At 41.6% G+C, this 144,179-nt stretch overlaps 4 protein-coding genes across 4 annotated transcripts; 3 read left to right on the forward strand and 1 right to left on the reverse strand.

Annotated features, from left to right (window-relative positions):
* Positions 1 to 13,735: 13,735 nt before the first annotated feature.
* Positions 13,736 to 40,575, reverse strand: prodhb (proline dehydrogenase (oxidase) 1b). Its single transcript, XM_049578532.1, has 14 exons — positions 40,096 to 40,575; positions 38,161 to 38,369; positions 32,630 to 32,664; positions 32,389 to 32,538; positions 30,133 to 30,197; positions 29,927 to 30,043; positions 29,682 to 29,755; positions 25,937 to 26,018; positions 24,979 to 25,071; positions 21,341 to 21,487; positions 20,541 to 20,716; positions 17,920 to 18,018; positions 17,722 to 17,810; positions 13,736 to 14,968 (listed from the first exon to the last, which is right to left on the reverse strand). The coding sequence occupies exons 1-14, from the start codon at positions 40,468 to 40,470 to the stop codon at positions 14,778 to 14,780; spliced, it is 1,902 nt and encodes a 633-aa protein (XP_049434489.1). The 5' UTR covers positions 40,471 to 40,575; the 3' UTR covers positions 13,736 to 14,777.
* A 6,967-nt stretch (positions 40,576 to 47,542) lies between these two features.
* scarf2 (scavenger receptor class F, member 2) lies at positions 47,543 to 82,396 on the forward strand. The gene is made up of 11 exons (XM_049578485.1): positions 47,543 to 48,288; positions 52,383 to 52,441; positions 52,537 to 52,638; positions 54,162 to 54,681; positions 55,936 to 56,154; positions 56,641 to 56,769; positions 57,117 to 57,220; positions 58,503 to 58,617; positions 58,957 to 59,054; positions 74,713 to 74,868; positions 76,957 to 82,396. Exons 1-11 carry the CDS (start codon positions 48,179 to 48,181, stop codon positions 78,189 to 78,191), a joined length of 2,847 nt encoding a protein of 948 aa, XP_049434442.1. The 5' UTR covers positions 47,543 to 48,178; the 3' UTR covers positions 78,192 to 82,396.
* Positions 82,397 to 97,515: 15,119 nt separating this feature from the next.
* Positions 97,516 to 99,623, forward strand: selenoe (selenoprotein e). Its single transcript, XM_049578650.1, has 4 exons — positions 97,516 to 97,670; positions 97,951 to 98,027; positions 98,279 to 98,357; positions 99,260 to 99,623. The coding sequence occupies exons 1-4, from the start codon at positions 97,563 to 97,565 to the stop codon at positions 99,401 to 99,403; spliced, it is 408 nt and encodes a 135-aa protein (XP_049434607.1). The 5' UTR covers positions 97,516 to 97,562; the 3' UTR covers positions 99,404 to 99,623.
* Positions 99,624 to 101,068: 1,445 nt separating this feature from the next.
* On the forward strand, positions 101,069 to 104,515 carry zgc:112294 (transmembrane protein 17A). The gene is made up of 4 exons (XM_049577721.1): positions 101,069 to 101,195; positions 102,419 to 102,525; positions 103,795 to 103,908; positions 104,195 to 104,515. The coding sequence occupies exons 1-4, from the start codon at positions 101,069 to 101,071 to the stop codon at positions 104,513 to 104,515; spliced, it is 669 nt and encodes a 222-aa protein (XP_049433678.1).
* The last annotated feature ends 39,664 nt before the right edge of the window (positions 104,516 to 144,179 follow it).

The following is a 144,179-nucleotide window of genomic DNA, read 5'->3' on the forward strand; positions in this document are numbered from 1 at the left end:
CACCAGCTGTCCAACAGAGGAGGGAAAGATTGAGGAGTGTATATTTGATATGAAGTGTGACGGCCAAGCTCCAACTCAAGACTAATGTCTTTAACATAAAGTGGACACCAGTAATACTACGGAGACTGACTAAGGACACACCTTCGCCATAACCCCAGCGGAGAGGAGGAGTTTGATCGATACTGTTCACATGCAGCTGAAGCCATAAATACAGATGCGTTTCTGAATGTGTAGAAATACATGTATAGTGGTGATACAATGACAAGTGACCTTCCTATGTCATCCCTCCAGAGTTCCCCAATTGGCATTAAATGAATTTGGCTATTTGGGTGCCTGTGTTCCAGCCAACATTTGCATGTGGGGCCCATATGGGTCTCAAATGGACGGAAAAATGGGCCCTGTGTGGGATTGTCCACAGGTTCCACATTGGCTCTATGCCAGTTGCCCACATGGGTGGTTTTATCCAAGAGGGCCTCAGATACAATGCCTGTTTTGGGCCCATACTCACTTCGTACCCAGGTAGCCTTAGCATAAGCTATGTGGGGACCACTTGATTAAATCCAACCATGTGGGCAACTGGCATGGGGCCATTATGGAACCCATGGTTAATCCCATATAGGGCCCACACACAACCCACATGAGCACCACATACAAATGTTGGCTGGGGTCTGTGCTGCCTCTATTTATAATATGAACAAGATATGTTGATGCAAAGCTTACATTTGTTATGTGATACACCATGTTTGTTTGTTCTTTGATATAAATATGACTACATTTGATTAAATTTCAAAATAAAAGTCAAGTGCAAAAAAAAAAAAAAAAAAAAGACTTGATCGGCTAGTTTTACATGGCACCACTACCTTTACACTAGCTTAAAGAATGAGTAGAGTACAAGTAAGAAGTATCACTGCTATACCATTATTCTATAGCCCCTTTTACACTGCCAGATTTTTGGCGAATGTTGGGCCGTTTTGCTGGCAAGCTGTGAGCATTTAGACACACAAAGCCGGATTGCCGAGTTGATCCAAGGTGCCCGATTTTCGGGCTCGTAGGGTGGTCATATTGGCCAACCTTTTTAGTTTAAACAGAACGAGGCAGCCTTCCACAACGGGAGGGGCTGTTGAAGACTTGTGGGAGGAGCTGTTAATGATGCTGCACATGCGAGCCACTGGCGGTGGATAAACAGGAAACAGCTGATAGCAGGAATGAGCAGCTAGTAGCAAGAGGGAAACACAAACCTGACAGACACTGTAAAGATGAGCAACTGGGGAGACAAGGAATTGCGCTTCCTCCTTGTCCTCGCAAATGAAGAGGCTATTAACCGTCAAATGACGGGAACGGTGAAGAACTTGCAAGACTTATGAGAGAATTGCCGAAGGACTGACCAGCTGCAGCTTCCCTCCCACATCACTGTTTACGTCACACGCTGAGCTACACGTTTTGTTGCTTGCTCACGCCCCCCATTGCCCCAAAAAAGGCACATTCTGTATAAACAAAAGTAGGCAGGCAGCATTTTGCTGCACTCCCCGATTTTGTTTTTATACTGCCAATGCTGAAAAAAGACTGATTGGGCTTTCCTGCAAATTTGCATAATTCCTATCTAAAAAAGGCTTATGACTTATAACCATGAGATTTGTTTGTTATTTTCACTGGTTATGACATGGGTAGAGCAGACATAAGTGTGAGTAGACGTGGGGGACCATGGTCTGTTTTGGCTGACACTCCCGTTGGTGTTTACATGAGCCCTCTTGATGGCCGCCAAACAATTTTCCTTTGCAATTCCTCAACTGGTATGATATGAAACTGGAGACTTGGATTCGTCTTGTTAGTTGTACAACCACTCAGAGCAGCTCTTTGGCACGTTGGCATGTTGATGTCACAAAGAAAGCAATCTTAATTTGCTGCTTTTCTGAGCAGTTCTGCGCTGCTACTACAAAGGGTACTGGAGGTTGTGTTGCAACAACAGACCAGACACTGACTTTGAGAATTATTACAAGCTGTTCAGCTCACATGTGTAGCACATGTATTTAATAAAAGCACAAATTTATTGATTTTTCTATTCCCAATTTTCAAATGTGACTTTTTTTTTATCATAAACCAACATACAATCAGCCGCACTGCTACTTTTGTTCCTGAGCCACAATCGTTTCTTAGCACGAATGTTAAACTGGTACACGTCTGACTTACTCTCAGACTAAAAGGGTTACTAAATAATTAAATTGGAACATTGTGTTATAAACCCCATTCAATTATCAAACATTTCTCACCAAGGGGCAAAAATGTCTTCTCAGCTTGTAACTCTGTGAACAAAAGGCAAACCTGGAGGAGAATATGTGGCAAAGAAAAAGAAGCGTGCACACTCTGCTACCTAACATACATACACACACACACACACACACACACACACACACACACACACACACACACACACATATCTCCTGTATGATGTTTGTCTCCAGGAAGATTTATGTGTTACCTTTATCCCGGATCTATATACCCACAGACATATATAGACAGAATTGAATTCAAATGTATACGCATGCAGGTGCAAATAAACACTCAACCAAGCGTGCACACACACCAACATGGTTTTCTTCCCCAGGCATCAGGTAGCCAATCCATCCTGTGATAGGTAATTGTTCTTTTTCTTATTAAAAGAACAGGTGGCCATGAGATAGCAGTCTCATTTTTCACCGCTGCTGCACTCCATGAGTCCAAACTAATGATCAAAACATTGAGCCGCTCCAAATCATCTCTCACCCCAGACTGATAGATATGGGAACTGATGGGAGGAAGAGTGTGTGTGGGTGCAGGTGTGTTTATGTGAGCCTACACTGCTGATGCATCAGTGTGTGACTTCTTGTATGTGTGTTTCTACATCTATATGTTCTCTGCACTGTATGTCTGCATGTGCACATGTGGTTATGCATGGGTGCCATGTGTTTGTGAGTGTACAGGGGCAAATGTGGAAAATCTAGGCCTTTGGGGTCAACTTCAAGTGTTGGAACAAGGTTGTTTGGCCAGCGGCTGTGACGGATCGCTTGCTCTGCTCCTTTTCCACACTGGTGGCATTCTCTAAGAACTTTTATCTGAACACCCGCCCACATATACACACACCAACACACACAGAGAAACCTCTCATCTTCTTTTTTTTATGCCTCTGTACAGAGGGCCGGCTACAGCCCCGGCAGGAGCTGTCACCAGCATGCGTATGTATGTATCATTCTCTTGAGCGTGATAAATCAAACACCTTGAGAGAATTTCCTCAAATTTGGCACAAATGTCCACTCTGAATGAACTGATTAGATCTCAGTGGTCAAAGGTCAAGGTCACTGTGACCTCAGGAAACAGTTTTTGTCTGTTACTTAAGAATTCATGCACTTACTATGACAAGATGATGAAGTGATGACATTTTATATCCAAAACGTCAAAGGTCAGCTTCAGACTTTGGCATCAAAATGTTCCGCAAAAACACTACTAATCTACACGCTCGCCAGTCCTAACCGACCACTGCTCATGAGGTGAAAGCGAAGAGTCCACTTGTTCTTCTTCTTCTTCTTTGATGCATGATTTATTTATCACCGTAGTCTTCAATGAAAAACTTCCAAACGTTCACATACCTGTGTCCCTAAATCATTCAAAGGTTCAAATTTTCAACATTACATCAAGCAGCAAACACCTGACTTGACGTGTCCCAGCGTTGCAGTCTATAAACTATGTGTGGTCCCCCGTCTAGCATTACCTGTCCCTCAATGAATGGCTCCTACCTATACTGACAGACACCCATGATAAACAACGATCCCTACACATACATTTCACACTGGAGACGGCTCCTACAGTCATAATTCAGGAACAGAAGGGGAGACATTTGGTCAGATACTGAATTGGTGACACTAATCTTGGGCGCACACCTTGAAACTGTGCTGATTGTATAGATCTTCTGAGCTGCAGGGTTGAAAATGTGTCCGAAGTATCCATGTTTTAGAATTTATAGCTTCTTTGCAGACATCCATATCTGAAAAATTTTCAGTTGTCATGGCAACATATGAGTCTGGACAGATATGGGTGGAGACTGTAACTGCAACTTGACGGGTTGGCAGCGGCAATGACAAAGTGGTACTTCTAGTTGGCCATAAGTCAATAACTCATAAATTAATGTTAAATTTAAAAAATGCGTTGTTAAAATTTCACACAAATGTCTAACAGGATGAAATGATGAGATGACGGCCATGATTCAACTCTAGGACCCTCGATTAAGAATTTTCCTAGTCGACCAATAGTCGTCATTTAGGGCCACTTATTAATGATATTACTTTAATTATTAAATGATATATTTTGGTGGTTTGAGTTGAAGGTGTGAGAAAGAATAGTATCAGTAACATTGTTAACACTGTGCTACATTACAGAGAAATACAAAACCGTACTAATGAACCTTCATTAATATAGGCCTATATTTTATCTACAAGTGCACGTCACACACTGAGCGAGCCGCCTGTTAATGACGCTGTGGGCTAATGTAGCTACTTCCATGTTTCAGATGATACGTCATGTTTGTAGTCGACCGATGAAGATGAGTTTACATATCACCTTGGGTTCGTCCTTCACCTTCTCAAAATGATCCCACACTTTGGATTTCCTGCCCGACATGTTATTAACTAGCCTGTGGAATAACCGCAGGTACCAGCCCTGGAAATTAACCTGACTCCTGTCTGACTGCTGAGTGTGGACACTTCCTGTGTCTGTCCTTTCAAATTAAATTCCCACATGGACCAGTCATATAGGTTTTGATTTATTTTGACAAGGCGCAGCTCTTAATAGAGTTTCAGGAATGGTTTTTTTTTTTCCTGCGACTAAGCGACCAATGAAATCTTGCCGACTGATGACCTTTTGGGTGACTACCGTTTGGTCGACTGTTAGGGGGCAGCCCTAGATAAAGATAAACTTAATGAAACGTGACTAACAAGACAACAATGTGTTAGCTTCCCTGATCTCCTACTGCAGGTCTTTCTACAAGGGGCCTGAACAGAAAAAGCCTGTTCACCTGTAGTTTTAAGCTTTGGCTAAGGAAGGCCAGGGGTGTCCATCTTGAAACAGTCCGTGCTGATTGTATAGACCTTGAAGATGAGTGTGAAGCATCCATGTTTTAAAATTTGTAGCTTCTTAGCAGCAACATTCATATTTAAAGCACTGTCTCCTGGCATGGCTACAACTTTATGTCCTGTTCCTCTGGTATTCCACCACTAGCTCACTGGTTTTGCTGATACTGAGCTCCAGGCGACTGTCGTTGCACCATGAAATGAAGCTCTCTATCAGTCCTCTGTAAAAATACATTTAATACTGTTTTAATATATTCATTGACAGTCTTCACCACAGTATTATATGAGTCTGGACACACAGGAGTATAAACTGCTACTTGACTGGTCAGCGCCTGGCGGAGGCAAACACCAGCAAGGCGGTAAGTCTAGTTTTCCAGTTGCGGCTCTTTAGAGCTGCAGCATGCTTATCACTTTCAAAGGGAAACCAGGGCGCATCTCAGAGAGAAAAGATGAAAGCGCTTTAATGATCTATTATACATGGGGCCATTCATTGGCACAGAACAAAAGGTTTAGGTGTTGGAGGAGAAACGGCAGACTGTAAGAAGTTGAGACAAGATGCATTTTGTGTCATCCCCGTTACTCGTGACTTAAAGGGAAAGGATTGGGAGGCCGCTGTCATTGTTTTTAATTCCTCCTGGACGGCTTTACTCGCCTCCAAATGAGATTACTAAAAACACAAACCAGTCAGTGATGACAGACAGACTGGAGGAAAAAAAATAAATGAATTTCAGGGATGTGTGAGGCGTGTGATATGTTATTTGCATTTTTCCAGCCCCTCCCCGTCACAAAACCTGTGATAAGTGACAACGCTCTGCCACACACATCCACTCAGGAGATGTGGCAGATGATTTCAGTGATTTGTGTTTGATAGCGCACTGATGACACCGATGGAGGCGGCACGACGTGATGCTTTGGTGTGTGAAATAAAAGTGTTTTCCGTCATGCACACTTGACAGCGCGCAGGACGGAAAACACAAACTTCCCATCTCTCCTGCTCTCCCTCGGCTTTTGATCATCCGTGCTTCGTTCTGCCACTCTATTTGGGCCGATGAGATTAGTCATCGCCTGTCCCATCTGTTGTGTTTACGACTCATTTGTTTACTCGCTGGTTCACATCAGAGTGTACTGCGGCCAGGGGGATTCCTTCAGTGCAGGACTGGGTCCAGGCTCGGAGGTCAACTTAGCCCAATGATTCATCACATTTCTCACTAAGTAGCTGTGATGAAGAACACACATTCCCTTCATTTCTGACCATAATAAAGGCAAACAAATGGAAAAATGGAAAAATGCCATGACAAGGAGAATTGCAAGATTTGACAGTGCTGTTTTGGTCAGGTTGTTGTTAACCAGGACTAAGAAGTGATAATTTACCAGTGGTTTCACAAGTCAACAGTTTTCTTGTGGTTGCTGTCTGCAAGGAAATAGCTGTGAACATAAACTTGACAGGACATGAAGCAAGCCTGCAATAGTTTCACATTATGCAGATTAGCAGTACAGGCACAGCTGGAGTCATTCACAGTCAAATAAAACTCTGCCAAACCCAAAGTTGTCCACCATGATGTTTTAATGTATGCCAGATGGGAAATTGGCTCTCCGTTGAAGCTGTTTTCCACAGGCTCATGATTTGTCCATCCATCCCTGCATCCATTTTTTATTTCCCGCTTGTACCAATTCTGGATCACAGGAAGCTTGTGATATCCGTTCATTTTGTTATATGAGATCATCTTCACACATCAAATGCTTTTACAAGTTTTACAGGCTGAAATATCATTAGAGAAGAGCTAATCCTCAGCCAGAGGTCAAAGTCGTCATGTGCACAACAGTCAAAGCCTCGACAGCTTCAGGCTACAGGAGCTTATTTTGACAACACTCCTTCTGCACACAAAAAGAGTGAAAGCAAACAAAGTCTACATGAACAAATAATGTGACAGACCTATAAATGCATTAACAACCTTTTGATGAGGTGACTGAGTGTCCCTGTTTGCTCTGCACTGTAGCAGAAGTCATCTATTCCTGCAGCCTTACTTTAAATGTAATGTCTGTGTGTTAAAATCATTTCTCTCGTCTCTAGCTCACTGTTTTAATTCCATCGTATCAGTTTGCAAGCAGTTAGTTTAGCTATGACTCCTAGCTTGCTAGTAACAGTTAGCTTGGCTCTGTTCATATGTAACAAATTCGGCAGAGCAGCATCACTAAAGAACACCTTTCAATAGGTTAAATCTCAGTTAGTGATTTTTCTATTTTATTTGTTATTCACAGAGTGTCATGTGCTAAACTCTGTCTTGGCCTGGTGCTGTCACTTGCTGAAGTCTTGTTAAACTCGGAGCAGCTGCTGGCTATAGCTTAATATCTATTGTAGGCTACAGGCAGTGGTATCAGTTCTTTCATTTAGGGGTCTGTACACACGCCGTGTCTTTAACCACCTGGTTTCTAAGCAATCTTAACAAGCACAGTGAAATCCTGAGTGCAGAGCTGATCTTCCTCCAGGCGTTGTTTATAAGTGTGTAGGCCTATTGTCTATGGGACAGATGTACAGGTCTGGCAGCCCTGCACTAAAAGCATCACCTTCTTCTCCATATTTACCACAGACTGATAGTTATGGAAGACGGGAAAGATATCTGTCAGCTGTGATTGGTGGCATGTGCATGCTGCTACGTTCCAAAATTTGAGAGCAGTTGCTGTCGCACCCTGAAAAATAAACGCTCAGCAACATGTGTGCGCCATGGCAACGTTGATCTGGTGTTTGAGTGCGCCTGCTGCACATCTACATTAAAAACAATGAATTTGAGGCCCCTATATTGGCATTGTGTGTTTCTGCATGGATATGCTACATTTGTGCATTTTATATTCAGTTCAATTCAATTCAATTCAATTCAACACTTTATTCCGGACAAGGAGGCGGTCCATAGTACAGTACAATAAAAATACAAGACGCAATAGAAGGACAGACAGATACAAAAATATCAAATATTTGCATATAAACTAAAACACCAATGGTTCCAAAGCCTTCAGGTGAACTTAACCATACTCATGGCAGGATTTGCAAGCGCTGAAATTATGCTGTTTTGGTGACTCAGATATCCTACACATACAACTGTACATGAGATTCCTGAGTACAGCAGGACATGTAGAATCTACACCAACAATGACAAACATTTGGCTTGCACTGCTCCTTCTTGGCACCCTCAGCAGCATCCTCATGCCATCATTATACGCCACCTTGAGTATCTGCATACTGCTACTTTTGTAGCGCCACCACAAGTGGGCAGTATACATTGGGGTGCAAAAAGTTTTAACAAGAGTGGTCTTCACAGACAATGAGCACATACTAAATTTGCGTTTCAACATATTAGCCTGTGCATACATCATTCGGTATTGTTTTTGAATGTCCCTATCATCAGACAGGTCATCAGTTAGATAATGTCCTTATACATATCAAAGCAATGTATGAGTTGACTTTGTTAATGGGATTTGGAGGGGATGGACAGCGTGACACCTGGCGAGACACCTACCAAGCTGCAGAGCACTGGTCAAGACCAGCAACTAACAAAACTGTTTTTAATGAATCATTGCTGTGTATCCGGCGGCTTTTTAGCCATTAAATGCATTTCCTTACCATACCTCTGCGTTTCCATCCAGAATAGCAGACACAAAAGTTTTTTTTGTTTGTTTTTTACTGAAACAACACCGTGTTAGCTGGTTCTGATGGACTCCAAAACAAGTGTTAATCTGGGTATTGTTTAGGAGCCTAGACCACAGTCAAGTGCAATCATGTTCCAACTGGTTTGGTGCTAGTGCTCCCAATACAATCTGAAAGGAACAAAAATACAACAAAGCATAAAAGGTCCTCTTAAAAGAAACACTTAACCACCTCCTCACTTATGTTTTATACTAGGAAAATGGAGGTTGTCTCAAAAAACACCTCCAAATCTCAACACCAAGCATCTTTTTACATGGTAAAATCATAGATGCATACACTATTAATATTCAACACAATGGCTTTGACAGGTCAGAAGTTCAGATATGTCACCAAGATACCACAACAGGGGGAGGAACCTGCGTTGTCATGCCGTTTGCTTGCTAATCTTACCGTCATACAGGTCAAATATTAGTGTATCCTAGCGTAGCGAAGGAATGACCCCTTCTCTCCCTGTGATTGGCTAGTAAGGCAAGGCAAGGCAAGGCAAGGCAAGGCCTGTTTGTTGGCTCTGTTGATTGGATTAGTTGGGTTTAAGCACGAGGTGTGGGATTGATTGGGGTAAAAACGTCGCCAATCAGAGGCAGACTATTCCTTCGCTATCCGAGGATTCGCATCAGGTCATTAGTTCATGCAGTACAAGAGGCAGTGCAGAGACTGTTGCACAACCTTGCAGTGACTTTCAGTTCATACATAGAAACATCAGTCTTTTTAGCGCACTTCCAGTTGTTTTCCCACCAACATGCTCATTAAGTAATCTCAAGACAGTCCCTGTTTCCTTGATGTTTAGTCTCTTCTTGAGGTCAGACGTGAGTAAGGAGTACATGAGACAGAATGCACCCTGGGCCTCTGGGGCGTCCTTACAGCCGGAGTAGTGCCACAGAAAGTGATTGTTTTTATTGTCCCGGCTGGGATTATGCCACCAAAGGCAAAACATGATCTTTTCCGAATCATAACAATTTTTTTTTTTTTTTTGTGCCAAAACTAACCACACGTTAACTACAGCACTGGTGACATGTGGACTTTCGATATATCCGCTACATAATAATGTACAAACGTCCAATGTCAAAATACTGGTGATTGGGTTGTCCAGAAATGTTGAGTATCCCTAACTCTATGTAGCCTATTGAGCAGTGTTTCCTATTATGGGATATTCGTTAATTGGCACTTGGTTTCTGGTTTGTTCCTCAGTTGTTACTCTGGGTTTTCTTTGCACCTTATTGTAAAGTGCTGGCAGTTATTTTGCTGGGGAAATGTCAGTGTCTTGCAGAAAGTTAACCACTCTTTCTCCTTGTTTCTCCTTGTTAGACATTTGAGCCAAGTTAGCCTCAGATGTTGTTATAAAATATTGACAACGTGTCTTGCAGCATTTTTACTGACGCCAATATTCTGAGTTATACTGCGCTTGTCACTCTGACTGGCCATGTAGAAATGATGCTGCGATTATGTTGCAATGTCGGGAAATACAGTCTGCTGTCTATAGTTGAAGGGCTTTTTGAATTTTCCCCCCATCTCCACTTGTATTTAAGTTACTTTTGTACAGAAGCATCAAACGATTTCAACATCTCAGTCGACCTGTTGTCATGCAGAACACTCCTTGTGACTCATTCAGAAAGCAGCCAAACTGGATTCGTCCTGTTGTGGTTGAAGTGAAACAGCAGTCAAAGGTCAGCCAGCGGGCAGTTAAGGGCCATCCACACCAAGAACGATAACTATAACCATAATGATGTGAGCATCCGCACTAATGAATGAACATCCTGTAAACAGTGGTGCCAAGCACAAGCTGCTGTGACACCCTGTAAATCTGGATGGTGTTTGATTGGCTGTCAGTGTTCCTATCGTGTATCAAATGGCTCCCAATAATATTGCTCCCCACTGTCGTAGTTGTGGTGCGAACTCTGCCATCCACTTGAGTTAGAGCTATTTTAAAAACTATAGGTTTATAGTTGTTATTATCATTATGATTCTAAGTGTGGATGGCCATTTAAGTGAATGAGTATTAGGCCTACTGTCATTGCTACTGTTGTATGTGGGAGTACACTGATTACTCATCTGTGGTTCCAGCTAAAATGTTGGTGAAGCGAGAAGATAAAATCGCTGATGTTATTGTCTAGGTGGGGTTACAGGGTTTGAGCATTGTGCTGACAGATGAAAACTCCCCTTCCACCTTTGCAAGATGTTTGTTTATGAATCAGCCTTCTACTGTATATTGCAGAACTGATTTCTTTATTATTCCTCAGACCTCCTGGAGTGAAATAAAGTTTTAACATCATCTAATTACTGGAGGTATGGTTATGGCTGTAGAATTGAATGAGCATGGGCCCGGTTTTCTGTTTTGTGCACAGCAAGCCTGTAATCTCTCAGTCTGAGTCAAACAATAAAAACACACAATACTCCTGGGCGGCTCAAAGCCGTGGTACTGCTTTCTGTCAGTTCATCTATTGGCACACAAATGCTGATTAGAAGCAAGCCAATCCATCCATTGTGCTACAGGGAAGTAAAATCTTTTCAGATTTCGAGACGTGGAAAACAATGCTCGGTATGTTTTCAAATCAGGGCCTGTCAGAGTATTTGTGGCGGTGCTTTAAGAAGTGCCAGACTGCTGTGTGGTCCCATTTAAACCGCAAAACCAAGGACACAGCCAAACAAACAATCCAAGACATCAGACCCATGAATGTAAGCGTTGAAGGCTGGGCCCTATACATACCTTTACCTTACCTAAGTTTCTCAGTGGCGCATGAAGCCAAAGAAGCTTTATTTCCACGATATGAAATTACCCAGATCTTCCACGTTGTAGGTCCTAGAGAGCAAGCACAAGCGAGATTTCTGCCAGCCGAGTGGCTAACATCCGATTTAGCCCTCTGCTAACCTGAATGGGGGTAAAAATGATTTAATCGTGCATCTCTTCTAGACCTTAGAAATGTTTATGGGCCGAAAGGAAACATATATATCCATTGATTTACAAATGCGTCTATTGCAATGTAAGTCTATAGGAAAAAGGTATTTGGGGCCCAGTGTCAACATATGACAAACCTGGAAGTTGTAATTCCATGTTTGGTCACTATGTGGAGTCTTAGATAAGACCATGTGCAACCATAGACTGTGGATGTTTCTCAAAGTCAAGGAAGGATCCTCAAATGGCTGAATATTAAGGATGTTATGTAATCAGATGCCTGTTCCAGGCAGGACTGTTCCAGTGTCAAGGATCCTTCAAATCCCTGAGACCTTCATTTAGAGTTTTTCAAAGGATGCATGTGTGTATCCTCAGCAGGTATAAATTACCCACAGTTCTTTGCAAATGATTTTAGATAAAATATTATTTATTTGGATTAGTATCTCCAGGAGTTTTTTATCATATATGCATGAAAAAAAATATTGACAGAAACCTTTTAATTTACACTTTCCAATGAGTCCACTGCCAAATAATAAGATTTTTAAAATACCGTGATTAAGTCTCAGCAGTAGACAGCAGCAACCTGCAAGGAAGTTCATCGCCTTCACCAAAGCTGGGGAGAAGCCGCAGCAGCGTCCACATCAGACAGGGGCGCTGCTGGCAACAGCTCGGGACTGGCAGCTGAAGGTCGACCTGGGGAGACAGCTTAAATTTCCAGAGAACGTTGCAGAGACCACACTCAGGCCAGATATGGTGCTGGTGTCAGAAACATCAAGACAATTGGTCCTGCTGGAGCTGACTGTTCCCTGGGAAGACCGGATGGAAGAGGCCTTTGAAAGGAAGAGGGCCAAATATGAGGGGCTATCAGACGAGTGCTGAAGCAGAGGATGGCGGACTCAATGCAACCCTATCGAGGTTGGCTGCAGAGGATTCTTCGGCCAGTCTCATTAGGGCACTCAAGATGCTGGGAGTGAAGGGACCGCACACAAGGGGAGCCATCAAAAACATCACTGATGCCGCAGAAAAGGCGTCAAGATGGCTGTGGGTCAAGCTGGGAGATCCACGGACAACTAAAGCCACTTAGAAACATCCAGTGACCCCGGGATACATCACTGATGATGTGTCTAAGTTGCACCAAGAGGTATTTGCTAGAACAGATAGAACATAAAGCACTTAGTGCCGCAAAACTTCAATTTCGCCCACCTGTTTGTTTGTTTTTAAGTATAATCCAGGAATGTATTCTCCCTAAAGGTCACGTGACTCTGAAAATACTGCTGGCATTTGTTAAAATTGTACATTAGTGACAAAATTAGAGACTTTGTGTGGCACCAGTGGCTGAGAAACCCAAAGAGATATGTAACGTACGCCATCTTTCAGACTTGCATAGAGCAACGTCAACACCCATTACATGAAGTAAATTGGCCCCTACTGAGTCCATTACATGCCTGTGTGCTTTTAAGTAGGGAGACATGTTGAGAGGTCCCAGAGATTATGCTGCATCCATGCTTGTTTTGATTGACTCTGAACTTGTGTCGAATTATTCACACTATTATGTCTCCTCTAAATCATCTTTGCATCTGTAGCTAACCAGGAAAACTCCAGCGCCCCGTAGGAAGGGATTTGTGGGCAAAATGTGTACCCAAAGGCACATCTTACATCTTAAAAAAAAGCTGACTTGACTCTTAATTAAACCGATAGAATACAGCAGCAGTGACAGCTCTGTGGCGCTTTGCCTCAGTAAAACTTAACAGCCACTAAAGTTTCTTCTGAGTGATGATTAATGCATCCAATTTCTGTGATCTGTATTGAGCGTGGCATCATGGGTAATTAAATGATGGTCTACAGAGCACTGACTGCTCTCGTAAAATGACAAGGCCATAATTATCATGAAGCTTGGTTACCCTCTGACTCAAATACTAATTGTGTATCAATAACTAAGCGGAAGATGTCGCAGAATTAAAACCCAAAACAACCCGAGCTCCACAAATAGCTCTCAGCTACAGTCGTGCAGTCAATAACACCCAGTCCTCCTTTTCACAACAGTCTGACTTTTGCTGTTCTTACAGTGCATATTTATTCATTGAGCAATTTCACAGGTCCATAAAGTGAGACATGTAAAACCAACAAATAGAATTACCTGCTTCAAACATATTTACATTGTCAAAGATAAAAAACTGCAGTGTTAATCCATCAAAATGCAATAGAAGAGAAAGTCAACCCTCTAACATATTATTCCCTTGAAATGAAAAAATAAAACAACCTGCCAGACTTGCAGGCATCTGTATTAAAAGCAGATTCACTCCCTGAATACTGAACACTGTATGTTCTCTTGTAACACCTCAGTGACCAAGAATATAGCTTCCTCCAGTAAATACAATAACAGAAGCATTGCACGCTTAGAAGAAGAGGGATGTGCTGTGAGGAGCCATTTATACTTTCTCATTGATTCATAAACAGGCATCATTTTCAAACAAGCAATACGACCTCAAACACAAATACACAGAGCAGAGAAGCCTCCTCCGGGGACTGCGTGGCCATCCAAGAGTCAAAAAATCATAATATAGGAGGGGAATATTGATGTTTCCTTTACTACCATTTAAATCAAGCCTGTTATTTTTATTATTGTTGTCCCTCTCAAAGATGAATAGGGTGATAAAAAGAGACGCCCGCCCCGGTCTCGTTGACATTTTAGGGAGTCCTTTTGGAGCAGTAAAGATGCCCACTTGATGGATACCAGAGCTCTGCAGACAACGGGAAGACAAAATGAGGAATGCTTATGGATGCAGGGGCGGATAAGGCGAGGAAACAGAGAGAACATGGGCAGTACACAAAAGGCAGGATGGTGGGTAACATCACAGAGCGGAGGGAAAAACAACAGTGCAAAGACACAACAAGAGAGCGACATGCTGAAACAGTCTGTCAGCATGAAAACTCCAGGACAGGGTGGAACAGGAGATGAACATCCAGGGAGAGCCGTACAGAGGGAGAGACAGAACAGACAACCACAGCACCAGCCGTCAACTCGAGAAGATGAAAAATAAAATAAAAAATTCGACACGTTGACACACTCTTTGTCTCTTCTTCTGTGTTTTCAGTACACTGGCCTGTAGAGAAGCTCCCCAGAGGCAAGTCTGCGTTTCAGCTCCTTCCACAGCAGCTCCCTCTCCTTCTGGGCACCCTTCATGAAGCCTCGGTTCTCCTGGGCTCTCCGAGACAGGTAGGGCATCACCTCATTCACGGGTCCGTAGGGAACGTACTTATAGACGGGGAAGCCTGCCTGGCCTGGGGTTGAGATGGATGGGAAGGCAGGAAAGAACACAAGAAAAAGGGCTTTGTAGCATGATTTGGATGAGGATGATAAATACAGATGAATTACATTACTTCTCTATTCATGCACGGATATCATCAGAGAGGCTGTTAAAACCTGATGTTTAATTGACTAGTTACAGCTGTCACATCAGTTTCACATGTTCCTTTGGACAAACTCTAGAGAACACATCACAACTGGACGTCATCTGGATCAGCTTCCCTCAGTGAGTGATCGCTGCAATCCTTCTAATCAGGCAGGTTTGCAGCATTTGCACAGGCACCCTCAGTTTGCTGCATTTGAATTAGAAAAGCTGCTGTTGTCTGCCAGTCAGGCTCACGTACTGTGACTGTTTTGCCGGGGCTTACTCGCTGAAATAAACGTCCTTTCAACTAATCCACAATAACTAGCAGAAGATCAAAACATGCCGCGATGAAATAAAGTCATGAGTCATAAGAAGATCGTGAACACTGAATACGGGACGAGGCGTGTGAGAAAACATCAATGACCTTAAGAAACCTCGCAATATTATGTTTTGTGATACTGTGGACCATCACTTTTTAATATTTTACAGTTTTTTGTTTACTTAATAATCCAGCAAGCACTTTTATTTCAGCTTTTAGTGATTGTAGGCCAGGCATGTCACGATAACAGAAATTCAGTAGATACAAATACTAGTAAAATTCCAAGATTCTCAATACCTGATGCGATACCAAAAACGTGGAAAAAAAACAATACATCCCATGTACTTAAACAGACTACTTTCATAAAACTATTTTAAATAAATTTAACTTAAATGTTATTATTTATTCCTGATGATCGACCTCGAACACAAAGTTCTCATCTATAGCCCCATTTCCACCAAATCGGTATGGTACCAAAAGAAACCAAAAACCACAAGTAACCCTTCAGACATGGTACCTAGACACTAGCGTTTCCACTGCAAACAGTAGTCTTTCATGTGGGCGGGGTTGTTGTCACTCACTGCTCCGTCCTGCACTCACTGTGTTTCCTCCTTTATCAGTGTGCATCTCGTTTATCGTCCACAGAACGAGGCTACACGCCGACATTTTCAGAACAAAATAAAACAGGCTGCAGTGAGAGTCCCTCTCCATGGGATATTTAAAAATAGCAGCTTTGTGCATTTAGTCCTTCTCAGGCAAGCTCAGGGGTTTAGTGTTGCTGGAGCCCACAGGAACAACGCTCCGTAATATGATTTTTTTTTTTTTTCCCCTTAGAGTGAGGATTACGATGTTCCGGCCGAAATTAGTATATATTTTTAAACACTTGAAGATCCACTCATTACTAAAAGTGTATGTCATCCAACAGAGACAATAAAAACTAAAATCAAAGTTGTCACAGTGAAATTTAAGGTGTGTTGATGGATTCATGTCGTCAACTCATACATTGAGTAACATTACAAGTAAATGTTCCACCTTACAAGTTGCCGGCAGTCGGCCCAGTGAATTAAGTTACTAATAAAACTCTCCACAGTGTGAACAGTGGTTACATGAGCCTCAAAACCAGCCACAACTCAGCCCTGAGCAGAGTGACCATCCTCTACTGTCCAATCAGACTGCAGTGTTCACAGCTCCACCTTTTAGTACCAGATCTGTGTGTTAGGTACCCCAACAGAGGGGGGACCAAACATGGAGACAGTACGGAATGGTTTCATTGGTACCATCCACAACTTTTCACAGTGTTCAGCACTTGAAAAAAAACAAACATACAAAATAAGAAGCTCAGGTAAGATACTCAACGCCTCATCATGCCGCTGGTGTTTGTAGCACAATGTAAATTTGCTGTTTGCCACATGCTGCTGTTCTCTGTGCTGGTAGGAGTTCTTTCATGGTGGCCCCATCTGGTCTGGAAGAATTGAATCACTGACCACCAGTACTAGAGAAATCGAGTACTGTCACAGCTTTAGAATTTTGGCATCGCCTTGATTACGAAGACTCGGTTCTCGTGACATCCCTAAAATAGCCAGATGTTATTTAATCCTTTGTTTGGACTGCACAAAAAGAAGCAAATGAAACATTTATTTAATGCATATGGTGCTGTGTTCTTTACAGCGTGACAGTTTTCCTCACCCTATTACAGTATCTCAATACATCTCAATATGTTCAGTCGAGACCCCTGTATTGTGAAACGTATTGTATCACCAGACTCTTGCCAACACACAGCCCTGCAAGGCACCTTCTAAAATGGATGTAGTAAGTGACAGACAAAGATCTCAGCTCCAGTCTGCTTTATCTCATAAAGCAACCTTATTATTGTTTCAAGATTAAAAGACACAGACCTGGCTGCTCTATTCCTTTGAGAAAACAGCCAAGAATTACACGTGTGTGTGTTTACATCGATACCGGTCAAGGCTGTTTTCAGCTTGAACCTCACACTGACAGACAACTGCCTGCAGTCTCTATCTCTGTCTTTGACTGACAAACAAAGTGGTGAGAGCCGGCAGCAGCGCTTGGTTAAGACAGCTTGTCAATACTGAGGTGTCTCAGTTCATATGTCACGTTTCAGGCTGCAGACAGACTCGTACATGTGCACGTCATGCAGTCTTATTGGTCTGTGGGGTATATATGTGTGGCTGGAAGGTCTGAGGAGATGCAGCAGATACAGATCCTGCACAGGCTGAACTTAACCTGTCAAATCATCCTCGTGTAGGGCAGAAAAATCGGTGCCTAGTCATTGTTGATTGTGTGAGAGAGTGTGTTTTTCTCACCCAGTGGGAAGCTGATCTGATCACACATGCCCAGTAGTTGACCGAAGTACACCTTGTTCTCTGTGGGCAAGAGGCCCAGCTCATTCATTCTGAATGAGAGAGACAGACAGAGAGAGACAGAGAGATGCAAAGCTGTGTAATAAAATCAATGGGAAGTGTATTTTTCAACAGTGTGTTGGGATATAATTAAAGCCGTACCTCCTCAAAGTGTGTTTCACTGTGTCCTCATTATGGGAAGCCACCATGACGTTGGCATTTCTGTTGAGCACTATCTCGTCCAGCACATAGTCCAGACACCTTATACAGAAACACAGACACATTCAGAGCACTCAAGGACGGCAATTCAACTGTGCTGTCTCTGAACTTCTATCTGTGAAGTGTGAATTACCAAACTATTTTCAACTCAGCTATTCACTTTGAAATAATAAAATATATAACATGTATGAAAATTGTGGCTTACATTGTTTCATATTAGCATGAAAGATTTATTGTGTGCTGCAGGACTGTCTTTACACACTGAACAGTAAAATTGTCCCTAAACACTGAACATATTTACCAAAAATCTGGACCAATCCATTCAGGGAGGACCTTTGCTTTCTGCTTCCCTGCTAGTGGAGCTGAGTTAATATTCATGTGCTTTACCACCATCTGCATATTTTGAATCCCACCTCATGCTGAGCTGTAGCCCATCAGCTAAACTTTGTGTCTCATATGTTGATGTTTACCTCAAAATCCAATCAGATGCTTGAGGGTGGCCTTTGCTCTTTTTGTGCAAAGCATATTGATCTCCACAGGGTGATTTCTTTGCCTTAATCTAGAGGAATGTCAGGAAATTGTTACAACACGGCACCCCCGGAGCTGGATGGATTTCTGTAACTTGCACTAGGATGGCTCAACAGGGTGGAAGCTTGCAGACATAAGATGTTAAACCCAGAGACTCCAATAGAACTTCCCTTAAAATTAAATCCCAGTGCTGTCAATTGCAGCAGAATTGTGCCTAGAAGGTGTGTGGGAACATCGGGGTGTTTTTTCCTGGGGTGTCTTTGTGCAAGACACTTCAACTCAAAAGTGTCTGCTATCCAATAGCGAAAGGCTGTGACAGCAGACAGCTTCAAGTGTGAATATGAAGAACTGAGAACTTGACTTAAAAAGATCAAACTTTGCAGATGCAGATTTGGCTCTTCTATTGATCTGGATAGTCGTCAATAGTTAAAGAGTGCCTATTGTGCTTGTCCTTATTTTCTGCCATACAACGATGGATGTAAACATGACCTAAGTTTAAAATAACAAGGTAAACATATGTAGAAGGAATCCCTGTGAGCCTCAGGCTGTTGACGGTTCTGAAGACTCCAACAGTGTTTCTACTTTGGCTACACACTGATGTCAGATTGTGACAGATTTCCTTATTTGGTTATCTGCTGCAGGAACACTTGTGCAAGTGTTTACATTACCTAGCCTATACTGCTACATGTAGCTACATGCTAATGTCAGTGAAACATGTAATCTTGTTTGCTGATGTTGCTAAATTTTTTCCTGATTCTGGATCATATTCTGCTGCAACATCTCTAGTTGTGAATACTTTGGTATACACGCTTTTATTGATGATTTTTCACTACACTCAGTTACAGTCAATCCCCAGCTACAATTACACGGCTACATGTAGCTACATGCTAACATCGGGGAAACATGTAATCTTGGCTGCCTATGTTATTAATTTCTCATAAATTTCCGACCACATTCCTGTTGGAACATGTCCAGTTGTGAAGATCTTGGTATACTAATGATGATTTTTCATGTTGGAAACTGCCGCTACACTCAGTTACCATCATTCCCTCGCTGCAGGTACACCGCTACATAAAGCTACATGTTAACGTCAGGGAAACATGTAATCTTGGTTGCCTATGTTGTTAATTTCTCCCCAGTTTTGGATCATATTCCTGTTGGAACATGCTGTGTTAAGAAGTAATTATTTGTCATTTTAACAGGAGAAAGTGCTGCTATAAACAGTCATTCCCTAGCTGCAAGTACACTGCTACATGTAGCTACATGCTAACATCAGGGGAACAGGTAATCTTGGTTACTGATGTTCTTAATTTCTCACCTTTTTTGTGATCACATTCCTGTTGGAACCTATCCATTTGTGAAGATCTTGGTATACAGGATTTTATTGGTGATTTTTCACGTTAGAAATTGCTGCTATACTCAGTTACAGTCATTTGCCGGCTGCAAGTACACAGCTATATGTAGTTATATGCTAACGTCAGGGAAACCTGTAATCTTGGTTGCTGATGATCTAAATTCTTCCTGATTTTGGATCGTAGTTCTGCTTGAACATGTCCACTTGTGAAGATTTTGATTACGAAGCTTTTACTGACGATTTTTCATGTTAGAAAGTGTTGCTATATACAGTCATTCCCCAGCTGCAAGTACAGTGCTACATGTAGCTACATGCTATTTTCAGGAAAACAAGTGTCCTTGGTTGCTGCTGTTGTTAAATTCCCCCTGATTTCAGATCATATTCCTTCTGGAACATAGCTGGTTGTGTTTAAAAGCCTTATCAGTGATAAAGACCTGGAAATGCTGACCAATCAGAGCAGACTGGGCTTTTTGGCAGGGGGGCTTAAAGAGACGGGTGCTAAAACAAAGCCTTCTCAGACAGAGGGTGAAAACAGCACAGTATGAGGAAGATAAAATGTTTTATGACCATTAAAGCATGCAAACAAGTTCTAGTAGAAAACTTAAATACAAGCATGGACCTGAAAATGACCCCAACAGATCCTCTTTAATATACAAACAAACAAACAAGCCTTGGCTCTTACCTGTGGTACATTATATTGGTCGACTCATAATCAGGGTTAATGGGGTCCTCATAACCAATGTCTTTGGCCCTCTCTCGCTCCTGATACATGTAGGCCCCACGCACCAGCTTGGCAGCGAAACCCCAACCTTCACGTCGAGACAATTCCACATCCATGGTGACGTTGTCGTAGGCCTCCTGCAGAGCAAAAGAAGGGATGGTTCACTCTTTAGCAAATATTGATCAAAATTAACTCCATCAAGTTTAGATACAATACATGGGACGGCCTATTACACCTGACCCAGCCTAAGCCACCTAGCATAACCAACCAGACACTATCACTGCCACAAGCAAGCAAGAATGAAGAAACTATAGGAGACAAAGGTATACCTAGCTAGAGGTAGTATGTGTTATCTTTATTTCACAATACTGTATGTTTAGGTGACAATATGGTGAGCCTGTGTACGTTCCACAGAATAATAATGAGATTGGAAAAAAGGGATGCTAATCACATGAAGGAAACTGCTGTGACTTAAACGGCTTCTCATTTGCAATGGTGTATTTAAAGAAAATACAAAATAAAGCACCCAAACTCCCACCAACATTATCCTCTTCTTGTCACTGTTTCATCCTCAACCCAGCTGACTCACAGTAATCTCTTTACACGTTGACATTTGGAGTTACACGATTCGTCACAGCATGTTCTTCTATCACAAGAATTATAACTGCTGTGTCTGCATGCTTTGTGTGCAGATACATCACTTACACATTTCAGTCTGTGGTATTTCTTTCTTTTTTTTTTATATATGTACCAATTCTGACCTTAAGATAACACTGGTAGGTGTTGAAGATGACAGGCTTTTCTTTGTTGTAGATCCTCTGCATCTCTAATGTGAGTCTGCTGATAGCTGGCTGGAAGTAGGTTTGCTCTGCATCCACCATCAAGCGGACACCGTTCTCGACGGCATGCTGGAATTATAAAGAAAACTGTATTTATTTAGAAAAATATCACCTGACAGAAGCATTCTTTTATAAAATGAAGTGGTGCAGCACCCTTTCAAGACAAGCCTGTTCAGAACAGGCTTGGCATTTCTCAAGAACCGCTCATTCAAACAACTTTAAATCCAACACTGTGCTTCTTTGGGTCCTGAGCAACACACATGGGCCTCAAACAGCTGTAGATTTATCACAATATTGAAAGCACGTTGCTTTTCTAACTCACTGTACCCCAGACAAATGTACAAAAGGGCCAAAAGACTTAAAAAATATGGATCTCTGCTAGGGGTGTGTCATATCATCTTGTCCACGAGAATACTGGTATATTTTTTAATATCGTACCCACGGCAACAACAAGCATGGCTGAAAGCGAAATTATTACTGACTCTGCAGTGGTTCCAAAAAGAGGAGCAGCTTCAGTAATGTGGAATAAACTGTGGCATCCTGAATGTTTTATGAACAGCCCCGGACTTCTCAAACTCTTGAGTTACCGCTCAGAGGGAACTCATTCAGTGGCTCCTCTGGCAGCAGCACAGCGTCTCTCCCTCTCCTCTCTCGCTGTGCACACAGAAGTCGGTGTCGTCAAGTGATTTCGTCATAAACCTTTGGTAATGTAAAACTACATGACACTCGCGGCTCGACAAAATCCTCCATATATGTGAATGTGTGATAGTTGTGGTATCATAACAGCCTGTCACAGGTTACAGCGTGATGATTAGAGGAGAAATGGCAGAGCATAAAGGTCCAGGTGGGGAAAAAAAATCAATCATTTAGGATTTTACTAAAAGAAGGAAATCACCTGTTGATTTATATATATATAGATCCCAGGGGACTTTTTTTGTATTTGGGAGCTGTTTAAATGTGTCATTTGTGGTAGATTTTATTTAGTTGAACTATTAATATCGTATACAGAATCTGAGTTACTGTTGTTTACAAACTAAAGAAAGGAGAGATCATTTTTGTTTAGTTTTTACTGAATATTTAAAGGCAAACTGTAAAATATCACTTATTTTGTTGCAATTCTATTTTCTTCAAGTAATAATAATTTCTTTTACTCATTTGTCATATTGTCAAGAATACCGTTATCGCACAAATACCCTGAAATACTGTGACATTATTTTAGGGCCATATCTCCCACCACTTATCTCAACAGTATATCACTTACATACTGTGTACTACTTCTTCAGAGGCAATCATTACTCTATTTACCTGACAGAGACATTTAGCTTGTTACAATGCTTTTACTAACAAAACATGACAATTAAAATATGATGCCTTATTGTTCATTAAACAATGCAGCATTACATTAGCAGAAGTTAAGTTACAAGTTAAGGTACATTGTGCTGATAATGCCTCTTTTACTCTTCACTTAAAGTAAACATTTGAATGCAAAACTTTACTGTGCGGTATTAATCTTACTACATAGTGACGAAAACTCTGTCTGTCTGAGTGTCTGTTCCATGTTGTCACGTGGTCATGGGAGGATGTGAATGAAGCAATATTACATCAATTGGCCAAAGGGGGGCGCTATAGCAACCGATTGAAATTGCAAACTTTGAATGGCCATATCTCATGCCCCGTATGTCGTAGAGACATGAAACTTTGCACAGAGATGCCTCTCCTCATGAGGAACAAATTTGCCTCAAGAACCCATAACTTCCGGTTATAAAGATTTTCCGCCATTTTGAATTTTTGAAAAACACTTCAAATGGATCTCTTCCTCGGAAGTTTGAGCGATCTGCATGAAACTGGGTGAACATAATCTAGGGACCAATATCTAAAGTTCCCTCTTGGCAAAAGTTGGAAAACTTACTAAAACTGAGCTTCTATAAGGCAATGAATATTGCAGAGGGCGTGGCTCATCACATAAAGGTGTATAACATCTCAAGGGTTTCACCCATCACCACGCAACTTTGTAGGCATATGACCACACATAATCTGAGGGGACCCCTCCATTATTGAGCCCATCAAACAAAATGGGGGCGCTAGAGAGCTCATTTCTTATCTAGGCCTAACCGCCATATGGATTTTTACTAAACTTGGTAGATATGTAGAACAGGACGCCTCAAGGTGAGTGGAGGAATTTAACTCTAATTGGCAACTGGGTGGCGCTATAACAACAGAAAAATGCTTAAAAATGCCTAAAATGCGACCGGTCGCTGTGGCTCCCCCTGTGGACCAATGTTGGGGGTTTTTTTCTAATTTTTGGTATGACTAAGTCATGGTATGGTATGCTGTACATAATCACGGATACTGTCAGTGTGTCATTCTGTCAGTCAGTCATTCTGTCTGTCCCACGTTTTTCTACTCACTGATGTGGTCAATCTATGTGAAACTGCACATAGGCATTGAGGATTGGCATAGGTAGAAGGGGACAAAGCTACCAATGGGTATGGACTTGTAGTTTTAATTAAGAAAAAAAGTTTTGAGTACTTCTTCTACCACTGCCTATAGCCTACCAACATTCCCAGTTAGAGAGAGGATGAAAAGTAAAGTAAGATGGTGTTTGCCTCAGGCCTCCAAATCACTAAATCCATCACTGCAAATCCCACGCTGCTGCTACTCACGGTCAAAAACACAGGTGAAATACACTTAATGGATCTAATAATTTCCGAATAGGCATTCAGTCATTTCCTTTGACATTCCCCCATGGTTATATAATAGAGCAGGGATTTAATTAGTAGATGTATATTGCCGCTGGTGACGTGGTAACACACCAAAGTGGCGGCTACTCATGGTCAGAAACACCAGTGAGATACAGGTAGCGAGACGCCCTCTGCAGAACTCTGAAGCCCCTCCCTGCTGCTGCCGCTCAGAGTCACAGATTGCTGTTCGCTTGTTTATTCAAATCACACCTGATTCAACAACGCCCGTCCTTGAGTCCTGAGCAATACACCTGCAAAGTGTGAAGTAGTTTGGATGAACAGTTGTCGTGATGTGAGAAGGACACACACACACACACATACCTAGAGAGATTCTTTACTTCACACTTGGATGTGGTTACTGCTCCTGGCTACACATACAGTGTTACTTTAAACACAAATAATAGTCTCGGTTTATTATTGTGCTTATGTTTACAATGGTTAGCAACACTGCAGTGGCCTTGGTCATGTTAAAAACAGCACAGTTGTACGACGTGGCTTTTACGCAATCGTTACTGACACATTTGTACACGCTGGAAAAGATCTATTCGTGTCAGTTAGTGCACTACATAAGCATAAACAAGATAAGCTGTCAGATGCTTCAAAAAAATGTCACAACAACCAACAAAGCACAGTTTGTTTTAAATTATCACGCTGCAGAGGCATGTTTAACCAATAAACATCCCACTGTGTTCATAATCATTCCACATTTGGTCAAACTATAAGCACTCACTCCTTACAGATCAACAAGATACACAACTGCTGCCAAGTGTGTGTTTATTTGCGTACAGTGATTAGTTTTTGTTGTTTATGCGAGTTTACCTTGGCTAAGACGTCCATGCGCTGTAACATCCTCTTCATTTGTTTCTCCTCCTCTTCAGTGAACTTCTCCAGCAGAGGCTCCAGCTCACCTAGCTGGGCAAACAACCCGGGAGAGTGTGCACAGTGAGATGCTAATGAACCAAACATCACACAGCACGGCACCTATTAGTGCGTCTCACTTTATCCACCCTTCAGCTGTCTTTGGCCCAAGGTCTGCAGATATGTTGATGTGTAACTTGCCCAGATTTTGTAGACATGCAATTAAACCAGGTCTTTTCTTAAAGGGTGAGTTTGGTATTTTTCAACTTGGACCCTTTTTTCCCGTGTTTTTGGAGGAAAACAGTCACCCACTTGCCTGCCACTCCAGCTCTTCTCAGCCTGCCTGCCCTGTTTTCCCGTAAATGCCCTGGATCAACCCAAGACACCACTTCTTGCCTTATCCACTTTAAACTGAGCAGCCGTCTGAGTCACGCTTTTGGGTCCAGTTCTCTCTGTGCTATACTACATATATTAATGAAGGTTCATTAGTACTGTTTTGTATTAAAATGCGGGCAACTCGTAGACTAATGGCCCTAAATGATGATTCTTGGTTGACTAGGAAAATTCTCAGTTGGGGGCAGCTCTATAAATTACATTCACTTTTTATTTTAGTTCCTGCCAGATTTTACTTGTCATAGATGTGTCTCAAGTTTGTTCACATAAAAGAGAACAAACACTGATACATTTCATACAACAAGCATAAACTGTGGCTGCGCATGTCACTAAAATGCATTATATTAAAAATCCATTAAAATGTCCTGCCTGCTGTAAATTATATGTCAGATTTGGAAAAGCATATAGTAACTAAGTTATTGTGTCCATTGTGTATTTGGGGGATGAAATATGATAAATGATTGGACGTTGTTTTAACTGCAGTAATTTACAGTCAGTTTCTCTCACAGTGTGTTTTGCTACTGACCTCTACATTTGGGACAACCAGCAGGTCCGATATCTTTGTCCTGTCATCTATTAGGCTGTTCCAGTCGAGCAAGTCAATGGTTCTGTCAAGGTAGAGGATAAAAAGACACAAAGTTATGGCAACTATTTGTCAAAGGAACAAGTTACCAGCATCTTTGTAATCTTAACTTTGTTTATATAACGCTGAAACTAAGCATGTCCTTAGAGACTTGCGTGATTAATCGCTGAATTTCAATAGTTAATCGCAATTAAGCGCATTGACACTGATGGCATCTGTAGGAAAGAAAACCAACGCCTGTTCTTTTTAAGGAAGCTGAGGAGTTTTGATGTAGACAGGACTATCATGGAAATGTTCTATTCTGCTTTTATCGAATCTGTTCTTTCCCTCAACATTGCCTGGTTTGGTAATCTGAGCCTTACAAACAAGAACAAGTTGGAGAAAGTTGTCAAGCTGTGCTGTAAGATCACTAATGTTACTTTTAATAAACTCCTTCTAACATCCCCTCCATGTTGAGTTTCAGATGCTTCCAGGGGGGAGATTTCGCCTCCCTAGATGCAGCACAAGCTTTACAGATCGTCCTTCGTCCCGTCAGCTATCGCTTATCTTAACCAGCAGTGACCACTAATTGTCCATGATTTACCCCTGACAGTGTCTGATATATGTACTGTACTGTCTGTTTTGTTGTACTCATGAGTACTGTCTGTATCTCAAATTACTCCTCAGGGACATTAAAGTTTACCATGCCTTTTGAAAAATCCATTACTTTGCATTTCAAAACCATTTTGAAGTCCATATTAATGAGGTAAAGCAGTTCTTACTGAAGCATCTTGATTGGGGATCAAATGAACGCCCAAAAAATTCTTTATGATCATGAGGAGTCTTATTGCTGCTGTCATATCCCAGGCGCAGTCTGTGCCAATTGTCATCACCTTCCTTGCAATGTCCCATAGCTCTGCAACTTCAGAGAGGTGCTGGGCACATGTTTCTGCATTGTGTCGTTCTACTGTATGTTGAACCATTAAAGCAAAGGACTGCAATGTCCAATTAGTGTCAATATGCTATGCAGTTACTCCAACATAATTTTGATTACTCACTGACGCCCAGTGAGTCCCGGTTAATGCCACAGCACTAAAACTTTTAAGGAGTTCCAGTTTAGTTGCCTTCTGATTCAAACAGGGGCTGTAGGTGTGAAACTATTGTTCCCCTGCGTACGGCATATGACTGGTCACAACATGCCAACCTTAGGACGTCCCTCAGACCCAAGTCTTTCACGATGTTGACTGTAGTCAGTTGCCACCGATTTAGCAAGCGCTGTAGTTAAAGGGAAATTTCGGTTTATTTCAACCTGTCTCCTATCGTCCTAAATTTGCTTCAAGTGACTAGTGACATAAAAATAATAGTTAGCATGTTAGCTGTTAGCCTAGATACAGCCGGGGTGCATAGTAGCGTCAGACCTGTTAAAACGTAAGTGAACGGGCATCCCTTCAAGTGCAAAGTTAGTCCACTAAACAAGCTTTTTTTCCACAAAGACCGCCTCATATCGTTAGGATAAATGTCATGGCTGTATCTAGGCTAATGGCTAACATGCTAACTATTATTTTTATGTCACTAGTCACTTGAAACAAATTTAGGACGATAGGAGACAGGTTGAAATAAACCGAAATTTCCCTTTAATTTCTTCAATTCACACCTCAAGATGGTGCTTTCTGCTTTCGTATTGCTTTCATAGTACCTTCTTTGGCGATGTGGTTGCCTGTTGACATCAGTCTGATTAGCTGCACCTGTTTGCTCGTCTCGCAGGAGGTGGCTCAGACTCAAAGCACTATGGTGATAATTTGACTCCATATGACACAAGGTGGATATTACTTTTGACTTGTCAACCAAGCCGTCTGGAGTGTTTAAAGTGAAATGAGCCATTCAGAAGCCCAGTGGTGTTGTCATTTTGACTGCATCCAAATGTCCTCCCCCTGGACTTTCAGACTGAGCCCTCGCACACCTTGTTGTACGTACTGTAACAAGTTTACTATCAGAGGTCGCAAGCCACTTATAGACAGCACTCGAGACTGTTTTTATGTTATGTTGTTGCCATGGAAATGTTTAAGCGACGATTACAATCATTGTAACTGCTTTTATATTCTGTCTGCTCATCTGTCCCTGCAGATAATAAGATAGAAATGTCATGTATAGGGTTGTTTCCTTGGTGAACACAATACATTTCTGTATAACATACAGACTGCAGACATTCAAATACAAAGATACAAAGGGCCGAGCTATGACCTATTAGTTCTTTTATTGTTTTTCTGCTGTTTCTGTTGCCATTCTGTTGATGTTGAATATCATTTCTGGCCCACACAATTCAAGTGTTGTTTTAATAGGCAACAGTAACTGTTTTACATATACATAAGCTTTGATTTTTTCGTCAGCTATTGAAAAAAAGCTACCACTTCATATCTGTATTGCAATGAATTGTGGGCAATTACATAAGTGAACTCTGCTGAAGTCTGCACCCCAAGTGGACTCTATGGAAGTCTGCAGAAAGTCTGCTTGAGGCCCCTTGTGGACTGGTTGAATTGTGGATTTGTGGATCAGAGCGGTGACTCAGCATTTTTTGTGCAAATGTGAACACTCCAAGAGAACTCAGACCCCTCTGAAGCGAACCAAACTCGTTCGGTTCGCTTTAAGTCCGCTTTGCCTTTTGCTACTGTATTGCAGCCCTCTGGGCTTGCCGTAGACAGATCATGTGCTATTTCAGCAGGACGCATAATAAACACAATGAAACCACGGCCACAGGTAACGACAACACGACCAGTGGACGAGAAGTATTTTGGTGATGACTCCTGGTCGTGACTGTCCACAACACACAGAAACACTAAGGTTTCCCTCCAATTTCAAGTTCATACCCGCACCGCAGTGCCACATCAAAGTAAAAAATAAACTACATCAATATATATTACATAGCGACTATAGTGTGAACAGAAAGAGGACTGAGGCCCCATCAGAGCTGAAGTGGACCAGAAAGAGAACCTCTTTGAAATGAACGGACAATATGAACGCAAGAAGAACTGAGTCCCCTTTCTGTCGGTCCACCTTTTGGTGCACTTTAAGAGGACTGAGTTCAGTTCATTTAAAAAGAACTAAATGTGAAAACATCCTATGGTTGGTCAAAGGGACAAAACAGCAGCACACGTAAATAACGCGTTATGTTCGGACCTTAATCACATCGCAATTAACACGTTAACGCTGACAGAACAAAAACGTTTCTAACTTTTCTCATAAGATGTTGTGACTTAAAACCTGAATTCCTTCTGATGTCATTATGTATTCACTTTTTACTTTTAAACAAATAATCTGTAAAACAAAAATTCCCACACAAATATATTGTACATTCCTGTGCTTGTGCTGTTAAGTAAACTATGAGGACACTTAAATCAATAAAGAATATTATGCTAAAATATGTATTTTATTTGTTTTGCATGTGGGAAAATAGTGGTAAGTGTTTTGTGATTTAATGACGAGCTTAAATTGTATTAAGAGTTAGTGAAGCATTACCACTGCAAAAAGGCATTGCAATCCATTAGGGTGCAATTTGTTCTTTTCATTATAATCATCATTTTTCATTGAATTAATTTTCCTCTAAATTGCCATGGCTGTAATGAAATATTTCCCTGTGTGCAACACTGACACTGTTTTACAGATATTACACAGACATTTCGTGTCTATTTCAGTTCTCTGTGCTCGTGCTTACCCTGAAGACTCCTCTTCCCTTCCCGTAAACCAGCCGTAGAAGTCACCTTTTGCGCCGAGCTTGGTCAGGAATTCCTAGATAAACAGAAAAGATGAAGAAGTACTGCAAGGCACACTGTGTGTATGAAATAGGAGTGCAAAAATAATCTATAACACTGAATGTAACATCTGGTGGAGAGTACTATAGGTAGATCACTCCAACTATTACTAAAGTTCACCAGGAGGACAGAGGAGGAGAAAGTCCACCTGCATCTGTTTGAGCTCCAGCCTCTGCTCTAAGGCCTCCATGTCGTCTTTCCCCTGCTGTGATGCCAGGAAGGTGAAAAATCGCCTCCATTTCACCAGTACTTCTGAGAACTGGAGCTTTAAATAAAAAGCATGATGTAAGCCCACCACAAAACTGCATCAGATAAATTAGTACAGTGACCTTTTAATCACCACCTACTGCCTACCAGAAACTGAGGCCGTCCAAGAGCAGTCATTTTGATGGCAGAGAAACCGTCCATTGCACTCCCACCTGGAGGTCAAACACACTGAGTGAAACAAATAAAATAATGCAAAGACGAAAAATACTGACTTAATGGTAAATGCATGCTTAAAGATGAGCTGCATGTACTAAATGGAGTGGATTACAGAACCAGACCACATGGCCACTGTCTGAGGAATGACAATATTTGCAATATCTTGGAAAACATATGAAAGTATATGAGCCACAGTAGTTAGAGCTTTAAGACAATGTCCACAGTGTAAGGTTGCAAAGAGTGCAACCAGGCTTACACACAGTTTTAGCTGAGATAGCTGCTGGTGATATGATGAGGAGGAGATGGAATGGCAACATGACCAATCTACATCAACACTTGAGACAGCACAGGGGAAAGTAGGAAGAGTGCATGTGAGAGAAAGCCGAGCCGTGTAACGTTAATAATGAGACAACTGAAAGACGCCAGAGCCTCAGAAAACAAAATCCAAGCACAGTTACGCAAACATTTGTAAGTGTCACAGGGAAATCATGGACTCCATAACAAACTATATAATAACAAATGAAAAATTGAGCAATTTTGCTCGGGCTTGGCCCACTTGACATGCTGCTGTGTTGTGCTATGACGTGCTGGAATTTGTCATTTACGCCTGAACGCAACACAGGCTCGCTCCACTGTGTGTACAGTGCCGTGCTGTGCTGCTGTGCAAGCAGCATGTTTGACTGTGCTCAGTCTGTTAATGCTCATTTGCACACTGTCCATAACAGTAACTATGTCAAGTCAGGTCAGCGCCCCCCAAATATACAGTATAATATTGTAAACAGTACAATATAATGTAGGGGAAACACTGAATCAAGCAAGAAGACTCATGATACCATTTTTTGATATATTGTAATTGCAATCTCAAATTGCGATATTGTCCACTCAAATCGCCATCGCACATTTTTATCAAATCGTGCAGCACTAATTTATACTTGTGCAGCGGTGTGTCTGTTTTACTCTGCAGTTACACCTCCAAATCACTAGTTGGCAACGGAGGTTTCTGTGAAGTCCTGTAAAGTTTCGATGATTTAAAACACACCCAAAACAGGGGCCTACCATATACAAGGCTGTTGCTGCAGCGGCCCAGGTTCGACTCCAGCCTGTGGCCCTTTGCTGCATGTCATTCCCTCTCTCTCTCTCTCTCTCTCCCCCTTTCACACTGAGCTTTCCTATCAATTAAAGGCAAAAATGCCCCAAAAATATCTTATAAAAAAAACAAACAAAAAAACACATATTAAACACACATTAAACATGGCTTAATAGCGACAATTTCAAACACAAGAACACAAACAGACACTAGCTTTTCCTCTTCTCATATGAAGCCAGGGACAACAGCAGCATTTAACAAAGGTAACGTTATAAAATCCAGCTCCGTTACAGCTCACAAGGTTCACTGACAAAACACTAAACACGCTTTCCAAACAAACACAACATGCTAACGTTATTAGCACAAGCCTATGGCATTTTACATTGTATAAATTACCCTAGCAACAAGTGGAGATTTCCTCTGCTCATATGAAGCCAGGATAAATCACACAATTTATCATTTGATTCCACGCATAAGTATAAACCCTGCATAAATTTGACATTTGACATTTTGCAAGTGAAGGGTCAGACAGAGCCCACTGACACTTCAAGTCCCTGGTCCTGTGCCCAGTAGGCCTTGTTCAGTAATCCATCCATGCTGTTAAGGTTAGTTTAATTTTATCCTGAATTGTAAAGCACTTTGTATGAATGGTTTTGGTTTTGGCTGTTTGATGTTTAATAATAATGATGACAGAAAATCTACTGTGATTAGGGTTTGCAATGTGATGAATTAGTGGTATGGATGCTACACATATCCAAAGGCTTCCGAAATGACAGCTGTTTTGGCACTGTTGTCAAAATCTGCGATGCGAAACTGCATTTCTTCCTTGCCAAATTTTTTTTCAGTGACAGGTCTAATGAGGGGTGGAACAGCCACAAGTGTCAAAATGCAAATGTATGCTAAAGGACGTTTTTGTGGGAGTGGAAATGAGGCTCTTGCATGTATGCCCAGTTCTACAGTGATTAAGATTTATAAAACAGAAACACATGTGCAGCTTTATAAATATGACTGAAAGAATGCACATTTCTGTCTTTGTGTAAATTCATGACTATAACTTTATGCATCTGGCCCCGGATGTATTTCAGTTTCTCTTTACTTACCAGATGCTTTAATACATTTGATGAAGGTCTCCATATGCTGGTCACATTTGGCCTCATCCGCATAGAAATACGTGCGAGCTCCCGTCACACCTCCACGACGGTCCCCGAATTGTTTGTGTGCTTTATATTTATTCTCTCTGTGGTCCTCACCTTGGGGGGATGACAACAAATTTGCATGCCTATTACCTCTAATTACATCATATACTGTGTCCACAAATTAAAACAAAACAAGGCATCTTACCTTTGCTCTCCTTCTCAGCAGCGGATACGCATGAGCTAAATTAGAAGAAATACAAAAGGATAAAATGAATTAATGTGCTTTGTGTCTGGGCAACATTAGAGATGCAAGTTTCATCAGAAATACAGCAACAGTCTGGCATTTTTAGTTCAATTCAGGAGCTTGTGCTCTTCATGTGAACATTCTGGCCTTGTGGCAACGGCATGTCAGAGTCTGACATTGTGTTTAGTGACCCTATATACGCTGATGTGTCCTGCTGCCAGCCTGCTGACCCTTCAGAGAGGTTAGCTCTAATGTCACAACACACTTGACCTATTCTCCCGTCATCACGGGGAACCGAGGAGCTCATGTAACCAAATGGATGAATAAACACTAAGCATGCTGCACGTCAGGGACGTCAGTCGGATTTAAAGCCAGAAAACTGAAGGGAATTATCTTCTTTCAACATCACATGCCATTTGGCAGGAACTTTTATTGTTGCCATCTGGATTTAACTGCAGTGGGATACACTTGACACTGACTGACATTTTGTTGTGTTACACACATTTTATTCAGTCAGAGGTTCATGTTGTTTTTCTGTATTTTAAGATATTGTAAATGGAATATTTTGGGGTTTTGAACCAACAGATTGGATAAATTAGTGTTGTAAAATATACTGGTTTATCAATATTTATCAATTCTGAATATCTGAAATGGTTTTGAAAGTCCTCATGTTGTAGCCTTGTTAAATTAACCTTTTTAGTCATTCTGTTAATTTTAACTTATATGCCCTCAATGTCAATTTTTCCCTGTGGTATTGAAAATGGTAACAAATATTGGTGTTTTTCAAACTTCCAATATCATGACAACACCATACTCTAAAGGCCCAGACATGCCCAACCAACATCAAAGAACTATAGTGGCCACGAAAACCAACTGTTGCATCGCCTGTGTCTCGGGCAAAAAGTTGCACTGCACTTGAACACACCGCAAAGATAACAGCCAACAGCCAACTAGCATGTACACTCTGCACCTGTGTGACAGGAAATAACTCCATACCAGCAAGTGGTGGTGGTTTGTATTGTCATTCAAAAAGGGAAACTGGAAGACGGACATGACAGTAGTTAGCCAGTTTGACTTTAGATTTGTTTACCTACCTCACTTCTCTTCTTGTGCATTGAGCTAACCTGCCTATCAGAGTGATTTCATTCACTGACGGGCTCTGCCATTGCCGATTAAAGACAAGGGCCGATGGTGAAGGACACACTGCAAAAACTAGGGCAACAGTCATTCACCAATGGCCCCATGTTGACCGATGTTAAAAAGCTTAAACTCCCAGTATTGTGATAATGCAATACCATAAAAGCCCAGACACGCTGAACCGACATAAAGAACTAGTGGCCACAAAGACCGACTGTTGCATCACCTGGGTCTTGGCCAAAAAGTTGCACTTGAACACACCGCAAAGACTACAACAAACAGCCAACTAGCATGTATGTTCTACACCTGCGTGAGAGGAATGAACTCTATACCAGCAGGTGGTGGTTGTCTGTTTTGTCATTCAAAAAGGGAAACTGGAAGACCAACAGGATGGATTCAAGACGCAAACTAGCCAGTTTGCACCTAAACAACACAACCCAATGTTAAAAGAACAAATGGTATTTATTGTGTGCTGGTAAACAACACCACAAACATTTCTTGTGCATTGAGCTAACCTGCCAATCAGAGTGATTTCATTCACTGACGAGCTCTGCTATTGCCGATTAAACATGCTGAATCATCTGAAAAAGAGATGACATGGGCCAATGGTGCAGGACACACTGCAAAAACTAGGGCAACACACATTCACCTATAGCCCTACGTAGACCAACAGCCAACTGACGCCTTGGTGTGTTAGAGCCCTGAGGGTTTTTTAACGTGCTTTTAAAGGTACCGTATGGGAAATAAAACTTCCAGTATCATAACAGCACCATAATATAAAGGCCCAAACACACCAAACCAACATTAAAAAGCTAGTGGCCACGAAGACCGACTGTTGCGTCACCTGTGTCTCGGCCAGAAAATTGCACTTGAACACACAGCAAAGACTACAGCCAATGACCAACTAGCACGTACCACTAGGGCAACAAACATTCACCTATCAACCTACATTAACTTTCAGTGTCATGACAGCACTATACTACAAAAGCCCCGACACACCTGGCGAACATTAAAGAACTAGTAGCAACCAAGACCTACTGATGTGTCGTTTAATGTCGCGTGCATCTCAACCAAAAAAATTGCACTTGAACACACTGCAAAGACTACAGCCAACAGCCAACTAGCATGTGTGTTCTGCGCCTGCGTGAGAGGATATAACTCTATACCAGCAGGCGGTGGTGGTTCGTATTCGTCATTCAAAAAAGGGAAACTGGAAGACGGACAGGATGGATTCAAGATGTGCATTAGCCAGTCTGCACGTTAATAACAAAACCTGATGTCACACAACAAGCTTGTTTTCATCTCTAGACATTTGTTTGCCTTCCTCACTTCCTTTTCTCTTCTTGCGCACTGAGCTGCCAATCACAGTGATTTTCCTGACTGACAGGTTCCACCAGGTCGACATACAATCAGCTGAAAAACAACCAATAAGGGCTGACCAGTGCTGACTTTGCAGAACACACTGCTACTGCCACTATGGCCCAGTGTTGACTGACAGCCAACTGTTATCTTGGTGTGTCATATTTTAGACTAAATAATTATTCAATTACTTGTAGAAATAATCAACAGATTAATCTCTAATGAAAATAACAGCTCAATGAAGCCCTTGAAGACAGAAACCAGTCTCAGAGTTTTGCACTGAGTAGCTGGGGTAAGTAACTCTGTTGTCAGTACTGGTTCCAGTCGAGGTTTTAATTGTGCGATGATTTAATTTCTGTTTCAAATGCTTTCTGTGTTACACTGCCAAAAATTCAAATTGTGCTAGAGGCACTGATTATTGGTAAGCTTTTGGCATGAAAAGGGACATTTTAATATAATTTCATTACTGGCACAATTTATTGTTTTTTTGGCAGCTTCATTACAAATATCTCAGTAAGGGCCTGCATTAATAATGTAATAATCCTAACTGTGAATCACCTATGTATTTTCAGTGTAAAACAGCCTGGCATTGGGAGTATCATGCTCTCAACATCAAGTCAGGACTTGCCTCAGTTCCTTATATCTTCCTTACATCTCCTTTCCATTGCGAGGAACTGACTAATGTTGTTGTTGCTACCTTGATAGATCACTGGAGTGCCTGTCAAACCCTGCTGTCTGAGATCAAGCCGGCTTAAAGTACTTTGTCCTCCTGCTTTACGGTTTGAGGGTGTATGTTCGCCAAACAAAAGCTTTCTTGGCTGGGGTTTCAAACTTCTTTTGATGTTTCCAAACAGACATCCCCAAGACAAAGTATATCAAAGCTGTGCAGCGATATCTTGTTACTGGTGTTATGGTATAAAAAAAGAAACATACAGAGTTGAAATACAAGAAGGGTGAAAAGAGTCAAAGCACAGGGCTGGCTGAGAGCTTTATCACCGTACAGAATGTGATAAAGCAATATTTGCAAACGTCTCGCACACTGACATTGCAGTCAGCTGTCACTCTACGTCAACAGACTTAAACAGCAGCTACTTTAACACACTGCCGACCAGCCTTATTTATTCACCATGTCTGACCTTCTTTTAATCTCACATGACATCTGTAGGTTTATAAAGGTCAGTCTTATAAAAGGTCAGTCTTTTTGTGCTGAGTATTCTACTAATGCTGAGCAAATCTGACAAGTGCATTTGTCTTTTTCTCTTCAATGAAACAGGCATCAAATGATATCCTCTTTACTTATTTTAGTCACTGAGTTGATGTTGAAGCAACTCCTACACGAGCCAAAAAGTCCATATTTTATTTTGGACGAGGAGATGTCCTAATTACTCATAATGCATGAATGCCCAGAGCTACAACTTAAGCAACACTGCTGCTGCCTCTGCCTAGAGAGACTGCTTGCATAAGGTCTGCACTGTCATCCAAGTTAACATCAGCTCACAGGTCAGATAGCCGCTGCCTTGTGCTGCCCATGTGACAGGATTCCTAACGAGTGAGAAATACTTTGCAGTCAGCCAATCCTGAAGGAGGGGCCATGACTAAGCCAGCAAATCATGCCGTGAATGAAGGGTGTTTACTTCCTGGTTGTGTAAGTAATGTTCAAATGGAACTATTTTTGACATCAAACAAGTGGAAAATACTCTGCGAGGTACTGTACTCTGTGCAGCTCTCAGTTTGCATGTGAGAATTAAAACAGGTCAAGATCAATGCAGCTCTGTGGCCAATGTTGCTCTCAACTGAGCTGATTGTTTGTTTGTACACCAATGATTCCTGTGAACTTTAATACGAACAAGGGCTGACATTTTTTGCCATGATTAAAGTGATCAATCGATTATCAAAATAGTTGGCAATAGGGCTGCCCCCCCCCGATAGTCGACCAAACATTAGTCGACCAGAAAGGTCATTAGACGGCAAGATTTCACTGGTCGCTCAGCACGCTCAGCTGCCAGACAGGAGTCACCTTACAAACCAATCACTGCCGACAGATATCTTTCCCTTCTTCTGTAAATATTCAGTCTGATAAACACGAAAAAGTTGATCACGTTAGTGCAGGGCTACCCAGAGCTTTACATCTGTCCCATGGACGATAGGCCTACACACTTATAAACAGCGCCTGGAAGAAGATCAGCTCTGCACTCAGGATTTCAGGTAAATAAGCTATACGATGCTTGTTAACGCTACTTAGTAACCTGCCGCTGCGCTTTTGAAAGCTGTTACAAAAAAAGGCACAAAAGAAGCACCCAGTGCCCGACCTTGTGTTTCCAGTCGACATGTGTACGGCCTCTGATTTCCAGGGCTGGTACCTGCGGTTATTCCACAGGCTAGTTAATAACATGTCGGGCAAGAAATCCAAAGTGTGGGATAATTTTGAGAAGGTGAAGGACGAACCCAAGGTGATATGTAAACTCATCTTCATTGGTCGACTACAAACATGACGTATCATCTGAAACATGGAAGTAGCTACATGCCCATTAGCCCACAGCGTCATTAACAGGCGGCTCGCTCAGTGTGTGACGTGCACTTGTAGATAAAATATAGGCCTATATTAATGAAGGTTCATTAGTACGGTTTTGTATTTCTCTGTAATGTAGCACAGTGTTAACAATGTTACTGATACTATTCTTTCTCACACCTTCAACTCAAACCACCAAAATATATCATTTAATAATCAAATTAATATTGTAAACATGTGGGCGACTAGTCGACTAATGGCCCTAAATGATAACTATTGGTAGACTTGGAAAATTCTTAGTCGGAGCAGCCCTAGTTCACAACTACTTTTCTTTCAACTGACTAATCAGTCAGTTTCACGATCGACCAATCATTGGAGCTCTAATACCAACTGGTTATCATCTTAATATCTGCCCAACAAATCTTGAAAAACACCGACAAGTTTGTAATGTCTATTGAAATGTATCGTAATACCGCTACTCTCATACTCCATCTCTTTCTGCTCGGCCTCCTCTTGGCTGATGTCTTCCTCCACGCTGTAGTCCAGGACAGAGCCGACACCGAAGGCCTGATTCTTCTGGATCAGCGGCTTGATGTCCTTGTGGTCCTCACCGGCGACAAACTGGCCATAAAATGTCATCTTCATGAACTGGTTGAAGGTTCTCTGGCCCAGGATCTTCTGACCTAGGTCCATTATCTGAGCAGAAAGGAAGAGGACATTATAACCAGTTTAAGATTTTTTACATATAATATGGCTATAATTTATGATTACTAATCCAGATTTATTCTGTGTGTCATTTAGTTTATCTATGTGAATCATACTAACGACTATGTACGATATATCGATTATATTTTCAAGCAAGATATAGATTTAGACAACGCTGCTTATATCCATATAGGGTCAAGTTGCGTCACATAATGCCACTCTTTTTGTAAACGCACAGCTCTGCCCCACTCACTCACTCACAAGTTCTCTATCAACACTCAGAGAGACACAGAGCTGCTCCTCTGTTTTAATCTGTCTCTTAAGTAGCCTATAGTGTGACATCGGTCTATGTGTTGCACGTGCTACGCTAAATCAGTCTGTGAGATGAATGAAATGACCACAGTAGCTCACGTGCAGTACAGCGCTGCGCTGCATGTGTAGGAGACAGAGCTGCTTGATCATGTCAGGTGAGCGTTTGCAGATGTGTTTGAAAAATGCAGCGACAACACAGACGTTTCATATACAAGATGTATATAACGTGGTCAAATTGTCTCTCGCTCCCTCCCTCCCTCAGCCTCTCTGTTGATACTCTGTGCATTATTAAGATTAACAGCCTAAATATATACAAATATCTAAATCATTTTCCAGCACTAGATTCATTTGAAAGGCCATGGAGACAGACTTTCTAAGATTTTTAATTGTTCCAAACTACAATGGATTTAGATCTACCTGATACTTTTATACTCATGTTATAGTTTTGTGTCCTGTGCTGCAGACCTTTAAACCTCTGTAGCTCCAGTGCTGTGTGCAAAAAGTTAACATACAGCATATCATGTATGGCCATTTAGCCTGAAACTACAGAGATACGACTTTCTGTCCATATCGCCCAGCCCTATATCATACTATCCCAGACAAGACAGGCCGTGTCTATAGACAGGTTACGACAGCAACCGGTTTGCGTGACAAACCACAAAAATGACCACGTTGTTCTTTCATAAGCAAAAGAATTCACATTGTGTTTCTGCCCCCAGGTTATAAACTGTTGAACACAAGGCTAAAACAGGGACAAAGTGTGGAGCATTGCACTGAGAATCAAGCGTAATGCCAGATTGTATGACTACTTCCTGTTTGGCGAAGCTACTGTTTTCACAACAACAGCCAAGTTTTTCATTGCTTACATGACGGCATGAGAAGTGTGGAAGGAGTGTCGCAAGTCTGTTTATGCAATGTAGCCTACCACCATGCATCAGTACACACTGTGGGAAGAGTGTGTTACATATTGTGCATTAACATGACCAGATACATTAGCTTATACAATGATGTGACATCACGCCTACAGTTAGGTAACATGGTCTGCAGACAGAGTCACTTGCTGGCTTGGGAAAAGCAGGTTGTAATTTGAGAGGTGGGTGTCACATTCGCCTGAGGCACAGACAGCTACTGTAGGTCTGTGGGTTCAGTTTGACAAATGGCTGACTGAGGCTATGTTTACCCTGAACTTAAAGCATTTAAAGTTACATAAAGTTAAAGGTAATAACTGAATAACTGTGAATTTAGAGACACATTTTGCTGCTGTCTTGTGCCTTTTTCACTGGTGACCCCTTTTCCTACTTTTGCTGTCCCAAAATGTCACATAGGAGTAAACTATAATGCACACCTTTACTGTGAAGTCACCTGAACATCTCATGTTAGACTTGATGGTTAATGGCGGGGTTACCTCTTTATTCTTATCAACCAGGAGGTCATAGGAGCAGAGTTTGAAAACCACCAAACTTCTGAGCAGCTCTAATGAGTCTTTGCTCTTATAAGCCTCCTGTGTCTGGTCAAAGTCTACGGAGATCTCATTAGCAGCAGCGGTGGAGGTTGTGTTGGTGGTGCTGTCTCTCCCTCCGCTCCCCGGCTGTCCTGGGAACCCCGAGTTCGCCGAGTCATGTCGAGCCCCGCCGCGGCTGCTGACATCCTCCCGCGGCTCCGCCTGGGTCGCCGGGGTCGAGGTGACGGTGGAGCGGAGTCTTCGGCTGCAGAGCAGCCGCTTAAAGGAGGTGTCTGCCCCGGCCCGTGTCAGGGCTGGCACGGCTCTGACATGAAACATCAGCCTGGAGGAGGAAGTGGATGTCAGCCGAGCGGGAACGTTACGCGGACCATCTGCCGGCGCGAGCTGCGCACGTTACACTGGTGTAAACACAGAGGAAGCCAATGAGTCACAGTTAAAAAGGTAGCACTCGGTTGGTGGATGGGTTGTGACGTAAGAGTTTTGTTAAGCACCCAAACTTGTTTTACATCACAGGCTCCACTGCGCAGGTGCACACCAAGTTTTACTATAACTTTCTCCCCTGTCAGCTGTGGTTAATTATTCTGGTATACTGGTTAATTATACTGGAAAGTATTATAGACAAACAGTTGTGTGGCCACATATTAAACATGTTTTACAGCCTGTTGCTCAGCTTCCTTACAGCGGCTACAACAGTGCGTGAAGCAGGGCCGTAGCAATGGAGCCAACACTGGAGGGGGCCAAATTAGCCGGGGGGCCTGGGATCCTGGAAACAGAGGACTAATTATATTATATTATATTATATTATATTATATTATATTATATTATATCATTCATCATAAGCAAGTAGCTAACTGCTTATCCTGTTGGAGGTCACAGGGGGGCTGGAGCCTATCCCAGCTGACACTGGGCGAGAGGTGTCAGCCCTGTGACTATCACAGGGCTGACACATAGAGACAGACAGCCATTAGGGTTGGGTCAGTATGAGAAAAAAAAAAACGGTCCAGTTTTTGTGAAAAACCGCATCAAGTCGGTAATACCGGATTTTCGCCACTTGGGGGCGCAATTGACTTATTTAAAATAAAAAATGACCATAGGACAACAAAGTGACAGTAACACGTTTCTTTTATTCCTTACAAATAAATTTTGCAGCTTACTCAATTAGTGCAAAGAAGGGTTACCTCCTTCGTCTGGCTCAAAGCCAAGGTGTTGCCATAGTGGCGTATTCTTTGATTTCTTCAAGACTAAACTGTCTGCCATTATCGACTCTCCAGGCTACAGTAGAGGCCTTGGCGCATGCGCATGCGCACCCCCTAGCTCAGTCCCCACCCTACCCCCACCCACCTCTCTCACCTGCTCGCTGTGCGCTTGGCAAAGAGGCAGACACAGGTGCTCAAAGTCTTGCACAGACTTGGGCATACATACATAGTCGAGCACAAAGCCACTACCGTCTACATAAATGACATATGCAGCACAACATTAATGACTGACACTTGTACACTCATACTACGGCTGCCCCCCCAATAGTTGACCAAACGTTAGTCGACAACAAGATTTTATTGGTCCCTTAGTTGCAGGGGAAAAAACTACCATAATTTAGCATCCCTGTTATATGGTGGATGATTTCATAAAGGGTAAAGGGCTCATTATTTTCCCAATTTGCAGACATTTATAGCCGCTGTTCTTCCTCTTTGAGTTAGCCGCTAACTGGTAATAGTTACTCTTTAAATCTCCCACAGTGGGTCACACGCATACAGTATCATGTCATCAAAACATCACACCTGTGCTGCCCATGACCCCATTTTACAGGCTGTCCTATTTATACATACACCGTTTTGATGCTGTCACTACCTCCCATGGTGGTTTAAAGGCAAGACCACACTGTCCCCCCTCTCCACACTCACTCCTTATAAGTCGAACACTGAGGCAGCATAATGGTGTGATATTCCCACCCTGAACAGGCAGTGTAAAACGGGCTTAAGAGGCCAAGAACACTATCGGCAGACAGCCTGTCACTCAAAGCAGCCCACTCTTAGTTTTGCCTAACTTTAAACCTTAAGAAAAATGTTAACAGCTAAGTTATTTAAAAATTCACCCCCATACAGTTGCCATGAAGGTGGAAATTAGCTATAGAGACAAAAAACGTTTCTTGTACCAGGCTGTAAACATGTTTATTTCTGCTGTAAAGATGAACATTTTAACATGGGTGTCTAAGGGGACTGACTGGCTTCTGGAGCCAGCCTCTAGTGGTCATTTAAAGAACTGCAGTTTCTGACACTTTCGTATTGGCTTCATTTTTCAGTGCTTGTACCTATCCATTAGTGTTGCACGGTATACCAGTACTAACATAGTACCGCGGTACTAGAGTATTCCAAACGGTACTATACTGCATTTGGAAAATACCGGTACTTTGAAACTGATTCAATTCATTAATTTAGTTAATTTATTTTACTCATTTATGCACGCAAACGCCGTTCTTGTTCCTACTGGAGCACAGATTGCACAAGTGGTGTGTATGACAACACCTGTATCAACATCCGCAGTTGGTGCACGTGAAAAAAGACAAGAGAAAGTCTGCCTCGCAAAGGGAGACAACACGAGACAACACAAACTTGGTGGAACATTTGAGTTACCAAACCGTGACGTCCGTACTGAGGTACTTACCGAACCATGATTTTTTTGGTACCGTTACACCCGTACTATTTATTGTTCTAAAGGTTTGTATCCAAAAAGGACTTTTCCTTAGGAAAAGTACCGAAGAGTATCGAAAAGTATCAAAATTCATATTGGTATTGGTACCGAAACAAAGATTTTGGTATCGTGACAACACTACTACCCATAGCAGTCTAGCAACAGTTTATGCAGGTGTAGGGCAACACGGTTGGACACACCATACCATAATAGCCAGCACTAATAATAATGTCACTTATTGTTCATTTAGTTTTGTATATGATCACAGTTTCCAATGATTATTTTGGATGCTGGTGCAGGGTAGCCTGTGGAAGAATAGCAATTTTTTTTTAACTAATATTTATTGGTGTATTTAGGTGGACATTATGAGTATATTTGAATATTAGGTGGATCGATGGTATACTGTATATTAGCTCTGCTTCAATCAGCTTCAACCGAGAGATGGATGGATGGATGGATGGAAGGATGGATGGGAAATTGCAGTGTTACAGCAATGAAGACACATTAATGAGATAAAGCATAACTGAATAATAAATGAACTAGAATAATAAACCTATGAGAATGACTGCCACTATATAGACTAATGTAGGCCTACCCAGCAATACCACACTATACATTAGTGCAGATGTATGTTCTGGCTTATCTAATAATATTCTATAACATAATTCACCCTGAAAGTATGATGAGTATTCTTGTAAAGTACATTAGGTTGATTATACTTATGTCACCCACTGTCACTTGATTGATTTGTTCTTTAACTCGTAATAGAGTGTTTACCCACTGTAGCATTGCCACTTTTACTTAAAGGCCCTAAACATGACACTGACTGTTGGGAAAATACATCACCACTTATATCTATGTAAATCAGCCACATAATTTGCCCTTACATGGTGACCACATCAGCAGCAAATGACTCTGGGTACTTAACCTTTCAGCCTAATTTGCAAGACAAATAAGCTCATGCTATCTAAGTAGTTGTTGGCTGTGGCTTACAGTTGCCCTCAGGAACAGTTTTGTCATGTATAACAGAGCACATGACCTGCATAACTAAGACCTAATGTTTTTGAGCATATAGATTACAGTCAAGACATCAGAAAGCATCATTCATTATCACTTATTAGCTGTCTACTGTTACACCAGTTATTAAAGACCTGCCAGAGCTTCTGGCCAAACAAAATCTCCAACCTTCAATTGTACAAGAAAACAGGTAGCCGGAGCATCACCAAAGAAATCACCCACAGATGTTTGAGATGGCCATGTGGTAAGAACAGAACAAGGTTGCCTCAAGGTGGACACCACCAGGCAAAAGCAGAGGACCCAAAATCACCCAGCACAGAACGCCAAGGATCGAATGCAATGGAAAGAGCTCAGTGAAGCCTTATGTCCCATAGGGGATGAAGAGGAGTATGTAAACACCTGTCACACAGTTTGGGGTTATCTGCATTTTCTGTTTTAAATTTTGGCAGTGAGATTTTGTTGACGTAAGTATATGGGATTGTGCCTGTAGAATTTAATTTAAAAAAAAGCATCATTACATTTTATGGAGAGGTAATGAACAACGTTTTTTTTCGTCCTGAACTCCTTCAAAGACCTGCCGATCCTCAATGGGATGTGCTCTTGTGAGAAAGACTCTAGGCCAAGTGTGTCAAACTCATTTCAGTTCATGGGCCAGGTAAGCCTAACTTGATCTGAAGTGGGCCCCACCAATAAAACCATCTTTTTCATGTAAAGAAGTACGAGTACATTCGAAAAACGTTCAAGCATTTATAAGAAAAAGAACCACCTGAGATGTGTTAAGAAAAATAAATGCAGTGGAAAATTAATGGATAAAAAACACTCTGAAGGTTTGGACAGCTGTTAACAAAATGCTTGGGGGACCAGTGTCAATTTCAAGGCCTTTCCAATGGCAGGCAATACAGAATTCTTCCCTTCTACGTGGGATGGTGGTTTTAGAAAATGGGCCGATAAAGCTCTCAATACAGTCAACCAGTTATTTAATGGAACAGAATTCAAATCGTTTTCCCAACTTCAAAAGCAGTTTGCACTCCCACCAGATGATCTGTACAGGTACCTCCAAATACAACACTATATCAGGAGTTATAAAGAAAGAGAGATGGTCAGCAAAAGCCCACATAAAATAGAATATTTTATCAGTATCTGGGAATTAGAATTAAATACTATAATTGACGATAATCTATGGGTAGATCTGTGTGCAAACTGTCATAAAGGAATCAACAGTCAATGATGGAAAGAGATATATTAATACTTTCTTCATTATCTTGTCATATATGAAAGAAACCTCAGTGGCATTGTGTTGGAGAAACTGTGGGAAAATTGTGAATCACACGCATATTTTTTGGGACTGCCCAATAATTCAGGGGCTCTGGGGAAGCGTTAAAGATATTGACCAAATCATGGAGGTAGATGTCCCTCCAAAACCCATGAACATTTCTGTTAGGAGTTATACCTAAAGGTAGACACAGCAAGGATCAGAGGTTTATACTGAGGATACGCCTTCTGATTGCCAACAAAATGATACCAATGAAAAACGCAAAACCACCAACTATAACCCAGTGGATGCAGAGACTCAGAATGGTTAACACGATGAAGGAATGACGGCTAGACAGCAACTGAATATGGACACTTTAACACAAAGGTGGACTCAAGTTACACAATGTTTGGGGATCTAATCGAATAGTTGGGTTGTTGTAAAACATCATATTATAATGGAGCATCATTAAAAATGCCACTCTCTGTAACTAAATAAAAAAAGTTCAGAAAACAATGTTCAATATCTAGAAGTATTTTGTGTGGGGGTTTTTTTCAGAGAACTATATTCTGCTGGGGGTGGAAAAGCCCCTGAAGCAGCTACTCACTGTTTAACTTGCTCCTGGAAACTTACACCTCTCAGCCTAGTCATCCAGTGGGCCGGAGTGGCTCCCACCCCTCCCACAGTCTGTTTGTCCCCCTGCCATAAGGTAGAAGCATTTGCAGCATCAAGACAAGGTCTGCAAAGTTCTGCAACAGCTTCTCTCCCCAAGCTGCTCGACTTCTGAACACCCTGCGTCCACTTATGATAAATGTACACCTCCACCCCCCATCTCCCCTTCCCATTCTATGGAAACCCTGCTACACTTTACACTGGACCTTGTTACCCCCGTCCCTCTCCTGCATAGTTAGATTGCACTGATATTTATATTAATGTTTATTTGACTGGTCATTCATTTCATGATGCACTTTAAATTCCAAATGATATAAGAACTGGTGACTCTAAATTGGCCGTAGGTGTGAATGTGAGTGTGAATGGTTGTCTGTCTCTATGTGTCAGCCCTGTGATAGTCTGGTGACCTGTCCAGGGTGTACCCTGCCTCTCGCCCAATGTCAGCTGGGATAGGCTCCAGCCCCCCCGCGACCCTCAAGATAAGCAGTCAGAAAATGGATGGATGGATGGATGGATGGATGTATATGTATATATGTGTGTGTATATATGTTTTAACTTTTTATCTTTAGATTTTCATACTTGTATGTGTGATATATATATATAATTTTTGTTTTTTTATCTTTATATTTTTATACTTCTATGTCTGACATGTACGGTATATATATATTTTTTAATCTTTTTATCTATATATTTTTATATTTGTATGTGTGATGTGTACAGTATGTTTTTTTTTATCTTTTTGTCTTTATATTTTTATACTTCTATGTCTGACATGTACGGTATATATATATTTTTTAATCTTTTTATCTATATATTTTTATATTTGTATGTGTGATGTGTACAGTATGTTTTTTTTTATCTTTTTGTCTTTATATTTTTATACTTCTATGTCTGACATGTACGGTATATATATATTTTTTAAATCTTTTTATCTATATATTTTTATATTTGTATGTGTGATGTGTACAGTATGTTTTTTTTTATCTTTTTGTCTTTATATTTTTATACTTATGTGTGATGTGTATATATTTTTTAATCTTTTTATATTCATATTTTTATACTTATGTGTGATTTTTATGTTTTTTTTATCGTTTTATCTTTATATTTTGGGAGAAAGCACAATTTCATCCCCATGTACTCTGTATGTGGAAATGACAATAAAGTTGAACTTGAACTTAGACTGGACCCTTTGGTGGGCTGGTTCTGACCCACAGGCCACATGTTTGACCCCCACATAAACTGTGCAGCCATCACTGTGGAGAGGATTGACCTGGATGTTAAAATGCATCTGAAGTGATGCATAAAAAAAACTTGATATTCCTCTTGCTTTGCTTCCAGTGGTTATTTACTGCAGGAGGTGCTCTGTGCCAAGAATCACTTCATTGGTGTTAACAGATGGGGGAGCTATTGTCTAACATAGTTAATACACTGCTGCCCCCTTCACCCCCCACACATAAAGGCACACACTCTCCCATCCATCAATTAAAAACTACCTTTAATTAGTAGTTTGTTTAAGTAGGTTATTGAAAATACAAGTCATATCTACAAATCTGTGTATTTAAATTTGACGACTGGCAGATGCTTAAAGTGCGCAACTAGGCTATTAATGATAATAACAACAAAAGTGCTCGTTTTTATTATATAATAAAAACACTGTGATTCATTTTAATCGCCCACATTCACTTTGTGTTGGTCATAATCACACATTATGCAACAGGACGCTGTTCCAACCGAGACCACTGAGCAGACCCTGTTGCACACAGGCCTATGTAAATTTGGTGGCGCATGCTGGGCGCACAAAGCCAAAGATAGAGTAACAAATCAGGAATTTCCCTCCTGCCACTCCTGAGAGCGCAAGAGAGGACAAAAGTTACGGATTTAGCGCTTCTCCTCAGAGGGGGGAAAAGCGAAAGGCAGCTAACTTTGTGTCAAGACTTTGATCGTATCTACACTTTCCCACGCGCGTACAGGACATTATTTTATAAAAAGTAGAGTTTGTTTTTGTGTCATTATGAGTCTGGACCCAGGAGCTTTGCACGATGGCCTCTTTTAGACACTTTGATGGAATAAACGTCGCACTGCAGGACACCAAGCATCACCAACAATACTGTGATTTGCAAGTTTTATGACTTGTTTTCCAGCTGCTCGGTTTGGATTGCTGTCGCTGGGCACTTTTTTTTAATGCTGCTGAGTTTCTCGATGGCGTAGGTGGTGTGCAAGAGGTTTTCAATCACCTTTTTGGACATTTTGGATTTGATATTTACCAAGCGGACACATCTGGATTATTAAAAGACATCGGAGTTGTTTGAGAAGCAGTGAAAAGCCATCGTCATCACTTTTGGAGAAAAGGAAATGCGGAGTGCGAACGACGTGTAGAAGGATGCTGCTGCTTGTACAATGGAAGTGAAGAACTCTTTTGCTGTTGTTGCGGTGGTTTGTCTTTTCTTTTGCTCCACTTTCAGCCAGGAACTCAACCCCAAAGGCAGGAATGTATGCAAAGCACCTGGGTAAGCATCAGTGCGAAAGCAAGCAGGATTTATTCCGCTGGTTGTTCATGCAAAGCAGCTTGTTTGTGACTTCTCCTTGTGACATTGTTTGCGTCTTTCTCCTTCGCTTCAGGACGCCACTTTCTTTAAAACGGTCAAGTCATCATCTCATTCCTCAAGTGGTTTTTATTTGCTTGTAGAGCTATGAGCTTTAAAACACAGCACAGGGCATTTATAACTAAGTGTTGGCCTTATGAGCGAATAGCGGATTTCAGCAAACTACAAAAAGTTGGTGTTTGCATGTGAAATCAAACACTGACCTCACTCTCTAAACTTTATTTTCAGTGTTATATCATTAATATGTTTTAACGCTTTAGTACTCGACACATTATTTCACGTTGACCTCTTTCTTCTCTCCATATAACGTGTTCCGTGTCCGCTGTATATCAGGAGGAGGAGCCCATTGAATAAAGCAGCTATACAGATGTGTACATCTGGAGCAGGAGTGGTGTCATTGCTCTGTAGGGGGCGCTCTGGTTGACCTTCACAGTATTCGTGGCACCGTGTGATTGTGGTTGATAATGCACTTTTAGAAATGACGTTTCTTGGAGAGTTTGGTAACTTTGTAAAATATTTAAAAGACACCTAATATTTCAGAAAGCATGTCAGTGATGAGAGAAGTTATAAAATTAGGCAGATATTCCTAATCCACATATCCTGGGCTGGACAGGCACAAAAAGAAAATGGTTCACAGGTTGAGATCAATGTCAAAAAATGTCAGTTTATTAAGAACAGTTATTAAGAACTATCATCAGTGCTGCTGACATGAGTGCTTCACAGAACAGATATAGACACAGACAGATTATTCTACCACCAGGTGTGATGAATCAGTCAGCTGGTACCACTGATTAGATGAGATCAACTCTGAGGAGCAGAGGCCTGACTCCCAAATCACAATGACCTGTCCTGTGAGTATTACAGCCTCACGTAACAATGTGTGATAGCAGAACATATACAAATGTACAAAAAACACAACTTTACACAGACAGAGAGACAACAAATAAATAAAATTTCATATATAAGGCTAAATATACAATTTTCACATTTATTTCTATTTTATTTTACATGTCAATTTATATTATTCTCAAATTTTAGTTTATTTCTTTTTTCTTTGTCTCTGTGTATAGTTGTGTTTTTTCTGTACACATATATAAAACATGTACAAAAATCACAACCATACACAGAAAGAAAGAGAAAAAATTAAATTTGATTTGATTTTTATTTATTTATTATTTTTATTTAATATAATTATTTATTATTATATTGTTGTGTTTTTTGTACATTTCTATATGTGTACAAAAATCACAACCATACACAGAAAGAGAAAAAAATATATATATATATAATTTTTTTATCTTATTTTATATATTATTTTAAAATTTTAGTTTATTTTTTGAAAATAAAAATTATATATATATGTGTGTGTGTGTGTGTGTGTGTGTGTATTATTTTTTCTCTTTCTTTCTGTGTATAGTGTACAAACATGTACAAAAATCACAACCATACACACAAAAAGTGTGATATACATATAAATATTTTTTTTTTTATTTCTTTATTTCTTTATTTTTATTTATTTATTATTTTATTTTAATGTTTAGTTTTTATCTTATTTTATATATTATTTTTAGATTTTAGTTTTAGTTTTTATACTTTCTGCGTACAGTTGTGTTTTGTACATATATGGGAATGTCCAAAAAACACAAATGTTCACAGAAATAAAGATTTATTCATTATGTTTTATTTATTCTTCTTATTTATTATTATATAGTTGTGTTTTTTGTACATTTGTATATTATGTTCTGCTTTCATACATTGTTATTTGAAGCTGTTGTGATTTGCATAACACTCATAGGACAGATCATTGTGATTTGGGAGTCAGGCCTCTGCTCCTCAGAGTTGATCTCATCTAATAAGTGGTACCAGCTGACTGATTCATCACACCTGTCTGTGTCTATATCTGTCAGTAGCACTGATGGTAGTCAACGACTGAAATGTTGGATGTTCTGAATGACCTTTTTTGGCATTGATCTCTCCCTGTTAACCTTTTTTTTTTTGTGGCTGTCCAGCCCAGTTGTATTAGTGTGCAGGTATCTCTTCTAACCTATTACGGTATCCAAAAATCATCAAAAAAAAAAAAAAAATTTCTAGGATTACAGCTGAGTGTGGATGTCGAGTGAAAAAGAAAAACATCCAAGTCCACAATTGCTGACTGCAGCATCCAAGCTTGTTGGACTGGTGTCTATGAATTGTGGTAGGCAAGAAACAGCGAAAGCAGTCCAGGGCTCATTCTCCTAAATACACAGACACAGGCACAGAACAAGGCCGTAGCCATGCAGTCAACATTGGAGGGGACTAGATCTGCCCCCCGACCCCACCCCAGAATATATTGTGAAATATATGATGTGTGAAAACTCATTTCCCATTATATCATATAATCGATCATAGTACAGCTACTGGAAACTACTACTGTCCATATAAACTACACATGCAGGGCAACACAAACGACTGACACTTTACTCTGACTTCACGTGGGCTGTGTGACAAATATAATGTAATAAAGACGTTAACATAAGTTGAATCAAATCAAGTTCAGAATAACAAACAACCAAAGGCCATTGAAAACATGTATGTTTTAAGATTTGTCAATGGAGGGGGAGCATTTGATTGAGAGCAGAGAGAGCCCCCTGTTCTGTATCATAATGACTGCCTCGCCATGACAGATGTGTGATAAGAAATCATGTGCTTTGTATCTACTGCACCCTGTAACATGAGCAGTCTAAGTTTTGGGAGCAAAGCTGAAAATAGCTCGTCTAAAAAGCCCGACACTGAATCTTTTCATGCAGTCAGAGTAAAACGTAAAGTAATTAAGAGCTTCTCTTCAGAAGTTGAAGTTGTGCTGTCATCTCATAGACGCTTCACTGGCCAACAAATAGCCATTTACTAGAGAACTACTTCCCATTTTAGTGCTTGGTGAAGTTTTCAGTTTGATATATATAGTACTGGCCTTTATTTCTTGACAAGTTTGACATTTTGCCCCCCTCCCAGTATTCAGCATTCACTGCAGTGAAGTCCCCACTCACCACTCACTTGTTTTTCCCATTATGCCCATTATATTCTTAGTTTTTGCGACTTGAATGTGATGCTTTCAGCGCCGATGCAGAAAAATGGCTTTTTGAATCAGTTAGAGAGCAGCTATTGAATTTCTTGGCAAAGGTAGCTGATACATTCTTTATGTAATAATGAAAGGCAAACAGGAACACAGCGTCGCTTCTTAACATCTAATTAATTCTGCACAACAGTGAATGCAATCTCTCTTCCTGGTGCTGACATGGATTGGCTGCGTGTTAAAGGTCAACAAGGGTCAACTGCATACATGTTGACCGGAGTTTGTCAAAGTTGACGCACCACAGTTGAATGCAGTGCAGCGTTATGTACCTAAAATGGTTAAAGGCTCATTTTAAAATCATCTTCCTCCCATAACAAGTGAAAGCATTCAGAGCTCAGACCTGTGATCTCTACCACGCGCCTGTTTTGGCAGCATAAAAAAACACTGTTGCTCCCTGCTCATTGACTGAAAGCAAACTGCCATCTTCAAACACTTAAGGGGAAGCTGACGTGTTGCAGGGGCCCCACAGAGGTCACAGGCGTAGGAGGAAGAGGAGACGCATCCGTCCTTTTCCTGACAGGCCTGGCCTAAAACTTGGCTGCAAAATATTGTCTCTGAATATTCACATTTCCCCAACAGCTGAGGAAACTTAGAGAAAGATAAACTACATAGATTCAGCGGTAAAGGGATTTATTTTGTTCCATATACAGCTGGGAATGACCCACATTCAGATAATTATACAAACATGTTTGAAGCACATGCGTCATGTACAATGCCTCGCATACATTTGCAGAATTTGGCATCAGCCACATCAGTAAAAACCTGTGAGATCAAAGAGGCATGAGTTGGGTGTGTACGCTGCCACTTTGATATGTGTTTGTTTCATTGTATTACAGCCAGGTTCTTCATCATTCCCCTCTCACTCTCAGTCTCGTAACTTCTTTTCCAGATCATCAGGATTTGTGTGCTGCAGCGGATGGGGGCAGCTAGGGGATGAATGCCTGACACGTATGTACCATACAGAGGTCATTTATCAGCACGTGTCGTATAGCTCATTGTGCAAGCCGCATGAATAATACGGCCTGTTCTTGTTCACCCCCAAGCTCTCTGCGAAGGCAACTTCACCTGCAAGGAAAATGAGGTGTGTGTCAGGCCGAATGAATGTCGCTGTCGCCATGGATACTTTGGAGCTAGCTGTGACACTAGTAAGGGATTTCTTACCTCGTATCTGCATTTCTACCTTTTGTCTTTTGTCTCTGGTCTTTCAAAGGTCAAATCATTAGAACATATTTCAACATTTGAACACAGTTTTTAGCTCTCATTAAAAATCTGAAACTGTTGCATGAGGGGAAATTACTGCACATGGTGTTTTTAGCCATGCTAGCAGCTCTGGGGATGTCGATGCTGATCTGTCAGCTGGTCTAGACTAAAATATCTCAACAACCATTGGATTGCAATGACATATTACAGCCATATCCATGAAGCCCAGAGTCTTGAATACTTTGGTGTCCTTGTGACTTTTCCTCCAGCCCTTTTGGCAGGTTGACATTTGTGGTTTTGACTGAAATGTGACAGCTATTGAATGGATTGCCATAATATGTGGAATACACGTTCATATTCCCCTCAAGATAAACTGTAGAAACTTTAGTGATCCTTTTTTGTCTTGTGCAAGTATCAGGCCAAAAACTTAACTTGCCAAATACCTGTGTTTATGAGCAAATACCCAATCACACTCCCATCAGCCTTAGCCCTCTGATACATTAGCTAACACTCTAAACAAAGATGGTGACCATAGGAAACAAAGAAGGCGACCTTCAAAAATACAGCATGTTAGCACTGACGAGTGCAATGTCATTGTTCTGACGGTCCATAATTGCAAAGCCTCAGTAGTTCAGAAAACGTTCCTATCAATCAAGATCAAGATCGAGATTAACTTTATCGTTCCACAGAGTGGGAAATTTGTCTTGGGCCCTACACCCATGCTGCGGCCATATAAATACAACATACAACATAGTACATAGACAAATCAACATTAAACCCAACATACCATCAGCAAATCATCATAATCCAGTGCCACATCTGGCTTTATCTGTACTCACTGGATAGAAAGCCCATTTGTACGACAGCTTATTATTCCAAAACAAACGCCCATTGCTCAGCTTTCTCACAAAATAGGCCACACACTCTCAAACAGAAGCAAATGGCCAGTTAGTCATCGGACCTTTGTACAATGGCGGAGATATGACCCACCTTACTCTGTCTCTGATCGGCTTACCCTGATATTCTTACCCTAACCTAACCGGTCCCTCATGCCTAGACCTAACCAACCCAACCAATGAAGGCAACAAGTACTAGTGAATCAGAAGTCAAGTATGGTGGGTCATGCCATCACCTTAGTGGATAAGTTCCAGTAACATCATTTTGCACAATAATCAGCCATGTGCTTATGTTTTGGAAAGTGCCAGCGGAGAAACAGGATAACTGGCTGTCATACAAATGAGCTTTCGGTCCAATGGGACACTTCTCAGACTACTTCAGATTGATGGACCGTCTGAACAATGGGCAACCTCCTATTGAGTGTCGTTATCATGATGGCATTTAGCTCAAAGCACTGCTGTGCTTAAGATCAGCCTCACAGAGCGACTGGCATGGCTGTAGACTCTTACTCTTGTTTGACAATTCAGAAGAAATCTTCCCATGTCCTGATCACTGCACTGTCTTTTCACAGAGTGCCCTGCCCAGTTCTGGGGCCCTGACTGCAAGGGGAAATGTAACTGTTACCCCAACGGCCAGTGCGACGACTTGACCGGCCAGTGTACCTGCAACCACAACCGTTGGGGACCTAACTGCGAGAATGCTTGCTTATGCCAAAAGGGCAAGTGTGACCAAGACACTGGCAAATGCACGTGCCACCCTGGCGTCTGGGGTCCCCAGTGCAACAACAACTGCTACTGCAGCATCAACTCTGTCTGCGATGCGATGACAGGACGGTGCATGTGCAATCCAGGTTGGACGGGGAGGAACTGTGCAATCCAGTGTAACTGTAACAATTCACCATGCGACCAGTTCACGGGGCGCTGCCAGTGCCGGGAGAGGCTGTGGGGCCCACGGTGTGAACGGTACTGCCAGTGCATCCACGGCAAGTGCAACCAGGCCGACGGCTCGTGTACTTGCACCCCAGGGTACCGTGGGAAGTTCTGCAGGGAACCATGTCCTGCCGGGTTCTACGGTCAAAACTGCAGGAACAGGTGGGGAAAAAATCTTGGCAGAGAGCAGATGAACCATATAAAAAACAAAGGAAACATGCAGTTTAACAGATGCCTAATGTTCAGTTCCCTTGTCTGATCTATATTATGGTGCGGTTTTGTGGTTTTAATAGGAAATAAGCTTTGACATATGCTGCAGCTGATAACCCTTAAAATATCTGACCGTGTTGCCTAATGGAGCAATAATAAAGTGAGATTTGGGAGTTGGTCTTCGCATTATTCCGTAATCATCAGCCAACATGTAAAAGCAATTCAGGTTAAGTGGTTTACCTTCCATGGACTGTGACATTCTCACAACACAGTTGCTACAAACTAAAAAGAACACAGAGTTCAGTGTTTATCTCCTTAAATGACCATGGAAGCAACAATTTAAAGCAGACAAATCCAGATCCTTAAACAGTTTTGTTAGATTTAGATGAGATCAGGCTTCTTCCAGGCTAAGGAAAGTCTGCATGTGACATTCCACTGCTTTGATTCCCATTGTGCTGAGTATGAAAAACATTTTGCATAAAGTACACCAAGTGTCATATGCATTGCCTTGTACTGGTTTCAGATGTGCCAATCAATCTTGATGAAATAGCAAGGTTTTGTTACATTTGCACTTCCCTGTACTGTCCAGATTACAGTGACAGCTAGCTAGCAGACAGTGGATCCTCTGCTCTGAGCATTCTGGCAAGAGACAAAATATGCATGTTGTTGGTTTCACCATCCTGATCTGGGATTGTTATTATTGTGAGATGCAATTAGTCAAATATTTTTTAAAGATTAGATGTTACCAATTATTTTAAGATTTTACAATGCAACATCAGAAAAAAAAACCCACTAAAATATTTTTTAAAAAAAAATAGATGTTACCAAATATTTGGAGATTTTACAGTGTAACATCAGAAAAAAAACACTGAAATATTTTTAAAAAATTAATGCAACCAATAATTTTAACTTTTTACAAAGCAACAGCAGAAAAAAATTAAAATATTTTTTTAAAAATTAGATGTTACCAATTATTTGAAGATAAATTCAAAAATCAAAATCCTATTTACCCTGGCTTGGCATTTTTATGACTTCAGAAAGATTGATATGAGACATTTTGATACCATTTGAGGTCTTATTTTTGGAATAATTATTCAGTGCATTTTAAGACTTTTTAAGGGTTTGCAGGAACCCTGGATGACATGGAAGAATTTTTACACAAACAAGATAAATAACAAGCTTTTTTCTGTTTTCCTTGGCTGACAGGTGTGGGCACTGCAAGGGCCAGCAGCCCTGTAAGGTGACAGAGGGACGCTGCATCACCTGTGACAGAGGCTGGAACGGGACACGCTGTGACCAGCTCTGCTCGAAAGGCTTCTTTGGCGAAAACTGCCAGGAAGTGTGTCCCACCTGTAAAGACGGTCACCACTGCGACCCCATTCATGGCAAGTGCTCCCACTGTAACCCTGGCTGGATTGGGGACAGGTAAGAAAACACACGAGGTCAGTGCCGAACCTAACACATTCGGCGCTCAGTAGGAGTGCTCACTCTGCAGGACAATCTGGGGACTAAAACATTCCCACTGCACACTGACTGGCACAGTAAAAACTTTTATTTTTACTGTGCCTCGGATGGCCCTGTTCCTTTGCCTTTTCATTTCCTCTTATTCTATTGCTCCCCTCCCTTTGGGTTTCCCCCTTAGGTGGCCGCCTATGTCGCCTACAGGAAGATCCGCCACTGCACGCAGTACAGTTATAAAAGTGTCAAAGAAAAATAACATAAAATTTGTTTTGCAGTCAGACCTTTTTACCTGTTGAGCTTTTATCATTTTCAAAGTTAAAAACATAATGGCAGTGCCTTTAACTAGTAGCTATTGTAGTCCCAGTGTCCATGCTGTGATAATGTCTGTGACCTGTACGCTGCTGAGCTTGACAATGACTGTAATCAGAACATTCCTTTTGTGTGTAATAGGTGCGAGGTGCGCTGCCCCAACGGCACATACGGCGAGAACTGTGAGAACAACTGCAGTCACTGTTTTAACGGCATCTGTCATGTTGTCACCGGAGAGTGCCTGTGTGACCCGGGATTTTATGGCACCTAGTAAGTCACAAGACACCTCACACTCCAAGAATCTCCTGTTTATGCTTTACAACACCCAGTGCGAAGGGCTGATGGCTTTCATATTACTTTTGTCAAACACTTGTATATCTTGGGAACTGAATGAGCGAGTGTTTTGAGGCAGTTCTTTTTTAATAGAAAATGATAAAGAACACTCTTAAAATAAAATAAAAAAGTTAAATTCCTACAAACTTCCATCACAGGAAAGATTTCGCCTGGAACTAAAAAACTGATCCCATTTATGGCTTCTCTCTTTTTCTGTGTCCTATTTTCTGCATCTGTCACTTGGAATGAACATTAAACAGATGTTGTTTTTGTCTGCACTCAAGCTGCAATATGACCTGTCAACCTGGCCAGTACGGAGTGAACTGCAACCAAACCTGCTCCTGCAACGACAAGAACTGCGATCCTGTGTCTGGCGCTTGCTATCTCCGTAAGAACATCTCTCTTTTTAACCACATGCTTTTGTGGTTGTGATGTTTTTAAAGGCTTCTCTGTGAACAGCAGTAGTCAGGAGTGTTTTTCTCGATAATGCACCTTTTCAGAGGCGTAAAACAGCTATTTCTTACTTGTACTACACATAACGAAAGAATTATAACCCTGTGAAGTGTTTGTCCAAAGAGCCAGATGCCACTAGTGCTGCCTGTGTATTAAATGTCTAACAGTTGGCTGCATGCTCTGAGTACCAACAAACACATTTATTCAGGTCAGTGTGTGTAGTGGGAGAGTTAACGTAGCAAGGCCTTGATAGCGTTTCCAGACCCAGACCGGTGTCCTTTTTATGGCTGTGTTTTTTGGCTCTCTTCCTGTCCAGCCAGAGAGGGAGAGAGAGGAAGAGGAAGGAAGAAGAAATACAGAGGGGGATGGGGAAAATATGAGAGAAAAAGAGAACTTGGAAGTGAGACAGAGAGCAGAGGGAAACTGTTTGGAAAGAGGAGATCATTAGAGGCCGGCGAGGAGAATATTGTAGTTAGGGACACAAAGGTGGCATTTTGGCATCAGTGATGATATCACAAGACCTTTTAACTTACCCCCCACCCAAACTGTTTTCCATTCTTTATCCAGCTGCGAGTGCAGAGCAATGACAACACGCCACGCCCAGACTGCCCAACAATCCATCTCAGCCTTATGTGACAGTGTAAAGACCCGAGGGCCGCCGCTACTTAGCCCTTAACTGATGGTTTGCCTCTCTTCTGGTGTCATCCGTCCTTGCGAGCGCCAAATGCCGTCCGTGCTTATGCAACACAGCACTTACTATCTTTGGGGTGTGTCCAACTTGAAGAGGGAGGGGTGCTAATAAATCACTGATGAGTTACGGCGAGGGGCGTGCAGTAAAGAGGGGGTGAGGGCTTGCAGGAAATAGGCAATGAAAGTGGTCTTGAGGGAGATAAGATTAATAGTGAATTTCAGCCTGTTGCAATATTCCTCAGAGATGCTTCATGTCATGCAGCTATTGAAAATCAATCGCCAACGCAACGTAATGCTATATCTTTGTTATCAAAGCCAACTATCACGTTGATAAAGATTATACACAGTTAGCTGAACCCTCTGCTCGAGTCGCTTGTGTTCACTTCTGCAGTAAATCATAATAATTTGCTATATGCCAAGGTCTTTAGCGTTAGTGATGACAGAGCGAGAGATTTGTTGAAACTGGCATTCAGAGTTCTGCTGCACCAATGTGGCACACCCAGAATTCCCTGCATCTCGTCTTTCAGAGCCCAACCAGCGGATGGGTGTGATCGCGGCTGGAACCCTGGTCTCCTTTTTACTGATCGTCCTGCTCTCGCTGCTGTGCTGCTGCTGCCTGTGTCGACACAAAGACGACCACAAGTGAGTGACAGATAGGTGTCTTCACCCCTGTGGTTCATGACTTGTGGGAAGGGGGCCCGGGTTCCTAGTAGGAGGGTTGCCCTGGTTATGAAAATAGAGGGGAATATTTTCTTTCTACGCTCTCTCACAGGTACCAGGTTGTTAAATGAATAAATGTATATAAATTGTATTTTAAGTACTTTTATATATTGACATTAGAGTGTGAGCAGCAATGTGAGCAGCCTCCGAGCCCTCAAAAGAGGCACAGGGCCAGCTTTAATATGCCTCTTTTGAATGATTCATTTGGATTTCCATGGCGTCATCCCTTTTCAATCCTAACCAAGACAACTCTACCAACAGCAAAAAAGCCAAGCGGATCCTGTGTGGACGATTCAGCCGAATCAGCACTAAACTTCCCCGTATTCCACTGAGGCGACAGAAACTGCCCAAAGTAGTCGGTAAGCCCCAAAACTCTTTCTCATATCCCACCGCAGTGCTGCCAGAGGCTGCTGTGTTTTATGTAATCATCCTCTCTGCTGCTGCTTGTACAACACAGTCTGCTGAAGTCGCATCACCCGGAGCTTCATTACGAGCAAATGCACAAGACATAAATGTAATGATGTTTAGATTTTGACATGGAGGTGTCAGATGATATGAAAATTGATATGAAAAATGTCTTTGGTGTAACACTGCAGGGAGTGGAAACGCCAAATTTTTTTTCTACATTTTGCAAATAAAGTTAATGCAGTGGGGAGTCAGAAAAGTTGGTGTATCGATATATCTAACTTAGTGCAATGGAAACAGATTCAGCAAAAAATTGATAACATACACTCATGACATATCATCATCTCCTCATAGTTTCCAGATGACTTAAAAGACACTTATGTCTTCACACAGAGCTGTGACCAGAACTCTTCTAAGAGCAGTAATTGCTGTAATTGTTAAAAACTTGATCTCCATTGTCCAGTGTGCTCTCCATTATTATTATGGATGTATAAAGAGAACTGGATACAGCGTTGGAGGCAGGCCCCATTCATCCCTGTGAAAGTTGCACAGACGTGCATGAAACCAGTTTGACTTTGGTGTGTTAAATATGTGCTCTACGTCCGCATTGTGAGGCCCAAAAAGCAGGCGTGCTCGAGACTTCTGCAGACTGAGTACCTAATCTCCGGTTCGGCCCTCTGCTAACTTGAATGGAGACAAAATGATTTCATCGTGCAGCTCTTGTAGACTTTTGAACTGTCATCGGACTGAAGTGATCCAATTCCGATAGTGAAACAAATCATTTCACCTGGGTTGTGTTGTTAAATAAAATGCATCCACTAATTTACAGACATTTCTTTCACACTGTAAGTACAATAAAAAAAAGTATTTTTGATTTTTGATCAGGTGACTGGCCCAGAAGTTGTAATAAATAAAATATAAAAAACTAAATTAATGGTCAAAGTTGTCACAGTGAAATTTAAGGTGTGCTGATGAATTCATGTCATCAACTCATGCATTGAGTAACATTACACATTAACGCTCCACCTTAAATGCTGCCGGCAGTCGGCCCAGTGAATTTCGTTGTTTGTTTTTTTTTTTCTCGACTCCAGCTGCTGCAAGAGGCAGCAAAATATCCTTTCATTTTATAGTTACAGTTTAATAATAAAACTCTCCACAGTATAAACAGCACTTACATGAGCCTCAAAACCAGCCACAACTCAGCCCTGAGCAGAGTGACCGTCCTCTACTGACCAATCAGACTGCAGTGTTCACAGCTCCACCTTTTAGCACCAGATCTGTGTGCTAGGTACCCCAACAGAGGGGGGACCAAACATGGGGACGGTACAGAACGGTTCCATTGGTACCATCCACAACCTTCCACAGTGGAAACGGAGAGAATGCGTTCCAAACTGAACTGAGGGGGCTAAATCTTTGTGACCTCTTCTTCTGCAGGATTCTGAGGAATAGCACGCCCTGCTGCTTATCTCAGTCAACTGCTCCCAGATATTCTCATAACAGCAGTGGATGAAAAAAAAAACACATACATTTGCATTTTATTTGGCTGAGTTTTTCAAAATTTGGTTAAAATTTGCGCTACATTCAGATGGAAACTCTACTGGTGACAGCAGTGACTTGCAGTCAGAGTGAGCTCGTTCCCTCAGTGCTACCTTAGTCTTCCTCTTAGATGATAAATAGGGTTGAAAAGTGTATAGTGGCTGCCAGGCGAGTATGGGGTTTCATTTGAAAAGAATGCACTGGTTTTAGAGCCCCTTATTATTCTTGGCACCCTCAAATGCCATGTGTTCATATTATTACAACCCTAAACTGGGCCTTTTTTTTTCTTCCCATTTTTCTTTACTCGTTTCCATCGTCTTCTTCCCCAAGAAAATTTTTCTTGGGCTGAGGAGGAGGCTGTGTTATTAAAAGAAGGCCAGTGGTTGTCGGGGGGCCCCGGGTGGTGGTGAGTGACGTGCTATCAAAGGCCGCACTGTTTGGGTGGACGCTGTGGCTCTGCTGCTCCATGTGGAGGTCTCGTGGTCTGTGACAGATCTGTCTGTGACCCCAGTCTTTCTTTTTACAGCAGACAGAGGCGATATGATGGTCTTTTAAACCCAGCCACACACAGTTTAAAAAGGCTGGTTTTGTTCAGGGTCCAAAAATACACACTTAAGTTATCCGCATTTCCTTGGAGATTCAAGTGTTTGTATAAACAGATAGTCATCTTGCCCCCATTAGTCATATTGTATCACTATACAAATGATTATTCATTATAATGACATAGAGCTGGCCAACTAATTTTATTTTCAAATAATCGGCTTTTGAGGTTGTTTTTTTAATTTATTTTTTTAGATGATAACAATACAAAATAAGGGCGATGGAAGATACACATCTCTTCATATACATCCTCTTTTCCAACCTATTTCCTAACCAACACAGAACACATTGTCCGCACTATGAGAAAAAATTATACATATACATATTTGCATATGTCAAAGAATCAAACAATATGACCAAACCAAACCAAACAAAGAAAAAATAGAAATAAATAAATGAGTAAAGGTTCACAGCATCACAGGTCAGAATCAAAATTCTCTGGTTTCTACAAAACCAAGAACAGCCATGCCTCTGGATATTTCTTTAATGCAGTTATCTCAAGTTCACGAGTTAATTATTTTGTTATCTCAAGAAAACAAGCTTCGTTATCCTGTGATAACTCGGTAATTAATCTAGGCTTATATCACTTATATCAGACTTGCTTTATTTTTTTTATTTTGAGAAAATTAGCTTTGTTATCTAATGAGATAGTTACAATAATTACAAAAAGGTTGTCTCCTCTTATTAGGCTACTTCTAATGTTTACGAGAGATCAGCAAAAATGTCAAATCAAGGAGTGCCTAATATTGATGTTATTAATTGCATCAGATGGTAAAGGTAATGAAGTAGTGACATGGTGTCCTCACAGAGGTTCTGTGCACACAACAGTGGCCAGGCTCCAATGACACACCTGTTCACGCTTGGCACAGGATGGGATCATAAAGAATGAGTTATTATAGATCCTTTTAGGCCCGATGTCACAAGGACTTCATTGAAGTAGCTGGAAACAAAACACGACTTGCCCCCACAGGGCTGTGGGCTACATAGGAGTCTTAGAATGTCATTTTTTTTGTGCGATTGGGAGCCGGAATAGAAGGGGTCATGGCTCAAAACTTAAATTTCATTGCATAACAGCTGCCACTGCCTGTCAACAAAAACAAAGACAGCTACTGTTAAATGCGATAAGATGAAAAGACTCATGAAAAATGCTCACATATGCAGCGCACACTTCATATCAGGTTAGGGAAAAAGTATTTCCTGTTGTAGGGATGAATAACGTTATGTGTATTAAGGGTTATCATGTCCACCTCATCAGAAACTGTAGAGGTATTAAGAGGAATATTGGATTTTTCTGTATCGTTATCTTTTTAGCACATTAGCTAACGTTAGCTTCGATAGCAAAACAAACTGGAGGAAACCGTTCAAGTGTTGTCCTTCTTTGTAAGACTGGCATTGTAATCAACCACAAAGCTTCCTGTGACATCATCCATCCACTGAGTGAGAGCATACGGGTCGGCCAGTCTGGACCCGTTGGTCAGTTTTTACTTGTTAAAGTGACACTTGCGGTCCAGAGAGTGAGTGACCTGACATGGTGCGTTCGTAAATTCAGTCTGACGCTCTACACTAAAATGAGAGCCCTACTGGTCAAAGAAACTGAGCGTTACATTTCTATATGAAATAACAAGCGGTTAAGTTAATGACACATTCACTCCGCTCAGCACTCTACTGCTCCGTCTCCCCAGACAGAGTGCCTAGAGTGCGTTCTGCCACTCAGAATGAGTATTTATGAACGCACCACTCGCATCATCTTCCTCCATTGTTGAAAACTAGCCAACAGAACTTAAGAGCTAATGTTAGTTAATGTCTTTGGAGAATTGTTTTACCTCCAGCTAAGCCCCGCCCACCAAAAAATGTCATACTGTTTACTAACAGCAAAAGGGTCTATACAGTAGGTGGCTGCATTAGAGGCTGTGACAATCATAACTTTTAACATTCACTACTTTCACACCCTTTATTCAGCTTTGCTCTCACAAAATAAAGCTTGTTTCCTCAAGATAACGAAAAAATTAACTCGTGATCCCGAAGTAATGGCATTGAAAAATATTTGGACGCGTGGTCATTCCTTGGCTTCCATAGATTTTAGCATCATAAATGCGAATATTTTGGTTTCTGTACTCCTTTATGACAGTAAATTGGAAATCTTTGGGTTGTGGACAAATAACATTTGAGGGCATCATCTCAGGCTTTGGGAAACACTGACATTTCAACTAATCAATTAATTAAGGAAATATTCAATAGAAAATAATCCCTATTTGCAGCCTCAATGTGACTCTATGTAGATACAGGCTAAATGTATTGTCATGTACTGCATGTCAGAATAACAACATATTTATGCACTTTATAAACGCTTATATGGAATTTCTAATATTTGCAAGACATAGACATATTCTTCTCACTGTCTACATAGGAGCATATTTGTATTAATTATGCAAAGGTTTTTATGTACTATTTTGAAGTAGATTAATAATGTTTAGCCAACAGCTTTGACAGAATATCAGGATGACATTTGCAGTAGAGCTAAAGCAATTAGTCAATTAATGAATTAGTCCACTGACAGAAAGTTAATGTACAACAATTGTCAGCATCAATTTGTCGTTAAAAGTAATTTATCGAGAAATAAAAGCCAACTGTTCCCGGGCTCCGACTTGTCATATCTGCTGCTGTCGCCCATTTGTCATTGTGAATCTTTTGACCGTTGGTCTGACAAAACAAGCCATGGGAGGAGTGGGCTGCGGGCACTTGTGAGGGGAATCTTTCTCATTTTTTTGACATTTATAGATCAGATGAATGATTGATTGAAAAATATATATACGGTACTCAAAGTGTTGCACAGCAGTTTCTCGACTTTGCCTCAGCTTAAGCATCGTTACAAAACAGTGTAATTTGATTCTTTAAAAGGGCTCTAATGGAGTCAGTGTGCTGTGGAAGGAGCTGATGACCTGATTTCTTTTCCGTGTCTGAGCAGCATGTGCCTTCTCAGTTATCCAGCTGATTCTCTAATCAGCTCGGATCTGTCTTTATTATGCCTCGGTCAAAATACAGCACGAGGACAGAGTTGGCTTTGTCATCACAGTGTGGGACATTAATACGCTTGTTTGTGAAGAGCTTGAACATGTGAGGCAATGTGACAGAGCCATGAAAAGGCAACATCGTCGTAGCCAAATGCCTTTTTTTTTTAACACAAATTTGATTTCAGATCTTCATTTAAAGGCAGTAAAATGTGTCTACATTGTAAGCAAAGAGACAAAAATACATTTTTAGTCTTCTACAGTCAGGATTTCCACATTTCCAGACAACAAATGAGACCAAATTTACATACCCAGTTAAATCTATCACAACTAATATGCGTCTCTCGTCCTTCCTGGTTTGTCCTATCCAAATGTTTGCTACTCTGCTTTCTGTTGGGCTACCCACAGAAGCGTGGTCTGCCAACATTTAGAAATTCAAACTCTGACTGGGGCTACACAGTCCTGCACACACGCATTCCTGAGGGGGCCCAATGGGGCTGGAAACAGGAAGTGGTCAAATTTACCCCAGCCCGTGTCAGAACTGTGATTTATCCACACCAGGGTCAGTGGCAACAGATGTGGCAAGACAGAATGAAAAAGGAACAGGGGATGAGGGGGGAGTGGGTAAGGAAGACAACATTTATTAGCATAGTTAGCCTCAGAGAAGCAGCTACATGAACACTGGGTCACCTATTCACCTCTAAGCTGTTTGCTTGTAGTTTGGCATTCCATTCTGAGCATATTTACTCCACACCCAACCGATTCACGTCTGTCCGGCATTCCTTGCATCCTCTGTGTCCAAACGCTTCCCCACGGGTGAGGGCTGAGAGCAGCGCCACCTGCTTTTTTCATCTTTATTTATCCTGGGAAAGTTGGCTTGGATTGCAAATGTGTTTGCAGCAACACTCACATTCATGCAGTTGTGAGCTGCCTCAAGAAAACTTTCTCACACCCTCAAGTCACTCTTGATTGCATTAATCAAGATGAAACAAACAGGAAAAGGGCAGGGTTTCAGGAATATCTGTAAATACATGTGATCAGTGATGGTTAACCTATTAAATCCCACCATTAGCAATAGTGACCGCAAAAAGTTTTCAGTTATAAGACTCTAAAAATGTTACTGAATCATGTATCAATGAATTTACAGAAAGTAATGAAATAATAAAGGGTCTCAATGAAGACAAAACAACATCTTTAAGGTGTCTAGTATTCATATGTGCATTTGCAATTACTCAACTTTGTTCAGTGGGGTCACAGAATTAGCGAACATGTTGACAGCAACAGTAGTGACCGGTGGGATAACACAGTGCAACCAAATGTAGATGTGCTTCTACACATACATAGTTCTTTTTCTACAAAACCTTCTACCCTTTTTTTAGGTTCACTTTGAGTGAAGTTTTGGATGCATACAATGCATACAACCTGACAGTTGTCCCTCAAAATCAAAAAGATGCTGTCTTCAAGCCCGATCTCACTCTAAAGTAAAGTAATCTGGCGCCTGGGCAGTGACTTGCAGCATAACCAATGAAAAAAGGCGTCTTTTAACGCTGGCATGATACGTGGCTGGTTGCGGTTATAGTTTAACGGCGCCCGGCCAAATATCAGGTGGAAATGATCAAACAAAGACTGACTTTCATCCGAGAGAGCAGTACTAGCATCCTGTAAGATTCTAAACCCAAACCCTGTTCTTTTTTCCTAAACCTAACCATATGTTTTTGTTGCCTCAAACTCAACCATGTGTGTTTGTTGTTGAAGGAAAAGAAAACTCAATTCGCGGTGGTGTACCGACGTGGTGTATTTTGAAAGAGGACAATGCATGTAACAGGCAGAACTTTACACGGCGTCCCAGAACATCAACAATCAACGAACCCTTGGTACCTTTTACGTTGTATGGAAGGTCCATGACCAAAACGTCAATATCTGATGAGGTCGGAGTGAGAATGTGTTGTGTCTTCAGTGACTGTGAAAGCCATGGGTCAGATGTAGACTACGAGGGGGAGACATGCCATTTGCCAGCCAGGCTGTTGAATTCATATGCTGAACTTGTGCAAACACATCATGACAGGAACAGTTTTATCAGTGATTATGACTTCGTCAATGATTTGATCGCCACCTTTCCCAGAAGTATGTAACACTGCTGGATGTAACCTTTGGCGTTGTTATGACATACCTCTGGTTGGCCAGATGGCACCTATCAGGGCTGTATGATAAGCTGCTGGATGCGGTCAGGTTGAAATGCTGCTGCTAACAACGTAATATGAGGAGCAGGAAAGTCTGTAAAGGGTGGGTAGGAGGGGTGGTGGATGGATCCAACAAATCCTGGACTTTCACCTAGGAGCCGAGTGTTCCCTTCCCCAAATGCCAAACCAAGATGTTATTTTCTAAACCCAACCACATGCTTTTGTTGATGTCATGGTATTGGTAGTGCGTCCTGGAACGTCAACAGCAGACACATAAGGATATCTTGCACATCAAATGTGAACGTAAAAGGCCATTGTCAAAGCATCAATATATGTGTAAGGGTGTTTGATATGTAAAGTAGTCACTCTAGAGTGTGATAGACCGTTCTAGTGGTAGTGCAACACAGATGCACACATTATCCCATAAAACACATTTTTCACCCACTTTTCCATGAAAATTTCAGTGACGGATGATTTTGATAGCGTTATGTCTGGGAAAAATTTGGGATTGAATGGGTTAACAGGCTTAGCATCAACTGTGTTAGATGTCACTCAGTGTACTGTATTTGTTTTAGACTCTACAGGCCATCCTGTAACCCAGACACATGCTATTTCAGGCTGAAACATATTGTTTCTTCTTATTATTGGCAAGTAATATCACCGTCCAGTGCCCAGATTTCCACAGCTGGACCAGGCACTTGAACTAGCAACCTTCTTTCCCTACAGCTCCCTAGCCTTCAGACTACCTCTGCCTCAGGTCTGTTAACGCATCCCCCCACTGAGCAACTGTGGTGGTGGAGCTCTGCAGCTGGGATGTGTCAATAATGCCCTGTTGTGCGTTGGCCTCCATGTAGGGAGGGATCACTGTGGCGTCCAGTCTGCAGAACAATCGGCCCCACTAGACCCACAGTCTGGAGGGAGCAGCTTTCAAGGGCAGCAGTTGTTCATCACTGCGTACAAGTTATGTCGCAAAATGCCCATGTGTTAGCTTGTTGACTAACTTAACTGAAGTCCTTGCATAGGTTGGCTGCTCTGCATTCCTCAGTAGCTCAGAGTCTCTGCTTATCTGCCTGCTGCTGCACAGTAAAGACCCTGCACACAAGCAAAGTGAAGACAGAGCACATACCCCGTCTTATTTATTATTTATTCCTCTCATTGAAATTGGGCAAAATATTATTCGTCATCCACGCCTCTGGATAAATATTTTGCTGGTTTCTGTACACACTATATTATTATCAATCAACCACATCCAACCAGAATGCCACGGAAGACCTCAGAGTCATTTTTGCAGCCCTAACAATAACTCCACATATAAAGGGAGCAGGGTGGCATTATTCTCATAAACAGGATATCCTTAAATAATCACATAAATGAATGTCCTTGAATGGAAGTCCCCTCTGCATTCATATGGAAACATTTGCTATATTTGGTCTTTTATCCCCATGTATACACACATCCATACTTGCATACTTGCTTACTGTAGACATGTTGCACCTGTGTTGACAATATCCATCCTGAGACTCCCAGACTTGTGGGTCAGAGGTTTAGATGTCTTGTTTTAGATAAGTGAAAACTAATTATAAAGACCAATGGTTTTAGATCATTGTAGCAATAAACCTTAACCTACTGTGTCTTATTTCTTAGCATGTCAACAAATCTTTAAATCAAATCTTCCGTTTGAGGTAGTGATTTTTCGATACTTTGGAAAATAATAAAACTCAGCAGCCTGAAGGTAAAAAAAACCTATCAGGATCCTTGAAAACTGCTTTGTACAAACAGGTCCTTACACTCTCTGTGGTGCACACCAACATATCCTTATACAGTTTGTATGTAGTTTGTATAAGTTACAAGTTTACAAGTTATTTACTCTTTTAGGTTTGGTTTAGGAAAAGAATTACGATTTGGCATTGTTGCATTACATTTTTAATTTAAGGTTACATAGTTAATGTTAAGTTACATAAGTTAGGTTTAGGAAAGTAAAGTTAAGTAGGTTGGGTTTAGGAATAGAAACGTAGTTAGGCATTGTCACATTACATACTGAAAGTACGTACTTAACATAACGTATTCAAACAAATTACATATGTTAGGTTTTGGAAAGTAAAGTAGGTTAAATTTAGTAAAAAGAAAGACAGGAGGGCATCAGCATGTTACATAGGTAACGTAAAGTTATGTTAGGTTTAGGAATGTAAAGTTATGTTGGTAAGGTTCAGGAAAAGAATTACAATCGGGCATTGTCACTTTGTGTATATAACACAAGGTTACATGTGTAACATATAGTTACGTATGTTAGGTCTACGAAAGTAAAGTTACATAGGTTGGATTTAGTAAAAAGAAACATGGACGTTGTCACAATACATACTCAACATAAAGTTACGTAGGTTAGGTTAGGAAAGTAAAGTTCCCCAAGTTGGATTTAGGAAAAGAAACATGGTTAGGTTGTGTCAAGTTACATACGAAAAGTATGTATTTAACATAAAGTTACATATTTAACATAAAATTATGTACGAAAGGTTTTGGAAAGTAAAGTTATGAAGGTTAGATGAAGTATAACGAAAGACAGTAGGGCGTCATCACGTTACATACTGAACGTAAAGTTACATATGTTAAGAATTTAAAGTTACGTAGGGAAGGTCTAGGAAGGTAAAGTTATGTAGGCTGGATTTAGTAAAAAGAAACATGGTTAGGCATTGTCACCTTACATACTTAATAGGGCCCGACTGATATGGATTTTTTGGGGCCGATGTCGATTCCGATATTATGGAATTTTCAGATAACCGATATATTGGCTGATTAAATTTTTACGTTTTTCAATTTAAAAAACCCCGAAATACCTGCTTTTGATGGCTTAAATATAGTTCAAACTCTTGTTACAAAGATAAATATTGAAGGAAGAACATTTTACTATTTTCCAATACTTTTAATATCAGAAACTGTGTGGAACAAGCAGCTTATGAACAATTTGAACACAAAATAAATCAAAAATATGATGTGCAAAAAGGCAGTAAACCTCCGGGAAATAAAATAATCATGCAAAGTCTATATGAATTAAGACATTCACATGTATGTTCACAGTACCAGAGTTCTTCTTATTATTGCCAGTTTAACAGAGGTAGGTTATAGTGCAAAACGTAACACAAGGACATCATTTCTAAGTAAAACACCATATTCCCTGCATTTTATTAGTGATGAAAATATAAGTGTTAACATCGGCATTGGCTGATTGCAGATTATTCTCTAATGGCTATAATCGGCCAATTAAATCGGCCGGCCGATATATCGGTCAGGCCCTAATACTTAACATAAAGTTATGTAGGTGGGGCTTAGAAAGTAAAGTTCTGTGAGCTGGGTTTAGGATAAGAAACATGGTTGAGCGTTGTCATATTAGGCACCAAACCTAACGTCACGTACCTCACGTAAAATTACATAGGTTAGGTTTAGGAAAGTCAAGTTACATAGGGTGGGTTTAGGAAAAGAAACGTGGTTGCGCGTCATACTATTACATACTTAACATAAAGTCACATACTTAATGTAAAGTTACATAGACTAGGTCCAGGAAAGTAATGTTATGTAAGCTAGGTTTAGGTAAGAAAATTACATCGTTTGGCATCTTCACGTTACGTACTAAACGTAAAGTTATGTACTTAATGTAACATAACAACACAACAGCGTACCTTAAAATAACTTTCAAGTTCACTCCGTTTCACGTGGGAAACGGTCTCTGGAGGAAAGTCCATCCGCTACCCCAACCTGTGTCCTTATATGGACTTTTGCTCTTCACACTACTTCCTCCCATGAGTACATTCGTCACATGATTGTAGCCTTCACAATTACGTGAGTTATAAATGAGTTCTGGTGCCTCACTTTTTGTAGGTATGCATACAAAGAGTGCATGAGAACAGCCTGTGTACACATTGATTTAATCATGACTAAATCTAATTGTTGTTCGACAAAATGTTGAAAGCAGTTGAAAGAAGAAAGGCACAACAGAAAGTCACATGGTGTGAGGCAGACGGATGGACACAGGAAGCAAGAGGATAAACACCAGACTGGCTTATGATGAAAAATAAACCAGACATGTTTAGAGATTACTCTCACCGCAGCTTGTAAACTAAACAGATCATCTGTCAGAGATAAATGTATTTTAATGTTTTTAGATGTCTGATATTGTGTAGCATTTTAAAAGAAAATGAGCACATCTAACCCTAACAAGAGGAGCTGCAGTGAAAGCTGTGTGGAAAAGGTTTCTCATACCCTGATATTACAAATTAAATACAAAGTAAATGCTGTTTTTTTATCTGATAGTTCTTCTACAAGTCACCAAGTCTGCAAAAAACGGCCGTAGATCACTAAATGTAGCCCATCTTTTTAGTTACAGTCAAACAACAGCTAAGGAGCTAGGATTTATTCCTGGCCAGGGTCCTGGTACAGTAAGGGGATTTCTTCCACTCAAGGGTTGATCTAAGGTCTAAACAATTGGATGGACCCATGTGTCATCGGGCATGTAAACAGGAGCAACTGATGTGGTCGGTCATGTCAAGTTAACGCCCAGTACAGTTTAAGCCAGAAGTCACGCCAGATGGGATGATCGGCCGCAAGTATCCCTCAGAAACCACAGCTGTCCTGAGATTGTAAGGTCAGCAGAATGCTGCAGTGTCTGAAGCAGAGGAAGGAAGAGAAGGAGGGAGGGAAACATGACTTGACCTACATATCGTTAAGGGAGAGGATTCTGTGGAAGATGACGAAAGAACCCACTTGTGGCTCATTTTGCTCAACACCTAAATACTCAAGAAGACATTGCAACATTTTAACAAGACTTTGTTAGTATATCAGATTGGCTTTTTTCCCTATGTATTGCTGTTGTATTGACAGATTCTCAGTTATTACAAATTTTTGTTCACAAACTGTCTGGTTCTCCTTGTTTCCAGTCTTTATTCTAAGTAAGCATGTCCTTTTACAGTGGTGCAGGGATGATGTTTGCCCTCTTTTGTTTGCCACCCTGGAAGTTAGTATCGTCCTGGTTCCCTCAACAAGAGGCCAATGGGATTTTTCCATTGTAGTTTCAGGGCTCGACAGTGCGAGCATTTCACTCGCATTTGCAACTAAAAATAGGTATGTGCGAACTGTAAAAAATATTTAGGGGCATATGTGTGCATAAAAAAAATCAGCCAAAGCAGCCTATATTTTTGTCAATAAAAAAATATGTTAATCTAACCGCAAATGTTGGAGGAACTCCAGCCGCCTTCCCTCTTCTCTCTTCCCCGTGTGACACGGTTATGGGCAGTTTTCCAAGCCACTGTCGGCACAATGAATATCGTGCGCGACGCCAAGGGTAGCGGTGCCGCTTTGTCAGGCGTTGTTGCCCTCTCCATAGACAAACAATGGGACAGCCAGCGCAAAGCGGTTTTACAGCTGATCATGTGTAGAGGCCTTTAGGGACCGTTCGCCACGGTACCGCTGCTGGGCAGGGTGGAAATAAAGCCCTTTTCACACAGAGCGCGCAAAGCGCAGACCTCCGCCGACAAACCCATTCATTGTGTATGTGCTACCGCGGCACAAGAGCGCACCGCTCTGCCGCCGAGCTGAGCGGCGCGTGCCGCCAGCCTGCGCTCGAATTGAATTTTTTTTTAATTTCACCGTAAAGCACTGTGACGACACCTTGGCGCTGCGCGTCCAATAGCAGAGAAGAGCCTGAAGTAGACCCGGAAGCGGTCACCATGGAGCTGTAGCTCCTGAACGAGCCTGTACTCCCCCAAATCCTGTCCTCTGCGCCCTACCCCGCAGTGGGCACCGCTAAAGCTCTGTGTGAAAGAGGCTTAAGTCCTGCAGAGTTTCAGAGGACCTGGAGAATGTTTTAGGATAGTAATAACATTATATAAGATAATCATATTGCAAAGATAATATATATAAGATAATAACATTAAAGACAAAATTAAATTGCAATACTTTTTCAAAACTTGATGATTTTAACTTTCTGTACATTTTGTATACAAATTCATTAAATAATTTTGCTTGTAAATGTCTATTTGCATCATGTTTATTATGGAAAACACATTATTTGATCAATTTACATTGTGCCCCTAAAGTTCTTTGTGCGCTCCTTACTTTTTCAACTTAGGAGCACATGTGCTCCTTGGGAAAAAAGTTAGCGTCAAGCCCTGTAGTTTGCATTATTGAAGAATATATGCTCTGTAGCAAGCAGAGGTTACTTAGATATTATGTTCAGCAAGATAATCTTCACAAATGAGCACCACTTTTATGATTTTGAAGCATGAATGCAATTGCCAAAAGTGAAAATCTAATGTAGGGCTATGAACAAACTACACCACAGTTGTATGACTTCAGCCCTGTTTTCACTTAACACTTTTGATATGGTACCTTTGGAACCAACAGTAACCCTTCAGACATGGTACCTAGACCCTAGCGTTTCCACCACAGACAGTATCCTTAAATGTGGGCAGGGTTGTTGTCACTGACTGCTCCGTGCGACACTCACTGTATTTCCTCCTTTATCAGTCTGTGCCTCATTTATCATCCACAGAACGAGGCTGCAGGACGAGGACTGGGATATAATCCGGTCGAAACTAATAACTACTAAAAGTGTATGTCATCCAAGAGAGACAATAAAAACTAAAGTAATGATCAGAGTTGTCACAGTGAAATTTAAGGTGGGATGATGGATTCATGTTGTCAACTCATACATTGGGTAACATTACAAGTTAACATTCCACCTTAAAAGTCGCCGGCAGTCGGCCCAGTGAATTATTTTTTCTGTGACTCCAGCTGCTGCAACAGGCAGCAAAACATCCTTTCATTTTATAGTTGTATTCTTCTTAGCGTTAAAACCAGCCACAACTCAGCCCTGAGCAGACTGACCGTCCTCTACTGACAAATCAGACTGCAGTGTTCACAGCTCCACCTTTTAGTACCAGATCTGTGTGCTAGGCACCCCAACAGAGGGGGGACCAAAAAGGGGGACAGTATAGAACGGTTCCATTGGTGCCATCCACAACTTTTCACAGCGGAAACAGGAAAAAAGCGTACTGAACTGAACTGTACGGTATTGCTCTGTGGAAATGAGGCTTTAACATTCCTGCCACAACAAAGCTACAAAGGCGTGTTCGGTGTGATGACGCTCTGTAGTCTTATTTAGCCACTTGTTAGCAAGCACCTTTTTCAAGATGCGTAAAAGCTTCAGACTCATGAGTTGGGTATCTACTGACGTATCTTATGTCGTAGAACAAAATTTAAAACCTCTTCAGCTTGTGTTAGCCACAAACCTTGCTTCAGGCAAAAACTCCTTTCAAAAAAAAACATTGACTTAACATGAGAACACTGTAAGTGCTATAATGCTTTTCCATTTCTAGGTTTTAGCGCTCATTACTATCAGTGGCAGATCCTAGGTGACACAGGCAGCTGCCTGAGGTGACATTAAGAGGGGAGCATTTAAATCCACCCCCTCACACACACACAAACACACACACACACACACACACACACCCATACACATACAAACAACCCTGATCCATGTGTCTCCTCTACATTAAACAAGATCAGACAAAAGGGAAATGGTGGAGTGGAGTGTATGTGGGGAGGATTAGAGTAAGAGAAAATGAAAAGGTAAAAGCCAACTGAGGCACATTACATTAACAAGGATAAGACAAAAATACTGTATTGTCTTAATGTGGGAGGAAGCTGGCCTGGGGCATTGAATATGCTAGGTCCGGCATTGATTCCTGTACCATTCTATTAGCTTTGTATTGAATGAGATGAGATATTGATCTTCTAATCTCCCTGTCAGAGAGAAACATGAATTTCCCAAAATGCTCATCCATCCAGATGCAACTTTATTTTTACTTAAAATGAGAATTTGAACTTTAGCATCTTGTAGAGATTCATAAATGAATGAATTATTTAGTTGTTTGGGTCAACAAGGAGCTGCAGATGCACCAAAAACAATGCTGGTAGCCTTGGGTTGATTGAGTATTTCTAACTTGTATGATGGTCAGAGCGGTACTTCTTGTTTATTGTTTAACCTTCCATGGCTAAAGCTCTGGGAAAAGTTGCTTTGGGCATCAAAATTTAAAAACAGCTTATACATAAAAATATCTTCATTTGTTTCGCAACAACCAATAAAAACCCATTTTTTTCCGCAGACTCACTTAAACCAACACTTTCTACATTCTCTGCAGTGGTTGTGAGAGTGAGTGAGAACAGACTGTTGTTCTTGTAATACGGTACAATACCCTCTGGCTGACCTTTTGGCTTCTGCGTTTGTTTTCTGTTCTCAGTAGCCCACCACGACCCAGAGAACACCTTCAACTGCAGCTTCATCGAGCCCCCCTCAGTGGCCGAGCAGCCCTCCCCCTCCTCCTGGTCGTCCCAGGAGTCCTTCTCTTCCTTCGAGAGCGGAGACGAGGGGCCAGTTTACTGTGTGCCCCATGAAGGTGAGTCATCGTCAGAACAAATAAACAGTTTAGTTATCTGGAATGACGCACATAAATCCTTAATTTGTCAATGACACGTAGGAACCTTTACACATACACACAGACAGACAGAGGTTCCTGAAGGAGTCAAGATCTCCAGTGTGACCGTTTAGTGACTCACCCACTTCTGTAAATCTCATTAGAGAGATAGTTTCTTTATCATATGCCATCTAGGTCCAGGTTTTGCTCCAAGAAGTAGGAGAGTATAAACAGGAAATGGAACGGTCAAGTCAGCACATGGCACAAATCCAAACAATGACTAACTCCTTGATGTTTGATGGAAACCACCCGTTCCATCAGTTTCTATTCTGGAAGTCTGACACTGCAAGTCAGGTTTTGTTTTGGTGCATTTTTGCGTGTGTCGAGTGATTGATGGTTTTTTTAGTGCTCACTTAGTACTTTGGTTTGGTTCTCATTCTTCTCATGAACGGTTCAAGGGCTTTGAGACAATTGATTTTTGATTAAAAAGCCTTGGGCACAAAATAATTGCTGTAAACATCCCAAAAGGGTTTTGAATTAGAGGAGCAGTGATAGGATCTGTTGCACTGGAGCCACTCTAGTCTCAAGTATGTTTGTACAAATTAGCAAATGAAGTGGCACAGATATCAGTCTTTAAATATGTGTTAGTGCTTTGTCGGTGGGAAGAAAACAAAATGTCTCCATACAGATGAATACAATGAAATGTTGCTATTTGTGAAGGTCACAGATAAATTACATTGTTTACAAGATGGCAAGATGTGTAGTCCGTTCTCTACAGACAGTGCAACATTTTGATTGCTTGTCTTGTACAACCAATTTTATTTACATTGCTCAAAATGACAAATATGCCTCAGAGGGCTTTACAATCCACATAACATACAGCCCCCTCTATTCTTAGGTCTTTGATTCAAATGAAAAACATCACAAAAGTAAACATCAAACATTTTATTAATATACAGCAGTCTCATACGGTGTGCTGATCACAGGATGATGGTAAATTATAAAACTACAGTAATAGACCAAGTAGAGAATCTGTTATGTAAGTGACATAAGCTATATCTACTACATTCAAAGTTGGCTAACATTAGCTGCCATAAGTTAGAGGACCAACTCAATAGCCAAAAATCATCTGTACATTTCTGCAAACCAAAATTAGTCGTCTTGCTTTGGTCCGAATCAGCGACTAATTTTGTTACAAAGTTCCATAATTGCCTAGAGTTGGTTCGTGTTCTCACGGCAGCATTTACCAGCGGACCAAATAAAATGCCTGTGCAAGAAGGCTGCTCTTGATTGGTCGGAATTTCCATGTGGGAAAAATCCAGGAAGTAAAGCAAACGTTGAAGAAGAGCACACTTGCAAGATAAATGTGACACTTTCTAATGTCACAATGGAGGGACAACTACGCAGGTTGATTTTAGCGCTGCTCATCGTGGACTATATTGCTGTCATTGTTCATTTTAGTCCGCACTGGGGGGACAAACAGGGCAGGTTTGAAAGCACCCTAAAAACACCCACATTTGGTGGCAAAAAGCCTCTGAAAACAGCAGTGACACGCTGAATAACAACAGATTTTGTTGTTCTGTTGGTCTTAAGCGGTGGCCTGCAACTTGTCCGGGGTCTAGCTAATAAATCATCCACCATCCTCCCCAGCTCCCAGTGACAAATTCAGCTAATATACATCATTTTAGTAACATTCATTTGACACATGAAACACAAATGTAATGTTTTTGTGCTTTGCAGAAATATACAATGCCAATATTTTCTTCTGGCAACTGAACTGAGTAGTTGTATCAAAAATTCTCTGTTAGCAGATGTCTAAGTATATTCATTTAAGCAATAGTTTAATTTTATTGCTTATGAATTCCACTTGGCATTTAAAAGAAGAATACTGTGTTACTTCTCTCATAAGTAACCTAATCTCTCTTTAATTGATAATGTGTATGGGATTTTATATAATCTGCTCTGTTTAATTAGCCATTTGTATAAAAAGTGAAATTAAAAGACACTTTAATTTTGAATATTAATCGCTAATCTTTGACTAATACCTCTTGATCTTTCAATGATCCACAGAATCTGTGAATGAAAGCAAAGAGAAGCGCAGCCCCAGCCCAGCAACAGAGAAGCCAGAAGCTGTCCCTAATGAGGATGATGCAGGGGAGTACACCTCCCTGAAAGACACCAGTGTCACCAAAGCAGAAGGCAGTGAGCAGCCCCTCCTCAAGTCCTCTGACAGTGAAGGCTCCACCAGTGGCTCTGAGTCCACTACTGCAGCCCTCTACGCCCGCATCGCCCGCCTCTCCAAGCAGTCCAAGGAGGACGATGGCAGTGGCAAAGATGGGGATGGCACTCCTACACCAGAGGCGAAACGCAATGGAAAGCCACCACCTTCACCCGGCAAGCCCAAACCCCGCCCACCAGACCCGTCCACTAAGCCAAAAGTATCCTGGATACATGGAAATACTACAGGGTCTCCCCAGCCAGAGCAGCAGGGGCATGGGGGAATGAAGGCACTTGCAGTGCCAAAAGAGAAAAAGAGGAGCTCCAGTGATGGCTCAGCCAGGAGCGAGGAGAGGAAAATGAAGGAGAGGAGCCGCGAGCAACAGAAGAAACAAGAGGGGAAGGAGGCAGACGTCAATGGCTCCCCCAGCAAACACAAACCTCTGCGAGGTAAGAAGTCTGGGGATGAGCACAGCAGTCCCAGTCACATGGAGCACATCAATGGCGTGGTTCAGAATGCCCTCAAGAAGATAAGTAACTTCCACAGCTCCTCATCCGAGAAGAAGAGCACTGACAGCCCAAAGGAGACCCCCAAGGAGCCACCCAAAAGCCCCAAGGTCATCCACCCTCATATGAACTCTGAGGCTGCCACGCTCCTGGCTGCTCAGCTCAAGGAGAAAACCCAAAGCATCAACAGGAACGAGGGGACAGGTCTGACGAAGACCAATGGTCTCTCCACACCCAAGGGACACAGGGAGAAGCCAACACCCCCACAGAAAGCCAAGAGGACCCCCTCCAGCAGTTTGGGCCAGCAGGGCTCCACCAAGCCCCTTCTGCCCACCTCCAGCAGCCTCCAGAAGATGGTGGCACCCGTCGCCACCGACTTCGGGACCCCTGAAGCCAAGAGCCCGGAGAAGCAGGACTTGAACGGCTCGAGGGCAGGGGACCCGATGTTGGATCCCACACCAAAGAAGACTCCCATAAAAAAACCACCCAGGAAGAAAGGCAAAGAGGGTACTTTGGAGACATCGGAAAGTAAAACACCGCAGCAAAAGACAGCCATTATGCCACCACAGGTAGTGAAATAAGCGTTTTTAAAGACAAGTGGCCAAAGTTTGCGATGGATTTCCAAAAGACTAAAATGGATTTGTTGGACGGTGAACCACGTAGTTTTTCAATCAAGGAATTTTGACATTTGTGTGAGCGTGCTGTGACTCCAGGACCAGTCAAGAGTGAGAAATGCTTTTTAAATCGAGGGCTGTTGAGTCGTATTGGTGAGTTGTATTATAATGACCTCTATACACCATAGTATTTCATTTCAAGAATCCTTTTTTTTTTGTGTAACGACTATGTATCGATCTCACACCACGACCTGTGGCTACGCCGGACACAACTGTGAGAACGGTGGTGCACAGACATAATCCATAGTTCATTCATCTCTATTCCTCTGCAGTATGTCCACCACTATATTTATATATGCATTGCTTTTGAGGTTGCATAACTGTAATTTGCAATGCAGGTGTCGGAAAAATAGCTATTTTTTATGTACGCTCTCCGAAGGTACTAAGGGTACTAAAAGTAACAAGGAAATTAGATCCTCTGAGGATTGCAAGCTATTTTGTTTTTGTTTGTTTTGTTTGTGGACCAGCATGCATTAATACAGTTCTATACCTTAAGCCACCCTCCTCGTTCTTTATGTCTCGGCTGTTTTTGCAGATGAGGGTCTGCTTGATTCTTGTTAATTAAGAGCAACACTTAAATAGGTTCAGTGTCATTTGTTGGAGAAGCAAAGAAAGCACCTTTTTATTTTCCTCCTATATTTTGCTACCAGAGCAATATTCAGGTTATTGTACCACATTATTAGGGATGCTATTCTTTAATCAGCTTAATTTGGCTATGTTCGCATTACAGTCTTAATGCTTAATTCTGATTGTTTCCCCTGATGTGATCTTTCAGCCAAGACTGTTTACACTCATGTTTAAGGTGACCCATATTTGACAGCAGTGTGAACAGATTTCTGCTGAGAGTTTGAACAGAAAACATCACATTTTCGCAACAGGCATTTGGGGGAAAAAATGAATAACATAGCAATACAAGCTTCATCTCCCAAATGACCACCATAGAAGGAAGGTCTGATGACATCATTCTGCATAATAAGTATGAGCAATGGCCATTTGGAGAAATATGGGCAGATGTTGTCAGGATAACGGACTGCTTTCGGTCTTCTACCTCTATTAGCAGCTTATCAGTCCCTCCAGGATTTCACAAACTGTTTTTGTGATTGATGCGGCCTGAAACGTTTTCACGGCAGCTTTTCCAAAGAATTGCAACGTGTGCTGCAGTGTTTTTAGACATTGTTTTGCAGTGTTGTAGCAGTAGTAAGTGAGGATTGCAAATCTAGTTGCGATGCTGTCATGGAGTCTATTATTATGAGCATTCAGTATTTCCCCCCGAATTAAAATGTATTTGTAATGGTAGAGGGGTGGAGGACTGATGGTGGACGATCAGCTGTTGATGTGTTTGACAGAGCTCTGAAGGACCGTCTCCATACGGTGGGCTGGGAAATTAAATCAATTAATACAAACACTGTTTTCACTGGATTCTTCCCATAGAGCTGACATGAACACTATTTCGGTTCAGTAAATGTCTGCTGTCAGTCAATCTGGTGAAGGCAGTTTTAGCGGCCACTGTCCTCTTAACTTCACAGGAACCGCTGCTGACAGGCAGCCACTACCAATAACCATTGGGTAACATTAGTAGTGTGATGCCAACAGTTATCTCTGTCACTGCGTATGTGACTCTGGCTCAGGTGCAGCGGTAGTGTCATGATAAATGAGAGCTAGTGGGGCAGCTCTGCAATGCAATGAGATTTTAGCCGTTTTAAGTAGCCATTAGTAGTCAAATAGTCAATTGTTGCAATTACAACATTGTAAAATCCTGGAGGGACTGGCTATTGCTGGTAGTGCTGTGAGACAGAGGTGTGGGTGTGGCCAGGAGCGGTGAGGCCGTGATGTGGAGGGTTTCATGGAGAAACAGTTTCTCCAAAACCTTAGGATGACCAGGTCTACATTCCAACATCTCTGCTGGCACCTCATGACAATGCTGTCACGGCAGGACTCAAAATGTAGGCAAGCTGTCGCTGTCAGAAAGCATCGGGCAGTCAGACTTTATCAGCTGATGAGTGTGGCAGCATACTGCAGCAGCAGTACATCTGCGTCAGCCTTCTGTAGATCCAACAGCCCACTCTGACACTGTGTGATGTGCTTGTGCAGTAAAGTATGGTGTTAAAAAACATCAATATATGGGAAAACACACATGAATTCGGTCGCGTGGCCAGTGATCAGATATGTATCAGGTTTAGGACCACCTATGACAGCCGCCCAAATCTAATTGGAAAAAAGCAGAAAGTCTGTGTCATAACTACTCTGGAGAAGTCTGATCTGTGGCATGTGAAAGTAAAAAGATTGGAATTGGGCCACATTTGCTTGTAACGTGAGCGTAGCCTTTGACACCCCAAAGTCATTGTCCTCTGTGCTTGTGAATCACCTTTAATTCCTCACTGAGCTTTAGTGTTGCTCTCAAGGCTCTTCCCTACAGAACTGTTACATTTTTGGATTTAAAGTCTTAGCTCTCTTTTGTCCAACTCTGTCAGACATGGTTTGTTGAAACCCAAACTAGCTCTTTGATCTTCCTGCAAAAAAAGGGGCCATTTTAAACCTCTTTCATACTTCGGCTAACACCAAATCACCAGAATGTGCTCTTACTGTACGTTTCATTCAGTCAGCGAAACCACTAAACCAAAAATGAAATCCCGAGCTATCCTATGTCCTCACTTTATGTCATGCTTATAAATCACTTTAAACTCACTACTTTCAATGCGATACAGCAACATCTGCAGTTTCCCACTGCAGTATTTAAGAAAACATACTGCCGGACAATCCCCTCGCAGTAAATCAGATGCAATTGATAGTTTAGTTTAAGTAGTGGCTGTTAGTGTCCTCTGCAGATCTGACTACAGAAAGAGACTGCCATGTGTCTTTATCTGCTCTTTCAGTTTAGTCGAGAAACTAGGTCAATATCGCCACTGTCATTTCACATGAATTGGTTTATGCCATCGGGGTATTGTGAGGGAAAAAAATCTTGTCAAAGAGGTTTTGTCCCTTAAGGATGATATTATCTTAAGCTAGTAGACTCATGCTGAAGTAACAGGGTGCTTTAATTTCATTGTAAGACTTTAAGGCTAAATGGTACCATGCCTCAAGTGTTCAAATGTGCCTCAACTGTGGATCAGTTTAAGCAAAAGAAGCCATGTTTGCCTGAGCGTTATCGCTCTCTTAAGTGTTGGTCCTACAATAAGTAAACCAAAAACAGGGTTGGGGTGGGATACTTAAACTGGACAAATTCAGTTTATTAAGAGGCTTTTTATTTCAGTTATTGGTGGATTGCTATTTTGAAAGTAGCCTTCCAAACATGAGCTATAAACAACGGATGATAGGTATGTATGGTAACGTGCCAAAGGTATGTTTCAGGCTGAGGAATATTTTACATTCACAGCTAATTTGAAAATTTGTCTCAGTTTTACGTGTTTTTATCAAGGTACAACACATTTCTTTGGTTATTTTTTCAACATTTTCTACTTGTATACATTGTGTACTTTTTATTATCTTTGTAAGCTGTGCTTATATGACCTTTTTAGTCTGTTTTCCTTGGTGTCAATGAACTGGCTTTCATGTTGTATTTGCTTTTTTTTCTTTTTATGGTATGTTGCTTATTTTGAGCTCTGAAGCAAACCTGCAGTATGAGTACTTTCCATCTTGTAAAGTTTACATTGGCTTTGTAATTGTTCTCTGTTGATGTTATTGTTTGTGTAACACTTAACTGCATGACGCAGAGTGTAATTATATGGCATTAATAGCTGCACCGGAAATCTGTAATCTTCTTGTTCCATCCAGTTGTTATTATTGCCTCCCATAAAGGAAAAAAAACTCATACGGAAAGGATTGTACAATACTACTATGATACCACTGTTGAAACAATTGCATATTCTTAAAACCATAACATTGTGTAATTATGAAGTGGCAATTTTTTTTATCTGACTGGCCCGTGCCTGTTTTTGTAGGCGTATAGTGCATTTTTGTAAAGAAGGGCCTGAAAAGCTGCAAAAACGTTACCAACTGTAAGGTATATTTTGTCTTTTATGGTTTTGTTTTTAGCAACTTTGATTTCCATTTGTGTATGGTGATTAAATTGGTGTTTCCTCATTTACTTCTTGGAATAAAAAGCAATACATGTAGCTCTAGTCGAACCAGAACTTTAAACTCCGTCCTCATTTAACTGCTTACAGTGAGAGTCATCATTCACTTAGTTCTCATGGGGTCACGACCTCCTCTTGGCATCTTCTCCAAATATCTTATTCCAGTGTACAATCAACTACAACAATATGGTAAAAGGGATGTATTGGGTAATACAGCACATAAATCTCTTATTGTATTCTTCAAATAGATTCATTGCAATGCTGATTGATATTTGACCCTTTCCTGTGACTCCGGGCTACCGGGCTGCCGAGTCCCATGGACGAGGCAGGAGTCCTCAGAGTCATTCGGTCACAGCGGCTCTTCAAAGAGCCCGAGGGAACCAGGGAACTGTTCATTTGGCTCCTTCAGGACGGGGGGACAAGAGCTCCTTTCATGAGGGGAAAAACAGTGGAAACTCTGTGCTAAGGAGTTAATCACGCGCTGCATATGTGTCCTCTTTTGGCGGGGAGAAGAGGGATGTAGCAGGACTGGGCCACAAGGCAATGAAGGAGCATGAATGGATGGATATAAGGATGGATGGATGGGTCATGTGATGGGTAATTGGAACCAGAAGGCAAAGCTGCTTTGTTTTAGATTCTACTCTATTGACATAGTGTTCTACTTACTGTGTACATGTGTGTAAGTCGTACAGAAACGTTGAGTTGTATTCAGACTTTTCAGGACTGCAGAACTTGATTCTGATTTACGATCCACTTCTGGACTCATCGGGGACTTGCCTATATTGATTTAGCCTTGTCTTGATGCTGACAACAAATGGATGTTTGATCTGACCTTTACAGACGAATTTAAAAAGATAAAAAGTGTTAAAAAAATTTGCTCAATGTGGATTCCGTTTCCTTGGTTTCTCTATAGAAAATCAAACATTTTAATCAGCACTTTCCAATCCAGTTGCCAGAGGAAAATGTTGGCATGGTATGTTTCTGCAAACCACGGATATGTGACAGTGTAGTTCAGATTACATGTATATGAGCTGAGTTTCTCATCAGGTGGGTCTCGCCTAGGTGTGAACCCAGGCATGCAGTTCGGGACACGGCCACCATAGCGTCCAAACCAAGTATTTTAAGCCAAAACATGGTATTTTCTGCACCCTAACCAGTTAGTTTTTGTGCCTTAACCTAGCCACACATAAAGTATTGTCACAACATGACACTAAAAATTGAACCCTACAGAAACATAAAGTTTTAACATACCCACTACATATGAAATGTACAAATGTAACATATCCACAGTTTGCAGAAATGTACAATGCCAACATTTGTTTTGGTGATTGGGTCACAATGTCCACATTTTAAAAACATATACTGTTTGTTCTCTTTTAGACAGGCTAATGCCACAGCTCAAGGGTGGGCAAGTATTGGATGGAAAGCCAGGAAATGTCATACAGACAGCCCAAGTAAGCCTACTTGCCACTGCCAACCGGTGGCGTACGTTTGGTCATGGAATGAGTCTATTCTAAAACTCGGTGAATACATAGTGCTATTTAGCGCTATTTTATTATTTTATCCACTTTGCTTCAAACGATCACCACCAAAATTTTATCATCTGTTCCTTATTCCATTATCCACCTTTTCATCTTTCATCAAAATCCGTTCATAACTTTATGAGTTATTTTGCAGACAAACAAACAGACAAACAGACCAACGCTGGCGAAAACATATCCTCCTTGGCGGAGGTAATTATAGCTGTTTTGTCAGTACGACAGTACGAACTCCCTTTCACACATGTACGAACTCCCAGTACGAACTCCCTTTCACACATGTAACGCACAACAAGAGATTATCTGTAAGAAGCGTTCTCACCTACTGGAGATACTCCATTTGGTTTAGGAGAGGGGTGGTGCCTGGGTAGAGCGTCATAAACAACCGACTCTCTTGCTGAATTGTGAATTTGCCAGACGATTTCGGCCCTTACCAATAGAAGGTCCTGAATCTCTTCAGCTCCCCAGTTAGACACTTTTGTTGCCAGCTTTGTGTAAACGACCCTTCGTCTTTATCCTTGGATGTTTTTTTTTTCTTCCAATTTTGTGCGAGCCTAATTAAAGAAATGTTACCAATACACCTACTCGCTCCATGTGAATTAGCCGGACAATTACCTGTTCTATTCACACATGGGCTCAATTTGGTATTACACAGACTTTGTATTAGGGAGATGGCAGGGTAAAGTCTGTTTATTTCCAGTCCAACTGATCCCAAGCTCCCAAGGTCTAGATAATTTCAGGTTTGCAGTGCATGTGTGAACAGAGCTTATCATGACAAATTATTCATGCCAAACATCAGTATGTCAACATCGTCATGTGCTAATATTAGCATGTAGCTCAGACAACCATGACATAGTCCTACAGCATCACAGAGAGGTCTTCAATAGGTCACAGTTTGATCTGGTTTTTGTCCTTCCTGTTTTGGACCTGGTCTTAAGTCTGACTCAACTACCACAACCTTGATGTCTCCAGATCGGTCTTCCTTTTAACTTCCTTTACAGACTGTTGGAATCTAGACTCCTTCCCTCCCAAAATCATCCCCTTTTTCATGTGACAATGGATTAAAATGTGATTCATTGCCAGGATGGAGAGGAATGTTCACACAACCGCCTCCATCTGCCCGTCCTCAACTCGCAGATGGAGAAGATTCTCAGCTGAGCATACCAACACATGGTCTCTGGCTTTTTATCCTTGACATGTTTTGGGAAAGTCACAGCTTGGAAATGTGCATTGCGTGTCACCACTGCACAGCATTTCAGGATAAACTGTGTTGATTGAGCATGTGTAGGACTTGTGATGGATTTCTGCGCCTGCTGCTTTTGAATGGATTGAAATGGGAAAGGCCTGCGTGTGATTATGAAACTTGGCCTTTTCATATTCCTGCTGCAGTTAGCTAACAGTCATATTTTGCTCATTTTATTGATTTGGTATTGAAGGCTGACGTGTGAAACATAAATTCACTTTGGCGCTGCAACACAGAGGGACACAAAGGAGAGACTATGCAGGATAACGCAAAGCTTGGTCAGAAAGTCAGGGTGAGGAGTGTGGGAAGGGGGTTCAATGACATGTCGGCTGCCAGTCTAAACATGACTTGGAGCGGGGGCGCCCTCAGTGTGCCAAGTCTATAGAAACAGCGAGGCTTTAAAACTCAGGCCGTATGAGTCAGCCAAAAGCCCTGGACTCAGAAAACCTATTCCAGTCCCTGTGTTTCCATGGTAACGGGAACAGATTGGAACCACATCTGGTAGCCATTTCAGTCCCTGCAAGGAGAGGAAGAAAGAAATTTATGAGTGAGGGGGAAAAAGACAAATATTTTCTGCAATGCAAAGCAGAAAGAAAGTGGAGTCGAGTTACACTTGAAAGAGGTTGAAAATATTAATTCAACTGTGGACTTGGTCAAGACCAGATTTTCAGTGCCCATGTAAGTTCAGGATAATGGATTAAGCCTTACTCCATTAACTTCTATTAGCATGCATGAAACAAAGGCAAGATTTAATTTGGTCATAGGAAGCCATTTTACTGTGCACGACTTCGTATTTCTTTTGAAATCCCATTGTTGAATGCGTGTAGTGTTCATGACCTTGAGCAATGCAACAGAGAGTCTGTGTTTTTGACGTTTGCAATCGAAAAGTAGCTTTGTGTTCTGGCGTTCAAACCACCAGCCTGACATAGACGTGCGTCTGTTGCAGCCCGATTTCCTAAAATGCAGTCCCATCCCTGGCTGATTCGTTGCATCAGACACGGCCAGAGGAGATTTGAAAATGCTGTTTTCGTCTCTTATCCCTGTCGACGCACTGTCTGCGAGAAACACTGTCTAATTGCAGTCCTCCTCACACGTTAAATGTTGTTTCTCAGCCCTGTGGAAATGCAGTAACTATGAAATGACATTTACTGGAAATGGAGCTGGTGCTTTTCTTGAGCCAAAACCACTGAGAACTGAGGTCAGCGCGCAACCAGAATTGGGGAGGAGAAGGAGCACCAGCATCCAGTGTGTGTTTATAGATTCCCAGTGACATCTACTCACTTGGCGATTTAAGACCGTCATTATAATAGACCCGAAACTCCCTTGCAGTGCCACTGAACGAAAAGAGGCCGCTCTTAATGCACAAATTAAGAGCAACCACACAACAAGCCGACCTCCCAAATAGATGCTCGGATGAGCCGGTGAAGTTCTGAAACTAGGTCAAAGGAGCTGAAGCTGAAGGAGTCTCAGTTTTGGAATGGACAGACTTGTCAGTGCTGTGCTTAGAGTCAATGCATGAGACTGAAAACTGATATTTACTGTAGCTCAACCCACTTCGCCTCATCCGTGGCATCTCATACAACTCCGAGCTGGACCCATGCACCATTATTCCAGCAGTGTTAGGACATAGAGCTTCTGGAGGACACATACACACATTTTTCATCTTGACAAGTTGTACAAATGTGGAAATACAAATGAATATGAATGGCCATAAATGTAATTAAGCCACAGTCGCTCTTTCTATCCAGATGGAGATTTCTTTTTTTTCCCCTTTCACATGGAGGGGCGTGCAAAAAGTTGTCTGGGGCTTCAAATTGCCCTGGATTTTTCCCCCTTTGTCAGCATAATTCTATGGAATGAGTGTATTAGCGGAGAAGATTTGGATGGCTAATAGAAAACAGATCAGTCAGATGCTCTCTTTCTTTCTTTCTCTCCTCTCCTTTCTTTCTGTTAAACCCTCTCTCGTGTTTTTCTCCGTAGCCTGTTTTCCTTCTTCCCTCATTCACTCCTTCCTCCCCCTCCCCCCGTCCTTTATTCCCTTCACACACCCATCCATCCGCTATCTGTGCAGTAAAGTGGGACTTCAGACTTCATAATGTGGCTTGAGGTTTCAGCTTTCACATAATTCCACAGGCTGACCCAAAGTTTTTTTTTTTCCTCTCTGCTTCTCACTCCAACCTGGAACAGCAGCAGCGAGAGAGAAAGAGGGAGCTGCTGCCTTATTCCAGATATTGGGACGGAAAATGATCACAAGACTGAATGTGTCTGCCCAAACCCAAGGAAAATAAGCAGATGGCTTATGTTTTTATGCGCTGAACCCCAACTGTCCCGACAATCAGTCCTGTCTGTGACCGACGAACTGTAGCTTGCAACAGCTTTGTTGTTCGAGACGCAAACTTTCACTCCAAATTTTTCACCATAACTGGTCAGAGAAACACATGTCGATGGAGAATTACTCGCCTCCAGCCTGCAGGAACATTCCCCTGTTTTTCAAACCGCATCAGATTCGCTTTATCACGTCTTTGTGACTCAGAGGCCAGGTCAGGATTATTCACACCCTTCTCATCCACGGTCTACTCGGTTAGACACACTTTGATAGCAGCCTAAAAAAGACAGAGCGGTCACCTTTAACTTGTGTTTGGACGCCAGGATGTATTTTACTGTGTGTGGTTACAGTGCACTGGCATGTGAAGGGAAGTGTTAGCTGTATATTTACTGTCACCGCCGCTGTGTGCTGGTGTGTACCCGACCCTCACAGCCCTGTTCTACTTCACAGGACAACACTGGAGCCATTATGGGGAGCCATGTGTTTCTGATTACCCAGACACAGATTAGAGGGAGGGGAGCAGCGGTTGCTGTCTGCTTGCCCCCCGGCTCTTCTGATGTGGCCAGCAACTGGACATCCATCAGTGCAAATCCCTCCACCGCCCTCGCCCCCTTCCCACCTCCACGTCAAACCTTCACATCCGCCATGATGTCACTACAAGGCCTATCTATCCTCTTATCCTGCTGTCCATTTAAATATGCAAACACTGGATTCTTTGTCAGTAAAAGTATTCCTACTTGACCTACATATTGTGCCAAAAGACCAAGCTGTCATTGTTGTATTCTTGAAAATGAGCTCTCGTTGCTAAATCGTAAACACTGTTGTGGCTCTGGCGTGTGACCACAGCAGAAAAGTATTGTGTTTGTTGTTGCCTCAGCAATGTAATACTTATTGGACCTCCACAAAGAAATTCTCTTTTGATTTGCCCCCCTCTAGGAAGGTCAGAGGTCAGGGTCAGCCACAGAACAGCATCACAGAGAGTGTGAGGATTCAGTGATTCTCAGGACATGTCAGCAGGATGAACATATGTTTGCAAAGAGCCCGAACCCAGATTGAACCCAGATTGTAAAGCCTCAGTTATGGTTTTCACACGGACAGTCGTGCAGACATGAGCTGGCACTGAATTGCGACAAGGAGATGTTTGGATCTTTTAAACTCTGTGTGGGTTTGTCCTTGAAGCTAACTGATGTTCTCACAAACTGCAGGGGGCAGTGTATCGAAAAAGCACATCTGCAGCATGGATTCTCCTTTTTTCTCCACCGAGCCGCATCCATGGTAGTTAGCAAATGACGGATGTGCACAGATATCAAAAACCAAAGCCCTTCATAGAGTGCGCTGGGCTTTGTAGCCAATTTAATAGTGGTTAAACTGTGTAACAACAACCCCTAGGTCTGTCACATGAGGCAATTTGGCCCAAAAAGACATTTGTCCATTGACTTCCATTGAGTGTCTCAGCCCATGCAAAATAACTTATTTCACAAAGGGGATTTGATCCATTTGGTATGATGACTTCCCAAAGGTCTAGAAGAGCTGTACTATTAAATCAAATAAACTTGAATGACAGAAGTCTCCAGTGTGCTTGCCCTTAGGGCCCAATGGTGCATAAGATCTAGGTATTTTACACCCAGTAAGTCAAACATTTTTGGCTTTATGCTGCACTAAGCGAATGTCATAGGACTGAGCAGGGCTCAGCTCCAACAGCTCCAATGCTGTATCCAGTTATCCGTGGTGATGGCATGACCCGGCCTACTCTGCCTCTGATCGCCTTACCCTGACATTCTCAAGTGGGATTTATACTTTTCCATTGAACCATCGCCATACCTACATCGACATAGAGCCTATACGACACAGACCTGTCTATGTTGGTAAGCTGAAACCATTTCCCTCAGTGGAAACAAAGCTTTTATTTACTTTTATTTGAGATATGAAAAAATAAATTGTGAAGGCAATAAAGCCGCCACAAAAATAGCATTTTAAGTCTTGAGTGTAATTTATCCTGTCTTCATATGAGCAGAGAAAATCTCTGCTAGCTGCTAGGCTAATTTATACAATGTAAAATGCCATAGGCCTGTGCTGATAACGTTAGCATGTTATACTTGTTTGGAAAACGTGTTTAGTATAAGACAGTTGTTTTGTCGGTGAACCTTGTGAGTTGTAATGGAGCCAAATTTTGGAATGTTATCTTTGTTAAATGTTGCTGTTGTCCCTGGCTTCACATGAGTAGAGGAAAAGTCTGCTAGCCGCTAGGCTAATTTATACAATGTAAAATGCCATAGGCTTGTGCTAATAACATTAGCATGTTGTATTTGTGGGGAAAATGTGTCCAAATAAAGACGTGTTTGTCTGTGAATGTTGCGAGTTATAGTGAAGCTGATTTGTGTACTTGTGTTTGAAATTGTGTCTATTAAGCCATGTTTAATGTGTGTTTAATGTGTGTTTTGAATCAACTAAACTTAACAGCACTTCACAGAAATCTCTGCCACTGACTGTGTTTTGGAGGTGTAACTGCAGAGTGACACAGACACACAATCGCACAAGTATAAATCCTCACAACGGCGTAGGCTACAGCGTAGACATCCCATTGAGTTGACCCACAAGTATAAATCCTGCTTTATCCTAACCTGACCAATCTCACTCCTCTTGCCTAAAATGAGCTAAACAATCATGCCTTCACTATCCGAGTATAAAAGAATTCGCACATTGGACCTCAGCAAGAGGCTGTGTCTGATGGTGAGACGTCACTTTGGCCATGCAGACCCTTACAACCCTTGCTGCTGCATCAAACATAAATCAAGCATTAGACTGAAGGGATCTTAACCAGCGGTCAACAGGCCACACAAGAAAGCACAAGCAATTCCTTCACATCGATCACCAGTGTCCTAGAACTGTCAAAATGTACTAACCCTTACAAATATACTCTTAAATATTACATCCCAGACATCCTAAGTGATAATACATGAAATCCTACATTTGTCAGATAATGAGTCAATCAGGCACCAATAATTTCAGATCACTGCATCTGCATTTCCTGTCAATGGATTTTGAGAAAACAGTTATTTTGTGTGGTCTTTTCAGAAGCGGTCATTGTCACTGTCAACGCAGCCAGTTTTTCATCACCCTTTCTAATGAGCCAGATGGTGTTTAAAACAACAACGTAAAAGCTTTATCGCTTCGGCCCATGGATGCCAATTGCATCAAAATGTTTTCTTCATTAAAAGAAAACTAAAAGTTGAGCCACCATAGTGTTTCAATCAACAGTAGAGAGCAGATAATCACTCAGACAAAAATATCACAATCACTGCTTTAGATGCCAGCTGTTGGAACAAGGCGTGAAATTTAATACTGTATGGAGTGGTAGAAGAAGTACGTCAACACTTTGAGAAATATGCTTGCTGGCTATCTTACTGATAGTCGAAAACTTATCAAGCGAAGTGCGAAGATTATCATAACTTTTTGTGTATAAAATCCTCAAAGTTATTTTGTCAGAGCCTGCATTCTGCTCCCCTGTTCTCCCTGTGTTTTTTCCACTCTACCTGCCAGCCACTCCCACCTGATCACCCCAGTCACCTGCCTCCACAGCCGCAGCTCATCAGCCTGGTATATAAGCCTTTCCAGCACACATATACCCTCTTTACCAGGTTGTTCTTTACCTACATGCAAGACTTTCCAAAACTCCTTACCCGCCTGATCTCCTGTAACCGATCCTGCCTGCCTTTTACCTGTCTGCATCGTCTCTTTCGCGGTAAACTCACCAGCCTTCTGTCCCCGACCACGAGCTCTGCCTCTGCGTTTCTGGTGTCCGTCTGCTGCCTGAGTTGCCTGCTGCAGCTCAGAGACTCTCTGTGAGATGCCACATGCTACCTTGTGTGTGCGTCCTCCTTTCACCTATCTGTCGGCTCCTCAATCCATCGCCTGGCCTCTACTTCCCTGCTGCTCATCCCTCGTCAGCTCTTCTGCTTTGCTGGACTGCTCTTCTGGTTCCGGACCCCTCTCCTCCTCAACCACATCAGTTAGCCCCTCTCTGTTACCTTTGCCTGCTGACAGACTGAACTGTACAGGCCCGAAGACTTACATCCTCATTCTCGGTCCTCGTTCGGCCCAGTCCATTCCCTGGCCGCTGAAGCCAGAGACTGTGTGTGGGCTCTGAGCCTGAAGAATGAACGGTCACCAGAATATCTTCATTAGCTCATGTTCCTGTTACTTTGTGTATAAATAAAGGTCATTACCAACCACTGAGTGTAAAAGACATTCTTCTGTATTTAATATAGTGTGGTAGAATCATTAAAGATCCAGTGTGTAGGATTTAGGGGCATCTATGACCGAAATGGTGTATAATATTCATAACTATGTTTCCATTAGTGTATAATACCTTGAACCAAGAATCGTAATGTTTTTCGTTACCTTAACCCCAGTTCAGAACAAAGATTGACAATGAGACAAGTTGAAACAGGCAAAGACTTGCAATGTGACGTTCTGCAACGTTGTAAAAACCTGCCGGTTCACACCAATGCAACTAGATGAGATGGTGTATCATCACTATGCAACAACTCTCTGTACTTCTGTTCTGATTTCCAGCTTTTCAGGCTTATTTTGTGGCTTTGTGGGGACAGAGCACCTGCTGACAGCGAGTTAACACGCCGTCTGCGGCCATTGTGGCTTGACTAGTAGACTCCGCTACAAGCTGTAGAAACAGGTGACATGCTTTACTTCTAATCAATAATGCCAGTCATCTGTGATTTGACCAGCTGAGTTGCAGGTGACACCATCAGCCGGCTTGAGTCAAGCTCAGACCGGCCAGTTCACACCGCTGCAACTTTTCTCTGCAACGTTTTAAAACTGTTTTGTCTTGTCGCAAAATCTTAGGTCTGAATTGGGCTTTAGAATGAGCTCTCTATACCTACATATAAAGCGAGTCCTCTTCAACGAAGTCCACCGTGGTGTTTCGACAGTAGCCCAGAATGGACAAACCAAACATTGGCTTATAAAATGGTCATCTGCGTTTTCATGTCAGCCTCCATAGTTCTCCTACATGCTTGACAAACAGGAGAAGTTTCAGCTCTGCAACCTCACCGCCAGATGCCACTAAATCTTCCATACTAGACCTTTAAGTCTCATGAAACTGAAATACTCAAAATCATACTTTAATGGTGTACTTGAACAAATGCAACCCGTTACTTCCCACCACAAAGAAGAGATGTCAAAAACTGTATCACATACTGTCCTACAAATTTGACTAAACAGGCCGTAAACTCAGTGAAAAGCAGCAGCCTCTCCTCACCTTCACTGCCAGCCTAACAAAGACCCTGCAAACAGGGTCGATGGCAACAAACAATCCTCGTCATCCCTGTCTGTACAACACAGATCCTCTGCCAAGGCCAGCAGCGTCTCGCAGCCTTCTGCGGCCTCCCCGTGTGGGGAAAATTGGAGCCACTTATTTTAGGTCATAGGTTCAAGCCGACCGCGAGCTAAATCAAACTCGGTGACGTTTTCGTTTACTCCACCAGCTGTAAATTGGCTTACGGTTCAGTGTCACGCATAGACGTTTCACTCCATTGCTCTGTATGTTTTTATTGCTCAATTTACTGTAATTATTTGTAATTTAACATTTAAGAAGAGAGTCACAGCCAGGAAAGCTGCATCATGACAATCAAATACTGCAGAATAACAGCTAAAAGAATGAAAAGTTAAACCTATCTTTCCATGTTTAAGAGCTTCATGAGAGAATTTCCTTTTTTTGTTATGTTTCTGAGGCAGATGTGTTGTTTTTTTATGTATCCAAAACTTTCCAAGTCAAGAAAATAATGTTTTGCATCTTGATCCTGAACCTCCGTGAGGTTATGTCCACTAACTGAACAGTATCGAGCGCGGCACACTCATTAGCATTGTATTCTTATTGAATGAAACCCTGCACATGGCCCTCACTTCTTTCAACACTGCCTGTCTTCTTCCTAAGCAGACTGGAGCGCAGCAGGCAGACAGGCAGCAGGCTTCCCCCCATTTGCCCCGAGGCTCCAGACAGATAAGCACACGCACAGATAACTTACTGTTTATACTCAAAGTTTTATTTTTATTCATCTCCCTTGGTCATCCCTAAACATATAAATAAATGTCCCCGTTAAAGCGCAGAGAAACAGACACCAAAGCCAAATGTTTCTCACAAATGACCGTGCACATCATAAGAGAGCAGACACACAAACTAATGTCCTGCTGGCTGGTAGGCAGCATCCGGTGCTTTGGAGAAACAGGAAGTGTGTGTGTCTTTATAACAAGCTCTCCGAGGGAGGCAGGATTACAGTGAGGTGTTTTAGCGTTTGATCTTTTGCCAGCTGCAAGTGTTGCAATTTGCAAAAACTCCTACTGGAAAAAGTTGCTCAGCACGGATTTTGTAAATGTCTCCATCCTATATGTTCCGTAACCCTTTGGTTTATAAATGACTGTGTTTTCCTCTTTGTCAGCAAATTAATAATAACAACATCCCCTTTTTGGCGTGCACCACATGATGTAAGCTGAAACATGCTGAATGTGAGCACATATGGTATGCATCCACTCATATAGACTGAGGAGTCAGCCAGAGCGAGTCACCCCACCCCCACTGCTTACTGAGCTTTCTCCCTTCTCTCATCAACTTTCTTTCTCTGGATCAACTCTTTAAATTCTCTCAGAGCCAAACACACATTGTGAGAAACATTAAAAGACAAAGATGCAAACTGCAGCAACAGAAGTGCGCAGGCCCACCGATTTACGACAGCTGCCAAGGGGAGGAAACCCTGTTAAAAAAGGGGGACTGTTTTACTGCCATTTGACACATAATCTCAAACAGTACATGCCGAGCTCTGAGCTGCAGAGCTGCACAGCTCCGTGTCTAGAGAGGACAGAGACACAGAGATGGTTTTGCTTCAGCATTCCAGCCAGGAATGGTTTATTTTTGTTGGAAACATAATTGTCTGTGGCTAGGATTTGGAAGCACACTTTACCCGCCAAACTGCCAGGAAGTGTATACGTGGGTGTTGCCGCCCTCTTGTGGTGACCTGATGCACTTGCTTTTTCACAACACAGAAGAGTCGAGTAAACTTGGAAGGGGAGGGATGTTTTCCTCTTCCAGGGTGTTAACACAGTGCGAATGTGCTGTGTTGTCATGAGGTCTGATTTCATACACGAGTACACAATGGAATTAAACAGTACTTCTCATGCAGCTACAAACAGCAGTGAGAAAGAAACGCACTGGAGGTTCGCCATGTTGTCTGATTGTATCTGGTGCTGATGTGTTGGTGTGAAAACCTGCTTTAGGCTGTACAGAAAACAACGGTGAAACCAAACGGACGTGTTTTGAGTTAAAGTTTTTGGACAAAAACCAAGAACAATACAGAACGGGGGGGGGGGGTGTCAATGTCTGCATACACAACAGTTACAGGCGTAGTTTGATATTCAGGGAAGTATGCTTTTGTGCTTTCTTGCTGCGTTTCTGTGCTGCGACTCCGTAAAAGATGCTGTGCCTCTCTGTCTGGCAACATGTAACTCCCCATAAAAACTGTTTGTCTATTTTCATAGCTGTTTGTGTATGAATTGAAAAACAGCCCACTCATGAGAAGAAAGTGTTTGTCGTACATCTCTGCAAACCACAGAAACATTACAGTTGCATTTTGTATGTATCATATCAATGTTTCTAAAGTGACAAAGCTTTGTCATCGGGAGGTTGAGTGGATGGTGGAAGGCCGCAGACCACTTTTCAAGACTAACAAACAACAAATCAGGTTGTGATTTGGCGAGTTATTGCTGTGTCTGGCAGCTTTTTAGCCACCAAACGTAGCGATCCCTCGCTGTTACTTTACTGAGACATCGCTGCATTTCTAGCAGAGATTATGCCCCGTAAAGCAGTTCTGTTTTCTGCTAATACATTGCTGCTCCAACACATTCTCACTCCAACCTTGTCACATATTGATGTTTGGTCATGGACTTTCCACATCCAGATATGACGTGTACTTTGGGTACGTTGGTTGTTGACGTTCTGGGACACCGTGTCAAGTTCTGCCTGTTACATGCATTGTCTTCTTTCAAAATACACTTCCGTTTTCACAGGAAATTTAATGTTTACATGCAGTCTCTTTCAAAATAAATGCAATATGTCAGTTTTTTCCTTCAACGATAAAAGCACATGGTTAGGTTTAGGAAAAAAGAACAGGGTTTGATTTATAATCAAATGTCACTCTTCTGGGTGAAAGTCTGTGTTTGTTGGACCCATCCACCACCCCAGCAGCCCACCCCACTCGGACTTTCGGCGCCTTACCTTTTAGCTCTTGTCCCGCTGCGTTTCCCCCATACACCACCAGGGGCTGTTAAACTATAACCACGACCAGCCACGAATCATGCCGACATTAGAGGACGGCTTTTTTCGTTGGTGTCCAATGCTCCAATTCACTGAGACCAGGTTGGAAAAAGCAGCTGTTTTTACAAAGACGGTGCTGCTTTTCCAGCAGAGATAGTGCCACCAAAACTGGGCCAAAGCATGATCTCAACCAAGTGGTTTTTGTGTCATAACGTGAACATGTTACCCACATTGTTGTTGAAATGTTTAATTTCATCTTATCTGCCACACACTGCTGTGTAAATGTAACATATCCATAGTTTTCAGAAACATTTTTGTTATGGCATGTTTATTAGTGACATTTAGAGGTGTTGGTTAGTGCTTTACCACTGTTTTCAGTGTTTGTTTATTTATTTATTGATTGCTTATTTGATAGGGAAAGAAACGCTATACACAGAAAAACTAAACAACAGCTATTTGATAGAAGAATTATATCGCTTAGAGCAGATGCTAATTTGCAACAATATAAATCTAACAGCCTTAAAGGGCAACTTCAGCATTATTCAACCTGGACCCTGTTTTCCCATGTTTTTCTATCTAAGTGACTCATGGGAACACAAGTGAAGTGTCTCTTTACCTTTCACTTGATTGGTCTGTTTATTATTGTGTCCAAGCTGCGTGAAGTCTAGCATGATATGTTATTGGCACAATTTGGGAATTCACAAACACAAACCGTTTTCTGATCTTTTAGATGACACTAAACTACATTTTCTGTATTGCAAGTTGCAACACAACAAACTCTCTCTGGCACTACTCTCTAAAGCTCTCACTTGCACATCTTCCTTCAACAAGTCCTGTCTCGTGAGATTGCAGGACAAGTTTTTCTCCTTGAGCAAGACTTAGATACAATAACAAACTAAGTGGACCAAGCGATAAAGTAAAGAGACACTTCGGACACTTATATATAACAATCTGAGCTAGTCTGTGGCAAAAATAATGAACTGTTAATGTTTGTACAGTGATGGTGCACAATTGCTCCATTCGGTTACATTGCAGGCGTTGCTCAGCTGTAGCCCTCTCTCTCTCAGTGCTGGACCAGTTTCAAAAATTGTTGTTCCCATTAGTCATTTAGACAGAAAAACATGGGAAAAATAGGTTCCAGGTTAAAAAATACTGAGGTTACCCTTTAATGTCAGTCTTCTCATTCACTTTCAGTTTTTTCATTGAAGATAGTTCACAAGTCAAACAAGTGTCTCGTTAATTAATTACAGGAAGGGGACAAATGAGGAGAGATGTTTTCCTTTCTTTCAGGACACCTGTACAAAACCAGTTTGGCTAAAATGAGCTTTTCAGCATCTCTGAGAGTGTGGCCGGCTCTGAGTGGAGATCAAACACCTGCACGTTGACTGCATGGGAAAAAGTGATAAGAGCACAGATGTTCTGTGGTTTCCGTGGAACCCCAATGTCATCTGATGTGGAAGAAACTATAAACTAAAAGCCAGGGGCCTCTGCGTGACCTTTGGGAAATCAAAAACAGCCTTATAACTATAAGACTACAGCAGAATAACAGCACGGCTCACCGGTGACCTACTTCTTATATTCTAAAGAATCTGTTAAAGAAAAAGAACAAGAAACAGTGAGAAAGCTCCGACACAGGAGGGCACTGCTCCCCTGCAGGAATGTGTCATGGTCTTATCCACCCTGTGAAACTGTCCAGGTGGATTAAAGGGTTAGTTATTGTAGGTAATAACTTGGGCAAAAGCACTCAAGGATACTAATTCGTCATTAACAAAAACATGTGGGCCCTCTTGGTGCTCACTCTGACCCTCACTGTCTGGGCATCAGACACTAACAACGACACAGCAGTTAAAGAAGAGCTAAATATAGCCAGAGGGAAGCTGCTGGTGAGTACTGATTTCATCTGAATATCATGACATGTCCTTAAAATGTTGGAATTTATGATACCAGTGCAGGGACAAGGCAGTCTGACATGACATACGCACATGGCGAGGGGACACGGTAAATGGGAACATGAGTAAGATGAGGGATCAGCCATGTTCTGTCATGTCACTATCCGTTCTGCTGAGGTACCTATTTCTGGCACCCTTGATCACACAAAGAACCAAGCGTGCACAATGCTATTTGTCATGCTGTTTTAACAACCGTCTGTTGCTGTCCCTGCAGGCTCCCAGTGTGGTCGGATGAGGCATAAAGAAAATGCCCGAGCTCCATCATTTTCTTCTGGAGCGCTGGGCTTTATAGTATCCTTGTCGTCCTCTGGTCCTCAGGCTGTTTGTTAGGACCTGACCTTTCCAAAGTACACAGATTTTCTCATGACCTCTTTCATAAACAAAACAATGTTCCTAGCAAGTTGCCAAGTCCGGTGCCAGCTCTGAGTTTTCCAAAACTCTGCTCTTCCAAGTTGAGATCACGAGCCTAAAAATAGCAACCCAGATGGATGTGCTTTATTCTTCACCTGTTGTTTCCCTTGATCCGTTCTTTCCCCGTGTAGCCACAACTTGGAATACGATTCATCAGAGGAGAAGAAGCCTCGTTTGATATTCTATAACGAAAAGGACGAGGTTGTAAAGGTGAGATGTAAGTTCCTGGAATCTTTTATGCATCCGCCTTGTGATGGGGTTTATCTGGGGAGCTCCGGGATGTCAAGACAGATTCATGTAGGGAAGTTTGCATCTGATATCAGATCCTCCGTCAGATAGCGAGTCACACAGACCGAGTGTGTTTGAAAGAGCGAGACAGAGTTACAAAAAAACAGATGGCAAGAGAGAGGAAGAGTAAGAAAATATATAAATTAGGCTTTCTGACAGCTGAGCTATATTTTTTTTGCTGTGAAACAGGAATGCTGACGTGAATTTGAGCAGTTTTATGCCCTGAAATTACAGCAGTTCAGCATTTCCCACCGAATTTCACTCTCTGTCAGTGTGGGAAAATCCTGTGAATGTGCATTTAGGCCAGCGTGAGACAATAAAACTCTCCACGGAAACCAATACTAATGAATTTATTTAGCTTCTTCTACATGCACAAAGAGCCACTGCTGTGATATAAACTAAACTACTCCCATACTTTACGGCTTTCTGGAGGTTTTTTACCTTTTATTCTCCCTCATAAAGCTTCCGTAGGAGTTTTTCTTTTGTCACATTCAGGGTCTAATGTTTCTTGTTTCCATTTATTGTTTCATAATGTGGGTGCCCTTTGAGACTGTAATTTGACTTTATATGAAGATTTATTTCAGAAACAGAATTACTGAACAAATAAATGAAAACAAATGTGCAGGAGGGGCCTCTATATCAGCAGCCGCTGAACAAGTTTTAATAAAAATCCAATTCTGGTAATTATCAGAATAAACTAATATGAATAAGAACATACTGTGTGTCTGCAACATCTATTTTATACTGCAATGCTTTAATCATGCGTCTATGTATGTGTGTGTGTGTGTGTGCGTGTGTGTGTGTTTCCTCTCTCGACACGTCAGACTGTTCCCGTGAAGAAAATGAAGGCGGACGAGATCAGCAGCCTGTTGGACTCGCTTGGTTTCTACAAGAGGTCCCAGAAAGGGGAAGAGGTGCCAGAGGAGTTTCAGCATTTCCCCCTGCGCGCCCCCAGGGACGAGCTGTGACGACACCTTGTGGCCGAACTCTGCCACTGCACCCCGGTCACATTAATGACGAGTGGGGCCCCAAGGCCAAAACGATAAGCCAGGCACCATTCCGAGGACTCGCTGGCCGGGTGCTGCATGCAGTGTGTTAGTCATTGCTGTGTCACTCTGTTTATGTGCATTGAATAAAATAAGCTGTAAAACTCCTCAATAAAAACACAGAGGGGATCAGTGTCAATAATCTGCCTGATGTCTCCATTTAATGTAGGCTACTGGAGTCAGTGATGGAATGTAACTAAGTACATTTACTCAAGTACAAATCTGAGGTACTTGCTCTTTACTTGGGTCTGTTCTTTTCCTGCCAATTTATACTTCTACTCCATTATATTCCAGAGGGAAATACCGCACTGTTTACTTTACTACATTTATCTGAAAGCTTCAGTCACTAGTTACTTAACAAATTAAGGTTTTTGCTAAAAAAGCATAAGAAAGGTTAATAAAAGTGATGTTTTGTTATAAACTGCCCAACAGTTAATAAAAGAACAGCTGAAACAATCAGTCAATTAATCCATTAGATGACTGACAGAAAATTGATTGCCGATTGGATTGAATCTTTTTGATGAACATTTAAGTCACTTTCTAATTTATTTTGAATAATTTAATTTTTTTGTTGTTATTTTATTTAATTATTTACTTATTTAATATTATTTTAATATTATTTTGTTTTTATTTATTTATTTAATTTATTTTGAATAATTTTGATATTTTTGGTTGTTTATTTATTTTTTTTTATTTTTTAAATTTAATTCTATTTTTTAAATTTTATTTGTTTTTCATTTGGTTTTATTTTTTGTTTAACATTAATTTTAACATTTATGTCACTTTCAAATTTATTCTGAATGATTTTTATTTTTATTTGGTTGTTTATTATATTTCATTTGTTTTTATTGATTTTGAATAATGAATAATGAATAATGAATAATAATAATAATAATAATAATAATGTATTTATTTATTATTAGATGTTTCTGGATTGAGTACTTTTACTTAATAATTATAAAAGTACATGTTCCTGACTATACTTACTTTTACTTAAGTATTATTTCCAGTGCAGGACTATTACTTGTAAAAGACTAGTTTTACAGTGTGGTATTAGCACTTTTATCCCTTTAAAACATAGGAATATTTCCTCCACCACTACCTGCAGTAGTATATATTAAAACATGCAGAGTATGTGTGCAGTCTGAAAAAAGAAACTGGAGTTTTTTTGTGTATGGGAGAACAATAATATTCATGTGTAAAATAAGGGAATAGTTCCCTTTTCTTTAATGCATTGTTGTGGTGTTCATTCTGCTCCCTCCAGCTTCTCTAAATGTTAAATTCTGTAATTAGATAAACAAATTTACTGAGCATCATAACCGGCCACTTACTTACTTAACAAACTGCCATGCTGCTGTCTCAGCCTAATCCTCAGGCCGCCTCCCTCGCTATAATCTGATTAGCAGTGGCGTCTGCCAACACGCGTCTGTGTGTGTGTCCATTCCTATCTGTCCCTTCATGCATTTGTGTACTTGTGTTACTTAAGACAACGAGGATTGGCAGCAGTTGCTGGAACACAAACACAGTTTTGGACCGTTACGCTTCCTGATTTCTTGGCTTCGGTCATGGTCACCAGCTCTGCCCACGATGCCTGTGTTTTACTCACCTGTTCAAGAGAACCTGCAGATGGGTCTGGCCTATATGGGAGGCTCTGTGTTCACCAACAACAGGACGGCAGACAGCGACTTCACACGGGAGCAGGAGGACGTTTCTGGTTGGTCACTGCCCCCAGAGACTGTTTTCAGTTGTAGTATAGTTTAATTTACAGCTGTACAACTTAAGGTGACATCTTAGAATACAGTATAATATAGTATCATGATAACATACATGGAAAATATGTGACTATGTGTAACCAAATCAAATTCTGATATATAAGTAACTGTGAGCGGTTGAAAAAATAATGTGGGCATACTATGAGACAATGGGCCCCTTGGGCAAAGATATGCAAAGGGCCACACCATCTCTTCTATATGGGGGGACGACACACAGACTCTGTAGTTGTTTGCATCTCTTTGTAGTTGATTGGGTCTCTTTGAAGTAACTTTGTGTCCTCATGAGGTGACGTGCCTTTCTTGGTCATTTTGTGTCTCCTTGTTGTTTTGTGTCCTTTTGTAGTCATTTGGGTTCCTTTGAAGTGATTTTGTGTCGTAATGAGGACATTTTGTATCTCTTTGTGGTTGTTTTGCACACTTTTGTAGTCATTTTGTATCTCCTTGCCATCCATTTGCATCTTTTTTGTGGTCATTTTGTGTCTCCTTTTGGTTGCTTTTAGTCTTTTTGTAGTCATTTGAGTCTCTTTGCCATCTCTCTGCATCTCTTTGTGGTCATTTTGAGTCTCTTCCTGGTCAGTACGTCTTCATTTTAGTGATACCTTGCAGTTGAAGGTCACCTGACGCTTTGGTTCCCTGGATGTGTGCTCAGTAGCCTATTCAATAATGCATGAACACAGCACAAAAATTGCTTTAACTCTGAAATAATCATCATTGTAAACAGTTATCATCTGACAAAATCCTGATTTTGCAAAATTGTCCAATACTGATATTTTCGTCTGGACTGTGGGTTGTTATAAACCTGTGTGTGTCATATTTTTCATCATTATTAATTCTGTTTTTCTTGGCACGTTACTTATATCTTTTATGGCATTATGTTTCTGTAACTATGCATGTATGTTTTGGACGTTTTGTTACTTGTCTCATTCTGCTTTCAAGTTCTGATTACTGCAGCCTTTGCAGGGCTGCCAATTAAGTTACATTAGAGTCCCTTTTCATAAGCTGTGCACATTATTTTGTCGACTTCTGTTCACCTATTTTTGTGGTGTCCACACAGCAGACAAAGCATCCCATACAACTGTCTGCTATGATGTTCATAAAAGCAAATCGTTGATGTAATGACATGATGAATACGAGTGTTTACATGATGTTTTTTTCTGTCTTGCAGTGGTGAACGAGCTGGTCTCTCACCTTCCCCTGCAGATGCTGCTGTACTTCAACATGTTCTATTTTCCCTGTTGGTGGTTTTCTGCTGTTTTCATGTTAGAAGTAAAGGTAAGTTGGGTGGAAGGGAAGTCATTCCTCTCACCTGTAGTGCTGTTTTTCAGTCTAGATTGTTTTGGTATATACTGCAGAGTGCTGGCAATATCATCTGTAGAGATGTCTGCCCTCTCTCCAGTATAATGGAACTAGATGGCACTCGGCTTGTGGTGCTCCAAGTGCCATACAAATACATATAAAAAACTTTGAGCACTTTCATGTAGGAACTACTTTCTTTCTATAGAACTATACCTGCCAAGCCTATCACGGCGCAAAAGAAAAGTGTGCATCCACTCATGAACGAGAGGCTCGTGCTTGCGCAAGATATGACCATTAATGGTGTCCTCCTCAGCCAAGCTGTAACGTTAGCTAGCTCAGTGATGCTACGTGGCTAGCAGTACATGCACACTTTGTACATGACACTTCTCACAACAAGGTCTGTGGATTATCTTGAGTAACCGCGTCACGGTTTCTGGAAAGAGACATTGCTGTGGAGTTTTTGAAATGTATTTTTTTCAAGTGCCATCTAGTTCCACTATATTGGAGAGAAGGCAGACATCTCGACAGCTGATATCTCAATGGATAAATAGCACAACAGAAAGGAGGAGATATATGTAGTTTTGATTCTGGGGTGAATCGTCCCTTGTAAAGTGAAGTCTTTTTTCGTTCTACTGTGTTCTGGTTTCTCGCTGACTTATTATACAAGAGCCAGAGATCATGAGGATTCATAGGGAGCTCATTTGTTTAACAGTTGTGATGATCTGTTGCATCAGTAGTGTCATATAGACAATTAGTCAAATCAAAACAGTGTTTATTCTGATGACTTAGAACAATTCATGCTGCACTTCACTGCACTTAAAGGCTTCATTCATGAAAAAATGCTCAAGCGAGCACATAGAAATATATATTTAGTGAGGATGCTTTAATGTTTTCAGAAGTAGCAGAATTATTATTGAATTTAATCAACTTATTAATCCACTGTGTCAAATTAGAAAACTTGTGACTTTGGCGCTGTCTAGTGGTAGCCTGTGGAAACCCCCTCAGATCAATCCAGGAAATGAATGGAGTGAAAGCAACATATTCAGAAGACTGCTCTGCTTTTCATCTCTCTGTAAAGCCAAAGTTATGCTCTCAGAATCCTTTGAAAAATGCCATAATAGCATCATACCTTTAAGTGTTTTAGGTTTTGTTAGGCCACTAAATAGTAGCCTTGAAGTCCTGTGAGTAGCAAGTAAAAAGATGTTTTCATGCCTTTCTGACACTCCAGCTCTGCTTTATTTCCAGTTCTATTATCTTCCTGGGTACTACCAGGCTCTGCTCATAACCGGGATGATCCTCCTCACAGTCATTGAAGTGGTCCGACTTTATCTGGGCTACATTGGCAACCTTAAAGAAAAGGTGATTCAAACCAACATCCTCTTTGAACCACAAAGCAGAGCTCTTTCATGGACTCGTCTCCAGAATAACACGGCGGAGGAAGTGGCTGCTTAAGTATTCTGCCCACGTGTGTAAACAATCAGCTCTTGGCTACAACTGTCTATTGAGTTTGTGTGTGTGCAGGTACAAGAGTGTGTCTGTGCTTTCATGTGGATACAGCTAAAGCACTTGATGCCTGACTGCTCTATCCTTGCATCGCCTCCATCCACCAACCCAAACTCTCCCTCCCTCCCCTCCCTGTCATCAGGTGCCAGAGCTGGCAGCCTTCTGGCTCCTGTCTTTCATGTTCCAGCTGCCGGTGCTGCTGTTCTTCCTGACCGATGAAGGAATTATCATCCTGCCTCTAGAGAGAGCCGTCCACTCCCTCTACCTCCTCTTCCTGCTCGCCCAGATCCTGGCCTCGTTCCTGGCGCTCAAGACCATGACCCGAAAGCTCACCTTGCTCTTCTATCTGCGCCAGCTTGGGAAGGTGGAGAGCTACCATCACGCAGGGATGAGCCCTGTCTATGGGCTGCCCTACAACCGCAGTGTGCTGCCTGTGTCACCCGCCAATGATATGTACCACTAAAGGGGAACACCACCCAAAATAAGAATTCCAATATGTTATTGAAAAGGCCAAGAAATGTTCAATCAGTATTTGTGAACATGAGCTACTCTCTCTCAAAGCCACAAGCCAGATTAAGTCTTGAACTTGTGATGTCATTCAGTTCTGAAAATGTTCCCATATACTATACTATACTATATACTGAGAACGTTAGCATGTGTATTGGTAATTCAAACACAAATAGACATCTGAGGCACATCGCCATTCACGTGTGTGTCTATCATGCATCTCCAACTGACCACTTGTGTTCAGATTTTGTTACCGCCTATATGTCACTTATGCTAGAAGGTCAAAGGGCCCAGTGCTCAGTTATTACGTCACACAGCTGGAGATATTGCTGTAAGCAGAATTCAACATGTCCCCTTCCACAGGGCAAAACGTTGGATGGTAAAATAGGGGGCCATACACATGCCGCATTTTTTGTGCCCTAAAATTCGCCAGAGCCACTACGTCACGGCGCGCACACGTTCCTAAGCGCCCATTTTTCAGGGTGTAACAGCTGCGTAAATATCAGTCTGTGGTAAATATGGAAACATTGATCATGTTAGTGCAGGGCTACCCAGAGCTTTACATCTGTCTCACGGACGATAGGCCTACACACTTATAAACGGCACCTGGAAGAAGATCAGCTCTGCACTCAGGACTTCAGGTAAATAGGCTATGATACAGTGCTTGTTAAGGTTGGTTAGCAACCTCAGATGCAACCTGCTGCCGCTCTCTTGAAAACTGGCACCAAAAAAGGCACGAAAGTAGCACCCAGTGCCTGACCTTGCGTTTTCCAAGCAGTTAAAGACGTTACCTAACATTTTGTCCATCTTGTTGAAAATGGGCAAGTTTTAGAACGTAAGCAAGCTGTCAGCACAATTTGAATTTGAATTTGCTCAGCGAGTCACTCTGGCAATCAGTAATGATGCTCATTACCTGTGCCGTTGGAACCAAGCTGCACCAATCACATCGGTGTATCTGATATAGGCGGGCCAGAGGCGAGCTAAACAGATGGTGACAGTGCTGTGACGACGAAGTCCGGAATCAGTCAGTAAACATTGCAAGATGGCTACGGATGAACACCAGTTGTTTGAAACAGATTTGGCCGCTACAATGAATGAGTTAGACTTGGCTTTTTCTCTAAAAGAGGAACAGAAGACGGCGCTCGAATCTTTCCTTTGCAAGAAGGACGTTTTTGCTGTTTTGCCAACCGGATACGGCAAGAATCTACTCTACCAGTTAGCTCCACTGGTAGCTAAGCATATACGTCACCCCGTGTATTGTTCTGATTGGTCGTAGTGTTATCCAATTGCATGCAGGGATATTTTCAAATGCGTGCTTGGTGCTGCTCCTCGAGTTGGGCCTTTTGCATTACTCATAGCCAGACCCTAAATCTTTCTAGATTTGGGTCTGGATTTCCAGGATACCCTGGACCAGAGTCCTGCACTGGGTAGGGTGGGTACCCGCAAAAACAGCTGATTTGCGGGTGGTTTTTAAAAAAACATTTTTTCCTGGGTTCGGATCTGGGTGGAAAAAATAACATGCGGGTCGGATCGCGGGTTTTAGATAAACACATCAGTCATTAGTTCGGTAAACTACAGATAACTATCTTGGTCATTATTTACTCTCTGAGGATTGCCGCTTCTATTTCGCAACGGTCATTGGTTCAGCTGTTTACATGCGTTTCACCATCTAATAACACAATTTGTGATTGGACGACAGAATCAACATGGCTGCCACCGTCTAACAAGCGCCGCTTCCAAAACAGTAAATAATTATTTAGGTATTTGAGAAATAAGTGGATAAAATGTACAACTATCACTTATAATGTTTCTGAAGTGTTTCCCTGATGGATTACTTCTCTCCTCGATGGATTCTAAAAACATGTGACGACTCGTAACTGCTGAACGTCGTTCTGGACAGAAAGTAAGTCTGTTATTACACATGTAAAGTTCCTTTACATAGATTAAAAGTTTAAAAGCATTAAACGTAACAAACAAGTGCTTTTACACTTGTATGGGAGAAGAACACAGAGGGTTGATGATGGAGCTGAAGTCAGGTTTTTATTGTGAGAGCTGCTTCATTCAGGTCGTTGTTTACTCACTGGCACCGTAACTGTGGCGATATGCTGTTCAATATTCAGCCAATATGACCCAAAATAATTACTTAAAGTCCGGGTTACGGGTTGGGCTGCGGGTTGTGTTTCAACGGGTCGGACCGGGTACTGCGGTACTAATTGGCCTGATGCGCGGGTTTGCGGTCCGGGTGCGGGTTTGTACGGCGGCGGGTCGGGTCGGGGTGGATCTTGAAAACTGGACCCATGCAGGACTCTGCCTTGGACTATCTTGGCAAGTGGTTTGAGTGATAGGATCATAATGCATCTTGGTGGTCATCTACACTTGTGTTTAGAGCTGTGCACTTAATACTTGATGACATCACAAATTACAGTTTTAGCACTCTACGTTTCGGATTTTGGAGAGAGTTGTTCATGTTAACAAATATTTTTGGGCTGTTTGAGATCAGTGGTTCCCAACTGGTCCAGGCACAGGGTCAAGATTTCACCTTAGTCATCAGTTCAAGGTCCACACAGTTTAAAATATTCAGCATCATGCTTGAGTTTGGCCATGTCATTGAGCTAGTCTGCTGTCTCTGTTGAGTCCATTAGTCACTCACTCTACAGAAGGAAACAGCACTTCAAACTAAAAGCTCTGTGCTGGAAATTCAATGTACTTCAAAATAAAGTGTTTTTTACAAACTCGACAGACCCACTTTTGGAGCACGACCCACCAGTTGGGAACCACTGTTTTAGACCACAGGAATAAAAATGGGTGTAGTTCCTCTTTAAGGTAAAAAGTCAGTTTTTAATTAGCCTTACACTTTTAGAAATTGTCAATTTCTAATGTGGCATTTTAATTTCCAGTATTGTTTGTTTATTCACTGTTCCTAAAACTGCATCATGTGCTTTAAGTTTCCCCTCTCCTCTCTGCAGAAAATGAATGTGAGTTTCTTACTTGACATGTAAATACATCTATCCAACTACTTTGCAGAAACTGTCATTGAGTTGCGTCATTCTGTTCTGCGTCTCCATTGCATTCTGGTCTTTTGAGGCCACGGTGCAGAAATGTTTGAGTGCCGCATCATCACTGTATGACTTCTGATCCCTGATGTAAAATGACAGCTTCTGAACGAACCCGTTCGATTTGATTTAAAAAGAAAAAAAAATCCTGACATTTGCTGTTGATGTTTTAAAAAAGATGAATAACATCATTCCAGACCCACGCTAAATGTCAAAACCTGACGCCATGTCAGCCAAAGTGTCACAGAGTGACGCGGGAACACAGCAAAACACACCATCAAACAACAACATGGTCTCAGAAACACAAGGCGATGCATTGCTGCTGTTAAAGGGTTTCTTTTTTTTTCTCATCTTTAATGATGATGGATGACGGGGGCTGCAGTGTTGGTAGAACACAATTGTTTTTACCGAGGTAGACTCAATTCTTTTTTCACCCATGAGATGAGATTAGTGTTTCCCAGGTATAGAGCAATCTGTTCTTTTGTTTCTTGAAGAAATAATGTGAGACTTACTTTAAATCTCTCCAGTTTATCTTGGAGTCATTCCTACAGTATAAAATATTACTATTACTGTTTGATGAGTGGGCTGAAGGAATCAAATTTCCCCAGACTTATGAAGTGAAAGAGTTTAAACCTGACTGCAGCAGAGCTGTGTTAAATATTTATGACCACACAGTGGCAGTCAGCGACCAGAAGAGAGATGGGGAGCATTTGACAGTTGCTGCAAAGTCCAGTGAGAGCAGATTATCATGCTGCACATGTTCTGATCAGGAAACCCTCTGGCAGCAGAATAAAGGTTATGCCTGTCAACACTTGAATATGATGATGTATCATTTGATAATCTATAGCTCCAGCTCCTTCCAACATGGTTATCGATTTTACATTTTATTGTCTCTACCTCTTTTATCTCCTCTGTTTGGATAGAGACTGTAGCCACTACAGATGTCACACTTGTTTTCACAGCAAGCTTACAGCTCGTATTTGGGGCTCTATTATTTCTTTGCCGGCGAGAAATTATTTAGAGTGTGATGCGCTAAGTTGTCAGCAAGCTGGTTATGTGAGAGTCACAGTTTGTGTGATTCAACATGCTTATTCCGCTCTACTTTACATTCAGGAAACAACGAGCTGCAGTGGCTGCTGCATTGTTCATTTCATGGGGAAGAGAAAATGGGAGAAAAGACTCAGTGTGGAGGATGTAATGTATGCTCACCACTTTATTTGGAAGTGGGTGCTCAAAAGATAACCTAAACACGAGGTCACATATTGCTGCAAAGACGAAAACGTATTTACTTTCCTTGTATCTATCTATTGATTGTCCTCAGAGCTAAAACCTGGACACTGAAAGAATTGAAACAAGTGTGCTTTCACTGAATGTTTTAAGTGGCACCACACACATGAGAGGTCTCACATGATCCCATTACTCTTTAACCTCAATTCAAACAGGCTCCACATTTTACCAGCGTGACCTTGTGGAGTGGAGGAAGCTGCCACCAGGACTCATGATGAGGCAGCTCGGTTTTGGTGCTTCACAAAAGGACACAAAGAGCAATTTACTGATTTATTTAAAGGGACAGTTCACCCCAAAATCAAACACATTTATTTTACCTCTCACCTGTAGAGCTATTTATTTAGTCTTGATTGCTTTGGTGTGATTTGGTGAATGTTGGAGAGATGTCTGCCTTCTCTCCTGTATAGGGTTGGGATCTGACTAAGGTTCTTTTTTGGAACTCGGTTCCATCACATTTGGAGTAACGGTTCCTGCAAACGGTTCCTAGATTGTAAAAAAAAAAACAACGTCACATGCATTTCCATTAGAGTGCGGCACAGGCCGCATATTTCTTTCCAAATCCGACCGAGCCCGACATTATTTAATTACTAAAGCACTGAGTTTGTGTCACACAGTTGTTATGGTTACAGGCTATTTAACAGGCTGGATGTGCGTCTTGGGTGCTCCGCAGAGAGGGAGACCTCCGTGTTTGAGACGGGAGCGGGTGGCGGGAGGTCCGAGGCTTCCAGCGAGAGGAGAGGGAGAAATATAACAAAATAAGATAAAATAGGAAAACCTGTCTCCCTCTTTTATTTTATTTTCAGCGTTTAATCAAGGCGGAGGCGGGCGGCGGGAGGTCCGAGGCTTCCAGTGAGGAGAGAGGTAGAAACAAACAGCCAATGTGTGTCTGTGTGTGTTCTGTTCAGGTGTTGTCTTGTAAATAACAGTGCCCAAGCATGAATGCATTTAAGTATTTTTTATTACATTGCTGTGGTTAATTTGAGGTAATAGTGTTACTGTAGAAATCAAAGAATCACTTTTTGTTGTTATATAGGCTATTCTCAGGGAGATAATACAAGCTCTAAATCTGAAATACACACCACACGCAAATGCGTATTTTCATCTAATTGTACTGTGCAACAGTTAGAATAAAGTTTTTGTATTTGTATGATTGCATTTGTGTTTATTTATTTATTTGTTTATTTATCAGGGACAATGCATATTAATGAACAGTGAACTGTAAATATACCGGAATTAGCCAAAAGGCCAGTTTTCATCCGCAGTCCCTGGCCAGATCTGAGATGGGAGCCTAAGTAATAAAAAAGTTAGAAGTTTAAAACAATATCATTGCATGCAGTTTAAGATATAAGATAAAAATATAGTAACAGGTAAACATAGCTACTCAAACATAAAAGCAGAGCAAGCCAAGACTCTACAAATAACAATTACAAAGCAGCCTAATTCACAAGAAACAAACATAGACTGCGACAAACAACAGCAAGACAGACATAAGCAAAAGAATAAGGCAGGCAGGCAGGTGTTAAAGAGTGGACAGAGGCAGCAGTTGAGTATTAATGTGTACAGGATGATTGTTGATGAGCCATGATTTCAACTGTTTTGTGAACAAATGGTATGAACTGAGTTCTCTGATGTGTACTGGTACTGTATTCCAGTCCTGCGACGCCTTAACTGAAAATGCTGAGTGGCTAAAGGCACTTTTCCTAATGGGTATGACACAGTCTCCTCGGGTTGCACCTCTCGTTGCCTGGTTATTGCTTGACCTCCGTGTGATGAAAGTTTGAAGTGGAGGGGAAGCAGTGTTATGCATGATGTTAAAAACAAGACAAAGGTTTGTGTACTTGATTAAATTGTCCCAGCTCAAAAGTTTGTACTTTGTTAAGATAAGGCAGTGGTGGTAGTTATTTGATCTGCGATCCAAAACTTAGAGCGTTTGTTTGTACAGTGCTTCGAGAGGTTTTAGTGTTGTTTTATTGGCCTGTGCGTAACTTGTCAAACAGTATGTGAGATGTGATAGTATCATTGTGTTCATGTGTTTATTATATACTTGTTTAAGTATAGCAAGTATAATGATTATAATGTAGGAATCGGTAAGAGGGATCGGTAAGGAATCGGACCGTTAAGAAGGAATCGGAATCGTTAAAATCCTAACGAGTCCGAACCCTACTCCTGCATAATGGAACTAGATGACACTCGGCTTTTGGCACTAAAAGCAACAAAAAAGAGATTTCAAAAACTCAAGAGCAATGTCTCTTTCCGGTGGTGCAGTGGTTAGCATTGTCGCCTCACAGCAAGAGGGTTCCTGGTTTGAACCCTTGGGTGGGTGAGCCCTTCTGTGTGAAGTCTGCATGTTCTCCCCATGTCAGCGTGGGTACTCCAGCTTCCTCCCACAGTCCAAAGACATGCAGGTTAATCGGTGACTCTAAATTGTCCGTAGGTGTGAATGTGAGTGTGAATGGTTGTCTGTCTCTATGTGTCAGCCCTGTGATAGTCTGGTGACCTGTCCAACGTATTCCCTGCCTCTCGCCCAGTGTCAGCTGGGATAGGCCCCAGCCCCCACATGACCCCCAACAGGATAAGCAGTTACAGAAAATGAATGAATGAATGATTTTTTTTCTTTCTACCCAATTAGACCCACCAACCGTATCATTCACAGGAGGGAGCGTGCACCTATGGCTAGCTCACCTAGCACCACTGAGCTTGCTAACATTACAGCTCGGTCAAGGAAGACACCATTAATGTAAACCACATTCTCACTTTAAACTTGTCAAATGCCAACGTTTGGTCAGTGGCCCAACATGTAAAACTGTGAGGCTCTATGTAACCTTGCAGTGCTAGTTTAGAGGCACCTGTTCAGTGTCAGTTTTAGACGCTCAGGGACGGCATCTCAATTTACACTTGTTGCATGCATTCTGTCTTAAACAAACAAACAAAAAAATCTGTTTTCACCCTGAATATTTAGTTTCTGCTTTTTAAATGCAAACAGTCTCTTTCCAAAATAAATGTTATTAGGTTTACTTCCTTAGGTACAGACAACAATAGCAGGTGGTTAGGTTTCACATAAAAACATCACAGTTTGGCTTAAAAATAACTACATTTGTTACAAACATAAAATTGCATGGGTTGTGTCAATCTATCACCCTATGACTAGACTTTCTCACTCTTCATACTGTAGCAGTTGCTCAGAGTATCAAAAAAAAAAATGCTGCTGCCTGGTGCGTTTTACACCACTGCTCAGAGCATCGGTATCTGACTAAGTGTCGCTATTTGATAAGATGGGACTGAAAACAGGTTGTTAATATTCAAATCTTACGCTGTTACGAGCCTCTTGTTCATGATTTGATGCATGTGTCTTTGTGTGCAGTGATACATTTGGTGAAAAAAAAATAGCTCCTACATGAAACTGCTCACAACAAGTTCTGTGGATTATCTTGAGTAACCGGGTCATGATTTCTGGAAAGAGACATTGCTGTTTAATATTTCAAATGTATTTTTTTGTGCTCTGAGCACCACAAGCTGAGTGCCATCTAGTTCCATTGTATTGGAGAGAAGGCAGACGTCTCTATGGCCGATATCTCCAACATTCGGCAGCTCACACCATAACAGTCTAGACTGATAAATAGCACTACAGGTGAGAGGAAAAATATGTGTTTTTGAAAATGGGGTGAGCTGTCCTTTTAAAGTTAGGCAGTGGATCTGGCAAGAACAGAAGCAAAATATCACACCACATTCAAACATGGAAGTTCAGTTTGATAGTCTTTGGAAATTTCTTTGCAGAGCCTGCACATGCTCAAATCTTGCACGGAAAAACACGCAGATACACACCATACATCCTTACACATACTTATGCATAAACTGAGAATTTATTTAGTCAAGATTAAGTCTATCTGTGACCAAACATAATATGAAGAGTGGTTTGAGAGGGTGGTCGGTGTAATTTGTGAGTGTTATGCATGCAGGTATCATAAAAGTACTTATAAATTCCACTCAGGTTTTACGAAGATTTTTTTGCCGTGTAATTTTGGCAGGAAAAACACATGAGTTTTATGTTTAATTAAGATAAACCTGCTCATTTTTCCTCCTCTTTGAGGTTTCTTCTTGAGTTAATTACCTGATTGTGTTCACCTGCCTGCCCAGCTGCACCTTGTCCCTCATTAGCTCCTGACAGTTTATATATAGAGGGTGATTTTGGATGCTGTTTGTTTGTTGTGTGTCTGTACGTGACTTGCCCGATCATTACTGCTCTCTGTGGCTATCAGTTCTTGTGTTGCCAGCTCGGACCACTTACCATGTGTAGACTCCCTAACACTGATAATCACCATCATAAAATGACGGCGCAAGCGTTTACCGGGCGGTTTGCTTGGGTGATCACAGTGGAGATCCTGCTGAAGTTGAGAAAATGCTGCTTTTTGAATCAGACCAAATTTTAAAGATTATTTTACACTCCATAAAATGTGATTTACTGCACACAACAGAGAGAGCGCAAAGTGGCTGTTTGTCTTTTTGACTCGTTTGCAACTGCAAACAGAGCTAAAGCTCTCCCATAATGGCAGACGTTGGGAAAAGTGAAGTGCTCATGAGAAAAGCCACTTTCAACATTTATCCTCTTCAGTAAAGCCGAAGAGAAAACAAACATGCAGACAAAACGGAGGCAAGTGTGAGAAACACTCTGCTAAAGCTGCAGGCTTCAGGTAGACGGAGCTGTGATCCTCTCAACCTTGTTCTCATTAGTTGGCTGTAATTATGCCAAGGAAGCCTAATTAATCTCATTGTCATGTATTGATTTGCTTTAAATGCTACTCAGAGCATTGTTCAATATTTCATCTCTTCTCTCTAATTAATATTCTTCATGGTCACAGGAAAAAAAGGTGAGCTTGTATCAAAAGAGAAATGACTGTCCTGGTTGTTGGGCTTATATCTCAAAGTGACACCAGTCTGACGTGTGCTCTGTACTCAAGCATTGCTTTCGTACTCCCCACTCTCCAGAGAGTGCCGTACGTTCACCAGGAAGCTGTGACCCATTCAGCTTCCCCTGTATCCAGTTTTCTGAACTCCATTAGGTGTCGGAGAGGAGGAAGATTAACCAGCTGCTGGTGAAAAAACAGAATAGAAATTCCCTCCGGAGGCACAGTGGTCACATCTGAAGCAGCTCCTCGCACCTTTCGCCTCATCAAATTGCCTTTCTTTGGTGGAGTATGGTGAATTATAGTCTGGGGACAGAATGTTCTCTATCTCACTAAACATATTGTTTCCCTCATGCATGCCTTTGAAAATGTGCTCCAGCAAGTTTTCTTCTTCATGTCTTTTCCACAATACAGCGGCGCGGTGCAGCGCATCGTCGGCTCGTGGGCTGCGGCGAGTCTGTCATCACCTTAATTATGATTGGGTGCAGCTCAGAGGTGAGGCAGACGAGGCTGCGCTAAGCACCGGCGGGAAGAAATATCGAAGACATCAGAGCGACATCCTCATCCCTTAAGTCAGTAATCCCTCATGGTGGAGAACTTGCAGGCTTTGCCAAGAGCATGGAAATGTTCCCATCCTCTTAATCTCAGGGTCACACAATGAGCTTTAACCTTTACAACCTATTGTAGCTCAGCCTTATTCATAGACTGTGATGACAAGTTGATAATACACACCATGAATATTGTTTAAAACCGTTCGACCACTAAAATTACAAGAATCTTTTTTTTTTTTTCTTTAACAATAAGGTGATAATCTGTTTCCCATGAAAAGACCAAAACCAACAACAAATTGGTCCTAGAGACCGTTTCCTCTGTGCCATAGACACCACTGTTATCCAAAAACTTTAAAAAACACATCAGCCAGCCACACTGTTACACCAGGTGATGGTGCTCATATGATGAACATGGGCGCTGTTAATGAGCCTCATACACCGTCATGCTACTGTGAACTCTCGCTAGTGTATTAAATTTGGCAAAAACAATCCCCCCAAAATACACCATTTACTCTTGTTTGTGAAATCTGTACCAAAAGCCACAGTGCCCAGCTGCTGTTTAGCTTTAATTTCAGTGGAACAATTACATGTGGCTTGTTTTTTTACAAATGTGCTCTTCAGTGGCATCTAACTTGGGGCTGAGTGCTGTAAATAACGTAAACTGAATACAGCGTTGGAGGTAAGGCCCTTGTCATTCCTAGTAAAGTTGCTCAGTGGCAACTGAAGCCAGAAAAAAGTTTGACTTCCTGGGTACAAAATTAACTGGATGTTTCATATCATTGGGCCTGTAGAGCAAGCCAATGTATCCTCCATACAGTGGTTCATATTATGTCTATTGAATTAGTGCCCCATGAATGAACAGAACAGGACAGAACAGAACAGAATAGAATAATGTTTATTCGGACATGTTTAAAAGGAACAAACAAGCTTCGGTTAGAAAAAATAAATAAAATAAAAAAAAAAAAAAAATATATATATATATATATATATATATATATATATATATATATATATATATATATATATTATAATAATATATATATTATTATAATAATAATAATAAAGAAATAAAAATTGAAAGACATGAATAATCAAGTTGCGTAAAGTAAAGGTCAGCCATTCAGCAAGTCACAAAGACAAACCAAAGAAAACAAACAAAGAAAAAAAACAACACCAAAAAAAACCCAATCAAACAAAGAAATACAACTCGGAAACATATTTGCATATTTCACGTCCGAAAAGGAGCAGGAAGGAAGTATGAACTTATCTAGTCCTACCCCTTTATTCTTTCTATATTTTATCTTTAAACTTTATGTTGAACTTATGTTAAATGATGTTATGTACTTAAAGTTATGTAGGCTTGGTTTAGGAAAAGAAATATATATAGTAATGTACCTTCTTAAAATATAAAATAACTCAAAGTTCACTTATTTCACATGGTCCTGAACACTGGTCTCCTGGAGGAAAGTCCTGCGTTTGTTTTACCAACCCTGTCCCACTCCAAAGACGTTGAAATCCAGTGCTTGGGCAGTGACTTGCAGTGTCAGACACTAGCCCTTTTTAAAGAGGAGTTGTGCAAATTTGCAGGAAAGCCCAATCAGTCTTTTTTCAGCATTGGCAGCATAGAAACAAAATTGAGGAGCTCAGCGTGTGACGTAAACAGTGACTTGGGAGGGAAGCTGCGGCTGGTCAGTCCTTCGGCGATTCTCTCATAAGTCAGCCCGTTCTTCACCGTCCCCGTCATCTGATGGTTAATGGCCTTTTCGTTTGCAAGGACAAGGAGGGCGCACAATCCCTTGTCTCCTCAGCTGCTCATCTTTACAGTGTCTGTCAGGTTTGTGTTTCCCTCTTGCTACTAGCTGCTCGCTAATTCCTGCTATCAGCTGTTTCCTGTTAGTCCACCACCAGTGGGTCGCATGTGCGGCGTCATCAACAGCTCCTCCCGTTGTGGACGGCCGCCTCGGTCTTTTTAAACTAAAAGGGGTCCGCCAATATGACTACCCTACGAGGCGGAAAATTGGGCACCTTGGATCAACAATCCAGCTCTGTGTGTCTAAATGCCCGCAGCTTGCCGGCAAAACGGCCCAACATTCGCGGAAAATCTGGCAGTGTAAAAGGGGCTGCTGACAAAGAAAACGGTATCATTTAATGTCAGCATTATACACAGCTGGTTGCCATTACAGTTTAACGGCAATCGGCGGCATTAGGAGAAAATACGGCGGGACAAGAAGAAAGTTAAGGCAGCAAAAGTCTGAGGGGTGAGCTGGAGGGCAGCAACAAAGACAGATTTTCACCCAGGAGAGTGGTGTTCATGTCCTGTAAGATTATAAAGCCGAACCATGTTACCCAGCCATGTGTGTTTGTTGTTGGAGGAATTGTTGCATTGTTGTACTGACGTAGTGCGTTTATTTTATGGTAAATTTCCTGTAAAAAAAAGGAAGTGTATTTTGAAAGAAGACAATGCATGTAACAGGCCAAACTTGACATGGTGTCCCAGAACATCAACAACCAACACACCCAGGGTACCTTCCTCATCGTATCTGGACATGGAAGGTCCACGACCTAGGTCAGAGTGAGAATGTGTTGAAGGGAAAAATCACTACAGTCAATGAAAACCATATACTGTATAAAAATAATGGACGTAGTCATGCTGACATCACCCATTAGTTTGTGGCGTGCCATTCTGAAGCTCAGAGTTCAGCATTTTGGCTGCATCATGTATGATTTCTGGATCCAGAGGTGACCATATTTAGACAAGAGGTTGGAGCTGTGGAGGCGCAGGGAGCAGATCTGACTGAGAAGTACTGCTGTGATGAGACAAACAGTTTTCTGTATCACGTTGTAAACATGTTTATTTCTGCTGTAAAGTTGGGTATTTTAACATGGGTGTCTACGGTGATTGCCTTGCTTTTTGAGCCAGCCTAAAGTGGACATTGGAGGAGCTGCAGTTGTTGGCACTTCCTGCTGGCTTCATTTTTTAGCCATTTGATGGAAACGTGAATGCTCATTACAGGTCTGTCTAAACGCTGGCAGTGGACATAAATCCTGAGGTGTAGACAGAATATGGATGTAGTTCGAAGGGATACTGGGCTACTCCTAGAAACCTTTTTAATTTTATTGTTGTGTGTCTTTTATCATGCTGTTTTAATTGTGCAAACTAACTAGAGGTGAACAAAAGGAACCAGTCCTTTAGAAACTCATTAAACCAGTCCCACATCCACAACTGACCCACCTCTGCAGCCCCCTGCTGCTCCTCCTTAACCTGTTTCCATTAGCAACTGAAGGAAAATACTTCCAAGAACATCCTGTGAGCCTCAGTTCTGCAGGCCTGCAGGGAGTGTCAAGCTGTGAGCCTACCGCTAAGTCCTTAGGGACATTGTTCAATCTCTTTTTATTCATTTCCCCAAATATGGCTGATAGAAAAGGACCCGGCATCTGCAAGGAAATGGCAATATGTTATTTGATGGGAACATATGTATGGCTCCATTATCAGATGCCGTTCTTACGACCCAACTGCTTCCGCTCGAATCAGCATGTACAGAAGTGCCTTTTAGAGCTACAGAATACATATTGCCCAATTACTGACTCTAAATGATATTGGGCAATGAAATTCAAATCTCATTCATAAGCCACTTACATTGTCTCCACCTTTACAGCCAGCAGGCTCCGCAGAAAATGTGACATCACACTGGCAGGCAGGGAATATTGAAACTCAGACTGAAATTGGTGGCTGGATATTTTCAATTTGGGTCTGATTACCTGGGTGAGAGGGAATGGCAGGGCAATTCACTTCTCCCGGTGGTTTAAATGGCCACTCACCATACAGTACAGATGAATATTTTATCAGAGAGCGACAGTATTAAATCTGCAGAGCCTGATGACACAGGAGAATATACCGCCCTCAGAGCAAATCACATAAAGACTGTTATATTCAGCTGATGGGTGTTTTTTATTTTTTATTTTGCTATAATTTGAGAGGTTTCTGAATAGAGCCATTTGCATGTTCCACTCTGAGAGCTGGATTTCTGATCCTTTTAAAAGCTCAGGCTGGGTTTGCTATCACAGTGTACATGCAGGAAAGGAAAGTACACTCCATCTCTAATGCATCCTTATTTTCTCTCTTAAAGCTGCTACAAGGAACTTTTAACTGGATATGCAAAAGTCTCTCGTTCCTGCTGATGTCTGTGCGTGACCTACAACAGCAAATGAGACCATCGGTGTGAAGATAAGCTATTTCTATATAGTGTATATCCATACCTTTAGGAAACTGTCTCCAGGTCCGCCCCAGGTCGCTTCCAGGACAAAACGATTTACAGCACTCAGACGGCACACGTCATCTTACCTAGCTGCTTACATTTATAGTGACTCTTATAAATAGTCGCTATTCCTCCTCCTCGACCCGACATCCACGGGGAGTCAAAATAGCAGCAATCATTGGGTAAAAGTTCTGTGAAAGCACTGGACTCACCAACAGTCAGCCATGTCTCAGTCACACAGAGAAAATCCAATCCTCAGGAAGTCAGGAAATCCTTCAGGATAAACGTTTTGTTCGCTAGCGATCTAGCATTTACCAGCCCAATTTACCAGCCCAATCCAGCCCAGATTTACAATGAGACATAAGAATTAACATTTCATATCCGTAAAGGAGTAGGAAGAAGCAATATGCTTGTCTAGTTACATGGTTCAAAATGGTGCTGTGTTTTACTCAACAGGACAGTTGTTAAGATGATAAATGGTGGGATTCGGTGACTTACACAGACAGCTCAGTAATCGAAAAACAAGTATGACGAAGAAATGAACTAATGTCGGCTGAACACTCTTTGTTACTGAACTCAGCTGAAACAGGTCCAATCTCTGTTAAATTTTGTGGGTCACTGTTTGGCTGTACTGCAGTCAAGTGGCCAGAAGAACAACAAGAACGACCCTGTGTTACCACTAACAAAAATCCATGTTACAATTTACCCCACAAAGGTCTTTTCAGTTTACATTCTAAAACCTATTTATTAGTTTGGTCGAGTTGCAGCAGTTATTCTTTGGTACTTGCTGTCATTTCCCTTTCCCCAGTTCATTTTAGCTGAAGGTCACAGTGCCCCTGAGTTGATTAGAGCCTTACTCCGATCACCTGTTGCACCAGGTGCTGGAAATGACTCCTGAGTAAGAATTGAGAGCAGCTTGGTGCACTTTCCCTCTAGTCCAATTCTGAGGGCTTAAGAGAGGTGGAAAAAGTCACACTCAAGGCATGCTGATCCTTCCTCAACCAAAGACGGACCTCATGTTAGCAGATATTTTCAGCCACAACCTCTAGTCTGCAGGCTCTTTTGAGAATTTTTTGCAGCCCTGTTTAAGGATGATTTCTGGGCATCCTGATACCTGCTGTAGGTGTAGGGATTATAAAAGAACACCTCTCTACTGGGTCGCCTGAATCAGGGTATTTTTCTGTTTTTAGTGCAGAGTTTTGCTTGCCTAACAATCACCTAACACCTGCAGGCTTTTAATATGTTCATTTTAATTTAAATCCAACATAACCCCCACCCTAATATAAACAATTTGTTTATCATTGCAGAGGCATTTGTTTATTATTAAAAAAACATTCATAATTTTCTATTATGAAGAGGGCTTTTTTTTCATTGTGAAGGCTCTTGAGATTGTTTTTTTTCCAAGAGAATATTTTTTTATATATTGTGGTTAGGAACTGTTCTCTGGCTTCTTCTTGACCAGTTAAATTCTGGGGAGTCTGTACCACCACAGTCGTTTTTATTCATAAGTATAAAAATAACAAATTGGCCTCAGAGGGCTTCACAATCTGTATAGCATGCAACATCCTCGATCCACTGGCCCTCAGTTTGAATAAGAAAAAACAGAAACTCTTTAATTAGGAGGGAAAACAAAGACATGCAATAAATAATGTGTATTCAGCCATAAGAAAAAGAAACTTTACAATATGAAGAGACACAATGTTGCAAGCATACATGAAGAATATGGATCAGGGAAGATGTCAAGCTTCCAAGTGCCGCCAAAAACAACCACATGACTCCTGTGTCGTTGAGGCAAGAGTTACGACAACTGTCAATACAGTTACTTTGTATTTCTTCAGTGGTGTCAGCTCTTATATGGTCTTTCAAAGTCTTTCCTGTCATGAGACGTGCAGCTCTGCTGATCGATCGTTAGCTTGGGTCGAACACTGTTTTGTCACACTGCAGCAGCAGGGAGCCAGGCTGTTGTTCTCCTGGAAGACAAATTGTTTGTCATGTACTCTGGAATCACTAGAAAAAAGTATTGATGCTACATGTATTATCCATGAAATACAGCAAATTGAATTAAAAGTGTTCTACACATCTGATTAAGCGGGGAAACCACAAGTACATGAGAAATTTTCTGCTCCCAAATGTCTTTGCTGTACATCTATAAAACATACATGTTTGTGTGAATGACTGAAGAAATAAAATGCAGAGGGTTTCCACATCCTTCCCAGAGTTCCCATGAAACAGAAACACATCTTACTCCAGTCTGGCCACAGTGCAGCTATCTTCTAATATTCTGAGCTGCCAGCAAACAGTCCCATCCATCCACGCCTCCGTCCAGCACTAGAAGTTGTAAATCCCCCTCTATTATCGATAAAATTTAACTACACCATAAAAGCCATCCATCTGCCTGTCAAATTCCTTGTCCTTGGTTAAGAACTACAAGTAGGAGTTATTACTGTAACACCTAATGTGTGGGAAATGCAGCCAAATCAGAGAAGAGGTCAAGGACACTGAGCACAAAGGAAAATCTGATGCTTTCGCGGTGGTGAGAATGAAGCCTGTGACCATACAATTAAAGGGCAAGTACAACAGAAGCCAGGTTTCCAAAGTTCACAGGACTTATAGTACCAGGAACAGCTTTTCAAGAAGCTAAATGCATTTCCATTGTGGTACCTGCAAAGATTATTCTAATTAGTCTGCTGACGTGTAGAAAACTGATGGTTTTAAACATAATTTTTTGCATGTGAACACAACTTTAACGACTCCATATAAAGCAATGAAGAGGCATCATTATTTTTGACAGTGCAACACTAAACATGAAGGAGATTCAAGTTATTATTGTGATTTACTGCTTTGCAAATGGGTCCACTGATTCAAAACTGGAAAAGAGACGAGCAGTAGTAGCAAAAAGGATTAAAAAAAAAGCCTGACATGCTACACAGAGGCCAGCTTGTAACCCAGCAACATATCCAGACAAGTCTAACGAGCCCAGTCTCACTCCAAAGTCACCAAAATCCAGCACTTGGACAGTGACATGCGGCATCAGAAACCAATGGAAAAGGTGTCCTTTAACGTTGGCATGATAAGAGGCTGGTTGCCTTTATAGGCAGCATCAGGGGGAAACTCGGCGGAACAGGGACGAAAGCTAAGGCAGCGAAAGTCCGAGTGCGGCGGGCAGGAGGGGCGGTGGATGGGTCCAATAAACGACTTTCACCTGAGAGAGTGGTGTTCGCGTCCCATAAGATTAAAAAAATCAAACCCTGTTTTTTTTATCTAAACCCAACCATGTGTGTTAGTTGTTGTGTGTTAGGAAAAAAAATCCTGTCAAAGTGTACAAGATACAAGTGTATCTTGAAAGAAGAGAGCTTGACACAGTGTCCCAGAGGGTCAACAACCAATGCACCCAGGGTACCTTGCACGTCGTCTGTGGATGTGGAAAGTCCATGACCAAGCACGTCAATATGTGACGAGGTGAGAATGTGTTGGTCTAACCACTTGTTCATTCACAGAACCGCTTCTGGTATTGTGGTAAGTTGATGTGTTGAAACACAATGAGCAAGAAACAAACTGGTTTGCAGCTACAGAATTTTACAATTGGTTGATGTTCAGTAAATCTTTGCAAATATTCAACCAATCAGAAATGTTCGGCACTGCAAGGCTCATCCCTAACATTCCTGTATTTTCTAGTACCACCCCTGATCAGTGACTTTGAGGGGGGCAAAATAATGTCACTCAATTTTGACCTTGGTCCCTGCAGTCAAAATGCAGAGTTCTTCAAAAGGTTACTGGTTTCTGTGGTTAAAAATGTGTTTGAAAAGAAACACAAACATGCTGTGGTGGATTTACTCACCATGATTTCTACACGCTGCATTCCAAACTGTTCTCAAGTAGCCTATCTGCAACCTATGGAGTCACCACTGTGACTGTGTCATAGCTTTAAAATAATTTAAGACTGGTTTTAAATTTCAGACATGCCACTAACTCAAGGTTTTGTTAGAGAGACTCTGACTACAGCTCCACCTATGAACCAACAGAGGACAAAAACATCATACTTGAGCAGGTGCGAATTAGTTTAGCCATTTATAGTATCTGATGATCAAAGGGTCTGTCACTGAGTGAGCAGGTGGGGGTTAACCATCTTTCTCAAGGACACTCCAGCCCAACACTTGATGGATCTACAGTAACCTTGGCTGTCTCAAGCCCCGAGCACATCAACTATCTTTCTCACCTTAGAAATACATCATAAGTTCAGCTTGAGGCAAGCGCTAGCAAAGCAACTGAGGCCTGCTTTGGAGGGACTTGAGCAACATGTTTCTTCTTATGTAGCTTCTTATGTAGTTTTCTTGTAGGGGATGATGATTAAGACCCAAGGGATCCATGGGACAGCATGTTTTAAAGCGAGGCTATAGGGGCTAATGGTAGCAAGCGTAAGATATAGGCTACAGTATATATTTTTTCAATGTCACAATCACGAGGCTGTAAAGCCTTGTTTGGCATAATGAGACTCTGTAGTCTCTTTTAGTCACGTCTTGGCAACAGTCTTTAAGACATTTAAAAGCTTCAAAATTTACAAGTGGGCTATTTGCTGACGTATTTTGTCGTAGAACCTGGGTCTTCAACAGGGTGTGTGGAGATGCGTGCGTGTGTGGAGGTGGGAAGGGGTGCATGTGTGGAGGTGGGTAGGGGTGCGTGTCTGTGGCGGTGCGTGGGTGCAGGTGTGTGACCTTCCTCCATTGTGCTTACTGTTCTCTCGCCATGGTCTCTCCTGTCACATGACTATTGCTGTGGTCACAAAAGATACCTCCTGAATTTACATTTACATTTTGTACAGTGAGGTGAAAATGACAGCGATGCTGAGGGACAGGCGCTAATTTAGACATAAAATACATCTTACAGTAATACATTTCATTAAAATGGGTATTTTTGTGTCATTTGTATTTGAAGTTAATATTAGATCAAAATTAAATTAAAAATTCAGCAGGGTTGAATGTAGGAAATAACAGAAATATAGCAAAATCCACACATAAAAGACCACTTATTATAAAATAGAAATAAATGATCTGTCACTTATTTATTTTTATGTTCCTTTGGTGTCAAATAAAAAAAGTGTTTTTGATTATTTATGATGGAGACACAAAAGTCATGATAACTGAAGAATCATCTGCAGTTAGCCTGACACCTTACGTTGATTGTTAATTTTGTAGGTGTTATTTATAAGGAAGATGAAAACTTCAAATCTGTCGTAAGAATTTTGATGTGCTGGTACAGTGGTGCAGCATCACATAATCTACTTTTTAAATGTCAGTATTTGTGACATTGGCCCTGAATCTAAGATATGGAAAACTGGTTTAAGAGGTCGGAAAATCATTTTTTGATTTCTCTTTTCATCTCATTGTGAGTCTAAGCTCTTAAACCTCACACTGCACATTCTGTATGAAGTTAGGAGTCTAAATCTCCTGCCGTTAGTGGCTTTTGATTCATGCTTTCTTTGTTCTAAAAAGAAATTTTGATGAAATGACTGAATATAGATATGAAGTCTCATTTGGGCCTTTCTATTAAACAGCAGAGTTCCACATCCAAGCTGGGATGAAGCAGTTGCAGGCCTGCCAACCGTTTGATTCAGGCGGGACTCTGATATCCGTTTGAGGTGTGTTCTGACAAAAGTATTAAAGCCTTTTGGTCTGTGAGATTCCAGGAGGATAAGAGCAGTCGTGCTAATTGATTGGTGGGATGCAAGCGTGCAGCAGAAAAGTATGCTCGTATGAAATTTTATTTTCTGTATGTTGTTGTGTGTCTGTGTTTTCGTCAGGGGGACAGCGACAGCAGAAGCTGAAGCCACTGAGCTTCTGAGAATTCTCCACAGGCGCTTATGGGAAAACATGTTTTAACTGCGACAGTTAACCGGATGATCGAGCTGCCTCCAAGCTGACAAACAGTTGTGGGAAAACATGGCGGAAGAGCGATGCCAGCCTTTTGAAGGAAAAAAAAATCAAACTATTTTCCAGGCTGACAATTCTTCATGTGAAGCCCAGCACATCAAAGAGATAAAAAGAAGAACCGTATTTGACAATAGAGATATAGAGATTAAAATTTATGATCGGAAGAGGGCACAACTTCATCTCATAGAGCCACATTTATCTTCACATCTTTCATGAAATATTTATCCAGGCTGTATAGTTTCCAAATATTAATGGTTTGTTTTTATTCCCTTAGCCTGAAATCAATCCACTTGTATTCTGGCCACGAAAATGTCTGAGGGGAAAAAAATAATGTATTGATATTCACTGGCTATTAACCTCTTTACAGCCTCCAGTTAATGCACCCTAACCATCTCATGCATATTCTTAATGCTCTGCTTAGTATTTTCTACCCACGGGCCACTGGTAGACTCCTGGGGAGAGAGCGGCTTCAATTCAATTAAAACTGGAAGTTCGGTGACTCCTGATCCAATCAAGCTCTTGGCTGGGGTCCACGACCATGACGTGAATGATAATAATGCCACTGGAGACAGACAGAAACATGACACACTAGAATCTGGCAGGCACCGATGGAAATTTATAGCACTGTGATGAATTAAAAGAATGGTGACACTAAGCATATGTCTAGAAAGTCATTGCAGCGTGATTGCCAGATGTCTAAAGACTGCAATGATGATGTTTCAGTTTGAATTCGAGAAGGAAGAGTTGGAGGGGGGAAAAGCTTCGCCCAGTGTTGCACTGTGAGCTGCAGTGGGGTAAAGAGATGCAACATTACGAGATGACAAAAAAAAAACTGTTTTTTTTTTATTTAGAAACTGAAATAAAAGATAAAGGCAAAAACAACAGATCCATACAGTCTCCATCAATGCCTTGTGTGACTGCCTGCTGGGTTGTTCTTTAGCACTGGGGTTGCTATTGGCGTTGAAGTTAGGTCTAGGTCTGGGCCTACAATAACGTGAAGGCAGGCCTAAAGTGCCGCATATTAACATACGATGCATACAATATTAAACTGTTAAAATAATAAAAGACTAGTCCATACCCATCGGTGGCTTTGTCACCTTCTACCTATGCCAATCCTCAATGCCTATGTGCAGTTTCACATAGATTGACCACATCAGTGAGTAGAAAAACATGGGACAGACAGAATGACTGACTGACAGAATGACACACTGACAGTTTCCATGATTATGTACAGCATACCATACCATGACTTAGTCATAACAAAAATTAGGAAAAAAGAAAAAACATTGGGCCACAGGGGGAGCCACAGCGATCGGTTGCATTTTAGCCAATTATAAGCATTTTTCTGTTATTAGGGTTGGGACTCGTTAGGATTTTAACGATTCCGATTCCTTACCGATTCCTCTTACCGATTCCTACATTATATTCATTATACTTGCTGTACTTAAACAAGTATATAATAAACACAAATGCAATCATACAAATACAAAAACTTTATTCTAACTGTTGCACAGTACAATTAGATGAAAATACACATTTGTGTGTGGTGTGTATTTCAGATTTAGAGCTTGTATCATCTCCCTGAGAATATATAACGACACAAACTGATTCTCTGATTTCTACAGTAACACTATTACCTCAAATTAACCACAGCAATGTAATAAAAAATACTTATATGCATTCATGCTTGGGCACTGTTATAACACCTGAACAGAACACACACACACATTGGCTGTTTGTTTCTACTGCTCCCCTCACTGGAAGCCTCAGACCTCCCGCCGCCCGCTCCCGTCTCAAACACGGAGGTCTCCCTCTATGCGGAGCACCCACGGCGCACGCCCGGCCTGTTAAATAGCCTGTAACCATAACAACTGTGTGACACAAACTCAGTGCTTTAGTAATTAATTAATGTTGGGTTCGGACAGAAACATGCGGGCCATGCCACACTCTAATGGAAATGCACGTGCCATTTTTTTTTTTTTTTTTTTTTACAATCTAGGAATCGTTTGCAGGAACCGTTACTCCAAATGTGATGGAACCAGTTCCGGAACCGGAACTTTGGACCCGGTTCCAAAAAAGAACCGGAACCGGAACCCAACCCTAACTGTTATAGCGCCACCCAGTTGCTAATTAGAGTTAAATTTCTCCAGTCACCTTGACGCGTCCTGTTCTACATATCTACCAAGTTTAGTAAAAATCGATATGGCGGTTAGGCCGAGATAAGAAATTAGCTCATTAGGACATGTGTAAGGACATACAGCAAGCAGCAGCAGCAACTGACCGTCCAACACCGGCATACCTTGATCAGAAACGTGTGAGGCAGCCACAAAACGTTCCTACATTTCCTTCAAATGTACACATACAACAGAAATCAAAAGTGTGCTGTTAGCTGTGTTGTGATGGAGGAAGAGAGAGTGGCGTGCATAGGTGTGTAAAACCTTACTGAATCATAGTTGACCCTGACAAAATGTATCTGGAGTAAACTAACCCCTAAAATTTACTGGGATTCTGTTTGCCTGTTTTTCACTTTGCGTCCTCACATGGAGGTGACAAGTTGTCTGATCAACACAAGAGTTGAAGCCATATTTCAGAAAGTTTCTGTTTTTCTTTCACAGCATCTTGATAAACTGTTGCTGCAGTTTGTGCTCCAGCTCAGACAGAAGATCATCCTCTCAGCTGCAGGCTGTAATAAAGAGTGGTGTGTTCTCTCTGTTTGAGAGACGGGAGCTTTCTGATAAAATATTAAAGATATGTGCGAAGTTGGATAATAACCACTGTACATTTAGAATCTGTGGAGGAAGCACACACAGAACAAGGCCTTGTATCTGTAGTCACTCTGTAATCCTTCAGTACTTTGTGTGACTGCCTCCTGCAGCACTGCAGCCTGACACCTCTGCAGCACCGCCTCTGAATCTGCAGTTGTGGGATATTATCCATCCCTGCAGAGGGACCTGACTGAGTTGACCGCCACAGGCAGGCCGGGGGTCACGTCTCTTTAAATGTTGCAGACTCCTTATATTTGTGTCATTAAATTGACAAACTGTGGCCTTTCACTTGCTGCGACCTTAAGCTTTCAATTAAGATCTTTGTAAAGGTGAAATGAGGAGAAATTTTTCCAACTAGAGCTCATTAGGTACAAGAGCAACTTTTCAGCCTTTTGAAAGTTACAGTAGCTCATGCAGAGCCACTATTGCCAGGCTCACACTACATGACATCAGCCTGATTGCAGCCCAACACAATGTCGTATGATGTCAGCTCGGAACTAAATGACAATGAGTGTCGTACATGATAATCCAGCGTTTCATCTCTTGTAGTGTGTCATAGTAGACGACAACTGATGCCACGTCTGGGACGCCTCATAATGTTCAGACATTATAACTGTGTCCCAATTCAGGGTCTGCATCCTTCGAAGGGCGAATTTGAAGGCAGCTTACGTCACAACGCTGCGCGAAGGCTGTCCCAATTCATCCAAATTCGAAGGCTCCTCCAAATGCAGCCGACAAATGCGCCCTCCTTTTCCCTGTATTCGGAGGATGCACCGCGACTATCCTTCGTGGCCTCCCGTATCCCAAGATTCTTTGCGCGCCTTTGTTCAACACGGAGCTTAAGGCTAACCTGTTGATACGAGGGGCTAAGTTAACGTTAGCCTTTAAAAGTAACGTTAACGGTAAAGCCTAAAACCCCTTCACTTTCAATTGTTACAAGCTCAGAGGGTGACTTATATCTTATTGTAACTGCGGAGACGCTCTGGCTGTTCATACCTCACAGCAGGTGCATAAACGCACCGCAATGAACAAATAAAGTTAATGAGAGGATAGGTTGTGAGCCCCGCTGTATTTCTAGGCTGTGAAACTGTAAACGTTTGGATTGAATAAAGAGCTAACGTCAGGAGCATTATTGTTGTTATTGTTATTAGAACAATCATTTTGCCTATTGACATAACAGAAAATATGTCTTACATTTCATTTTGTTGTAGGGAGCAAGGAGCAAACGGAGGAGTTTATTAAACTCTGTGGTGAAAATGACCACCTGTTCACACGGGCCAGGAATAAAGCCACACTCGGATGGAGGTACCTGTTAACGCAATAATAAATAGCCCATTTGTACTCTATACATATTTGTATGTAAAGGTTTCTTAAATTAACCCAAATCCTGTACAAATATAATCTTAAGATCACAATAAGAGAATGTTGTTTTTAGGTGGGGTGGGAGTTTTGTATCTGTCCTGACGTCACATCTTGTCATCATGTGTGTTTACCTTTTGTCATGCTTCTCTCTTGTTTAGAACAATCCTTCATAAAATGGTCCTGGAGGGAAGAGTGGAGCCTCAACAGGCGAAAAAAGTGGGACAACTTAAAAAAAAAATACAAATAAAGTGTGTGCAGGTTTGGACAATGATATGGAAACTCCATTTGTTTTACCCAAGTTAATACTTTAAAGAAACATAGAAAAAACTCCAAGGCACTCTCCCATAGTAGTTACAGTGCCTTTTTATTCTTTATTCCTTGAATCTGTTTAACTTCCTGATGAGGGCTTGATGCTGAAACGTGTTGAAGGACTGTGTTTTTAAGGTTTATATGACCATGCCATAAGAATAAAGGCATTTAACTGCTTTGAGAGAATGACTACATGAATCCCATTCCAAAGAGCACCTCAAACATACCTCTTTTTGAGTCCATGATGCACTTCTTTTTCAAGACTTTTTTTAATAAACACTTTGCTGCTGTTGTGATTGATTTCCTCTCCATTAGGAATGCAAAGATCCAGGGACAGGTCAGGGGGTCGGCAGGAAGCCCACTGCTGCCACCTGGCCCTGGTTTGTCCTCATAGATGAGGGTTTAGGACAGAGGCCTTCCACTGACCCTCCTGTCCTAATTGCCTCCATCCCTGAGGGCACACCAGGGCCAGGTGCTGCAGTGGGTGAGCGGCATGAGGAGGAGGATGAGGAGAGGCAGCCAGGACCAGCGACAGGAGGAATTATACATTATCAGTTTCATTTCTTACTTACAACTAGAGTAAACTTTTGAACTACTTTTCAGTGACAACACAATTTATTTTCTTCTTTGATAACCAGGTATTTACAAAGATACATTCTGAACATTTCTAACCGTTTACAAGTTTACAAGTGGGCATTCTTAACATGTACAACTACAAAAGATCAGCAGAAATCACTATTTACAGAGAACAAATATGAAATGATGTAAAACGTGTCCAGCAGCACCTCCAGGGACTCTGCTCAGCCTGAAATCTTGCCTTGTGTCACCATGATTAAAGGAGTTTTGCAGCACCGGAACAGCCAGGTTTATTCTGCAGTACAGGGGCCTGGTCTGGATGGGTAAAGGAGGGTAAGGACAGGAGTACATAAATGATCAAAGCATCAATAGCTATTTAATTTTAGTTAATAAGACAATTCTAGTTAAAGCTATAGATTGGATAAATAATGCTATACCTGTCCATCTATCCACGTTGGCTTCTCAGTATGGTTTTGATGTTTAATGACAACACATTTTTCATATTGAAATTAAGTCAGGGCTATTTACAGAGTAAGTACACCTTTTACTAGGTCCAATTCAAGCACTTTATAAGCCCTTTCAAGCATTTAAACTAAAATTCAAGCACTTTTCAGACCTTGAAAATACAGCATTAACAGTGCAGCATTTTCAGAGATTTTAAGCACCTGTATAAACCCTGTATCAAGTGTAATGGTTAAATGACATTAACCACATATAGCTAGCGTTTGTCACTTAACGGTATCGTTTATTAACGGGTATATTAATTACCACGAACTATGCTAGCTATATGAACATTAATTTGGGTTAAACTAACAGGTTTACCTCGCCACGGCTCTCTCCCAGCCGGAGATAAACGAGCCGCCGGTGTCGCCGGAGCCACCTCTCCTCTTCCTCAATCAAAAAGTAAATTAAATAAACAAAATGACAAACTCTAGCCCCATTTTATCGCCGGTAAGTCCGTTTGTAGCTGCCGTCTGTTGTGTTTTTCCCGAGCTTGGGCAACAGGAATCCAACCAGGAAATCCTCCGTAGGCAAGACCGTCCCATTTAACAACGGTTGACGACTCCTTCGGAGGCACCTCAGGACTAGCCTTTGGCAGCTGCGTAGGCCGCGTCCTTCGAAGGATGCAGACCCTGAATTGGGACACAGCTTAAAGTCTTACATGTTTTTTCATTTAGCCGTTCACGTCTAAAGGAGGGACGTGATTCCCTCCACAGTTAAAGAGGAGGGGTCAGGGGCTCGACTCAGATGCAGTTTTCACATACAACACGCTTTTAACTGAGAGTTCATGCTATGGGCCAAATTTAAAAACTAAAATGATTTAAAAAAAAAAAAAAAAAAAAAACTGCAAAAAAAAAAGTTAAAAGGGCCAGTGCATAAACACCACCTGGGAACTATCTGTGCACATGACTGGTTTTGATAGTTGCTATGGAAACAGAATCACTCAGATGATGACATCACTGGAACCCATCATTCCGCCCTTTGTGACATCACAGTACAAATCAGAAAAGTTTGTAAGTAGGTGTCGATTGGAGTGTGTGAGAAGGTTTCACATACAGCAGAGAATGTCAAACCTTAGAGACGCAACGATGGACCACCAGGGATTGTGTCCTTATGGTGTACGGAGCCAGTCTGAATGTGTTTTCAGAGCTTTCCTGCTGGCCCAACCAAAAAATAAGGAGCAGTTTCTACAGCAGTACATGCCGACAATGAACTCTTTTGCAGTGTCTACACCAGGAGCGGATCCAAAGATGGCTGCCTTCAATTTCGAAGAGATGTTTGGTATGCTATTGTTTAAATATATCGATCATAATTTTGAAGTAATGATTTGTGATGTCCCAGCTAATCTGATCAAGGCCTTTGTTATTCAGATGCATTTACATGGACCCTAAAATTCCAATAATAATCAGAATAATAGCCCAATTAGAATAAATCTGACTCATGTAACCACCTCACTTATAAGAGATGGGCCAGTCGGGCCTGATGGGAAAGAATTTTCAGTCGGGTTTAGAGGGATGATGTATAATATTAGCGCCCCCAGCAGGGTCTGGTCTGCTTTTTTCACAAGCAAATCTGGTGAGAAAACTCACTGATAATCTATTTTAAATCACAAAGGATATATTAGATAAGATATAAGTGTCAGTTGTGTCTAAACAGAGAGACACAAACTCAAAGAACATTTAGCAGGAGTGAGGGCAAATTTGGGACATCACCAAATCAATGAATTCATCATTTTCACGTTTCAGAGATATGCAGTATTTTATAATGTTATGTTTTTGTGATTTTCCTTTTCCAGAAAATTCGCTCCTGAGTGGAAGATGGACTCCAGAGGCTTTCCATCAGTGCAGGATGTACTCTAACCAGGGTCATCTGACCTTAGTTACACCTGAGGCCCTGAAGGAAGCCATTAACAATATAGATGAGACAGCCTCAGTGGAGACAGCCTCAGTTGAGACAGCCCCACTTGAGACAGCCCCAGTTGAGACAGCCCCACTTCAGACAGCCCCGGTGGAGACAGCCTCAGTTGAGACAGCCCCAGTTGAGACAGCCCCACTTGAGACAGCCCTGGATGAGACAGCCCTGGATGAGACAGCCCCGGTTGAGACAGCCCCAGCGTCTGAGCCCTGCAAACAGGCTACCTCAGAACCAGTGGTGACACACAGGCCTGTTCCTCCCTCTACTCCAAGGAGGAAGGAACAATCAGTAACGCACAGGAGGGTAGTCCCCAAACCTGTGGGGACCCACAGGCCTGTTGTTCCCCCTATTCCCCAGAGCAAGGAGCCGACCGTGAAGGTGGTCTCTGAGAAGTCAAGTAGCAGGTCTCAAGTACGAAGAGCTGTGGGGCTGACCACTGCACCCAAACCTGTCCTTCCACCTATTGGCCAGAGGAAGAACCTGCCACCAAGGCCAAGCTGGGCTAAGCAGGACCCTGCTAAGCTCAAGGAGCTGGAGAAGGGTTGGGATAATGAAATCTTCTCATCAGAGAGGAAGAGAGTTCTGTGGACGGACAGGGAAAGGGTTAGACCAGTGTTGGGGAGTGGGGTTGAAGGCCGTCGGGATACAACACCCCGACCACCTGTCAGCTGCCCTCACCACACCTGCCCTCATACCAGCATCACCCGCATAAAATACAGGCTGATGCAGGTACGTATTCGCAAGTAGGTATGAGGACCCAAATGTCCAACGGGTGTCCGTACTGCAGAACTAGTTAGTTGACTCTTAAGCTAGCTAGGATTTGGAGGTACTGGCATGCAGTACCAGTGACTGGTACTGCATGTAAAACTGTATCTTGGCTCCTACAGTTAGTTAGGAGCCAACTAACTAGTTAGTTAGTTAGTTAGTTAGTTAGTTAGTTAGTTAGTTAGGTTGGGTTTTCTCCGGGTGCTCCGGTTTCCTCCCGACACAAAGACAAATTCAATAAAATTCGGTAAAATTCGGCAAAATAGAACAAAAAGTTCCCTTGAATTATTTCATTCATACTATTGAGTGTTAACAGTCAACACTGCCATTACTCTAACATTTTTAATCAACCCAGGTGGGCTATAATTAACCCCACTTGTGTATATTGTTTGTGACATTGCCATAATACACACTGAAGAAAGGCGTCTTGCTCGAAACGTCGGTGTGGCAATGTTAACTCTAATTGGAGTGCTGTCCTGATCTTTGCTTGCTTTAAGGATTCAGCACCCAGTCCCAAAGCTTTAATCATGAGTGTGTTGTCTTATTTTTTATCATACCAACAACCCATTGTCTTAAATTCCAGTTTCTTTGTTTACATCATATTTACACTAAGAGAGAAATTGTCTGTTACCATAGTAATCCCAAATATGCCAGAATCATTTTCTTATGTAATCCATTTTAGAAAAAGAAATCAAGATTTTCAAACAGGGAAACAAATCCTTGTAGTTGCATATTATTTTGATCAGTCTGTTTTTATAAAAGGGCTTGTGACATCTCAAATGTGGCTTTGACTTGAAACTGAAAACGTGTAGCCCATTTTGTAGAAAATACCGAGATATATTGTGTATCACCAGTCAGCCTGTCCGTACCGAGATATGTTTGTCCATATCACCCAGCCCTCGTGCAAAGTTGGCCAAAAAGGTTTTATATCTCGTTTTATTTTGACGTACTGTCCCCATGTGTCACTGCAGTTTCCTGTGTTTTCCCGCTTTTCATTAACCACACCTGCTGCCACTTACTCACCTGCCCCTGATTATCCTCTTAGCTATTTCTTTGTGTGTGTACACACACACACACACACACACACACACACACACACACACACACACACACACATATATATATATATATATATATATATATATATATATATATATATATATATATATATATACATATACATATACATACACACACCTACCAGCTCCTCATGTCTCTGCCAGATTGTCTTTGCTCCTTCATTTCATAGCTTCTAGCATTCTCTGTGTTTGAGTCTTTGGATTATTTTTTAACTTTGCCTAAATCACAGAGATGCTTTTTTTTAACATGGTAGGTCATTTGTGAGGGACTTTTTACTTGAGAAATTGTGGACATGGCAAATTCACACTGGATTAAAGAGGCAACAGATAGGATTCGGTTTTTTTTCAGCTTGGCGCCACCTAGCGTCAGTGCTGTTGCATCGCACTGTCGCAACGACCAAATTGACTGTGTGGATCAGAGATAATCAATAATATGACTCTATTAGACTCTCTAAATTAAATTAAATGTAGGCTGTAAAGCCACCAGTATACCTCCATGTATATGTAGAATGAGAAGGTGTGTGGACACTCTACTAAAAAAATGAGTAAAGAAACCGAGCAACAATTATCAGATTTATCTGAAGAAAAAACAAATAGTAATGCAAATAATTATAGCAGAATGCACAGTACCAGTACAAACAACTCACAGTAAATTATACCAATATGTACCGTATCAGTATAAACAACAGTGGACACAGTGGAATTATATCAATATGCACATGTAAACAGTCCCAATTCTAGAATAAGCGGTACCGTATGGAAACGATGCGGCCGGTTGGAGCTCAAATTGAATGGGAAACAAAGTCCAGTGTTCACTTAGCTGGGTGTAACTTAGCTGGGCGATGTCCGTTGATAGCTGCCTCCGTGAGAAGAGAACAGAAGGAAGGGAGGGGGGTATCACTGTCCGAGGGCTGCCGTAGAATGGCAATGAGGATGTCAGCCGACCAACACTCACTACCCGGTCCCTGGTTGCGGCGATTTGCGATGCTGGCCAGCTAGGAATTAACTAACAGCCAGTACAGTACAGTCCTCTCTCGGGTCTAGCTAACATTTAGCCGTGTTACTTACTGATCATTAGAAAGAAAGCTAGCTGGACATTGGTTTTGAAGCCTCTTTGGTCACGGAGCTCCCTCCATCTCTTGAATGCCTGACTGAGGTTTACTCTTGTTTTTCCTCTTCTTTTATCACTCTCCTTTTTGCTCTTCTTTGCCTCCTTACACAGAGGAGCTGGTTTTCTTTTGCTGGGAGGCCGATTTTCACTTGTCTCCAAACTTTGTCCGTCTGCCATTGTGTTCGCAACTCAACTATCTCATGCCCAACTCCTCATAAGGACTAGCTCAAGTCCCTGATTGGCTGACCAACCAATTTCACAATACATGGCATGTTTCCTGCCGTAAAGCAGATGTTTTCCGTGAAATTTTGGCACCGGTGGCAGAAGCTTATTGCACAGCCACTAAGTAACCGCTGTAAACGCTGACAGTCTGATTTTACTGTGGCCACTACCCTGTGCAACCCACATTATTTTCATAATGATATATTTAGGAAAAGATGCTATCGGTTGCCTCTTTAAGATCACAGACGACCTCCGCATTTATTGCAAGCTTCCCCATGTAACAATAGAACCATGCAAATAGGGCTTTGAATTTTTGAAAATACAACAAACAAAACGTGTATGGGTTATGGTGAATTAACATGCTAATGGCAAGTCTAAATCGACCAGAGGCAAGCTAACCCATGAGTACAAGACCCCCAGATGTGTATATGTGTATCGTGCTGTGTGTTGCTATGTGTTGTTTGATATTTGTCTCAATAATCAGGAAAAAAAAAACCTTCAACAGCATTCGCTGACGTCATTATATACTGTACTCAAGCATAACAAGCCCTCAAAACCCATCAGTCCTGGCTGTCTTGCAGTCTTAAACCTGACAATTACAGGAAACAGAGTTTAAGACATTCTGCCGAAATTCAACAGAGTCTTAGTCATCGACTTTAAGAGACGAGAAAGGTGTTAATTGGACCTGGAGTTCCTTTTGCCTCCCTGACCTCTCAGTAACCACAGTGCTCAGAGGAGCTGGTAAAACAATACTCCACTGAAGCTCCGTCACATTACAGCTGAAAAACAAAAACACCAGAGCTCCTGCTCCCATCAAACAACAACACACGACATAAATAAAACCAGAAATAAATAATCAATGATGAGAGAAAATAAAAGCTGAACTTGTGGCAGCTGCGGCTGGCCCGACATTGTCAGCGAGGGCTCCATCATATCTGGCACTGATGGCATCAAATGGGTCCCAGGATCCTCACTCACATGAGCAAACTGGCCTTGACCTGGGGGTCGACTTGAATGACATCTCTTCCTGGCAGGAAATATAACATTGTTTGATTTCCTGCAAGTCTGTTGATTACTCTTCACCTCCCGAGCTGCGAACATGCTGGAAGGGGTGCAGAGTGGGGGCGGAGTGAAAGACTGAGCTGGACGGACGTGATTGATGATTTCTAAGCAGAGAGTGGTTGGAGATAAGCTGCTTTCGTGGCTGGCCGTATGGAGGCCTGCTGGAACTTGTTTAACATGCAGCGTTAGCAAAAAGACCAATGTTCTCCTTTTTCGTGAGGATAGTTTTCAGTGTTTGGAGAGTGTCTTACAAATGATAGTCACAGTGACAACCAAACAAAATGGCCCCAAACTACAGACTCTTCCTACTAAGGTGGAATTTATACTTCTACATCGAGTCGACGCCGTACCTGATGCGCTCCTCCCCAGAAATGTAACTGAAACCATTTCCCTCAGTGGAAGCGAAAGTTATAATTACTTTAATTCCACAGATGAGAAACAATAATGAAGACATTATTGTTGAATACATACATGAAGACAATAAAGCTTTCACTAAAATAATATATCAATTCTGTGTGTGATTTATCCTGGCTTCATATGAGCAAAGAAAATCTCTGCTCGTCACTAGGTTAATTTATTCATTGTAAAATGCCATAGGTCATGGACGTTGTTAGACCTCCATTCCCGGCTATAGCCTCGGATCTTTTGGGCTCAGCACTGGATCTTTAAAGCCTCCGTTTTTTTCTTTTTCTTTTTTCTTTTTTTTTTTTTTACTAATAAAGCACCTCGTTTCCAACTTAAAGTCCACGGAACGGTACAGGAGCACAACAGACAGAAACGCACGCAGCACAGCTGCACACAACACACTCACTGTCACACCAGCTTACATGGGATATGTACATGACTATATGTTTGATTTTTTTGTTTCTGTAAATGTATTTCCCACTCCAAACTGACCACACACACACGCACACACACATCTAAATGTGAAGTAAGGGATAATGTATAGTGAGCCGGTGACTGTTGAAAAATAACTCCCGACAGATAATGTCATACGTTACAATGACTCTCAGTAGCTCAGCTTTTGTTTCTTTCATTCTTTATTAATTTTTTACTATAATAAAAAATAATAATGCCATCATATACTCTATACCCAAGTGAAATGTCAGGAAGGTATGAAGGTATAACACTCAAGCCTCGTGCTTATACTGAGAATTGATCCTGACTAAAGAGACTGAGCTTTGACCAAACATTTGGATTTATGAAGAGAAAAAAATGTTGTCTAGGTTTTCTCCGTCTCTTCACAGCATCAGTCACGTTCAGTTGGCTGATCAACAAAGCAGTCCAGCTTTATTTCAGCATTGTGCTAAACCACTGCTGCATTTTGTGCTCAAACCCACAGAGGAAGTGAAGTTTTTGTTCAGATTCTCTCTCATCTTTCTCTCTGTCCAACTTTTGGCTGAACAGTTTGTGTCTAAGAAGCTGAGAGACAAAATTTGGTGTTACAATATGCTAAAAATATTTGAGGGAGGTTGAGCAATAGCCACTGTACATTTTAGCTTTTAAGAGTAAGCACATACACAGCCTGGTGTCTTTAGTGCAGAGAAAGTAAAGTGGGTCTATTTTAAAGGGCTGTGTGGTCATTTGTGGCCCTCAATAATGATCACTTTGAGCTTCCCCAGTAGTTTGTGTTCTGCACCTTTTTGTTTTCTATTAATTACTGTGGTTGCCTTTTTTTTAAAAAAAAAAAAAAAAAAAAAAGCTTTAAACAATTCAAACTCTGCCCTCACTGAAGTTTGAGACTGAAAGAATACACCATTAATAAGCTCAGATCCCTGGTTTCATCTGTGGAGGCTAAACAGGCTCATCAGCAATGGATGAGAAATGTCTCCATTTTTCTGCCGCTGCTGAGAGAACCAGTCCTTTTAATCACTCGCTCTCCGTGGGAAATCATAGTGTGGCCTGATGTGACTGCTAATGTCCCCACTGAAAACAATGTGATCTGACGCTGCAGTATGCACGGATACAAATCACGGCGCTGACGCCTTTTCAAGAGAGCTTGCTCCACGTATAGATCACAAACGAGTAATCTTTATGCAGCCTGGGCAGTCCAAATTGATGGTGACTGGCAAACAATACAGACGCTCCCCTGACGATTAACTTAGTTGGGTAGTGCGAATGTGTTTAGCACCTTATTGGGAAATGATAATGATCTGTTGTGCTCAGACGCCCAGGAGAGTGAAGAGGATTGAAGGAACTGGCTGAAACAAGAAAGTGCAGCCTTTTAATGGTACGAAGTGAAGCTCAATCTCAGGATTACTTTGTATGCACATTCACTCTCTGCACACACATACACACTGTGCACCTGACTGGCAGACAATCAAGCAATTAGCAATTTAACATTCATTGTTTTGCTGCAAGAATATTGTTGTCCTCCCATGTGAACATTTGCTTATCCATCTAAGTATGCTTTTTATGGATTCAGAGATCCCCCAAACAAACTTTTATTTGCTCCCTAATTCGCTCCCTTCCATAAATAAATTTGATTACCACTGGTGCTTCAGCATATCGGCTTAGCTCGAGTGCTTATTTAGGTATGGTAGAGAGGAAAACATGCTCAATTGCCCATTTTGTTTGTGCAGCTCTGATGAGATGAACAAAACTTCCTCTGAGGGTTTTACGTAGCTCTAAGGTATTATCTTGACTATTTTTGAGACACGCTCTCATGTCCTCTGTCTGCCACCCATTGGGCTCGTGTTGTATCTGGCTTTCAAGTCATGTTAAGACCCATGTCAAACCTTGGCTTGTTCTTTTGAAGCAGCATCAAGATATATTTTTTTTTTTAAATGAAAAGCCTTTAAGCTCTGCAAAGACAGGAGATAGTCCCTGGGTGCACGGGAGCCCCGGCGATATGCAGAACTTCAGTGAAAGCCCTTTACGGACTGATGCAACAGAGCTCTTTCTGAACCCTGCAGCTGAGTAATAAAGTTAACCGTGAGTCACTGATCCCACAGAGGAATCCAGGATAAATCTGGCTCCGTACTTTGGCGCACCACCACGTAGAAACTGACAAGTGCCTCTTGTTCTTCCATTATGATTAATGTGTTCATGTGGAACTTCATTTTCTGACCTCCATTGATCATCAGGTCACCGTAATGGTTTTGCTGGTCATTGGCGGAGGCTTGTGGCGTTTTTTTTTTTTTTTTTTGTGTCTCCAAGGTTTCTACGCGGCGCACAAAAAAAGATGAATGTCACGCCAGTTATTTCCTTTTGATTACTAGTGTTCACCTTGAGGCATTCAGCAACTGATTAATGTTGAGACTAAAGAAATGAAATACTTTTCCTATTTTCTCTCCCTCTGGGGATGACAAAACCGTTACTCATTCTGGCAAGGGCTCGTGCTGCCATTTGGAACCTTGTGGAGCATGTCGGGCTGGAGAAATGTGTTAAAGGACACACAAAATAATCATTATCAGTTATGTTTTTTCGAGCACTGACTTCCTTTTTATAATGGAATAATGCTCCAGAAAGCTCTTTAGAAGCTCCCATACAATTGTCCCTTCAGGAGTTTCTCTTTGCAACAACAGCCTCTTACATAAGGCTTTGTCTTGAATAAATCTAATCTGGTATATTCATTTATGTGTTACTTCCCCAGAGGGACGGGGATGCTGAAGTTGTTTTTGTTTCAGTACACTGTATGTGTAATGTGTATATCCCAGCATGTTGCACAAGTGTTTAGATATTTCAGCCACTTCTATTTTTGGCATCAATAACATGCAACATCAATCATTGTACTGCTGTCTGGTGGAACAGTTGCTGACTCTCGACAGTGGGAGTCCTTTTTTAATTTGCTATGCAGAGTTGACACTTGAGAGATTTGAATGGCGTCCGAAGGGAAAATGGAAAAATACATCAGGATGCAGATGTGCAGAAGCTGTGCAATACAGTCAGTAGGAATAGAGAGTTTATTTAGAAATACTTTTGATGGAAATGTTAATGATTGTCCATTTGATAATAGTTGTGATGATTCATGATGCCTAACTGAACTGATCCATGGCTGAATCCAAATGTCCACCTTCTGGACCTGCTGACTGAGCCCTCGTTGACTTCAGTTGTACGTAGTGTGACGCATTTACTGTCATTACGTAAAGTCAGCAAGGGCAGAGACTACAAGCGACTGATAGACACCCCTCGAGACGGTTTTACTCGTTGCCGTGGACACGTTCAACTATCACTGCTGTCATATTCATATACATGTATATGTCATATAAATTGATGAACAGCGCCCACTCATCTGTTCCTGCAGATAAATCAATACAGCCTATATTTCTACATATTTCTGTATCATGATGTGGTTGAATATTATTTCAGGCCTAGACAATTCAAGTAACATTTTAAAAGGCCTAACTATCAATAACTATTTTACACAAAAAAACACAACGTCATGTTGGTAATACACTGAATTCTGGGTTATTAAATCAGTGAAGTCTGCTAAGTCTGCGGCCCAAGCAGACTCTCTGGAAGTCTGCAGGAAGTCCACTTGAGTCCCCTTGTGGACTGGCTGAATTGTGGATTTGGACAGCCCTCAGCATTTCCGAACTTCCCGGGAAGTGCAGTGAAGTCCGGACATTTGGATTCAGCCTAACAATCAGTTCAAGTGTGGCCCATAAAAGTCTAAGAACCAGATTTTTTTTTTTTTTTTTTTTTTTGCCAAATGGCTGCCAGAAAGTGAGTGGTAGAAAAATTGCTCTTGATAGATAAATATAATTTTTTTAGTAATTTGTTTTAGAGGGCTTACAGAACAGTATGATGTAAATGCATACATGTAACAATTTAAAAAAAAAAAAAAAAAGCTATCAATCGGGAGAATAGTACATTTATTTTATGGCCGGTATACACTATGCGATTTTGGGCTGTCCCAGACGAAAGATGACCATCGTGGGAGAAAGGTGGCGATATCTTTGGTCGTGGCTCTAAAACGGTGGTCTTACGTCGCACTGTGAGACAGGTTCAAGGACGGCCGTTGTCAGCGTCTTGCAACCAAAGATAACCTGAGATAAAATTCTGACAGTGTCAGAAATTTAGGATGACTATCTTACAGTGTGACACCTGCTACGACCTGTGTCTACTAATCAACCAATAGAAATGCAGCAGGAAATGGCGCAATGGTCACTACAACACCGGCGCTAAACCCAAACAAATGATCGCTTGCCATGGAGGTAAAATGAACAAAAAGAAGTCTGTGGAACTCCCAGAAAGAGGAAAGTTTGGTTGAGCTGTGGCAGCAGAAGCCTTGTTTATGTGATGTTTCCTCTAGCTGCTATCTGCTATTGACGTACATCGTAACCTGCGATTCAGTAGTAAACGACCATCATACAATCTGCACACATCAAACTTGATGTTGTACCAAAGTTTATTAGATCCACATCTCACAGTGTGTCATGCAATAGTCTTTATTTAATTAATTTTATAAGGTAGTTATTTAACAAGGCCAAATTTAAAAGCAGTAACAGTTCTGGAGGTGCAACCCAATCACCAAAAAAAATGTTGGCATTACATTTCTGCAAACCACTGATGTTACATTTGTACGTATTTTGTGATGGTGCCTCATTGCACTTTGCTGGTAAAGGGGCTGAAATGAGTGTGTGTTCACCCAGGTGTTGTGTTTCAAGCCATGGCAATCAGAGCCAGAGTCGATAAGTCGACCTGGTCTCACACAGAATTCGTCGAAATCTGGCACTTGAGCAGTGACTTGCGGCTTCAGATATCAACAAAAAAAAGCTGTCCTTTAACCTAAGCATGATACCAGGCCAGCGGCGTCAGGAGGAAACGTGGTGGGACAAGACTTAAAGTTAAGGTGGTGAAAGTCATAGTGGGGCGGACAGGAGCGGTGGTGGATGTGTCCAACAAACATCAACCCTCACCCAGGAGAGAGGTGTTTGCGTCCTGTAAGATTATAAGGCCAAACCCTGTTCTTTTAAACCTGACCATGTGCGTTTGTTGTCGAAGGAAAAAAATTGTTGATTTGCAACAATGTAGTGCATTTATTTAGAGAGACTATTTCCTGTGAAAACGGTTTTGAAAGAAGACAATGCAACACACCAGGGTACCTTCACGTTGCATCTGGACTTGGAAAGTCCATGATCAAACATCGATATGTGACGAGGCTGGAATATGTGTTGGATAAATACCCTTGACTACTGTAATCATTTGATCCAGGTGTGAATGGCAATTGTAACCTTTTCCATTACATTTAAAAGCCAGATGATAGTAGGTGTTGTTTTTTTGTGCAGTGGAAACGGGGCTAAACAGTGGCCTGCTGCTTGGCAGTCATCTTGGCTAGGTGTCACTCCATCTATCATCCGGTCCCTGCTCATGGTGAGACAGTCAGCTTATATACATGTAATGTGAACTGCTGTTGTGAACACTGCGTGTACAGATGTAAAGAATCCATGGTTTACACAAATATACAAGGTTTTGTTCTTTTTCGTACGAGTCTCAGCTGGTTAGAGATGGAGCTTAAGTGCACTTAAATTGACATTTACCTTTTTAATAGCTAAATCGATACGTCAGTGCTTTTGGAGAATGCCATTGCTTTTTACTGGCTTGACAATACAGATTAAAGGGTTAAATTCTTTTAAAACCGCCCACATGCTTTTGTCAAGTGTTTATCCACCCAAAATAAGCAGTGAGCATCCTTCTATCCTACAAAATGTTCAAAACTCTGAGTACAAATGATTCCACAATTACATCAAAAAGAGCTTAGATTTCCAGCATTCAGTACTTATTGGCTGGTTTCAACTCAGTTTTGGGACACAAACCCTCTGCCTCCTGGCAATTCAAGACACTTCTAATCTCCTCTCACCACCTACATGCATTCCCAGCGGCTCAAAGAAAGAACATGGTGTGTTTGAGCAAGAGACGAGTGTCACATTCACCCGCTGAAAAGGCTGAGATGTTTCCCTCCTGAGCCAAAAAAAGCAAACGTACACGCAGAATTTGTTTTTTTCAGAATGTGTGTGTCGATGGATTACTGCCTCACAAGATGTTACTCGGATTTTACATACCTTACTGGACATTACAGGCCACCATAGCTCAAAGGAATGGCACAACTGTAGGGAATGCCTCAGTCCTTGGTTATTTAATACAGTGGTTCACAACCTGTTTGGTCTGAGGTACCTCTGCCCTGTCAGATGAACTCACCAGGGTTCCCATAGATCATTGAATCCCTTTAAACCTTGTGAATTTGAGGGGAAAAAAAATCAAGGTCTTGAAAGTTTTTGAAAATAGAGAAAAATAGACACGAGTCAGTAACAGTGCTTGACTCATTTCAAGTAGTGTTACCATGGGGTCCATGGTGTTCTAAAGAAGCGTACAGTAAGGGCCTTTTCACACCTAGGTTGTTTGGACCAGACTTTTGGCCTTTCCCGTTTGGTCTGCAGGTGTGAAAACTATCCCCGGACCACGGTCCGGACCAAACAGAACCATGGTCTGGTCCATTACTAGTGTAAAAGCATTTTTTTGGATGGTACCGACTTTCGGACCATTAACAGGAAATTCTGGTGCGCCGGTTGTTTATTTCCGCCAGGAGAGAAGTCAAGTCCACCATCAAAAATGAGCTGTCTATTGTCACTCACCTCGACACTGGTCGCTCCCGAGTTGGCAGGGCTCTCAGCATTGCTAACATTGCTAGCTGTCTCCTCCTCCTCCTTTCCTGCCGGCGACGATGACATCTTTGCACAAAGTGTAGATTTATATTTCGTTTTTGTACGAGCTGTGAGTATTGTGCTCTACGTTGGTGCTGCAGCTGATAGCAATGCCATAATAGTATGAGTAGCATGGCGATTATTAGAATTGCTTCGTCCATTTTCGTGAGGTAATGTTTGTAAACACTAAGGGGATTTCTACCCGCCTACTTGACAACACACTGATGTCACACCCCCGCCCATTTATGAACCAATCAATGTCAAATATAAGGTGACGCAACCCACATAGATGAACGTAACTATGTCATGTAAAGTTCTTTAGTCCGCTCACAG

Source organism: Epinephelus fuscoguttatus, linkage group LG6 (assembly GCF_011397635.1).
Source record: "Epinephelus fuscoguttatus linkage group LG6, E.fuscoguttatus.final_Chr_v1".
NCBI lineage: Eukaryota > Metazoa > Chordata > Actinopteri > Perciformes > Serranidae > Epinephelus > Epinephelus fuscoguttatus.

Excerpts from the sequence above, each read along its gene's own strand:
- zgc:112294 (XM_049577721.1), top strand. The coding sequence starts at position 101,069 with ATGCCTGTGTTTTACTCACCTGTTCAAGAGAACCTGCAGATGGGTCTG. Across the intron at positions 102,526-103,794 it reads TTTTCATGTTAGAAGTAAAG|TTCTATTATCTTCCTGGGTA; the intron begins GTAAGTTGGGTG and ends CTTTATTTCCAG. Across the intron at positions 103,909-104,194 it reads TTGGCAACCTTAAAGAAAAG|GTGCCAGAGCTGGCAGCCTT; the intron begins GTGATTCAAACC and ends CCCTGTCATCAG.
- scarf2 (XM_049578485.1), top strand. The coding sequence starts at position 48,179 with ATGGAAGTGAAGAACTCTTTTGCTGTTGTTGCGGTGGTTTGTCTTTTC. Across the intron at positions 48,289-52,382 it reads AATGTATGCAAAGCACCTGG|ATCATCAGGATTTGTGTGCT; the intron begins GTAAGCATCAGT and ends CTTCTTTTCCAG. Across the intron at positions 58,618-58,956 it reads CGACACAAAGACGACCACAA|CAAAAAAGCCAAGCGGATCC; the intron begins GTGAGTGACAGA and ends CTCTACCAACAG.
- prodhb (XM_049578532.1), bottom strand. The coding sequence starts at position 40,470 with ATGTTTCATGTCAGAGCCGTGCCAGCCCTGACACGGGCCGGGGCAGAC. Across the intron at positions 29,756-29,926 it reads TGGAGCTCAAACAGATGCAG|GAATTCCTGACCAAGCTCGG; the intron begins GTGGACTTTCTC and ends CTGTTTATCTAG. Across the intron at positions 14,969-17,721 it reads TCAGATCAGCTTCCCACTGG|GCCAGGCAGGCTTCCCCGTC; the intron begins GTGAGAAAAACA and ends TCTCAACCCCAG.